Source organism: Mytilus californianus, unplaced genomic scaffold (assembly GCF_021869535.1).
Source record: "Mytilus californianus isolate M0D057914Y unplaced genomic scaffold, xbMytCali1.0.p SCAF_19, whole genome shotgun sequence".
Lineage (NCBI taxonomy): Eukaryota > Metazoa > Mollusca > Bivalvia > Mytilida > Mytilidae > Mytilus > Mytilus californianus.
This window is the reverse complement of record NW_026262667.1, coordinates 1,075,368-1,219,546: the sequence shown is the minus strand read 5'-3', so window position 1 is coordinate 1,219,546 and position 144,179 is coordinate 1,075,368. Positions and strand designations below refer to the sequence as shown.

The 144,179-nt window shown below is 32.5% G+C and overlaps 7 protein-coding genes across 11 annotated transcripts; 6 read left to right on the top strand and 1 right to left on the bottom strand.

The window, feature by feature from the left end:
* Positions 1 to 11,218: 11,218 nt before the first annotated feature.
* LOC127726975 (M-phase inducer phosphatase-like) lies at positions 11,219 to 12,094 on the top strand. Its single transcript, XM_052234348.1, has one exon. It carries the CDS (start codon positions 11,219 to 11,221, stop codon positions 12,092 to 12,094), a length of 876 nt encoding a protein of 291 aa, XP_052090308.1.
* Positions 12,095 to 21,236: 9,142 nt separating this feature from the next.
* Positions 21,237 to 22,112, top strand: LOC127726974 (M-phase inducer phosphatase-like). The gene has a single exon (XM_052234347.1). It carries the CDS (start codon positions 21,237 to 21,239, stop codon positions 22,110 to 22,112), a length of 876 nt encoding a protein of 291 aa, XP_052090307.1.
* A 9,138-nt stretch (positions 22,113 to 31,250) lies between these two features.
* Positions 31,251 to 32,126, top strand: LOC127726973 (M-phase inducer phosphatase-like). Its single transcript, XM_052234346.1, has one exon. The coding sequence runs from the start codon at positions 31,251 to 31,253 to the stop codon at positions 32,124 to 32,126; it is 876 nt and encodes a 291-aa protein (XP_052090306.1).
* A 9,127-nt stretch (positions 32,127 to 41,253) lies between these two features.
* Positions 41,254 to 42,129, top strand: LOC127726972 (M-phase inducer phosphatase-like). The gene has a single exon (XM_052234344.1). The coding sequence runs from the start codon at positions 41,254 to 41,256 to the stop codon at positions 42,127 to 42,129; it is 876 nt and encodes a 291-aa protein (XP_052090304.1).
* Positions 42,130 to 46,932: 4,803 nt separating this feature from the next.
* LOC127727036 (leucine-rich repeat-containing protein 74A-like) lies at positions 46,933 to 73,930 on the top strand. 3 transcript variants are annotated; one of them, XM_052234432.1, is made up of 13 exons: positions 46,933 to 46,980; positions 56,877 to 56,988; positions 58,335 to 58,516; positions 59,626 to 59,733; positions 60,460 to 60,553; positions 62,502 to 62,551; positions 63,225 to 63,306; positions 64,301 to 64,386; positions 64,948 to 65,142; positions 68,606 to 68,707; positions 69,756 to 70,016; positions 71,937 to 72,022; positions 73,157 to 73,930. In XM_052234432.1, the coding sequence occupies exons 1-13, from the start codon at positions 46,954 to 46,956 to the stop codon at positions 73,245 to 73,247; spliced, it is 1,476 nt and encodes a 491-aa protein (XP_052090392.1). In that variant the 5' UTR covers positions 46,933 to 46,953; the 3' UTR covers positions 73,248 to 73,930. The 3 variants fall into 3 exon arrangements, with proteins under 3 accessions (XP_052090392.1, XP_052090391.1, XP_052090390.1); XM_052234431.1 differs by lacking the exon at positions 46,933 to 46,980 and adding an exon at positions 52,410 to 52,561; XM_052234430.1 differs by lacking the exon at positions 46,933 to 46,980 and adding an exon at positions 52,766 to 52,937.
* A 5,603-nt stretch (positions 73,931 to 79,533) lies between these two features.
* Positions 79,534 to 100,428, top strand: LOC127727035 (leucine-rich repeat-containing protein 74B-like). The gene is made up of 14 exons (XM_052234429.1): positions 79,534 to 79,585; positions 82,708 to 82,824; positions 83,216 to 83,324; positions 85,356 to 85,534; positions 86,490 to 86,597; positions 88,111 to 88,204; positions 92,179 to 92,228; positions 92,679 to 92,760; positions 93,585 to 93,667; positions 94,148 to 94,342; positions 94,861 to 94,962; positions 96,654 to 96,917; positions 98,004 to 98,089; positions 99,391 to 100,428. The coding sequence occupies exons 2-14, from the start codon at positions 82,762 to 82,764 to the stop codon at positions 99,452 to 99,454; spliced, it is 1,479 nt and encodes a 492-aa protein (XP_052090389.1). The 5' UTR covers positions 79,534 to 79,585; positions 82,708 to 82,761; the 3' UTR covers positions 99,455 to 100,428.
* Positions 100,429 to 102,395: 1,967 nt separating this feature from the next.
* On the bottom strand, positions 102,396 to 130,512 carry LOC127727033 (uncharacterized). 3 transcript variants are annotated; one of them, XM_052234424.1, is made up of 7 exons: positions 130,141 to 130,512; positions 113,672 to 113,737; positions 112,865 to 113,007; positions 110,892 to 111,041; positions 108,208 to 108,275; positions 107,225 to 107,372; positions 102,396 to 106,047 (listed from the first exon to the last, which is right to left on the bottom strand). In XM_052234424.1, the coding sequence occupies exons 2-7, from the start codon at positions 113,702 to 113,704 to the stop codon at positions 104,157 to 104,159; spliced, it is 2,433 nt and encodes an 810-aa protein (XP_052090384.1). In that variant the 5' UTR covers positions 113,705 to 113,737; positions 130,141 to 130,512; the 3' UTR covers positions 102,396 to 104,156. The 3 variants fall into 3 exon arrangements, with proteins under 3 accessions (XP_052090384.1, XP_052090387.1, XP_052090386.1); XM_052234427.1 differs by having other exon boundaries at positions 107,291 to 107,372; positions 130,141 to 130,511; XM_052234426.1 differs by lacking the exon at positions 130,141 to 130,512 and adding an exon at positions 127,215 to 127,386.
* Positions 130,513 to 144,179: the final 13,667 nt, after the last annotated feature.

Genomic DNA, 144,179 nt, shown 5'->3' with positions numbered 1-144,179 from the left:
TTGGACAATTATTGATAAGTGAAAAAGGTTTCTTAGACGACATGTACCACGACGGTTTTTTTGACTCATACAATTTCTTAGATTCTAAAAAGTCATTGTATAACAATGGAAGTTAGTGCCAGATTTTTCTAATCTGTAATAGTATTAAATCATTGCTTTATTCATGTTAAACTTAGTTAACACAGCAAAGTTAGTACTTCTTATTGGAGCGCCAAGAATAAATTTTCAGAATTTAGTATGAAGATTTTTTAGCAGGTAATTTAGAGTAAATAAGGTCAAATGAAACAATCCCATTTCTAAATTTAGCAGACATTGGGTTAAAGGCACCCCATATCTCACAGCTGTATAAAAGGATGGGTTTGGTGGTACGATCGAATACATGCATGCTTGTTTTGACTGAAGAATGCAAGGATAAAAAATCTGTAGACAACTTAAAATAGGCTTTTTCAATCAATCTACCGGCCTTGTTAAATATTTATAAATATATATTTGTTTATTATAGTGCAACCTGATTATATATCTATAGTTATACAACTTACAATACAAATATCATCCAGCCTCCATAGGCTTATGAAGCACTTTGTTCCAAAAATATTAAACATCAATTATTCTAAGAAATTTATTTATCTATGTCATTTGTGCAAAAAGTTGGTTTTTAGGTTACAGATAAATTTTGTGTTCGAATGTTAAAAATATCAATAATGAATTTAGCAACTACTTTTATCCCTGTACTGAGTAAAGTTTTAAGTTTTATGGTAAATCGTTGTGTTGCATATTTTGAGCAGTGGAGTATAAAATGAGTCTCATCCTCAACCGCGCCTGACTTACATAGCTTACATAAGCGTCTTTCTGCATGAATTCCTCGACAGCGTCCCCGTTCGATTTCTAGCGGGAACAGTCCGCATCTTAGTCGAGCAATCACCGATCTTTCTTGTCGAAAAATGTTCGTTCTTATCAAAATAATTACATGCTTCAACTAGTTGCAAGTATATCAATTGGTAAAATAAATATTGTTTTCTTATTATTAAGTCTGGTCCGGCGCAGAACATTTGCGCTTACATTTTTAGGACATTTGCGCTGTATCAACATAACATACAAATCATTTAATATAAAAAAAAACCCACAAAACATTCATATATTTATATATAGCTAAAAGCATCAACCTTTTCCCATCATGCTTGTGTTAGATGAAAACGACAACACTCCAAGAGAGTGAATGGGAGTAATAATCATGACTCTTTCTATAAGGTACAGCAGGTGGTTTTAAAATAAAATTTCGGTCTTTATAAAGGAGTAGGTCCAGTAAGACCCCTTTTTGGCCCCAAAATATAGCAGTTTTACAAAATTGTTAAAATGTAAACTTTTAGCTATTTAATAGAAAGTAGAATACTTCTGTTACATAAACATGGGCTGTTTTTGACAATACAATGCACATGTATCTGGTAATAGCATCATTAAGTCATGTCACATTACTGAAATCTTCCAAATTTTAGCATTTTGGTTAATTTTTAGACGGTTTTCGTCTAAAATGGAAGTGGCCGCATTTGTGTTCATTCCTAATATTTAAATGCAAGTTGTATTTGATGATAATACATAACATATATAAAGGTTGAGAATGAACACGGATGCGGCCACTTTCGTTTTTGACAAAAACCATCTGAAAAGTGACATATTATGGCATATTTGATAGATTTTTCATATTTAAGCTTGAATTTGAGCGTCTTTAATGACTAAATCAGTTCAAATCTTTCACATAAACTAATTAAATCGACTGAAGTAGACACTTAAATGTTTAAAAAGTGTCCAAAATCTTTCATCAAATGAACCTGAATTTTGAGGCCAAAATCGGCCCTTACCGGACCTACTCCTTTAAAAAGCTTATAAAAACTATGATGATACAGTTCCTCGAACTATTCATGCAACAGAATAACCACAGTTCCCTATTTTATTCCACTAATAAGAAAGCTAATTGAAGAATTTCGGCCAAAATTTATATGTTCCATCCATAAAAGTTTAGTTTTCTCTATCGTTTACCCAGAAACGTATACTATATTTTTTATAATATGTCTGGTTTACACGAATATTTTGTTCTGATTTTATCGTTTTTTCGGAAGAGCTTTCATTATATTTTTTATAATATGTCTAGTTTACACGAATATTTTGTTCTGATTTTGTTGTTTTTTCGAAAGAGCTTTCAAAGAATAGTTGAAAATCTTTCCATGCCTTTTTGTAAATTTTCTAAAGATTACAGATAAACTTTTATAGGTAAAAAGTGTTAATGTCTTGTTAATTTTGTTCGGGTGTATCAAAGTTTAAAGCGCAAATGTCCTTTAGAGTTACAGGTAAAAAGGCACGAACGTCCTGCGTCCGTCTGGTCACGCCTTGTCTTTCACGATCAAGATAATGCGTTGCCTGATCTGTCACGATAAATTTTGATGAAAAATCAACAAAATTCTATGTTTTCTAAAACAAAATGAACGGTTTCAAGAGGAAAAAACTTGTATTTTACTATACTATCTGACACACCAAAGATTCAGTTTCAAATATATCATTATATATTGGAATGGGACCATTATAGGTACAAAACGTGTTTTTTTTTAATGAATCCCATAGACTTGTGTTGTGCCTTTTGTTTTCTCTTAAAGTACTGCATATTTTCTTTATCTTATTGCACAGTATCATTGAGAAAGTTGAATCATTTTGACAGACATAATTTTTTTTTTCGGATTTGTTCCGCGTTTTCAAAATACAGCAAATTTTTCATAGATTTTGAAGTAGAACTACAATTAATTACATTCACGATCCGATCGCAATACTTGACCACCGTTACGTATTCTTTCACGATCATTTTTCTCGATATACCAAATGACAGCCTTCACGAGGACGTTTGTTCCCGTGGCATCTCAAAAATAAAATTTCCGACTCGTGTGTTTTTTTTAAAAGTGTTTTCAGTTCGTCATTCCAGTAAGGCCGTCTGATGTGCTTAGTTTGTTTAGGTCTTATTGGTTTATCCTGTCTGTATTCATACTTAAGCACCAGTCATTGCAGTAATTTTGCAACATATCCAATTTATTTTGCAAGCAGTTGGGAGATGTTTATAAAAAAACAATATCGTCAGCATACATAAGACAGTGTAAATCTTGATTATTTATCGAAACTGGGTCCTCATAGTTTTTTAAATAGTTTGTCAAATTATTAAGGTTTATGACCCCTTCTGTGGCCTGTCAATTACGAAATTTTCAAACTTCAATAGTATAAAAACAGCAAAGATAATGAATGAAAGAGATGGACCATTTTATACATATATCAAGGGGAAACTTCATGCAACGCATTATTATTTATAGTTTAATTGCATTTAGTAGGAAAAGAGAATTTGGTGAAAATAAAACCAAGATTTTTGTAGAAAATCCATAGACTTTAATACAGAGAATTTTGTTATAAAATTTTAAACATAGATTACTCACTTGTTTTTCTATGATCAGCTAGCGATTATTGTTTACAAAAAGTCATAAACAACCTTTAAATTCCAAAATACCTCGTGCTGAGTCACTAAAGTCGAGCGCACCCTAAAAGGTGTACTTGAATTGGTCCATTTTTATATTTGTTTTAACCAATAACTAAATTAATAAACTTGTTTTAAGGAAATCATTGTTAGCACGGCAGGCAATAATTATCTATCTATCAAGTATTAAATTGCCAAATATGAGAGAACATGGGGAAAGGCTGTGGATTTTCTATAAAATTTCCATATGTTTAGCATTGAGCCAACACAAGGGTACATAATCCTTAATAAAGATCTTGAAGAGTTTTGGACTAAGGTTGTCTCCTTGTTTACCTCCAGGTGTGTTGAAAAGCTGTCTGTTAAGTTACATTTACTTTTACACACAATTTGCTTACTTCACACATGTTTTTAATGATGTTGTAAAATGAAGATCCCACCCCAATATCTAGTGTAGTTTCAGTTTAATTCCAGTGTAAATAACAGTATCAAAGGCCTTTTTGAAGTAATCTTACAAACTTAGAATATTGTAAAGTGCTCAAGGCTCAAATGACCTTTTGTAACTCATTTATAGAAATCCTTTGTTTTGAACTTTAAATAGGCCAAAAAAAAAGGATAACTTTTACTAAGAACATGATTTACATTCATTCTTCACAATTAAGGAACACCAAATTCTACACTTTCATTGGTCGAGAGCACTTTGCTATATTCTAACACCAGGATTATTACAATATTTATCAATAATTGTCCTGATTACAAACATGTGGTCAGAGGTCTTAGCTTTCTTCGTCAATAGACAATAGACAATAAACAATACTTTATCACTAAACCTCAGACACGTAGGTGTACAAGAGGACACCTTACATACACAAAAACACATTTGTATAAATTAATCAATACATTTACACAAACATAATTACTGGGATTATTATACGAACTATATATAATAGTCCCAGATAATCATGAATGAATAATAAAATACAGCAAAATGTCAATGTACAAATTACAACATTCAACTCAAAAAGACAAACAAAAATCATAATGTAAGGATTTTTAAAAAAATTGTTAAGTTTTTGTAAAGTTCAACATTACTAAATATTATGAACCATTTTAATTTGTACTCCGTTGGATTTGCAGTATAATATTGTGGTATATATATTTATTTCTAAGGATTTTTATTTCCTGTTTTGACATTTGAAGCCAATTTGGCAGCCATCAATTATTTTGTGTTCGATTAGAAATTTGTCAAGACGGGAGTTCAAAATAGAATTGAACAATTTCCCTATTGAACCAGTTAAAGTTAAACCACGATAGTTATTTGGATCAAGAATTTCATTAGCCTTATGTAAGGGTGTAATATATCATTCAGCCCATTCTTCAGGATATGTGCCATTACTCAAACAAGAGTTGAATATTTTTTGAAGCAGCCAATTAAAATAATAGCTGCAGTTAATCATGTTATTTGTTTCATTTTAATTTTGAGATGGCAGTGATAAGTTCAGTATCAGTAATAACAAAATCTAATTGATTAAAACATTTCTGAGATATCTCAGCAGACTTCAAACTCTAATTGATTAAAACATTTCTGAGATATCTCAGCAGACTTCAAACTCTAATTGATTAAAACATTTCTGAGATATCTCAGCAGACTTCAAACTCTAATTCATTAAAACATTTCTGAGATATCTCAGCAGACTTCAAACTCTAATTCATTAAAACATTTCTGAGATATCTCAGCAGACTTCAAACTCTAATTCATTAAAACATTTCTGAGATATCTCAGCAGACTTCAAACTCTAATTCATTAAAACATTTCTGAGATATCTCAGCAGACTTCAAACTCTAATTCATTAAAACAATTCTGAGATATCTCAGGAGACTTCAAACTCTAATTCATTAAAACATTTCTGAGATATCTCAGCAGACTTCAAACTCTAATTCATTAAAACATTTCTGAGATATCTCAGGAGACTTCAAACTCTAATTCATTAAAACATTTCTGAGATATCTCAGCAGACTTCAAACTCTAATCAAGATGTTTTACCCTATATATCTTTACAAAAAGTTAACCTAACTTAATTCTTGAAAATGATGAAGCCAGTTAGTGATAATATATTGTTAACTGAAGAATCATGATCTTTGTCCTGTAACTTATTAAACAACTTCCAATATCGGTTAGGAATGTCCTCATGAAGAATTTCTAATTGCTCTAAAATGTCTTCTTTAAACAGTTTTTATACGCCCGAAAAAGTACGGGACGTATTATGATATACCGTTGTCCGTCCGTCCGTTCGTCGTCAACATGTCGGACAATAACTCAAAAACGCTTCAACCAATTTGCATTAAACTTTGGTGAATTCTTTATATCTATTGACGTGAGCTCCCTTTCTATTTTTATAAATTTTAGATTTTACGTTTCCGAGTTATGGGGTTTTATTCATTAAAAAGGGGGGGTTTTCCAGTTTTCGTATAACTCAAAAACGCTTTAACCAATTTGCATGAAATTTGGTGAATTGTTTATAACTATTGCTGTGAGCTCCCTTTCAATTTTTATAAATTTTTAGATTTTACGTTTCCGAGTTGTGGGGTTTTATTCATTAAAAAAGGGGGATTTTCCAGTTTTCAGACAATAACTCAGAAACGCTTTAACTAATTTACATGCAACTTTGGTGAATTGTTTATGTCTATTGACGTGAGCCCCCTTTCGATTTTTATAATTTTAGATTTTACGTTTCCGAGTTATGGGGTTTTATTCATTAAAAAGGTGTGATTTCCAGTTTTCGGACAATCATTGAACTCAAAAGTGCATTGGGCAGTTTTTATGAAACTTTGGTGACTGGTTTATATTTATTAAAATAACCTCCTTTTTTTTTTTTAATAAATTTCTGATATGACATTGAGGAGTTATGGAATTTTATTCTTTGAAATGCGACGGGCGTATCATGCGCTTATGGCGCAGCACTTTTTTTTTTTAGTTTTTCTGCATTTGTTATATTCTCTATATAATTTGCAATAATTTTTTTTTACCAGAGGATCTTTCGGATTAGAACAGTAAATTATTCCATAATTTATAAGATTCTTTCTCATTGAGTGCAAGTCAGAGTCAACATTATTTTGTGTCACAGTTCTTTTTCTTTTTGCTAGATTTTGCTGTTTTTTTAAAGATCGCCCAGCCTCTATGAAAATGTTAGTAAGTTTAACTGAGGCTTCGTTTATGACAGACAGACAGACGGACACACTTTTAAGCATGGGTTTTAGTACAGGAAGGGAGAAGTCCATGGAGGACCACATTCTTATAAGTCAGTCAATCCTTGTGGTTTAGAATGAGAACAAATCAACATTATACCCATTAAATAGTTTCTGCAAAATGGGTCGATCGAAAAGGGTGGATACTGAATTTAGACTGCCACTGGGAAAAGGGGGTATGTTGGAAAGTGTCTGAGTATAATAGTATACGTACCGATACATCGAAAAACGCCAAACAAACGTCCCCTCCCCTGACATTGACCATACTGCCCCGGAAGAAATCTATGTTAAATATTTCTATACACCAGTACAACCTTAGGATCATTCTTATGCAGAATAAAGAAATAAACTAGCTAGATATCCTATATTTAAGAAAAACTGAATATGCAGTCGTATACAATGATTAACTGACAAAGAAAATGTTTCAAATCAAATTAGTATCTTTAAATAAATTCCAGCCACATTGTATTTATAATTGGAATCATGATTTTTATTTTTAAGATTTAAGTATTGTCTAGTTTCTCCCTCTTTTTTCCTTTCTTTTTTTGGGGGTGGGCGTGGAAGAAGAGACTTGATTGGCTACACCATGGCACAAGGTTCTTGTCTATGAAAAATTCTGATTTTTGGCATAATTTTATCATCGGATGAAATAATACTTATTTCCAATGCTCATTAAGTCATTACATTTGATTGAAACTGCCGGTTAAAAATGTCAGATTCACGTCTAGTTCTGACTCCTCTGACAAACTATCATTTGGCCGTTCCTAAAAAAAGTTATTTGTACCTACCTTGGTCATTTTTATGATACAATGATGGACTAATTACGCTTAAATTTAATATTGATAAGCAGAAAAGTCAAATGTTTGGAACCAAAGCTTGAGGCACAGGAATACATCTATCTGTTCATATACGTTTCTATTTTTATTTAAATTGGTGAGGCAGTTGACTCGCTGCCTAAATGTTAGCCACGTCATCGCCGATGCAATAAACACATAAAAAAAGACTTACAAACATCAGAAACTCCTTTTTACCATCAAATCTTTACGACGACGTATTTTTCTTTTTCGTCTTAAACTCTAGTGCTGGACATTTTATGTTAGTACACATGATATAATAACTGAAATATACCGGTTCGTCGAATTTTGCAAGGAAAGGGAGACAACTGCATTTCTAAAAACTGTAAACGATTTCTACATGTTAATTAGAAATGCAGTCACTGCAATTATCATAATGTCCTATTTTTACCAATAATTACAGACAATTGTTTGTCGACATAAGAGAGGTGGACAAGTGGGGTCCCTGATTCTACTTCTCTACCCTCAACTCCCACTTCCCTCCAATCACTCACAGACGAAAATCGGCAAAGAAATATTTCCCAGAATATCCTTATTTTTTCTCCACCTCTTCCCCCATATCCCGCCCCTCATTCCCATGTTGCCTTACCCCTGTCCACCCCCTCACATAATAACTTACAGTTTCTTCTATATTATATACGATTTGCTTTTCGTCGCTTAATTGAGTCATTCTTCTCGCGCTCGCTGTGATAACAACAGTGCGCAAATGTGCTCGGTTTTAGTGCAAAAAAAAAAATGTTTAACTGATTTAATAATTTTGATATTTGTTAATTTTTCTGTACAAGATGTAAGATTTAATTTCTTGCTCAAAATAAATAGATTTAGTTCGTAATCTGTCACGTGGTGGTAATAAAAGACTTACTACAATGGACAACGTACATATCACTTTGTGTCGCTGTAAAGAAGACTTACTACAATGGACAACGTACACACCACTTTGTGTCGCTGTAATAATAGACTTACTACAATGGACAACGTACATACCACTTTGTGTTGATGAAATAAAAGACTTACTACAATGGACAATGTACATATCACTTTGTGTCGCTGTAAAAAAGACTTACTACAATGGACAACGTACATACCACTTTGTGTCGCTGTAATAAAAGACTTACCACAATGGACAACGTACATACCACTTTGTGTCGCTGTAATAATAGACTTACTACAATGGACAACGTACATACCACTTTGTGTCGCTGTAATAAAAGACTTACTACAATGGACAACGTACATATTACTTTTTGTCGCTGTAATAATAGACTTACTACAATGGACAACGTACATACCACTTTGTGTCGCTGTAATAAAAGACTTAATACAATGGACAACGTACATACCACTTTGTGTCGCTGTAATAAAAGACTTACTACAATAGACAACGTTCATACCACTTTGTGTCGCTAGTCCTTGTGATTAATCGCACACGACTGGTCAGAGATACTAAAAACTTTATCTTTGTGTCTAAGATTTTACGTTCTTTTCGATTATACATGTCTCTCTTTTAATCGTAACTTGTCTATATGCGAATCAGCACACAAAGTTCCTTGAAATAAGTATAATAAAATTAACAGAAATTAGGAAAAAAAATATGTCATCAACACTCAATTTTCTGAAGGACAAAAGCATCAACATGCATTTTTTTATGAGATTCTTTTATCAATCATCTCCTTATTTTTTATAATGAATGACCACACTATCGGAATTATAGTAGTTCCGGTGGCTGTACTTTATGGAAGATTTAATAAGCAACGTCTTAAAATCAGTATAGGGAGACACTTCTGCAATGACCAGAATAATTTTCCAGACAATTGTCTTGTCATATAATCAAAAAAGACTTAAAAAAAATAACTTTTAACAAAATGCCTCCATCTGAAGGTGTCGGAGTTTTTTTAAAATAGTACTTGTTTTGCAATACTATCATTACGAGTAAAGAAAAAACTCTTCAAAATAGCAGTGCAGAATTGTGTCCATCAGCATGTCAACCAGCTCTTCGTCGGTCACCAAGCCCCGGGGCCAGTTCGATCCTTCTGTGGCTGGGGTGTGCAGCTGAGACATCCAGTACCCCACCCTTTTCACATGTATTGAATATTTAAAAAATCATACCCTATAATATATTATTTTACAAAAAGACATATAGGTATATTACACTATAAACGATTTAAAAATGAATTGATACAAATGTTTAGGAACTTTACCCAATCTCGTTTTATTTTAATCTATTTTCTATTAAAAATTTCAAATGGAGTAGCACCACTAAGAATCGATTAAATTAATTTGGTCTGAATTATTTCCTATCAATTTTAGGTTTTTCTATATACAAAGCATATTATGTATCTAATCAGAAATTGACAAATGTAAATGTTTATCAAATTTTTGTTCAAGAATACATAAAAAGATATAACGAAAACAGAACAAAAAAATTTAATCCATTACTGAAGTCACTAAAAAGAAGTATAGCCGACTGAATAGATAAAAACATTATGGATAAAAATGTTGTACAATTGTATTTCAAGAAGTGTGTACATACATAGATATAAGAAGATGTGGTATGAGACAACTCTCCATCCAAGTCAAAATTTATAAAAGTAAACCATTATAGGTCAACATGGTCAAAGTACGGTCTTCAACACGGAGCTTTGGCTCACACCGAACAGCAAGCATACATATAAAGGGCCCCAAAAATTACTAGTGTAAAACCATTCAAACGGGAAAACCAACGGTCTAATCTATATAAAAAACGAGAAACACTTATGAACCACATCAACAAACGACAGCTACTGCATATATACCAGCAGCTGATTATTATCCTGGGTAATCGGTGGAATATTACAGGATACATCAAGAAAAGCTTGGTTTCTTGAAGTAACAATGTAACAAGCATATTTGGTGAATAAATATATAATGTCGTTTATAAAAAAAAAGAATCGATCATGGAGATTTGAAAAATTTACGATTTTGAGTCTATGATAATTGTAAAAATATTTTAGAAGATGAAGCCCATGTAATGTTAACGTGTCTATTATAATACGATTTTAGGATCCTTTACGTCTTTTGATGATAAACAAAAATAAGTGTTTTTATTCACAAATATTAATTTAATTCATTGCTGTGCCAAAGTCTGTTATCTTACATTAAATAGGCGTAAAAATGTTTTATTCTGTAACGTATATTATGTACATATAGACATGTTTTATAATAGACGAATTTACTTTTTGTTTATCTTTTTTCCCCATTGATTTAATTTGTATCGTTAGAATTAAAATTGTTATGTGAACACTTATCTTACTTCTGTGCCTTTATTACTTTGTGTCATTGATTGTAATCATCTTTGTAGCCTTAAATCCCAGAGTAATTATTTGAAAATGTTTTTGATCTAACAAATTCAATCATAGACATTGATTGGCGATTAATTAAACAATTAACAAAAGCTTTACAACGTTGACCCCGAGTTGAACACTGCTTGAGTAACGAGATGAGCACGGGTTTCCTATTAGAGCCCGGAATTAGTTATTGTCAAATCAAAAATATAAATATAGAAATTTGTAATATTTCAAACATAAACATTTAACATTTAATTCGTTATACTTGACAGTTTAAATTCAGACCACCAACAAAAATGCTTTCAAGACGACTATTTGACACATATGATGAAATTAATGTCATTCCAGCATCTATATCTACCCGGAGTTTTGATTCTACACCAGTAAAGGCTAATGACCTTATGTCTGTGATGACTCCAAACATCAAACGAAATCTGTTTCCTGGTGATGACGATGATTCTGGTCTCGGTATGGATGATCATATTTCATGTACACATAGCTTGAAGAAATCTGCCAAGAGACAGCGTTTAGAAGATGACAGCTCAAGATGTTCAAAACATCCAAAAGTTTGTACCGATATAAAGGCAGTGGTAACCAAACTTGAAGAGAACGACGACTTCATAGCCGATGGTAGTAGATTACATACTTTACCAACTGTCACTGGAAAGCATTCTGATTTGAAAAGCATCACTTCACAGACACTTGCTGGTGTTGTTAATGGAGACTATGATGACGTAATCAGTGACTACAGGATCATCGACTGCCGATACCCGTATGAATTTGAAGGTGGACATATTAGAGGAGCGGAGAATATGTATTTGCATGAAACCATTTTAACTTTGCTTCGTCAACCGACTAAAGATAAAGAAGTTGTGATCTTCCACTGTGAGTTTTCGTCTGAAAGAGGTCCTAAAATGTTACGATTTCTCAGAAGCAAAGACAGGGAACTCAATAAAGAAAATTATCCATCACTGAACTTTCCAGAAATTTATTTACTAGATGGTGGCTACAAGGCATTCTTCAATGAACAGCCAGATCTATGTGACCCAGTGAGCTATCGACCAATGTTTCATTCCGACCACTCAGAAGATTTGCGACGTTTTCGAGTCAAGTCAAAGTCATGGACAGCTGGTGAAAAACGAAGATATGCCAAAAAATCAATGAGATTTTAGAACTGTCTTATTAATTTAGAAATTTACTAGTGCTAATAGTTATCTATAATAGAAGTGATTTCGGTGCTTTGTTTTATACAAACTGTATTTTATTGTTATTGTTATCAGTTATAAAACGGTATTCATATATTAAAGATTACCAATATCTAAATGTTTTTGTTTTGTCATGATGTATATTTTTTTTACTGCTGATACTGAGAAAGACCTCAAGTTATTTTAAACAAGCCTATGTCAAATTGAAAACAGTAAATATGACATAAAAAAAAGCTATTAATGCACTCTGGGCTATTCACAATTATCACTCAGAATTCGTTATCTCTTTCAAATTTGAACTAAACTTGACAGGAATAATGTATTGAAGATCTAAATCTTTAATAATTCCCCTGTTCGTTCCGATCGGAGAAAAATATGAATATAGAGACAATCTTAAGTTCTGAATGATCAATTTAAAAAAATCTTCTGCTCTGAAATAACAAGACGACGTGTTTTGAAGCTGAATGTTTATGATTGGTTGCTCCTCTACACAGATCCTCATTTTATTTAATGTTGATTGGCTACCAGTCATAGCGGAATTAATGGCACATAGTGCTGATGAAAAACCTTTGAAGGTTCTATTTGGTCAATTCAAAACAATCTTCTTCCTTGAAACTGCGCTGAAGCAGAAAAGTTTAAAAACCTTAGGCGATTGAAAGACTCTCGACAAACGCCTCCTTTAATGTTTGAGAATTCGGTGTCGACGGTAGTTATTGGATTTTTTCTGTCCAATCAATTCACAACTTATATAGACTATGGACGTTATCAAACTAGACATTTTGGGTAGATAACTGTCTTTTTTTAAGACTGTATGCAATTTGATTTTTTTTGTCGTTTGGTTGGTGTTTCATTGGCGTGCACGTCTTTTTATCCATATGGCGTTCATTGATTGCACCTACTTCTCATTGAAATCACATGGAAATTATTTTTTTTGTCATCTTCTCTGCCACTTCTTGGCCACCTCGAATAAACCTCTCAGAATAATGTATTGGATATCCTCTACACATGATGATCTACTTATGTTCAGATCGGATGCCTCCAGAGGCAATAATTTATACTGATTAGCCAATTTACAAAGTTTTTCTCCTCTGATGGTCTCATATGAAATTTTGCTTTCGTTTTATAAATCTTTTATATTTTTTCTTTTTTTTTTTGGGGGGGGGGGGGGGGGGGGGATACTTACTAAAATCGAGTTTTAAGCCATCTGTGAGTATTTATAAATATATTTACACGTCAAAAATCGAGATAATGTAACATTTTATTTAAACCTAAATGGACGTACATAAAACTGTGATACTGTAAATTTCGGTAGACATTTATAGGTAATTGAGCAAAGTTCCGGTAAGGGGATTTTGCAATTTTGTTTTCATTAAACTAAAATTGTTTGGCTCAATATCAATACTCTTTAGGAATAATGTGCTGATATTTGAAACTTAATTTTGTTCACATTTTATAAGTTCAAGTATCAATATCAAGCATCACCCCCATTTTGATATAAGAAAAAACATATTTAAAAATTTGAAATGAATTGCAGAACGGTTCTCAGCTTTTCGCATGGAAAACACATTTTAAAAAGCACTATTTTTTAATCAATCAATGTACACTAAACACAACATAGAAAACTGAAGACTGAGCAACACGAACCCCACAAAAAACCGGGGTGATCTCAGATGCCCTGGAAGGGTAATCAGATCCTGCTCCACATGTGGCATCCGTCGTGTTGTTCATTTTAGTGCAAACCCAGTGACAAGTCTAATTCGGTAGGTCACATTCGGGGAAAAGAGTACGGGATTGTGGTTACGACAATTTGAACACGTCCGTCGTCGTCTGTGAAACAGATATTCGATAACGATCAACCAACTCGTGAAGGCGTCCGTAAAATTTACGAAAGACAAGACAAGACAATTTTATTCTTTAAAACCATTGTATACACATTGGTACAAAGAATGAAATAATAATACATAGTATACAAAATAAATTGTGCACATGACAAGATATGAATGTTACAATTACTATACAAGATCATTTAGTTATTATAATAGAAAAACAGATAGACAAAGGCTAACCAGGAAGACCTGCTAATGAATTTATAACCTTTATAAATTTACATATATTTTTTAACTTATTTCTATGTGTTGTTTGTAATAATTTACAAAATTTAATTACATTTACTCTGTTACAATAACAATTATCCAAAAACAGTTTTCTTGAGTCGTCTAGGGATCTACAATTCAGAAGAAAGTGAAATTCGTCACCTAATTCTTGACATTGACATAAATTACAATATCTCCTTTCTCTATCTAAACCTATCCATCTACCAGTTTCAATTGGTAATCTATGATTACCAGTTCTAAATCTACAAAATATAACCCTATCTCTATCTGGTAATATATCTAAATATTTTTCGAATTCAAACTTATCCTTATATAATCTGTACGATAAACCTTTTGACGAATTACATATATCTGAACGCCAGTTTTGTTGAAATTGGTCAAATAACTTCTGTTTTAAACTATTATTTAGCCATTTTGTGTTAAAGCCAGTTTGTGCTAACCAGATATTACTATAGCCACATGTTTCAAGAATATTTTTTATAAAAATAACCCATTCAGACGTACAGTTATTCTGTGAATATTTAAAAAACATAAAGTTATACAAAATGTGTGACAACTTATTTTCTTTGCCGTGGACAATTCTACACCAATAATTTACCATACGCAGTTTAATGTAGACTGCCATGGGATAGACACCAAGTTCGCCATAAACCATGAAAGGATGATTTCAACTTGGAACCATTGGAACTCTTGTGAGCAGTAACCCTCTATCAAGGAAATCTTGATAGGAAACACAAGCCCTGGTATATCGTATCAATTGGGAGATATATACTCCGTATGTAGGCGCTGCTAAAATGTTGCTACTTAGAAATGGAAAGTTTTTACGGGACGTATTATGGTATTTCGTTGTCCGTCCGTCCGTTCGTCGTCAACATGTCGGACAATAACTCAAAAACGCTTCAACCAATTTGCATTAAACTTTGTTGAATTGTTTATATCTATTGACGTGAGCTCCCTTTCGATTTTTATAAATTTTAGATTTTACATTTCCGAGTTATGGGTTTTTTTCATTAAAAAAGGGGGATTTTCCAGTTTTCGGATAATAACTCAAAAACGCTTTAACTAATTTGCATGCACCTTTGGTGAATTGTTAATGTCTATTGACGTGAGCTCCCTTTCGATTTTTATAAATTTTAAATTTTACGTTTCCGAGTTATGGGGTTTTATTCATTAAAAAGGGGTGATTTCCAGTTTTCGGACAATAACTCAAAAGTGCTTTAGGCAGTTTTTATGAAACTTTGGTGACTGGTTTATATTTATTAAAATAACCTCCTTTTAGTTTTTTTTTTAGAAATTTCTGATATGACATTGAGGAGTTATGGAAGAGGGACGAAAGATACCAGAGGAACGTTATTCTTTGAAATGCGACGGGCGTATCATGCGCTTATGACACAGCACTTTATTTTTTTATTTTTTCTGCATTTGTTATATTCTCTATATAATTTGCAATAATTTTTTTTTACCAGAGGATCTTTCGGATTAGAAGAGTAAATTATTCCATAATTTATAAGATTCTTTCTCATTGAGTGCAAGTTAGAGTCAACATTTTTTTGTGTCACAGTTTTTTTTTTTTTGGCTAGATTTAGCTGTATTTTTAAAGATCGCCCAACCTCTATGAAAATGTTAGTAAGTTTAACAGAGGATACGTTTATGCCTATTTTGGATTTAAAATGCCCCTTATGCATAAAATCTGATTTTTTTTCAAGTACATGAGGCCTTGGATTTAACATGTTCTAGTTCCGACCGAACGTGGCTGTGTATTTATACAACCCACACAGACAGACGGACCCCCTTTTAAGCATGGGTTTTAGTACAGGAAGGGAGAAGTCCATGGATGACCACATTTTTATAAGTCAGTCAATCCTTGTGGTTTAGAATGAGAACAAATCAACATTATACCCATTAAAAAGTTTCTGCAAAATGGGTCGATCGAAAAGGGTGGATACTGAATTCAGACTGCCACTGGAAAAAGGGGGTATGTTGGAAAGTGTCTGAGTATAATAATATACGTACCGATACATCGAGAAACGCCAAACAAACGTCCCCTCCCCTGACATTGACCATACTGCCACCCGGAAGAAATCTATGGTAAATATTTCTGTACACCAGTACAACCTTAGGATCATTCTTATGCAGAATAAAGAAATAAACTAGCTAGATATCCTATAATTAAGAAAAACTGAATATGCAGTCGTATACAATAATTAACTGACAAAGAAAATGTTTCAAATCAAATTAGTATCTTTAACTAAATTTCAGCTACATTGTATTTATAATTGGAATCATGATTTTTATTTTTAAGATTTAAGTATTGTCTAGTTTCTCCCTCTTTTTTCCTTTCTTTTTTTGGGGGTGGGCGTGGAAGAAGAGACTTGATTGGCTACACCATGGCACAAGGTTCTTGTCTATGAAAAATTCTGATTTTTGGCATAATTTTATCATCGGATGAAATAATTATAGAATAACTAATCGAAGAATTCAAATAGAGAAAAATATTCAACGAGTGACGAACAACACATTAATTCACGAATGCGCGTAGCGCATGAGTTAATTATCAGTGTTGTTCGGTCACGAGTTGAATATTTTTCGATATTTGAATTCTTTGATTAGTTATTCTTTTTATTACATTGGCAAATGGCTTTTTTTTAATGAAATTAATGTAGAAAATGTAAGGAACTATATCTTTTTTCTACGCATTCACAATTTGTTTTGATCCGACGTTTTCGACGTCTTGACAACGCCTATTGTTGTATGACGTCAGAGAGTGAAATAACCACGTTTATTTCACATGTGAAATTATCGGTTTTTATTTGACTGGGAAATCAATGTAATTCAATGCTACCAATGTAATAATACTTATTTCCAATGCTCATTAAGTCATTACATTTGATTGAAACTGCCGGTTAAAAATGTCAGATTCACGTCTAGTTCTGACTCCTCTCCTCTGACAAACTATCATTTGGCCGTTCCTAAAAAAAGTTATTTGTACCTACCTTTTTCATTTTTATGATACAAAAAATGATGGACTAATTACGCTTAAATTTAATATTGAAGAGCAGAAAAGTCAAATGTTTAGAACCAAAGCTTGAGGCATAGGAATACATCTATCTATTCATATACTTTTCTATTTTTATCTAAATTGGTGAGGCAGTTGACTCGCTGCCTTAATGTTAGCCACGTCATCGCCGATGCAATAAACACATAAAAAAAAAGACTTACAAACATCAGAAACTCTTTCTTACCATCAAATCTTTACGACGACGTGTTCTTCTTTTTAGTCTTAAACCCTAGTGCTGGACATTTTATGTTAGTACACATAATATACTAACTGAAATAAACCGGTTCGTCGAATTTTGCGAGGAAAGGGAGACAACTGCATTTCTAAAAACTGTAAACGATTTCTACATGTTAATTAGAAATGCAGTCACTGCAATTATCATAATGTCCTATTTTTACCAATAATTACAGACAATCGTTTGTCGACATAAGAGGGGTGGAAAAGGGGGGGTCCCTGATTTCTACTTCCCTACCCTCAACTCCCACTTGCCTCCAATCACTCACAGACGAAAATCGGCAAAGAAATATTTCCCAGAATATCCTTATTTTTTCTCCACCTCTTCCCCCATATCCCGCCCCTCATTCCCATGTTGCCTTACCCCTGTCCACCCCCTCACATAATAACTTACAGTTTCTTCTATACTATATATTTTGCTTTTCGTCGCTTAATTAAGTCATTCTTCTCGCGCTCGCTGTGATAACAACAGTGCGCAAATGTGCTCGGTTTTAGTGCAAAAAAAATTGTTTAACTGATTTAATAATTTTAATATTTGTTAATATCAGTGTGTGTAAACATTTTTTTCTGTACAAGATGTAAGATTTAATTTCTTGCTCAAAATAAATAGATTTAGTTCGTATTCTGTCACGTGGTAGTAATAAAAGACTTACTACAATGGACAACGTACATACCACTCTGTGTCGCTGTAATAAAAGACTTACTACAATGGACAACGTACATACCACTTTCTGTCGCTGTAATAAAAGATTTACTACAAGGACAACGTACATATCACTTTGTTTCGCTGTAATAAAAGACTTACTACAATGGACAACGTACATACCACTTTGTGTCGCTGTAATAAAAGACTTACTACAATGGACAACGTACATACCACTTTGTGTCGCTGTAACAAAAGACTTACTACAATGGACAACGTACATACCAGTTTGTGTCGCTGCAATAAAAGACTTACTACAATGGACAACGTTCATACCATTTTGTGTCGCTAGTCCTTGTGATTAATAGCACACGACTGGTCAGAGATACTAAAAACGTTTTCTTTGTGTCTAAGATTTTCCGTTCTTTTCGATTATACATGTCTCTCTTTTAATCTTAACTTGTCTATATGCGAATCAGCACACAAATTTCCTCGAAATAAGTATAATAAAATTAACAGAAATTATGAAAAAAAATATGTCATCAACACTCAATTTTCTGAAGGACAAAAGCATCAACATGCATTTTTTTATGAGATTCTTTTATCAATTACAATTATATTTGAAGTTCGTTATCTTGACACAACTACGGCCCTCAGTCAGAAAATAGGTAGAGTCAATTTCCCTTGTATTTGTTTCACTCGCAGGTTCATAAAGATCATTGTTGAAGGCCGTACTGTGACCAGTAATTGCTTATATCTTCGTCATTTCAACTCTGGTGGATAGTTTCGTTGGCAATCTTATCACATCTCCTCATTTTTTATAATGAATGACCACACTATCGGAAAGCAAGCGGAGTACTAAAACATGCTGACATGAAACTCTCGAGATGAAACTATGCCGTCCATTTCTCTTATAGAAGTTCCGGTGGCTGTACTTTATGGAAGATTTCTTAAGCAACCTCTTAAAACCAGTACAGGGAGACACTTGTGCAATGACCAGAATAATTTTCCAGACACTTGTCTTGTCATATAATAAAAAAAGACTTAAAAAAATAAGTTTTAACAAAATATCCCCTTCTGAAGGCGTCGGAGTTTTTTAAAAATAGTACTTGTTTTGCAATACTATCATCACGAGTAAAGAAAAAACTCTTCAAAATAGCAGTGCAGAATTGTGTCCATCAGCATGTCAACCAGCTCTTCATCGGTCACCAAGCCCCGGGGCCAGTTCAATCCTTCTGTGGCTGGGGTCTGCAGCTGAGACATCCAGTACCCCACCCTTTTCACATGTATTGAATATTTAAAAAATCATACCCTATAATATATTATTTTACAAAAAGACATATAGGTTTATTACACTAAAACGATTTAAAAATGAATTGATACAAATGTTTAGGAACTTTACCCAATCTCGTTTTATTTTAATCTATTTTCTATTAAAAATTTCAAATGGAGTAGCACCACTAAGAATCGATCAAATTATTTTGGTCTGAACTATTTCCTAACAATTTTAGGTTTTTCTATAAAAATCATATTATGTATCTAATCAGAAATTGACAAATGTATATCAAGTTTTTGTTCAAGAATACATAAAAAGATATAACGAAACCACAACAATAAAATTTAATCAATTACTGAAGTCACTAAAAAGAAGTATAGAAGATTGAATAGATAAAAACATAATGCATAAAAAAGTTGTACAATTGTATTTCAAGAAATGTGTACATACATAGATATAAGAAGATGTGGTATGAGTGCCAATGAGACAACTCTCCATCCAAGTCAAAATTTATAAAAGTAAACCATTATATGTCAAAGTACGGTCTTCAACACGGAGCCTTGGCTCACACCGAACAGTAAGCTATAAAGGGCCCCAAAAATTACTAGTGTAAAACCATTGAAACGGGAAAACCAACGGTCTAATCTATATAAAAAACGAGAAACGAGAAACACTTATGAACCACATCAACAAACGACAACTACTGCATATATATCAGTAGCTGACTACTAACCTGGGTAATCAGTGGAATATTACAGGATACATCAAGAAAAGCTTGGTTTATTGTAGTAACAATGTAACAAGCATATTTGGTGAATAAATATATAATGTCGTTAAAAAAAAAAAAAGAATCGGTCATGGAGATTTGAAAAATTTACGATTTTGAGTCTGTGATAATTGTAAAAATATTTTAGAAGATGAAGCCCATGTAATGTTAACGTGTCTATTATAATACGATTTTAAGATCCTTTAAGTCTTTTGATGACTTTAACAAAATTAAGTGTTTTTATTCACAAATATTAATATAATTCATTGCTGTGCCAAAGTCTGTTATCTTACATTAAATAGGCGTAAATTTTTTTATTCTGTAACGTATATTATGTACATATACTCATGTTTTATAATAGACGAATTTGTTGTTATTTGTTTAATGTTGTAGTTTCTTATTATCTGTATAGAATGATTCTCTGTTTAATATCTATACTATACATTTAATGTATTGTAGTATTATATATAATTGAGAGAGGAGACTAAAATCAAATATTTAATTGAATTTTATCAATTTTATTTTTATACTTATACCTTACATAGTGATACATTTGAATACAACCTCGTTTTTTGTTTTCGTATTTATTTATATAAATTTTGCATCATTTACCTTTTGTTTATCTTTTTCCCCATTGATTTAATTTGTATCGTTAGAATTAAAATTGTTATGTGAACACTTATCTTACTTCTGTGCCTTTATTACTTTGTGTCATTGATTGTAATCATCTTTGTAGCCTTAAATCCCAGAGTAATTATTTGAAAATGTTTTTGATCTAACAAATTCAATCATAGACATTGATTGGCGATTAATTAAACAATTAACAAAAGCTTTACAACGTTGACCCCGAGTTGAACACTGCTTGAGTAACGAGATGAGCACGGGTTTCCTATTAGAGCCCGGAATTAGTTATTGTCAAATCAAAAATATAAATATAGAAATTTGTAATATTTCAAACATAAACATTTAACATTTAATTCGTTATACTTGACAGTTTAAATTCAGACCACCAACAAAAATGCTTTCAAGACGACTATTTGACACATATGATGAAATTAATGTCATTCCAGCATCTATATCTACCCGGAGTTTTGATTCTACACCAGCAAAGGCTAATGACCTTATGTCTGTGATGACTCCAAACATCAAACGAAATCTGTTTCCTGGTGATGACGATGATTCTGGTCTCGGTATGGATGATCATATTTCATGTACACATAGCTTGAAGAAATCTGCCAAGAGACAGCGTTTAGAAGATGACAGCTCAAGATGTTCAAAACATCCAAAAGTTTGTACCGATATAAAGGCAGTGGTAACCAAACTTGAAGAGAACGACGACTTCATAGCCGATGGTAGTAGATTACATACTTTACCAACTGTCACTGGAAAGCATTCTGATTTGAAAAGCATCACTTCACAGACACTTGCTGGTGTTGTTAATGGAGACTATGATGACGTAATCAGTGACTACAGGATCATCGACTGCCGATACCCGTATGAATTTGAAGGTGGACATATTAGAGGAGCGGAGAATATGTATTTGCATGAAACCATTTTAACTTTGCTTCGTCAACCGACTAAAGATAAAGAAGTTGTGATCTTCCACTGTGAGTTTTTGTCTGAAAGAGGTCCTAAAATGTTACGATTTCTCAGAAGCAAAGACAGGGAACTCAATAAAGAAAATTATCCATCACTGAACTTTCCAGAAATTTATTTACTAGATGGTGGCTACAAGGCATTCTTCAATGAACAGCCAGATCTATGTGACCCAGTGAGCTATCGACCAATGTTTCATTCCGACCACTCAGAAGATTTGCGACGTTTTCGAGTCAAGTCAAAGTCATGGACAGCTGGTGAAAAACGAAGATATGCCAAAAAATCAATGAGATTTTAGAACTGTCTTATTAATTTAGAAATTTACTAGTGCTAATAGTTATCTATGATAGAAGTGATTTCGGTGCTTTGTTTTATACAAACTGTATTTTATTGTTATTGTTATCAGTTATAAAACGGTATTCATATATTAAAGATTACCAATATCTAAATGTTTTTGTTTTGTCATGATGTATATTTTTTTTACTGCTGATACTGAGAAAGACCTCAAGTTATTTTAAACAAGCCTATGTCAAATTGAAAACAGTAAATATGACATAAAAAAAAGCTATTAATGCACTCTGGGCTATTCACAATTATCACTCAGAATTCGTTATCTCTTTCAAATTTGAACTAAACTTGACAGGAATAATGTATTGAAGATCTAAATCTTTAATAATTCCCCTGTTCGTTCCGATCGGAGAAAAATATGAATATAGAGACAATCTTAAGTTCTGAATGATCAATTTAAAAAAATCTTCTGCTCTGAAATAACAAGACGACGTGTTTTGAAGCTGAATGTTTATGATTGGTTGCTCCTCTACACAGATCCTCATTTTATTTAATGTTGATTGGCTACCAGTCATAGCGGAATTAATGGCACATAGTGCTGATGAAAAACCTTTGAAGGTTCTATTTGGTCAATTCAAAACAATCTTCTTCCTTGAAACTGCGCTGAAGCAGAAATGTTTAAAAACCTTAGGCGATTGAAAGACTCTCGACAAACGCCTCCTTTAATGTTTGAGAATTCGGTGTCGACGGTAGTTATTGGATTTTTTCTGTCCAATCAATTCACAACTTATATAGACTATGGACGTTATCAAACTAGACATTTTGGGTAGATAACTGTCTTTTTTTAAGACTGTATGCAATTTGATTTTTTTTGTCGTTTGGTTGGTGTTTCATTGGCGTGCACGTCTTTTTATCCATATGGCGTTCATTGATTGCACCTACTTCTCATTGAAATCACATGGAAATTATTTTTTTTGTCATCTTCTCTGCCACTTCTTGGCCACCTCGAATAAACCTCTCAGAATAATGTATTGGATATCCTCTACACATGATGATCTACTTATGTTCAGATCGGATGCCTCCAGAGGCAATAATTTATACTGATTAGCCAATTTACAAAGTTTTTCTCCTCTGATGGTCTCATATGAAATTTTGCTTTCGTTTTATAAATCTTTTATATTTTTTCTTTTTTTTTTGGGGGGGGGGGGGGGGGATACTTACTAAAATCGAGTTTTAAGCCATCTGTGAGTATTTATAAATATATTTACACGTCAAAAATCGAGATAATGTAACATTTTATTTAAACCTAAATGGACGTACATAAAACTGTGATACTGTAAATTTCGGTAGACATTTATAGGTAATTGAGCAAAGTTCCGGTAAGGGGATTTTGCAATTTTGTTTTCATTAAACTAAAATTGTTTGGCTCAATATCAATACTCTTTAGGAATAATGTGCTGATATTTGAAACTTAATTTTGTTCACATTTTATAAGTTCAAGTATCAATATCAAGCATCACCCACATTTTGATATAAGAAAAAACATATTTAAAAATTTGAAATGAATTGCAGAACGGTTCTCAGCTTTTCGCATGGAAAACACATTTTAAAAAGCACTATTTTTTAATCAATCAATGTACACTAAACACAACATAGAAAACTGAAGACTGAGCAACACGAACCCCACAAAAAACCGGGGTGATCTCAGATGCCCTGGAAGGGTAATCAGATCCTGCTCCACATGTGGCATCCGTCGTGTTGTTCATTTTAGTGCAAACCCAGTGACAAGTCTAATTCGGTAGGTCACATTCGGGGAAAAGAGTACGGGATTGTGGTTACGACAATTTGAACACGTCCGTCGTCGTCTGTGAAACAGATATTCGATAACGATCAACCAACTCGTGAAGGCGTCCGTAAAATTTACGAAAGACAAGACAAGACAATTTTATTCTTTAAAACCATTGTATACACATTGGTACAAAGAATGAAATAATAATACATAGTATACAAAATAAATTGTGCACATGACAAGATATGAATGTTACAATTACTATACAAGATCATTTAGTTATTATAATAGAAAAACAGATAGACAAAGGCTAACCAGGAAGACCTGCTAATGAATTTATAACCTTTATAAATTTACATATATTTTTTAACTTATTTCTATGTGTTGTTTGTAATAATTTACAAAATTTAATTACATTTACTCTGTTACAATAACAATTATCCAAAAACAGTTTTCTTGAGTCGTCTAGGGATCTACAATTCAGAAGAAAGTGAAATTCGTCACCTAATTCTTGACATTGACATAAATTACAATATCTCCTTTCTCTATCTAAACCTATCCATCTACCAGTTTCAATTGGTAATCTATGATTACCAGTTCTAAATCTACAAAATATAACCCTATCTCTATCTGGTAATATATCTAAATATTTTTCGAATTCAAACTTATCCTTATATAATCTGTACGATAAACCTTTTGACGAATTACATATATCTGAACGCCAGTTTTGTTGAAATTGGTCAAATAACTTCTGTTTTAAACTATTATTTAGCCATTTTGTGTTAAAGCCAGTTTGTGCTAACCAGATATTACTATAGCCACATGTTTCAAGAATATTTTTTATAAAAATAACCCATTCAGACGTACAGTTATTCTGTGAATATTTAAAAAACATAAAGTTATACAAAATGTGTGACAACTTATTTTCTTTGCCGTGGACAATTCTACACCAATAATTTACCATACGCAGTTTAATGTAGACTGCCATGGGATAGACACCAAGTTCGCCATAAACCATGAAAGGATGATTTCAACTTGGAACCATTGGAACTCTTGTGAGCAGTAACCCTCTATCAAGGAAATCTTGATAGGAAACACAAGCCCTGGTATATCGTATCAATTGGGAGATATATACTCCGTATGTAGGCGCTGCTAAAATGTTGCTACTTAGAAATGGAAAGTTTTTACGGGACGTATTATGGTATTTCGTTGTCCGTCCGTCCGTTCGTCGTCAACATGTCGGACAATAACTCAAAAACGCTTCAACCAATTTGCATTAAACTTTGTTGAATTGTTTATATCTATTGACGTGAGCTCCCTTTCGATTTTTATAAATTTTAGATTTTACATTTCCGAGTTATGGGTTTTTTTCATTAAAAAAGGGGGATTTTCCAGTTTTCGGATAATAACTCAAAAACGCTTTAACTAATTTGCATGCACCTTTGGTGAATTGTTAATGTCTATTGACGTGAGCTCCCTTTCGATTTTTATAAATTTTAAATTTTACGTTTCCGAGTTATGGGGTTTTATTCATTAAAAAGGGGTGATTTCCAGTTTTCGGACAATAACTCAAAAGTGCTTTAGGCAGTTTTTATGAAACTTTGGTGACTGGTTTATATTTATTAAAATAACCTCCTTTTAGTTTTTTTTTTAGAAATTTCTGATATGACATTGAGGAGTTATGGAAGAGGGACGAAAGATACCAGAGGAACGTTATTCTTTGAAATGCGACGGGCGTATCATGCGCTTATGACACAGCACTTTATTTTTTTATTTTTTCTGCATTTGTTATATTCTCTATATAATTTGCAATAATTTTTTTTTACCAGAGGATCTTTCGGATTAGAAGAGTAAATTATTCCATAATTTATAAGATTCTTTCTCATTGAGTGCAAGTTAGAGTCAACATTTTTTTGTGTCACAGTTTTTTTTTTTTTGGCTAGATTTAGCTGTATTTTTAAAGATCGCCCAACCTCTATGAAAATGTTAGTAAGTTTAACAGAGGATACGTTTATGCCTATTTTGGATTTAAAATGCCCCTTATGCATAAAATCTGATTTTTTTTCAAGTACATGAGGCCTTGGATTTAACATGTTCTAGTTCCGACCGAACGTGGCTGTGTATTTATACAACCCACACAGACAGACGGACCCCCTTTTAAGCATGGGTTTTAGTACAGGAAGGGAGAAGTCCATGGATGACCACATTTTTATAAGTCAGTCAATCCTTGTGGTTTAGAATGAGAACAAATCAACATTATACCCATTAAAAAGTTTCTGCAAAATGGGTCGATCGAAAAGGGTGGATACTGAATTCAGACTGCCACTGGAAAAAGGGGGTATGTTGGAAAGTGTCTGAGTATAATAATATACGTACCGATACATCGAGAAACGCCAAACAAACGTCCCCTCCCCTGACATTGACCATACTGCCACCCGGAAGAAATCTATGGTAAATATTTCTGTACACCAGTACAACCTTAGGATCATTCTTATGCAGAATAAAGAAATAAACTAGCTAGATATCCTATAATTAAGAAAAACTGAATATGCAGTCGTATACAATAATTAACTGACAAAGAAAATGTTTCAAATCAAATTAGTATCTTTAACTAAATTTCAGCTACATTGTATTTATAATTGGAATCATGATTTTTATTTTTAAGATTTAAGTATTGTCTAGTTTCTCCCTCTTTTTTCCTTTCTTTTTTTGGGGGTGGGCGTGGAAGAAGAGACTTGATTGGCTACACCATGGCACAAGGTTCTTGTCTATGAAAAATTCTGATTTTTGGCATAATTTTATCATCGTATGAAATAATTATAGAATAACTAATCGAAGAATTCAAATAGAGAAAAATATTCAACGAGTGACGAACAACACATTAATTCACGAATGCGCGTAGCGCATGAGTTAATTATCAGTGTTGTTCGGTCACGAGTTGAATATTTTTCGATATTTGAATTCTTTGATTAGTTATTCTTTTTATTACATTGGCAAATGGCTTTTTTTTAATGAAATTAATGTAGAAAATGTAAGGAACTATATCTTTTTTCTACGCATTCACAATTTGTTTTGATCCGACGTTTTCGACGTCTTGACAACGCCTATTGTTGTATGACGTCAGAGAGTGAAATAACCACGTTTATTTCACATGTGAAATTATCGGTTTTTATTTGACTGGGAAATCAATGTAATTCAATGCTACCAATGTAATAATACTTATTTCCAATGCTCATTAAGTCATTACATTTGATTGAAACTGCCGGTTAAAAATGTCAGATTCACGTCTAGTTCTGACTCCTCTCCTCTGACAAACTATCATTTGGCCGTTCCTAAAAAAAGTTATTTGTACCTACCTTTTTCATTTTTATGATACAAAAAATGATGGACTAATTACGCTTAAATTTAATATTGAAGAGCAGAAAAGTCAAATGTTTAGAACCAAAGCTTGAGGCATACGAATACATCTATCTATTCATATACTTTTCTATTTTTATCTAAATTGGTGAGGCAGTTGACTCGCTGCCTTAATGTTAGCCACGTCATCGCCGATGCAATAAACACATAAAAAAAAAGACTTACAAACATCAGAAACTCTTTCTTACCATCAAATCTTTACGACGACGTGTTCTTCTTTTTAGTCTTAAACCCTAGTGCTGGACATTTTATGTTAGTACACATAATATACTAACTGAAATAAACCGGTTCGTCGAATTTTGCGAGGAAAGGGAGACAACTGCATTTCTAAAAACTGTAAACGATTTCTACATGTTAATTAGAAATGCAGTCACTGCAATTATCATAATGTCCTATTTTTACCAATAATTACAGACAATCGTTTGTCGACATAAGAGGGGTGGAAAAGGGGGGGTCCCTGATTTCTACTTCCCTACCCTCAACTCCCACTTGCCTCCAATCACTCACAGACGAAAATCGGCAAAGAAATATTTCCCAGAATATCCTTATTTTTTCTCCACCTCTTCCCCCATATCCCGCCCCTCATTCCCATGTTGCCTTACCCCTGTCCACCCCCTCACATAATAACTTACAGTTTCTTCTATACTATATATTTTGCTTTTCGTCGCTTAATTAAGTCATTCTTCTCGCGCTCGCTGTGATAACAACAGTGCGCAAATGTGCTCGGTTTTAGTGCAAAAAAAATTGTTTAACTGATTTAATAATTTTAATATTTGTTAATATCAGTGAGGGTAAACATTTTTTTCTGTACAAGATGTAAGATTTAATTTCTTGCTCAAAATAAATAGATTTAGTTCGTATTCTGTCACGTGGTAGTAATAAAAGACTTACTACAATGGACAACGTACATACCACTTTGTGTCGCTGTAATAAAAGACTTACTACAATGGACAACGTACATACCACTTTCTGTCGCTGTAATAAAAGATTTACTACAAGGACAACGTACATATCACTTTGTTTCGCTGTAATAAAAGACTTACTACAATGGACAACGTACATACCACTTTGTGTCGCTGTAATAAAAGACTTACTACAATGGACAACGTACATACCACTTTGTGTCGCTGTAACAAAAGACTTACTACAATGGACAACGTACATACCAGTTTGTGTCGCTGCAATAAAAGACTTACTACAATGGACAACGTTCATACCATTTTGTGTCGCTAGTCCTTGTGATTAATAGCACACGACTGGTCAGAGATACTAAAAACGTTTTCTTTGTGTCTAAGATTTTCCGTTCTTTTCGATTATACATGTCTCTCTTTTAATCTTAACTTGTCTATATGCGAATCAGCACACAAATTTCCTCGAAATAAGTATAATAAAATTAACAGAAATTATGAAAAAAAATATGTCATCAACACTCAATTTTCTGAAGGACAAAAGCATCAACATGCATTTTTTTATGAGATTCTTTTATCAATTACAATTATATTTGAAGTTCGTTATCTTGACACAACTACGGCCCTCAGTCAGAAAATAGGTAGAGTCAATTTCCCTTGTATTTGTTTCACTCGCAGGTTCATAAAGATCATTGTTGAAGGCCGTACTGTGACCAGTAATTGCTTATATCTTCGTCATTTCAACTCTGGTGGATAGTTTCGTTGGCAATCTTATCACATCTCCTCATTTTTTATAATGAATGACCACACTATCGGAAAGCAAGCGGAGTACTAAAACATGCTGACATGAAACTCTCGAGATGAAACTATGCCGTCCATTTCTCTTATAGAAGTTCCGGTGGCTGTACTTTATGGAAGATTTCTTAAGCAACCTCTTAAAACCAGTACAGGGAGACACTTGTGCAATGACCAGAATAATTTTCCAGACACTTGTCTTGTCATATAATAAAAAAAGACTTAAAAAAATAAGTTTTAACAAAATATCCCCTTCTGAAGGCGTCGGAGTTTTTTAAAAATAGTACTTGTTTTGCAATACTATCATCACGAGTAAAGAAAAAACTCTTCAAAATAGCAGTGCAGAATTGTGTCCATCAGCATGTCAACCAGCTCTTCATCGGTCACCAAGCCCCGGGGCCAGTTCAATCCTTCTGTGGCTGGGGTCTGCAGCTGAGACATCCAGTACCCCACCCTTTTCACATGTATTGAATATTTAAAAAATCATACCCTATAATATATTATTTTACAAAAAGACATATAGGTTTATTACACTAAAACGATTTAAAAATGAATTGATACAAATGTTTAGGAACTTTACCCAATCTCGTTTTATTTTAATCTATTTTCTATTAAAAATTTCAAATGGAGTAGCACCACTAAGAATCGATCAAATTATTTTGGTCTGAACTATTTCCTAACAATTTTAGGTTTTTCTATAAAAATCATATTATGTATCTAATCAGAAATTGACAAATGTATATCAAGTTTTTGTTCAAGAATACATAAAAAGATATAACGAAACCACAACAATAAAATTTAATCAATTACTGAAGTCACTAAAAAGAAGTATAGAAGATTGAATAGATAAAAACATAATGCATAAAAAAGTTGTACAATTGTATTTCAAGAAATGTGTACATACATAGATATAAGAAGATGTGGTATGAGTGCCAATGAGACAACTCTCCATCCAAGTCAAAATTTATAAAAGTAAACCATTATATGTCAAAGTACGGTCTTCAACACGGAGCCTTGGCTCACACCGAACAGTAAGCTATAAAGGGCCCCAAAAATTACTAGTGTAAAACCATTGAAACGGGAAAACCAACGGTCTAATCTATATAAAAAACGAGAAACGAGAAACACTTATGAACCACATCAACAAACGACAACTACTGCATATATATCAGTAGCTGACTACTAACCTGGGTAATCAGTGGAATATTACAGGATACATCAAGAAAAGCTTGGTTTATTGTAGTAACAATGTAACAAGCATATTTGGTGAATAAATATATAATGTCGTTAAAAAAAAAAAAAAGAATCGGTCATGGAGATTTGAAAAATTTACGATTTTGAGTCTGTGATAATTGTAAAAATATTTTAGAAGATGAAGCCCATGTAATGTTAACGTGTCTATTATAATACGATTTTAAGATCCTTTAAGTCTTTTGATGACTTTAACAAAATTAAGTGTTTTTATTCACAAATATTAATATAATTCATTGCTGTGCCAAAGTCTGTTATCTTACATTAAATAGGCGTAAATTTTTTTATTCTGTAACGTATATTATGTACATATACTCATGTTTTATAATAGACGAATTTGTTGTTATTTGTTTAATGTTGTAGTTTCTTATTATCTGTATAGAATGATTCTCTGTTTAATATATATACTATACATTTAATGTATTGTAGTATTATATATAATTGAGAGAGGAGACTAAAATCAAATATTTAATTGAATTTTATCAATTTTATTTTTATACTTATACCTTACATAGTGATACATTTGAATACAACCTCGTTTTTTGTTTTCGTATTTATTTATATAAATTTTGCATCATTTACCTTTTGTTTATCTTTTTCCCCATTGATTTAATTTGTATCGTTAGAATTAAAATTGTTATGTGAACACTTATCTTACTTCCGTGCCTTTATTACTTTGTGTCATTGATTGTAATCATCTTTGTAGCCTTAAATCCCAGAGTAATTATTTGAAAATGTTTTTGATCTAACAAATTCAATCATAGACATTGATTGGCGATTAATTAAACAATTAACAAAAGCTTTACAACGTTGACCCCGAGTTGAACACTGCTTGAGTAACGAGATGAGCACGGGTTTCCTATTAGAGCCCGGAATTAGTTATTGTCAAATCAAAAATATAAATATAGAAATTTGTAATATTTCAAACATAAACATTTAACATTTAATTCGTTATACTTGACAGTTTAAATTCAGACCACCAACAAAAATGCTTTCAAGACGACTATTTGACACATATGATGAAATTAATGTCATTCCAGCATCTATATCTACCCGGAGTTTTGATTCTACACCAGTAAAGGCTAATGACCTTATGTCTGTGATGACTCCAAACATCAAACGAAATCTGTTTCCTGGTGATGACGATGATTCTGGTCTCGGTATGGATGATCATATTTCATGTACACATAGCTTGAAGAAATCTGCCAAGAGACAGCGTTTAGAAGATGACAGCTCAAGATGTTCAAAACATCCAAAAGTTTGTACCGATATAAAGGCAGTGGTAACCAAACTTGAAGAGAACGACGACTTCATAGCCGATGGTAGTAGATTACATACTTTACCAACTGTCACTGGAAAGCATTCTGATTTGAAAAGCATCACTTCACAGACACTTGCTGGTGTTGTTAATGGAGACTATGATGACGTAATCAGTGACTACAGGATCATCGACTGCCGATACCCGTATGAATTTGAAGGTGGACATATTAGAGGAGCGGAGAATATGTATTTGCATGAAACCATTTTAACTTTGCTTCGTCAACCGACTAAAGATAAAGAAGTTGTGATCTTCCACTGTGAGTTTTCGTCTGAAAGAGGTCCTAAAATGTTACGATTTCTCAGAAGCAAAGACAGGGAACTCAATAAAGAAAATTATCCATCACTGAACTTTCCAGAAATTTATTTACTAGATGGTGGCTACAAGGCATTCTTCAATGAACAGCCAGATCTATGTGACCCAGTGAGCTATCGACCAATGTTTCATTCCGACCACTCAGAAGATTTGCGACGTTTTCGAGTCAAGTCAAAGTCATGGACAGCTGGTGAAAAACGAAGATATGCCAAAAAATCAATGAGATTTTAGAACTGTCTTATTAATTTAGAAATTTACTAGTGCTAATAGTTATCTATGATAGAAGTGATTTCGGTGCTTTGTTTTATACAAACTGTATTTTATTGTTATTGTTATCAGTTATAAAACGGTATTCATATATTAAAGATTACCAATATCTAAATGTTTTTGTTTTGTCATGATGTATATTTTTTTTACTGCTGATACTGAGAAAGACCTCAAGTTATTTTAAACAAGCCTATGTCAAATTGAAAACAGTAAATATGACATAAAAAAAAGCTATTAATGCACTCTGGGCTATTCACAATTATCACTCAGAATTCGTTATCTCTTTCAAATTTGAACTAAACTTGACAGGAATAATGTATTGAAGATCTAAATCTTTAATAATTCCCCTGTTCGTTCCGATCGGAGAAAAATATGAATATAGAGACAATCTTAAGTTCTGAATGATCAATTTAAAAAAATCTTCTGCTCTGAAATAACAAGACGACGTGTTTTGAAGCTGAATGTTTATGATTGGTTGCTCCTCTACACAGATCCTCATTTTATTTAATGTTGATTGGCTACCAGTCATAGCGGAATTAATGGCACATAGTGCTGATGAAAAACCTTTGAAGGTTCTATTTGGTCAATTCAAAACAATCTTCTTCCTTGAAACTGCGCTGAAGCAGAAATGTTTAAAAACCTTAGGCGATTGAAAGACTCTCGACAAACGCCTCCTTTAATGTTTGAGAATTCGGTGTCGACGGTAGTTATTGGATTTTTTCTGTCCAATCAATTCACAACTTATATAGACTATGGACGTTATCAAACTAGACATTTTGGGTAGATAACTGTCTTTTTTTAAGACTGTATGCAATTTGATTTTTTTTGTCGTTTGGTTGGTGTTTCATTGGCGTGCACGTCTTTTTATCCATATGGCGTTCATTGATTGCACCTACTTCTCATTGAAATCACATGGAAATTATTTTTTTTGTCATCTTCTCTGCCACTTCTTGGCCACCTCGAATAAACCTCTCAGAATAATGTATTGGATATCCTCTACACATGATGATCTACTTATGTTCAGATCGGATGCCTCCAGAGGCAATAATTTATACTGATTAGCCAATTTACAAAGTTTTTCTCCTCTGATGGTCTCATATGAAATTTTGCTTTCGTTTTATAAATCTTTTATATTTTTTCTTTTTTTTGGGGGGGGGGGGATACTTACTAAAATCGAGTTTTAAGCCATCTGTGAGTATTTATAAATATATTTACACGTCAAAAATCGAGATAATGTAACATTTTATTTAAACCTAAATGGACGTACATAAAACTGTGATACTGTAAATTTCGGTAGACATTTATAGGTAATTGAGCAAAGTTCCGGTAAGGGGATTTTGCAATTTTGTTTTCATTAAACTAAAATTGTTTGGCTCAATATCAATACTCTTTAGGAATAATGTGCTGATATTTGAAACTTAATTTTGTTCACATTTTATAAGTTCAAGTATCAATATCAAGCATCACCCCCATTTTGATATAAGAAAAAACATATTTAAAAATTTGAAATGAATTGCAGAACGGTTCTCAGCTTTTCGCATGGAAAACACATTTTAAAAAGCACTATTTTTTAATCAATCAATGTACACTAAACACAACATAGAAAACTGAAGACTGAGCAACACGAACCCCACAAAAAACCGGGGTGATCTCAGATGCCCTGGAAGGGTAATCAGATCCTGCTCCACATGTGGCATCCGTCGTGTTGTTCATTTTAGTGCAAACCCAGTGACAAGTCTAATTCGGTAGGTCACATTCGGGGAAAAGAGTACGGGATTGTGGTTACGACAATTTGAACACGTCCGTCGTCGTCTGTGAAACAGATATTCGATAACGATCAACCAACTCGTGAAGGCGTCCGTAAAATTTACGAAAGACAAGACAAGACAATTTTATTCTTTAAAACCATTGTATACACATTGGTACAAAGAATGAAATAATAATACATAGTATACAAAATAAATTGTGCACATGACAAGATATGAATGTTACAATTACTATACAAGATCATTTAGTTATTATAATAGAAAAACAGATAGACAAAGGCTAACCAGGAAGACCTGCTAATGAATTTATAACCTTTATAAATTTACATATATTTTTTAACTTATTTCTATGTGTTGTTTGTAATAATTTACAAAATTTAATTACATTTACTCTGTTACAATAACAATTATCCAAAAACAGTTTTCTTGAGTCGTCTAGGGATCTACAATTCAGAAGAAAGTGAAATTCGTCACCTAATTCTTGACATTGACATAAATTACAATATCTCCTTTCTCTATCTAAACCTATCCATCTACCAGTTTCAATTGGTAATCTATGATTACCAGTTCTAAATCTACAAAATATAACCCTATCTCTATCTGGTAATATATCTAAATATTTTTCGAATTCAAACTTATCCTTATATAATCTGTACGATAAACCTTTTGACGAATTACATATATCTGAACGCCAGTTTTGTTGAAATTGGTCAAATAACTTCTGTTTTAAACTATTATTTAGCCATTTTGTGTTAAAGCCAGTTTGTGCTAACCAGATATTACTATAGCCACATGTTTCAAGAATATTTTTTATAAAAATAACCCATTCAGACGTACAGTTATTCTGTGAATATTTAAAAAACATAAAGTTATACAAAATGTGTGACAACTTATTTTCTTTGCCGTGGACAATTCTACACCAATAATTTACCATACGCAGTTTAATGTAGACTGCCATGGGATAGACACCAAGTTCGCCATAAACCATGAAAGGATGATTTCAACTTGGAACCATTGGAACTCTTGTGAGCAGTAACCCTCTATCAAGGAAATCTTGATAGGAAACACAAGCCCTGGTATATCGTATCAATTGGGAGATATATACTCCGTATGTAGGCGCTGCTAAAATGTTGCTACTTAGAAATGGAAAGTTTTTACGGGACGTATTATGGTATTTCGTTGTCCGTCCGTCCGTTCGTCGTCAACATGTCGGACAATAACTCAAAAACGCTTCAACCAATTTGCATTAAACTTTGTTGAATTGTTTATATCTATTGACGTGAGCTCCCTTTCGATTTTTATAAATTTTAGATTTTACATTTCCGAGTTATGGGTTTTTTTCATTAAAAAAGGGGGATTTTCCAGTTTTCGGATAATAACTCAAAAACGCTTTAACTAATTTGCATGCACCTTTGGTGAATTGTTAATGTCTATTGACGTGAGCTCCCTTTCGATTTTTATAAATTTTAAATTTTACGTTTCCGAGTTATGGGGTTTTATTCATTAAAAAGGGGTGATTTCCAGTTTTCGGACAATAACTCAAAAGTGCTTTAGGCAGTTTTTATGAAACTTTGGTGACTGGTTTATATTTATTAAAATAACCTCCTTTTAGTTTTTTTTTTAGAAATTTCTGATATGACATTGAGGAGTTATGGAAGAGGGACGAAAGATACCAGAGGAACGTTATTCTTTGAAATGCGACGGGCGTATCATGCGCTTATGACACAGCACTTTATTTTTTTATTTTTTCTGCATTTGTTATATTCTCTATATAATTTGCAATAATTTTTTTTTACCAGAGGATCTTTCGGATTAGAAGAGTAAATTATTCCATAATTTATAAGATTCTTTCTCATTGAGTGCAAGTTAGAGTCAACATTTTTTTGTGTCACAGTTTTTTTTTTTTTGGCTAGATTTAGCTGTATTTTTAAAGATCGCCCAACCTCTATGAAAATGTTAGTAAGTTTAACAGAGGATACGTTTATGCCTATTTTGGATTTAAAATGCCCCTTATGCATAAAATCTGATTTTTTTTCAAGTACATGAGGCCTTGGATTTAACATGTTCTAGTTCCGACCGAACGTGGCTGTGTATTTATACAACCCACACAGACAGACGGACCCCCTTTTAAGCATGGGTTTTAGTACAGGAAGGGAGAAGTCCATGGATGACCACATTTTTATAAGTCAGTCAATCCTTGTGGTTTAGAATGAGAACAAATCAACATTATACCCATTAAAAAGTTTCTGCAAAATGGGTCGATCGAAAAGGGTGGATACTGAATTCAGACTGCCACTGGAAAAAGGGGGTATGTTGGAAAGTGTCTGAGTATAATAATATACGTACCGATACATCGAGAAACGCCAAACAAACGTCCCCTCCCCTGACATTGACCATACTGCCACCCGGAAGAAATCTATGGTAAATATTTCTGTACACCAGTACAACCTTAGGATCATTCTTATGCAGAATAAAGAAATAAACTAGCTAGATATCCTATAATTAAGAAAAACTGAATATGCAGTCGTATACAATAATTAACTGACAAAGAAAATGTTTCAAATCAAATTAGTATCTTTAACTAAATTTCAGCTACATTGTATTTATAATTGGAATCATGATTTTTATTTTTAAGATTTAAGTATTGTCTAGTTTCTCCCTCTTTTTTCCTTTCTTTTTTTGGGGGTGGGCGTGGAAGAAGAGACTTGATTGGCTACACCATGGCACAAGGTTCTTGTCTATGAAAAATTCTGATTTTTGGCATAATTTTATCATCGGATGAAATAATTATAGAATAACTAATCGAAGAATTCAAATAGAGAAAAATATTCAACGAGTGACGAACAACACATTAATTCACGAATGCGCGTAGCGCATGAGTTAATTATCAGTGTTGTTCGGTCACGAGTTGAATATTTTTCGATATTTGAATTCTTTGATTAGTTATTCTTTTTATTACATTGGCAAATGGCTTTTTTTTAATGAAATTAATGTAGAAAATGTAAGGAACTATATCTTTTTTCTACGCATTCACAATTTGTTTTGATCCGACGTTTTCGACGTCTTGACAACGCCTATTGTTGTATGACGTCAGAGAGTGAAATAACCACGTTTATTTCACATGTGAAATTATCGGTTTTTATTTGACTGGGAAATCAATGTAATTCAATGCTACCAATGTAATAATACTTATTTCCAATGCTCATTAAGTCATTACATTTGATTGAAACTGCCGGTTAAAAATGTCAGATTCACGTCTAGTTCTGACTCCTCTCCTCTGACAAACTATCATTTGGCCGTTCCTAAAAAAAGTTATTTGTACCTACCTTTTTCATTTTTATGATACAAAAAATGATGGACTAATTACGCTTAAATTTAATATTGAAGAGCAGAAAAGTCAAATGTTTAGAACCAAAGCTTGAGGCATAGGAATACATCTATCTATTCATATACTTTTCTATTTTTATCTAAATTGGTGAGGCAGTTGACTCGCTGCCTTAATGTTAGCCACGTCATCGCCGATGCAATAAACACATAAAAAAAAAGACTTACAAACATCAGAAACTCTTTCTTACCATCAAATCTTTACGACGACGTGTTCTTCTTTTTAGTCTTAAACCCTAGTGCTGGACATTTTATGTTAGTACACATAATATACTAACTGAAATAAACCGGTTCGTCGAATTTTGCGAGGAAAGGGAGACAACTGCATTTCTAAAAACTGTAAACGATTTCTACATGTTAATTAGAAATGCAGTCACTGCAATTATCATAATGTCCTATTTTTACCAATAATTACAGACAATCGTTTGTCGACATAAGAGGGGTGGAAAAGGGGGGGTCCCTGATTTCTACTTCCCTACCCTCAACTCCCACTTGCCTCCAATCACTCACAGACGAAAATCGGCAAAGAAATATTTCCCAGAATATCCTTATTTTTTCTCCACCTCTTCCCCCATATCCCGCCCCTCATTCCCATGTTGCCTTACCCCTGTCCACCCCCTCACATAATAACTTACAGTTTCTTCTATACTATATATTTTGCTTTTCGTCGCTTAATTAAGTCATTCTTCTCGCGCTCGCTGTGATAACAACAGTGCGCAAATGTGCTCGGTTTTAGTGCAAAAAAAATTGTTTAACTGATTTAATAATTTTAATATTTGTTAATATCAGTGTGTGTAAACATTTTTTTCTGTACAAGATGTAAGATTTAATTTCTTGCTCAAAATAAATAGATTTAGTTCGTATTCTGTCACGTGGTAGTAATAAAAGACTTACTACAATGGACAACGTACATACCACTTTGTGTCGCTGTAATAAAAGACTTACTACAATGGACAACGTACATACCACTTTCTGTCGCTGTAATAAAAGATTTACTACAAGGACAACGTACATATCACTTTGTTTCGCTGTAATAAAAGACTTACTACAATGGACAACGTACATACCACTTTGTGTCGCTGTAATAAAAGACTTACTACAATGGACAACGTACATACCACTTTGTGTCGCTGTAACAAAAGACTTACTACAATGGACAACGTACATACCAGTTTGTGTCGCTGCAATAAAAGACTTACTACAATGGACAACGTTCATACCATTTTGTGTCGCTAGTCCTTGTGATTAATAGCACACGACTGGTCAGAGATACTAAAAACGTTTTCTTTGTGTCTAAGATTTTCCGTTCTTTTCGATTATACATGTCTCTCTTTTAATCTTAACTTGTCTATATGCGAATCAGCACACAAATTTCCTCGAAATAAGTATAATAAAATTAACAGAAATTATGAAAAAAAATATGTCATCAACACTCAATTTTCTGAAGGACAAAAGCATCAACATGCATTTTTTTATGAGATTCTTTTATCAATTACAATTATATTTGAAGTTCGTTATCTTGACACAACTACGGCCCTCAGTCAGAAAATAGGTAGAGTCAATTTCCCTTGTATTTGTTTCACTCGCAGGTTCATAAAGATCATTGTTGAAGGCCGTACTGTGACCAGTAATTGCTTATATCTTCGTCATTTCAACTCTGGTGGATAGTTTCGTTGGCAATCTTATCACATCTCCTTATTTTTTATAATGAATGACCACACTATCGGAAAGCAAGCGGAGTACTAAAACATGCTGACATGAAACTCTCGAGATGAAACTATGCCGTCCATTTCTCTTATAGAAGTTCCGGTGGCTGTACTTTATGGAAGATTTCTTAAGCAACCTCTTAAAACCAGTACAGGGAGACACTTGTGCAATGACCAGAATAATTTTCCAGACACTTGTCTTGTCATATAATAAAAAAAGACTTAAAAAAATAAGTTTTAACAAAATATCCCCTTCTGAAGGCGTCGGAGTTTTTTAAAAATAGTACTTGTTTTGCAATACTATCATCACGAGTAAAGAAAAAACTCTTCAAAATAGCAGTGCAGAATTGTGTCCATCAGCATGTCAACCAGCTCTTCATCGGTCACCAAGCCCCGGGGCCAGTTCAATCCTTCTGTGGCTGGGGTCTGCAGCTGAGACATCCAGTACCCCACCCTTTTCACATGTATTGAATATTTAAAAAATCATACCCTATAATATATTATTTTACAAAAAGACATATAGGTTTATTACACTAAAACGATTTAAAAATGAATTGATACAAATGTTTAGGAACTTTACCCAATCTCGTTTTATTTTAATCTATTTTCTATTAAAAATTTCAAATGGAGTAGCACCACTAAGAATCGATCAAATTATTTTGGTCTGAACTATTTCCTAACAATTTTAGGTTTTTCTATAAAAATCATATTATGTATCTAATCAGAAATTGACAAATGTATATCAAGTTTTTGTTCAAGAATACATAAAAAGATATAACGAAACCACAACAATAAAATTTAATCAATTACTGAAGTCACTAAAAAGAAGTATAGAAGATTGAATAGATAAAAACATAATGCATAAAAAAGTTGTACAATTGTATTTCAAGAAATGTGTACATACATAGATATAAGAAGATGTGGTATGAGTGCCAATGAGACAACTCTCCATCCAAGTCAAAATTTATAAAAGTAAACCATTATATGTCAAAGTACGGTCTTCAACACGGAGCCTTGGCTCACACCGAACAGTAAGCTATAAAGGGCCCCAAAAATTACTAGTGTAAAACCATTGAAACGGGAAAACCAACGGTCTAATCTATATAAAAAACGAGAAACGAGAAACACTTATGAACCACATCAACAAACGACAACTACTGCATATATATCAGTAGCTGACTACTAACCTGGTAATCAGTGGAATATTACAGGATACATCAAGAAAAGCTTGGTTTATTGTAGTAACAATGTAACAAGCATATTTGGTGAATAAATATATAATGTCGTTAAAAAAAAAAAAAGAATCGGTCATGGAGATTTGAAAAATTTACGATTTTGAGTCTGTGATAATTGTAAAAATATTTTAGAAGATGAAGCCCATGTAATGTTAACGTGTCTATTATAATACGATTTTAAGATCCTTTAAGTCTTTTGATGACTTTAACAAAATTAAGTGTTTTTATTCACAAATATTAATATAATTCATTGCTGTGCCAAAGTCTGTTATCTTACATTAAATAGGCGTAAATTTTTTTATTCTGTAACGTATATTATGTACATATACTCATGTTTTATAATAGACGAATTTGTTGTTATTTGTTTAATGTTGTAGTTTCTTATTATCTGTATAGAATGATTCTCTGTTTAATATCTATACTATACATTTAATGTATTGTAGTATTATATATAATTGAGAGAGGAGACTAAAATCAAATATTTAATTGAATTTTATCAATTTTATTTTTATACTTATACCTTACATAGTGATACATTTGAATACAACCTCGTTTTTTGTTTTCGTATTTATTTATATAAATTTTGCATCATTTACCTTTTGTTTATCTTTTTCCCCATTGATTTAATTTGTATCGTTAGAATTAAAATTGTTATGTGAACACTTATCTTACTTCTGTGCCTTTATTACTTTGTGTCATTGATTGTAATCATCTTTGTAGCCTTAAATCCCAGAGTAATTATTTGAAAATGTTTTTGATCTAACAAATTCAATCATAGACATTGATTGGAGATTAATTAAACAATTAACAAAAGCTTTACAACGTTGACCCCGAGTTGAACACTGCTTGAGTAACGAGATGAGCACGGGTTCCCAATTAGAGACCGGATTTACTTATTGTCAAATCAAAAATAAATATAAAAATTTGTAATATTTCAAACATAAACATTTAACATTTAATTCGTTATACATGACAGTTTAAATTCAGACCACCAACAAAAATGCTTTCAAAACGATTATTTGACACATATGATGAATTTAATGTCATTCCAGCATCTGTTTCTACCCTGAGTTTTGATTCTACACCAGTAAAGGCTAATGACCTTATGTCTGTGATGACTCCAAACATCAAACGAAATCTGTTTCCTGGTGATGACGATGATTCTGGTCTCGGTATGGATGATCATATTACATGTACACCTAACTTGAGGAAATCTGTCAAGAGACAGCGAGAAGACGAAGACAACTATAGATGTTCAAAACGACCAAAAGTTTGTACTGATATAAAGGCAGTGGTAACCAAACTTGAAGAGAACGACGACTTCATAGCCGATGGTAGTAGATTACACACTTTACCAACTGTCACCGGAAAACATTCTGATTTGAAAAGCATCACTACACAGACACTTGCTGATGTTGTTAATGGAGACTATGATGACGTCATCAGTGACTTCAAGATCATCGACTGCCGTTACCCGTATGAATTTGAAGGCGGACATATTAGGGGAGCGGAGAATATGTATTTGCATGAAACTATTTTAACTTTGCTTCGTCAACCGACTGAAGATAAACAAGTTGTGATCTTCCACTGTGAGTTTTCGTCTGAAAGAGGTCCTAAAATGTTACGATTTCTCAGAAGCAAAGACAGGGAACTCAATAAAGAAAACTTTCCATCACTGAACTTTCCAGAAATTTATTTACTAGATGGTGGCTACAAGGCATTCTTCAATGAACAGCCAGATTTATGTGACCCAGTGAGCTATCGACCAATGCTTCATTCCGACCACTCAGAAGATTTGCGACGTTTTCGAGTCAAGTCAAAGTCATGGACAGCTGGTGAAAAACGAAGATATGCCAAAAAATCAATGAGATTTTAGAACTGTCTTATTAATTTAGAAATTTGCTAGTGCTAATAGTAATCTGTGATAGAAGTGATTTCGGTGCTTTGTTTTATACAAACTGTGTTTTATTGTTATTGTTATCAGTTATAAACGTATTCATATATTAAAGATTACCAACATTTAAATGTTTTTGTTTTGTCATGATGTATATTTTTTTACTGCTGATACTGAGAAAGACCTCAAGTTATTTTAAACAAGCCTATGTCAAATGTAAATATGACATAAAAAAGCTATTAATGCACTCTGGGCTATTCACAATTATCACTTATAATTCGTTATCTCTTCCAAATTTGAACTAAATTTGACAGGGATAATGTATTGAAGATCTTTAATAATTCCCCTGTTCGTTCCGATCGGAGAAAAATATGAATATAGAGACAATCTTTAGTTCTGAATGATCAATTTAAAAAAATCTTCTGCTCTGAAATAACAAGACGACGTGTTTTGAAGCTGAAGGTTTATGATTAGTTGATCCTCTACACAGATCCTCAGTTTATTTAATGTTGATTGCCTACCAGTCATGGCGGAATTAATGGCACATAGTGCTGATGAAAAACCTTTGTAGGTTCTTTTTGGTCAATTCAAAACAATCTTCTTCTTTGAAACTGCGCTGAAGCAGAAATGTTTAAAAACCTTAGGCGATTGAAAGACTCTCGACAAACGCTTCCTTTAATGTTTGAGAATTTGGTGTCGACGGCAGTTATTGGATTTTTTCTGTCCAATCAATTCCCAACTTATATAGACTATGGACGATATCAAACTAGACATTTTGGGTAGATAACTGTCTATTTTTAAGACTGTATGCAATCTGAATTTTTTTTTGTCGTTTGGTTGGTGTTTCATTGGCGTGCACGTCCTTTTATCCATATGGCGTTCATTGATTGCACCTACTTCTCATTGAAATCACATGGAAATTAATTTTTTTGTCATCTTCTCTGCCACTTCTTGGCCACCTCGACTAAACTCTCAGAATAATGTATGGGATATCCTCTACACATGATGATCTACTTATGTTCAGATCGGATGCCTCCAGAGGCAATAATTTATACTGATTAGCCAATTTACAAAGTTTTTCTCCTCTGATGGTCTCATAAGAAATTTTGGTTTCGTTTTATAAATCTTTTATATTTTGCGGGGGGGGGGGATACTTACTAAAATCGAGTTTTAAGCCATCTGTGAGTATTTATAAATATATTTACACGTCAAAAATCGAGATAATGTAACATTTTATTTAAACCTAAATGGACGTACATAAACTGTGATACTGCAAATTTCGGTAGATAGGTAATTGAGCAAAGCTCCGGTAAGGGGATTTTGCAATTTCGTTTTCATTAAATTAAAATTGTTTGGCTCAATATCAATACTCTTTAGGAATAATGTGCTGATATTTGAAACTTAATTTTGTTCACATTTTATAAGTTCAAGTATCAATATCAAGCATCACCCCCATTTTGATATAAGAAAAACATATTTAAAAATTTGAAATGAATTGCAGAACGGTTCTCAGCTTTTCGCATGGAAAACACATTTTAAAAAGCACTATTTTTTAATCAATCAAGGTACACTAAACACAACATAGAAAACTGAAGACCGATAAACACGAACCCCACAAAAAACCGGGGTGATCTCAGATGCCCTGGAAGGGTAATCAGATCCTGATCTACATGTGGCATCCGTCGTGTTGTTCATGTTAGTGCAAACCCGGTGATAAGTCTAATTCGGTAGGTCACATTCGGGGAAAAGAGTGAGTACGGGATTGTGGTTACGACAATTGGAACATGTCCGTCGTCGTCTGTGAAAAGATATTCGATAACGGTCAACCAACTCGTGATGGCGTCCGTAAAATTTAGGGACAATTTCAACTTGGAACCATTGGAACTCTTGTGAGCAGTAACCCTCTATCAAGGAAATCTTGATAGGAAATACAAGCCCTGGTATATCGTATCAATTGGGAGATATATACTCCGTATGCAGGCGCTGCTAAAATGTTGCTACTTAGAAATGGAAAGTTCACAATTGGGAAGCTGATATGATCTCTTTTGTCGTAAAGTTTTATTTTCAACCGACCCTCATTGTCAATTACTAGATATAAGTCAAGATATGAGACAGACTTAACTGTATCTGTTGTATCCCTTTATCTCAGGTTCGATGGGAAAGATGCGTTCAACATAGCCTCCAAACCTTGAATTATTTGGTGAGAGAACATCATCAATATATATGGAACGGTCTTAAAGTTATTGCACGGAATTTGATGGTTTAATACTAATGCATTACTATTATATTCATATTCTATGGAACGCCACATCTGCCTTATGATAACGATAGTCATATCATTAAGGGTTGAGATATAACATGAAGCAAATGTTCTATACTATTACGACATTTGACTATACTACTCTGTCAATTTGCTATATCACTAAGATAAATTTATATACTATAAAGACGTTTTGATATAACATGGAGTTACCTTTTCGTGCTATTCTGTCATTTTATTTTGTCATGAAGATATTAATGATATGATTATCGTTATCATAGCTGTGGCGTTCCATAATATTATATTCTATTAACTACAGTGGATATTATATGAAAAGAAGATGTGTTATAATTGCCAATGAGACAACTCTCCACAAGAGACCAAATGACACAGAAATTAACAACTATAGGTCATCGTACGGCTTTCAACAATGAGCAAAGCCCATACCGCATAGTCAGCTATAAAAGGCCCCGAAATGACAAATGTAAAACAATTCAAACGAGAAAACTATCGGCCTGATTTATGTACAAAATAATGAACAAAAAACAAATATGTTACACAGCAACAAACAGCAACCACTGAATTACAGGCTTCTGACTTGGGACAGACACATACAGAATGTGGCGGGGTTAAACTCGTTTGAAGGCGACAACCCTCCCCCTAACCTGGGACAGTGGTGTAACAGTACAACATAACATAAGAACAAACTATAAAAATCAGTTGAAAAAGGGTTAACTCATCAGATGGATACAACTAGAAATACATCTAACAAAAACACAAAGTGGACGTGGACGGGTACTTGTACATCCCCACAACAAAAAGACACTAAGTACAGATCTGAGAGTACTCGCAGTTACTGACAGCTAGTTCAAAGCCAATAACAACTAATAAAAAAATCATGCATCTCAGACTAAAATATCAATCAGAACACATCCAACATCCAATAGATTTAGTGTAAAGACGTCATAAACAGTCAGAGAAAAACATGACCTTGTGCAATGCCAAGATACAGGTATCGACAGATTGTAGAGCCATGAATGCGCATATTTATATAAAATAATATTTTGTTTGATTTTTATTTACTGATAACAAAATCAATATTAATACCAATAAAAACAATATTCAAAGATCTAATGACAGTGTTGAATTGGTAACCTTTTAGAATAAGTTTATTTAAAGGATCGATAAGTTTACCCGGATCGTTTCTAAATTTCCAGGCTCGGTAAACAACATCTCCGTAAGAATGTGCTATCCCGTTTGAAATAAGTTTTCTACAGGTACAACCAAACTTCAAAACTAAATCTTTATATCTATGGAAGAATTTAGTGAAGGTTTTAAGTAATTTGTGGTAACGAAATCCCTGACTTAATAATTTACCAGAAATACATAGATTACGTTCATTGAAATCCAAAACGTCACAACAGACACGGTCATAGCGAATGAGTTGTGATATATAAACACCGTGAGATGGTGCCAAAGGAACATCACCTTCCAAAAAAGGAAAATTAACAATAGGGAACGAAAAATCGTCCCTTTTGTCGTAAATTTTAGTGTAGAGTTTCCCGTGTAAAACTGAAATATCTAAATCTAGATAAGGACAGTTATTACCGTTTATATTTGATTTATTTAAAGTAAGTTCCTTTGGGTAAATTTCGGCAGTATATTTAGGAAATTCTTGATTATTTAACGAAAAAATATCATCAAGATAACGGTAAGTGTTGTTTAATTTATCAATTTGTTGATTTAACGAGACTATACTCGGGTCGTTTTTACATAAAGTTGTGGTTTCAATTTACATAATGGATTTTAAAGACGAATTTTCTGAACATTTACCAAACCAAGCGAGTGGCGAGAAACAAAACATACTGACTCTTTTGGTCCAAATAATTTAAGAAAGGGAGAACATTAAGTTAAGGAGTGTATATTTCGTATACCACAAGCAATTTCTTAAACTCTTTTTGCATTAAAAGAGAGGCAGAAGAATTAAAAGGATATTCAAACTCGTGACAATACCATGGCAAGCAAAAAAAACATCAACAAAAAACCCGACTAAAACGACCAAACGACAAACACCAGTTTACAAAACACAACATAGAAAACTAAAGACTGAGAACACGACCCTGATAATTTACGTGAAAATTAAATACTTGAAATTCCTTGCAGATTTTATATCAATGTATCATGTAAAAGTTAACTTAAAAAATACAAAAGAACAAAGTAAACATGTGATCAGATTCTTGTCAATCAACGTTAAGTAACGTTAATCTTCTGCAATTTGTCAAGAAGCAAGACAATATAAGACCGAATCGGCAGGCACATGATTTATTAATAAACTTCAAAGTAATATTGAGATTATTAAAATCATTTCTTATCTAATACCGTACAAAATTAATGAAAACTCAATAATTTACTGTCATATTGCAAAACCGGAAAGAATAATTAATGATTTTGAACGTTGAGAGGAATGTTATAGTAAGATAAGATGGCGTGTCACGTTTTAATCGTTTTCGCTCTCATGGACGAGAGAGGAATAACTAAAAAGATCGATGAAAAAAGTTGAATCTACACTTCATGTAAGTAAAACATATATATACTTTTTTAGTTAAATATATTCTATCAATTTAAATATATATACAGATTGGAGATCTTATGGGTGAATTGGTTTTAAGTTTAACGTCAAATATAGGTATGGTACTGACCTGTAACTAGCTACAGTCTGTAGTGTCATTTTTAAAACAACTATATTTGTCAATAGATAATTAAAACTTGTATGAATGCTGTTCTGTGTTAGAGGTGTCAGACCACCAGTTCAAAACCTCTATACAATCAACCAAAATGTTCAATTTTCATAGCTTTCTAAACACTTTACCTTAAGTTTAACTTCAAACAAACCAGGTATATTCTGAATTGTACATGTATCACTTTTCTATATGCCCATTTTCAACCGATGTTTAAAGTCTTGCAGTGAAACACCACCGTTCGGAAGTCAAAGGCTACTAAAATAACCCCTGATTTTCTTGAACTCTCAAATAAGTATGCTATTGAGCGCATTAATCCTCAATTTTTAATGCAAAATCATGGACAATTAAATGTTGGCTCAAAATGGTCTATATATATATTTCTCTTTCACCAAAAGTTTCATTTCTGCAAATTTGTTTGTTATTTTAAGTAAACAATGACATCAAAAGCACTATATTTTGTCCAGGAAGGGCTACTTTTACATAAGTTCTAAATTGAAGTTGTTGAATTGGTGGTCTGACACCTAGAGTAACTTAAGGGCATACGATACAGTTTTGATCCCACGGTGAATTTTTGACGAAAGTTTGCATAAAGCTATTTTTCACCTAGTCAATTCAAATATGTAATAAAAGAAAATATCTTCATGTGCTACTTTTAGAGATAAATGGGGTAGAAATTTTAGACATTTACTTGACATTTGGGTTTCTTCGACATTTCTATCGTTTGGAAAGACATACCTAACTTTTTTGTTTTAAAAGAAAAACGCAAGCAGATTTAAAAAAAAATACATCTGGAATATCTTCTCTACATAAGCGTGTTTCGAATTTGTGTAACAATTCTTTGGAAATAATTCATTTTATCATATTTTCATGATTTTAGTAAAAACTGCATTTTTGGCTGTATATTTATTTTAAAAAAAAAAATCATCGGTGATTTGTTCATAAAAAAAAAATGGCACAAAATTAATAATCTTTATTCATAATCAAGCAAAATGGCATTTTTAAAAAGAGGGGTCCATGAACTCTGTTTCAAGTTAAATCAGTCTGAATGATAAAAATCAATCGGAAAATGAATCTTTTCTCGATATGTCACAGTTTGACGTCGCGAAAATTAACAATTTTTTACGTTAGCGACTTCATTACCTCTCCTGTAACTGTATCGTATGCCCTTAAAAGGCAGTAACAATCCGCAGAAAAATTAAAAATTAGCAGCTTACTTAATTAAGATAGAGCGTACTCCTTGATTCCATAATAGTATTATGCTTGATATCCCTCCTCATAAAGACCTTCTGCATGTTTTAACTGCAATGTTATTCTGCAATGGTTAAAATAGTTTTATGGGAGGATGTTAAAATGTGAATAACAGCAGTATCACCACCGATGGAATACATATAGAAAATAGGGAACCAGTCGATGTTACAAATATAGTTTTTATTCTATTCCTGTATAAACTTTCTCGTGTTGGAAGAAGCAATATGTCTCCTGATCTCTCATGAGAAAAGCTGTTGCAGTTGAAAAAAAAAAAATTTTGATTCTGTAATTTTATTGTCATGCGTACACCATCCTCTTTCAATTGGACAATTATAAGGAGGTTGGGCCATTCCTCAGTGAATTTATATCACGCCATTTTCAGCAGTCTTTCAATTTTTTTTAAATCCATAGTACCACAGCTTCGTGTGTGTGTGTGTGCGAGAACGTCGTTTTAAAAAAAAAACTTTTTGGGGTTTCTAAAAATATAAAGGTGTATAACAATTTATTGAAAGATTGTTCTTTGCTAAATAAGTCGTGCATATTCAGGACCAGACGCATTTTGAATCATATGAACAAATGATAAATGCCACAAATGACTTATGACAGTTGAAAACTGCAATTTTGATAGAATCGGCTAATTTTCAGTATCTATCTCACATTTTACTAGACGGATATTCTTAACCAAGGCCAAAATTCATTAAGATGTCATTTTTAAAATCTATTTTATTCTTTTTTTATTTCCAAAAAGCATTTAAAATGTGCATTATTGCATGTCGTCAACAATGTAGTGTTGATACAATTTTGCTCGTATAGATTTATAAGAAATGTATGAAAATTATTTAAGTATAATTCTTATATGATTTGTATATTAGGGAATACGTTGATATGATTGGTCGAGAGGACTTCCGGTAGTTGATCTTGACGTTGTTTATTTTTCGATAGACGACGTTGACCGAACTTCTTTTCGTAACCAATGTAAACAAGATGGCGGCGATAATAACACCGACATTAACAAAATTATTTTCACTGCACGTTAATCGTTAAACTTAATAATAAACACAAAGTTATTCGTTGGAATGATAATAAGAGTTTTTGTAGTTTATTCGGACTTTTATTTGTTTGTGAGTGAATTGGTCGAGTTTATACACCAATAAATTCCTTTAAAAAGGCGTTTAATCCTATAATATTATTTAGACCATTGAATTTTTAAAAAAATCCTTGGTTTTAACATTTACTTCCCTTGGTTTTAACATTTTTTTTTAAAATTTGATCCTGTGAGTGAAATAAATACAGTGGAAATTGGCAATACATCTTTCTGTAGTATTCTTCACGAGTCAATTATCGGTTGAAAATATCTATAAAGGTAATAAATTTTGATCTTTATATATTATATTTTAAGTATCTTTATATTTGTGTATGATATTTGTACAGATTGTTCACATGGAGTTTTAATAACCTGTTATATGAATTTTCATTTTAATCGAAGTATATAAATAATATATGGTATCATATTGATATGACATGCATGCTAAATGCAGGGGTTCTATATGGAAAAGTGTAATTGAAGCATGATTTTATTAAGGCGTTCAATTTAAAAAAAAAAGACGAAAATAAACAATAATTAAAAGAAATAAAAGAAAAAACCTTCAAATAGATAAAAAATAAAAAGACGGGAAATTATTTCGTGGACCTATAGCTTTTACAAGACAAGATAACACCCACACACACACCATCACACATGTATAAAGATTGTCTAACGATGTAACTAAACACCTTATTTGGTATGTTACACTGTAAACATCGTGCTAAGAAAATCAACATTTATAATACATATTTAGTTTCAACGTTTTTAGGATAATGTTTAATATCTAAACACAGCTCCAAGTAAGCACACTACATGTACACATGTCTTGATTATAAACACTGTAAAATGTGTTTAGGACTAAAACACTAATTTCTAAGATAAACACGATCATTAACACAATCATAAAAACATTGTCAATTTAAACAAGTTTACAACTGAGACATGTTTATGAGTTTATTAACAACCACTGGGTCGATGCCACTGTTTGAGGAGGTTTTCTCCCCGAGTGTATCACAAGCCCAATAGTCAGCACTTCTGTGTTGACATGAATTATCAGTGATATGGTCACAATTATAAATTAACTATTTACAAAACTTTGAATTTTGACATATTATGGATTTTCTACCCCAGGAGTAGATTACCTTAGCTGTATTTGGCAAAACCTTTCGGAACTTTGGGTCATCAGTGCTCTTCAACTTTTTTTATTCGAGGAGGGTCACTGATGAGTTTTTTGAAGACGAAACGCGCGTGTCACGGCGTAGAAAATTTTAATCCTGGTATCTTTGATGAGTTATTTTAGACCTGAACGTGTAGTAAAGTATGTTTTGAATTGATTCTAGGATCTTAACACAATTTTTACAGTTTAAATTTATATACGTTATTTTCTATATAATATAGCAGATTATAACGCAATATTTTGGGAAACAAATTTCATTCTACAGGCTCGTATAAATATGCAGTTTTAAAGGATGCTGGTGTAAAGTTTATTTAGACAAAAGAAATTTTTTGTGGTTCCCGTCTTCTTTTCTTTTTTTAGTGAAACCATGCGATAAACTTTTCCTTCTCGTGACGTCGCACTTACTCAGCATTCACCTCTTGTCAATATTGTTAAGATAGTGATAGGGAAGCGAAATACCCCTACGTCCCGTTTCAGTGTAGAATCATGAACCCTTAGAATTGGTTGATATTGGGCAGTTAAAAACCATCTACGGTAATCTATCTTATTCCTGGCTCTCATTCACAGCAGCCGAATAGATTTTAGATAATTCGTCTATTTTGTTTCGTTCTGCCTTATTACTGACTCTTTGCGTTTCAAAAAAACTACCACGTTTTTCAGTCTTTACAATTAGTACTGGTTTTAATCGAAAGTAACCTTTGAATGTGACGTCTATAGTAATCAATGTCATAACGAGTGTATGAATGACTGCTTATCTTTGTTTAAGCTAACAAAGTACACTACAACGTTACAGTTAGGAATGGAAATGCAATGGCTATTTATCTTGGCTGTTTTAAATTAAACGGTCTTTACTCTCGATGATTTACTTTAAAAAAATTAAAAGCTACTTCTAACTAACAAATTGACTTCTACATTGATATTCATCGCACTTCAGCGTTACCACTAACGCACTTTGGCGCACAGCTATCAACAAAATAGCGTCACAATGCCAGCATCGCACTTTGAACAGCGTGATGGAAATGATGAAAAACGCACTTCAGCGTCAAACCGTCGCATTTCAGCGTGACCATCGCGGTTAGGAGTACCATCGCGGTTCAGAGTCTTCCATATATATCAAATCTGTTTTTTTCTGTTGGAAATATTTCCCACTGGATGTTTAACAAACAACAATAAGTGATCATTGTCAATAGAGTATTGTCATGCACCTAAAGACGGGTAAAGGTTATTCCTCGCATAATGATCCTATTAGCGACATGAACTGCGACATTTAATGTTTGAAAATCCGCATTAAAAATTAAATAACAAGATATGTTACATGCAATTGCAAATAATTTACCGATTTAAAAGAAGACATTTAACTTCTTTTGAAATTGATTAACTGATGTGAATCTTAAAGACGTCTTCAACATAAAGGTCTTATCTGCATCACTGGTCACGTTAGAGTAATTTCAATTCAAAATTCAAGCTTAAAACAAGGATCATATTAGATTATAATTAATGTTTTGGGTTAAATTTGGGATAATATTTGTCAATATCCTTTTCAAACTTTAGAACTATGCAGCTATGAGAAAATATTTGATTTCGTGGTAAAGTTACTTTGTAGAAAGTTAAAGTTTGTGTTTACGTTGGTTTCAGTTGATACCTTTTATAGTATTATAAAATGATACATAATTATGATAAATCACATAAACCTCTCTCGTTCCTCTGATGTATTCAATGACACGGGAGACTATTTTTCAATTGAAGCAAATAAATTCCACTGTACGTTTAACACTAAAACCCACCGACCTGCAAAGAATCGGCTTTACTCTAATCCTGCAATGAAAAATGGTGGCATAAAGGATTAAAGATATTACCGCATTATAATGCAAAACTTTCTCGAATCTTTTACTTTAAAAACTCTGGTAAGTTTCCTTTTGTATTTGTTTTATACGATTGAACTTTATTGGTCAAGTAGGTTTATTTCTATGTAACAAAGGGTGGTTATGTGCAAAAGAAAGTTTAAACAGTTCTGATTTGTTTATTTATCCAGATCAAATGTTGACATGTATGTTGCCTATATACTCAATTAACAATTAGAAGATAAAAACCTTTTTCTTACGTATATTTGTTGAGATATTTTATTTGTATCTGAAATTGTTAAAATGAATAGAAATTTAATGGATAAAACTTTATTCACTGAAACTACAACTTAATTCTTACCTTGGGATTAATGAGATTATGGCGCAATCAAATAGGTTTCCAATGCCGGGAAGTATTTCTACAACAAAACCGTTTAAGGTAAGCTAAATCTTTTAGAATTACAAATAGTTCCATATTTTTTCTGAAATAAAAAAAAACTTCCATGGCATTTGTCATGTGTTGAAATATTACTCAATTCAATGAATATTTTTACTCGTTGTCTTAAACATATAGAACCATCCTCTTTCTTTCATTTCAAGTATTTTGTGTGCATTCTAATTAAATAATTGTTTTCTCAATTCTCATATGTGAAATAAATCGGTAGGAAGAAAGGATTGATTTTCGAAGTACTAGTGAACATGAACTATGACGTGTGAATTCTGGTTGTTACAGAAGAATGTATAAAGTAACTGGAAATATATCATTGGTATGAAGAAGGCCAATGTACGCTATTGTTTTGCTTTTGCGCTAGCCACATTACATACACAAAATATACTATTTTTTGCCGAAATCACTTCACTATATCCTCTGCATCGAATTAACCAACTTGATCATCGGTTGGATGTGTACTGGTTGATATTTTAGTATTAGATACATGATGTTTTTATAAGTTGTTATTGACTTTGAACTAGCTTTCAGTAACTTCAAATACTCTCAGATCTTGTGTCTATTTTGGTTTGATAAGGGTTTTTTTGTGCTTAGTATCGATCTGATGAGTTAGCCCTTTTCAACTGATTTTTATAGTTTGTTCTTATGATTTACTGTAACACCACTGTCTAAGGTTAGGGGAGGGTTTGGTGCCAGCAAACATGTTTAACCCCTGTCCCAAATCAGAAGCCTGTAATTCAGTGCATGGTTGTCGTTTGTTGTTGTATATTATGTTTGTTTTACGTTTATTATTTTGTATATAAATCAGGCTGTTAGTTTTCTCGTTTAAATTGTTTTAAATTTGTCATTTCGGGGCCTTTTATAGCTTGTTATCCGGTTTGAGTTTTGCTTATTGTTGAAGGCCGTACGGTGACTAATAATTGTTAAATTCGACGTCATTTGATCTCTGGTGCTGACTTGTCTTATTGTCAATCATACCACATCTTTTCATTTTTTTTATATTGAACCAAATTTCTGTAGCTTTCTGTATTCTGTTTGGCGTAAATCTTTTTGAAACCTGGTATCTATGATGAGTTTATCTGTTAATCCATTTCATTTAGGTACTAGACAACTGCTATAATTCATTTTGTCTCCGGTTGACAGTTATCTCGTATGCAAACTCCATCTTCTTATTTTTATATAGAGTTACCAGTTTTCCAAATTTAAAAAAGGGAACACATTTGTTCACAGTATTATGATTTTATTTGTATTTCCATGCAATTTTATGAAAGATATTATCAACAAGACTGGCTGGATGAATGAATTTATGGCTTTTATGTATAGTTGCAAATATTACATGCACCTTCAGGACAAAAACATGTTAATGTGATATGAATATAAAACTCTGGTTTGTACTAGTACGACAAGATGAGTCGTCTTATAAAATTTCACACAATCCTGTACATGCATGGGATATTATACATTTATTTCCCGCGCCTGAGGGAGATATGAAGATTTGTTCACCCAAGAAAAAATATATTTCACGAGGGCATCGCCCGAGGGAAATATGACTTTTCGAGGGTGAACAAATCTTCATATCTCCCTCAGCAAAGGGAAATGAATGTTTTATTCCACTGCCTATACTTTTTTTCTTCTGAACATAAGATATTAACTTACATAAGTGTTTTCTTATCCGTTTTTTTTTATAACTAAACACAACGTACACAATGATAATCAGTACCGATTAAAAGTTAATTATCTATTCATTTTGTTTGTTTTTAGATTTGAAATAATCTTTAAAAACGAAATTACTGTACTATTCTTAAAAAAACCCGATCAAAACGTTTTAAAACATTAACCGCGGGTAACGTCGCACAAGGCAGTTCCGACGTTCAGAGGGGAATATGATACTCCGAAGGGAATATAAAGTTTTGTTTGACGTCACGTGGGATAGTTTCAACCAATCAAATGTTGATTTCGCTATCAAAATCAACATGCAGGGGAATAATATAAATTCTTGTTTACAAGGTAACGGTACGCAAGACGATATGCCACTATACTTGGACACACTCTTACTCCGAGTCGAGCAGTCTTTGCACTCAGTCCTATTAAAATGTCGCGTGCTTATTAAACAAGCAGGAAATATAAATTTTCAGTTCTTTGGTTCGAGACCACTGGGGACCGAACACACAACCTCCCAAAAGTTAATAGTTGTTTCATGTGAAACACATTTAATATTGATTGATTGGGTGATTGTCAGTTAGATTAACTTCCATCGGTATATATTTGGTGCATATTCTGGAAGTTAAAACAATAATAAACAACAAGTTAAATCGATCAGGATGGAGTTGGACAAATTAGGACTGCCTTTGGAAGAAGAGGGTATGTTGGATCGGGGCAGAAATTTAGTCTGGCAAAAAAAAAACATCGCTGAGTAAACTGCCCTGTTTAACGCACAGATAGCGTTGCATTTCCACAACTCTATACGTCGGATTGTACGCATCAATTTAAATCAGCAAGGGCCTAACATCTTAATGCAAGACACATTTACATCAGCAAACAGTTGCACTCCGAGTTACAGTAATTCATGGGATGTCTTAGATCATATCGTGCAAATAACCCAATAAATGACAGTATTTGGAACAAATGGTGAGCTGAAATAAGAAAAAGAAGCACATATTACCCGATTGAGAAAAAAAAATGGTTGATAAATTACCCAATATATTCACCCTTGTTTGGGGAGTTCATTTATGTCCCTTAAACAATATAAAGCTATTCTTTCTTGCTTGCAGAAAAAAGTACTGGAAATTTGATAAAATGTAATGATAATGATAATGATAAGATCAAAATATAAGTGCTTTCTGCTAGTTTTTCCCCCAGAATATCACCTTTTTGCCCTAGCGTTTAAGAAATCTTTACGTGTTGAAGTTCTTTGGTCTTCCGGTTTAATCACCTCAGTATGAATGTCATTATTTATTTAGTTTTCCATTTATAAAATTAATCACGTTTATTTTGTTGAACTGCAAACGTTTTGAAAGTTGATCACAAACCATTTACGATGTTAAAAAAGGAGTTTATCACGATACGTGATATTTCAAATGGAAAATAGTAGGAGGCAGATGCAAGTAAGATTTAGATAGAATTTTAAATTCTGCTTAGTATCATTACAAGTGAAAAAAAAAGCTGACTGAATTTCTTGATTGCAGACTTCATGTCAGCATATTTTCTGTAAACCTTTAATCCATTAAATCAGGCCTAACCTGTATGCTATTTCGTGTTTGCTTGCATACAGCTATAATACACTGGAGACGCCCATCTCAACACTGGTACAATATAAATTGGTCTGTTGACATTTGAATAGATTTTTGAATAAAATGTTGGGGAAACAATTCCAATAAATTAAGTATTCATTAGTTGAGAAATGTTTACTTATATAACTGATGATCATTCTGGTTTCAAATTTAAAAAACATTCCTGCTATATCCAGTTCCGATCAGTGATTTCAGTAAATTATTTGAATTCTATTTCAATTATTTAAGTCAATTTTGAATTTTGTCTTAACAGTGTTGCAGCAGTTGCTTTTACAAAAAGATTATTACGAATTCTGAGATTTTGAAAAAAATATCAAAAAATAAAAATAAAAAAAAAAAAAACATATAATGCCGACTTAAATGTAAACAAGGTGACATCCCAATGGAAACCTAGTATAACAGTATATATCTTATTTTTAGTGTATCCAGTTTGTTTCTGTTTATATATTCACAACTTGTTTGACAAAAACGATATTTATATTAAATGTTTTCGAATGACAGATACTTTAAGTGAAAGGAACAATTCATATGACTCTTGGAATCAGGGTGAATTAAATTTGGTTTACGATGTTAGAAAAGACTTAACGACAAGCTCATTTATATGTGAAATATTTTTTAATTAATTAACGTGACATTTCAGAGTAGACCTACCACAACCACCCAAGATGTAGATCTAGATTTATCTGACGATTCTGATGCTGACGAGAAGAAACCGATAGAAGATGACCAAGAGACATTACTTGATCTTTCGGGTAAAATATATTATAACACAAAAACTATGAGGGTATCTCGGAAAAGGTATATAATATATATATGAATCAAAAGTTCATATAGGTTAACATTATTATAAAACTATGTAAATTGATTCAAAGTTTAGGAATAACGTGAATCGTGTGGTGAAGACAGATAATGGAAAAAATTCTAATGTTTCGGTGTTTGGTTATCAACGGGCTTGTCTTTAACATGCAGAACACATGGAATTGCGATAGAAAAGGGAAAGCTCTTTGTGTCAGCGCCTCCACACTTTGGGATATATCTTTGTTATAATAACTAGTACATGTATGTTTGGATTAAGAGCGATTACGCCAAATCGACCAACGTTAACAGTTATATTATATGATCCATAATTTATTGATTCTTTGTGTATTGAAGGTTATTGATACTTACTAACGCAAAAACAATCAAATATTGATAAACCTAGTATATAGATTATCAAAATAAAATTTATGATGTTTGCCTTACATGAAATTGTTTTCACGCTTCAGGTGTCAATTTTATAACTAGTATGATTTAGCAAAACTAGATGCAATCAAGTTTTATATCAGCAGACCTTTTCACAATAATATCTTACGATAAAAATTGATCGTTTGTTATAATACTGAAATGTTCATGACTTGCGAGTATTTTTTCTCTCAAGTTTTTTTTGTAGAAAAAGGTCGCAGGCTTCTATGACTAATAAACATTATAAATATAAAATTACATAAGAAACACTTCAGATTAAGACTTCTTTATCCTTCCGATTATTAAGCAAATACTTAAAGAAATTTAATTTTGCTTAAACGTTCAGTACATGTATTTTGAATTAAGTGCCTCGTACAAATATTAGTAAAAAGGAGGGTCTAATTGACATTTTACCTTTATAAGATTTTAAGAGATTTCTAAAGAAAATATCTAATATTAGAACGCGTCATAACCAAACACTCGGTCAAAACAATTAATAATAAAAGTTATTAATCTTACTATTAAGTTTATAAAAAAAAATCTGAAATGATTTGTTTAACATTTCATACCAAATTATTTTATATATAAGCTAAGTCTTGAATCAAAATGACCATTTCTAGCAACTCTCATCGACAGATACAAAGGTGTTTGCCTCTTAAGCCATTTTCCGGACACATCCTAGACGTAAAAACTGCAGAAAAATCAAATTAACCAATTGTTGTTAAAAAAAACATTTTCTTGCGATTTTTTTCTTCTTTTTAAGATGGCTGATTCAAAGCTAAAGGTCGATTTATCTATCAACAATATTTTGAAGATTCTAATTCAATCGTGAATATATAAACAGTTATACTTTACTATGAATAATATTCTTTTTTAGTTAAATACCCAGATTATGACAATACGGGTTCAAAAACATACGAAAAAGCATGTCGAAAATTCGATGTCGTTCCATCATCAAAAATAACCAGAAAAATGGACAGTGATAAGGAGACAACACTTGATCTAAAACATTATGGCCTAGATAGTAAAGGGACGATGGCTGTTGCCATGGCAATGGTGGTAAGTTTAATTTATCGGTACGTTTGCTTTTACTAATTTAAATACCAGTAGCACTTTATGTACAGTTGCTTTTGTGTCGGAACATTGAACAAAGGAACTATGTAATGTCTTGTAACAGGTTAGGATTTAGTAACAACAAGTTATTCAGAATGTTAAAGCATCACTTAACAGACATCATTTCAAGTTGGAAACAGTTTTCATTGATAAACATCTCTTGTACATTTTGACACGAAAAGAGTGTTGTCATTGTTCTGAGTATTTTATGTTATTGTATTACATAGAGAAAGCATAAGCATCCAAAATAAGAATTAAAGAGAATAAAACGAAATATCTGGTGAGAATAAATATATATTTCAATGACAGGTAATGAAAGTGTCAGCTGGCTTTTGTTTGAGTAAACTATATAAACTACAGCCCTATCAATGTATTTTAAAGATACTTAATGATTTGCTACTTGAGTATTGGTTTGCGTTTTTCCTCTGCCTTGGATTCTATTCATCTTGCCTAAATGTTATGATACCAATCACATTTCAATCAAGAACAATTTTTTTTAATTATTCAAAGTATACACACTTTTTGTAAAAAAAATTTCGTAGGAAGACATCCACAACACAATTGAGAATCCATAACCCCAGTAATATCGTTAATATACTCCGTGTATATCAGCACATCTCAATTTGTTTACGTCCTTAGATGAAAGTCTTGGACTGTGTTATGAGGGTCTGGTCCTTCATTTCTGTATTCTTTAATTTTTTAGGCCACTTTTCTTTATTCTTTGTTCTTTTTGCCCATTATTCTCTATTCTTTATATTTTAGCACCTCATTATTCTCTATTCTTTATTTTTGGCCCATTTTTCTCTATTCTTTATATTTTTTTGCCTATTATTCTCTCTTCTGTAAAGCCCATCCACATCCACTGTTATGTTTAACTCTTCGAGTTTACAATGGAAGAATGAAACTAAATGTCCGAATATCACCCACCATTGGAGGTTTTTGACAGAACATCAAATGAGTGAAGCAATTTTCTTGCGGCCTTCTTTTGAAAATTAGTTTTCACTGTGAATTATTTTCTGTAGTAGCCGACTAACATATTTTTGTTTTGTTTTCAGGTAAACACTACCTTAACCAAATTGAACTTAAAAGGAAATAATATAGGTGAATCAGGAATGCTTTATATACAAGTAATGATGTCAGAAAATACAACAATTACATCATTGGTATGTCATATTAAAAACACGCTAAAATTAAGAAGGATCTAATTCAAAATCTTTTTAAATTTCCAGGTCTCGATACAGATAAATGATATCCCAAATTTATCACAGGTTTTCAAACAATATTATGTAGCTTTTATCAAATAAGGCACATTAAAGATATATATAGTTATATAATTCATTTAAGACGTGATTGTTGGGTCTTGATAAAAATAGAACGCATCATTCAAACTGCAATCTGTGAACATGACTTTCCGAGAAAACTTTATCAACAAACGTTTGGAATGATAATAACATGAATATATTGGAAACAGTATAACTGCATAAATCAAGTACTTTTAATTTTAGTTATAAATTTTTAAACATAAACTGAGAATGTTATGAACCTGATGTGCCGAAACCACTGAATGTGGATTGATTATCGTAGCCTTTCCCGTTTAGCATTCATAAGGAATGCCCAGAGTCAAACGTTTGGAAAACTGTAGACGTTTTACTATTCTAAAACTTTAAATAAACTCACAAAAAAAAAAAAACAACAAAAAAAAAAAACAACAAAAAACAAACAAACAAACATAACAGCTGGTTGTTCATAAATCTTTTTAGTGTATTATCAATTATCATCGGGAAATTAAAGTGTATGTATGCACTAATGACTTACATTTGTCAAAAATAATAAATGATATAAATGATATATAAGTACTATGTTAACATAGTTCCATTTTCTTTCTTAAGGACATTTCAGAGAATAATCTGAAATCGTTTGGTGCTAAATCTATTGGTATGATGTTACATGACAACAAGTTTCTTAGAGAACTAAATATAGGAGGTAATTATCATGCTGTGGTCTTTTATGAAAATCGGAAACCAATTTTAAAAAATCATGCCCACGTCAAACCATATTTGCTACGGGGCCTGTCATTGTTTTAACCAACTCAGCAGTTTGTAGGCTGGACAAGATTTGTCGAGATTTTTGTTCTTTTTAATTTAATATTCTATACCAGATGGCAATTGTCTTCAGGAATCACTTGCAGAATAATAAAAAAAGATTACCTAAATCGCGTTTTACGTAAGTAATACATTACCTTAGTATAAGACTTATCTCCCATACCCATAACTCACTTAAAATAAGAGATAGTTTTCGATTGTCGTGAATTGAGAAATAGTTATATCCCTTTGCTGCCATATGGAAATGGAACGGGGACCCAGTTATTTGCCCTATTTCAACGCATTGAAAATCATAGTAAATAAATGGGGCGCTGTTCAATAAATAATTTTGATAGCCACCTTGTGACTTCTGCGTCATGTTAGGCATTGGTTTCGAAGTTTCTAGGTACAATCTTGGTGCATCATGACCGGCATTTCGTTGCAAAATTTTGTATTGATTGACAACAGGGTCAGTCAGTCTACTTCCGGAGAAGAATAAAGGCTAGAATTTAGGCAATTTATTCTATGTTCTGACGCCCGTTTACATTGAAATAAATCAAAACTTTTACTAAAATTTAAACTCGAAAGCCTACTTACATTAAGTTACAGAACTTGTGTAATAATAACACTACACCATTTAAATTCAAGTTGTGTATTTTTTAAGAACTACATTCGTGAGAAATGGACAGGTTGTCATATTCCAAATCAACATGCACAGATTTCTTCATAAATCGACCTAATTCAACTTATTATCCTGACCACTAGACTTTAAAGAAAGTTGTTTTGAACAATTTCAATTTCTTTTAGCCTTTCCTAATTCATGACTACCAGTTTTACCTCTGATATGGGGGCCTATGAAATTAGCTCAAATTGCGTCGTATCAAAAACTACTTACAGTTGATGGAAGATTTTTTAGCATTAGAGTTGTCTTCCTTTTATCAGAAAAAAATAAACATTTAGTGGTTTATGTGTGTAAAGACTCTTGTCACATGTAATAGGTGAAATCTATAAACCCTCAAACCATCATCACTATGTTGATTTATAACTTCCATGTTGACAACTTTACACAACAGCTAAAGTTAAATAGAAATATTGGTTTTAGAACCGCAAAACTCTGTTCTTTTTCAGTCACATCACTAGAAGAACAATAAAACAAATATTGCATATTTGCAATGTGGTTTTTCCTAATCGAAAACTTACTTTTGAGAGGCTGACACATAAACTGCTTCAACAGAGATATTAGGAAGTACGACTTAAATCGACTCTACATATTAGGGTTTACGATCACCATCATGAATTGGTTGGCTGATTCGATGTGTATGTGTCTCAACTCACTAGCGACATGTTTTCGCGGTATTAGATATTTTGATACCAGAATAGTCGTCTGACCTGTAAATTTCCCGATTATTACAATTTGACTTGATGCATGCATAGAAAGAGACGCTTACTCTATCGACGCACCAGGTCTCGCTCCTTTTGGAGCTAATGCGATTCCCCCATTTTATGTATTTACCTTGATTTGTATCTTCTTAATTCTCTTTGAAAACAATAGAATTTATGTGTTATACAACATTTGTTTTTAACCCTGGTTGAATAATATCCTTTTGATGACCTTTAATGCGTGTGCAGGGATTTTTTTATTACGCTTTTTTTATAGTACTATATTATATAGAAATAATACGTTCCCGAGTATCAGTTCGCCTTATCTTTATATGACATACGCTTCACTTCAAGATTGGCATTTACAATGTATTTACAATACACGTTTTGTTCTGTTCTTGAATATTATCCAACGGTTCGTGTATTTTTTATTTTATAATTGCTAATTTATCTATGTATTCTGGATTCAGGAAACGGCTTTACAGACCTCGATGCACCTTTCCTTACCAAAAAGATTGAGGTAAACATTAATCAGTTCTTTACTTATGCCAAAGGAACGACTAAGATACAAATAATTTGACTTTATGACAATTAATACGAAAAAAAATTTCCAATGAAAAACAATCTTATGTCAAGTCTTTAAAAAAATGGATTATACTTTTCAGTACGATGTGAGGTATACATCAATTTAACAATGAAGGATATGGGTGCTAACTTTGTCAAATATTTCATATTCTTGTTTAAAGTTAACAACATGTAGGTAAGTGGTTATATATTTTCTCATTTGAACCTTTCATAGCAGATTGGTTTTTGCCATTTTGAAGACTATTGAGTGACCAGTAGATATTCAATTTTTACATCTTGTTTTAGATGCTAATTATTTCATTGTTAATCATGCCACATCTCTTTATCATTATAACAAAATTGAACGATGATGAACAATATTATCTGTTATGGAACGATATTATTAAAGTTATATTTCCGGTCAATTCACTGGAGTAAATTATGTTTCCCAAAACCTGCAAATATATGGCATTGCATTTATTTTTGTAATCTGTTTTCTTATCTTCATTTTAAAAAATATATAACATACACTGCTACATTATTTCATATTTACCTTGTTTCTTAACTTGAGCACAAAACGCTTTTGCTTGTTCTTGATTCATGCAAAGAGTTTTGATTTATGTTTACAGGAACACATGGCCCTGCATTATTTAAATCTTAGCCACAATTTGTTTGGTGATTTATCAGGGAACTCATTTGAACACATGATAGGTTTGTATTTCTCACTATTTCTAACTAGGGAAGATCTAAATATGTTGTGCAGTAGGATTAGAACATGTTTGAAACTGGATTCAACACAATTTCTCGATAATTTTCGACTTCAATAGCTCACACTTTGTAGATTTAGACTTTTAAAACTCCTTTCATCCCAAAACACCCTTCAATCATTTGTGCCAATCTATTTACATACGAGATGTCGTCAATAAAGTTTGAGGTACTGATTGGATTTTGGTGCCAACTAATTTATATGTTTTGTTGCTTACAACTTTAATGACCACTCTACCTAATTCCTGATTAGTAATTTATCTTAAGTAATACATATATTATCAGTTAATTTGTTCATGGAACACATAAGTTTTAAAAATTTATTATACCCCCAGTTTAGATGTCGGGTCTATCTTTCGATCACATTGTTCATTCGTCCGTTGGTACAGCAAATATTTTCGTTACACTTTTCTCAGAAATTTCAGAACAGAATGACTGCATATGTGGTCATCAGCTTGACAGTAATGATGTGTCTTAACCCTGCATTCTGTTTTCCGATACTTTGAATTTTTCGATATGTGAATGAACTGAGATATTTTAGTAACAATTGTTACAGGTCTAACTAGCTATAAAACCAGGTTTAATCCACCATTTTCTACATAAGGAAATGCCTGTACCAAGTCAGGAATATGACAGTTATTTTCCATTTGTTTGAGCTTTTGGTTTTGCCATTTGATAAGGGACTTTCCTTTTGGATTATCCTTGGAGTTCGGTGTTTTTGGTATTTCACTTTTTCCCAATACTACTTAACAGAATGACTTCATGTTTTGCTAGCATTTTCAGGATCTGTCAGACACATTCTTCCTGTGTTCCGATAGTGGGGTTATATTTAGCATGACAATGTATATAATTTTGTTTCATGTAGAATAAAACAGACATTTATGATTCGATTGTCTTTTTTCTACCACGTGTATTTGATAAACTTTTTATCAAATTGTAGCTGAAAATGTGTCATTGGAGGAGTTAGATTTGAGCTGGAACCAGTTCAGAATTATTGGTGCTAAAAAGATAGCTAGTGGGTTGAAGGTAAGATTTAATTTAAACATACCATAAAAAGATAGCTAGTGGGTTGAAGGCTAGATTAAACATACCCTAAAAAGATAGCTAGTGGGTTGAAGGTAAGATTTAAACATATCCTAAAAAGATAGCTAGTGGGTTGAAGGCAGATTTAAACATACCCTAAAAAGATAGCTAGTGGGTTGAAGTTCAGATTTAAACATACCCTAAAAAGAAAGCTAGTGGGTTGAAGGTAAGTTTCAAACATACCGAAGAATTGAAAAAAAGAATGATTATATGTATGATTTTATTTTACAATAGACAAATTTTGGTATATAAATAAAAATATATGTTGGGTATATTTGAGACTAAACAATGACCAATAATTACTCACTTGATGAGTGGTATGTACTATAATATATATGAATTTGCTTCCACTGATTCAGGGGCCTCTGTAGCCGAGCTCTTCAACTTCGTACTTTATTTGGCCTTTTTAACTTTTTGATTCGAGCGTCACTGATGAGTCTTTTGTAGACGAAACGCGCGTCTGGCGTTACATGGTAAGACAATCCACGTTTTTATATTTTACAGGAAAATGACCACTTAAAGATAGTAAACGCGTCTTGGAACGGATACGATGACGATGGAGGAGCTGCATTCGGTGATGTTCTTGCCAATAATAAATATTTAATAGAATTAGACATATCATGTTGTAGAATAGGTCCGGAAGGATTTGGAAAAGTTATGAAAGGTCTTAAAAGTAACGACACTTTAGAAGTTTTAAAGGTAATACATGAATATTAGTAGAACTTGACTACATATGATAATATACTATAATAATAATGAAAAAGAAAAAAAAATATTCTGGATGCACAAATAGCTACATTAAACTAAAAACAAGCAGTTATCCATTGCCTTAACTACGTTTTATATATGAATTTACCAAAAAATAGATTGGTAAAACCTTTGCTTTATGAATTTCTTATTTAAATTAAGGTTTGTTTATATGCAAAAGAGAATGTTTCAAATTTTTATATACTAGTATAAATGACTCGAACAAAAATCACAAATTTATTATTTTTAATTTAAAACTAGCAGCTGTGAAAGTCATGCTGGTTCCTGTATTGAACTACTAGAAACAGAAATTTAAAATCCATGCTAAAAGTGTTTTTAACTTAATTGCTTGTAGTCGACGGGACACTTTCATGTGAATTATAGATGACCATCCGTCTTAATTTTAAGACAGTGTTTAAGGAGTTTTTTTTTAATTTTCGGCTCACTTGGAGTTCGGTATTTTTTGTTTTTTTTTTACCTTTTGCTTAAATTGTCATTTTGGAGTTATGTAACTTTAAAAACAAAGAATTTGTAAGTCTTTTTTAAAAAGCTCCAGATTTGGATTTGAAGCGAATGAAAAGCGTGGCCACCAGATGTAATCTCTGATTTTGAATGGCCAATTATAAAAAAATCTTCTCCCTTGAAGTTGCAAGTCAAAGTGTTGACACTATAGGATGGGTGATCAATTTGGATTGATCTTCATTTCATTTTGATCAGGGAGTAAACATATCGATAAGCGTTTTACACAATTCCCAAAGAACCTCTTCGGGGAAAAAGTATTAACAAAATATCGAACTCCAAGGTAAATTCAAAAAGGGGTAAGTCCATAAAAACTAACAAAATCAAACGTTAGCCTATATCAACCAACTGAACGAATAGCAAACAACTGTAAAACTCCTGACTTGGTACAGACATTTTCCAAAACAAAAACAACCTGTTTATCTTCTACCCTGAGCCTGATACAATTAAAACTTTTATTATCTGAAACTGACGGTTCAAAATTCTTAGAAACTTTAATGCTTCTCATATTGTAGTAAACTGTTTCAAAACATTGCGGCAATGATAGCACATGATAACTAATATGCCGGGGAAATTTAACTTTCACGTTTTCCTCAAAACTAGTACCGATGTAACTAAAAAAAAGTTCTGGGATGAATTTTTTGTGCATTAATGTTTACTTATTGTCCTCATATTTTTGTATCATTTGTGTTTTTTATATAAGTTTCTCTATAAGAAACATGCTTAATGGAAAACAAAGTCATCCTAAGCTGACTTTGTCAGATGTTGTCTTCTCTTTAGCAATTAGGGGGTACATTTTACTCGTTTGCAACTCAGAGAGTCTCTTCTTTTAATGTTCATGTATAAAACTTCTTTTCAATTTGGTAATTCCGAGCAAGTTGCGTTATACTTACATTGATGAAATATTCATAAAGTAAAGAGCTTTGACCTCAAAGTAAAACATTCACATCAAAATATAGCTAAAAGACTACCGTAGTTTACCGATGTTCAATCCCACAAAAAATCTAAGTGAGTTGCATGAATCCCAAATGAAGGGAGACCGGGTAAAACATCACACCCTTCAATTTAAATAAGTCGATTTTAAATACGATTTTGGAAAACTATTCTCGTTTGAAAAACAAAATAGCATCTAATATTGAAATCTTTTTCATTGTATCAAATGACAAAAACACTTTAAACAACAATATTGTTTTTGTCTGAAAATCCTTCAACTACCAGTGTCTTATCAAAGAACAAGGAATGAATAAATAGTCGGGTAATCCCTTTTATCAAATTATGCTAAGGATGGGTTCTTTGCAAACCATAAATCCTTCATGGCCTCATTGAATATTTCTATGAGCAACAAATCTGAGGACTAATCTTGTTTGTATTTGATACCTAAACTTTACAAAGCTCCGTACAAACAGAGGTTCTTTGGCGGCTTATCTGCATGTTATACGAAGGATTTGTACGTCATATTAAGCAAAAAATTTGTCCGCAGTGAAAGAGGGATTACAGATATACTGGGATACTGTTTACTCGCGAAGTGGCATTAACCTTGTGTGAATTTTTAAGAAATAAAAAGAACTTTCCAAAAATTTCAAATCTCGGTCATTCTCTGAAATGAATTCTATCAAAATCCTTCGATTTCTCCCCTTTACACCTCCATACTACATTTAAAAAATCACGTATAAAGGAAATAAAAATGATACCATCCGCCACAAATTATTGTTTTGACATATATTCGGCATACTTTGTTAAAAAAAGAGCCCGAAAATAGAATATACTATACCAAAGAACAAGTGATTAGTATGTTGGAGTTTCTCATGGACAACATATTTGTTGAATTTCGAGGTAGAATATTCCAGCAGGTTGTCGGCATTCTTATAGGAACCAAATGTCAATCTCTCCTGGTCGACCTTTTCTTATGAGTCGGAGTTCCTTCGGACACTTGTGAAAACAAGAGGATCAAAGAAGTTAGATCATTTAATTTCACATCAAGATGTATTGATGATGTTCTTTCCATTAATAATCCAAACATTTCTGATTGGGTTCCATTAATATATCCTCCTGAAATAGAGATTAAAGAAACCACAGATACTGCTTCCTCCACCTCATTTCTAGACATATACCTCGAATTTGACTACAGCGGTCATCTCAGTACCGGAATCTATGACAAACGAGACGATTTCAAATTATAAATTTTCCTTACCTTAGCAACAATTTACCAACTTAATCTGCGTATGGAGTATACATTGTTTTAAATATATACAATATTCAAGATCTTCTGCTACTACATTGAAAGACGTCATCGGTGTCTGAGAAAAAAAATTCCTGAGCCAGGGTTTTGACAAAAAACGTCTCGTCCTTTTTCTTAAAAATTTATCTGAAAGTGCCAAGACATAAGGGATAAATATTCAGTGTCTTCTTTAGTACTAATAATACAAGATGTTATTCAGTCATACTGTCAACTACAAAACCAACCTTTTTTTTTGCGCCTTTGTCTAATTTTCTATCAACTTCAGTAACTTTTTGTTGGCGTGGATCCCAATTATTGTCACTTTAACCAATGATGTATGTTTTTGTTACTCACCTCTTTTTTCATTATAACGGAGCTTTAAACAACTGTCATATAAGTGGGATATTTAGCTAGCTATAAAAGATTATTTAACCTACCATTTTCTTCAGAAAATGCCTGTACAAAATCCGGAATAGGAAATTTGTTATCCCTTCGTTCTGTTGGCTGATATAGCATGTATAGTGTAAAGTTTGATATTGTCAGATTTTATGGACTTCCCCCATTTTGAATTTACCTTGGAGTTCGTTTTTTTTTGTTAATACTTTTTTACAAACGAACTGAAATTTTGTCGTCGATGTAAAATTCATATTATACGATTAATAAATGCATGTTTTATAGATTGGTAAGAACAATATTCCTGATAGCGCAGTAGAAACAGCTGTAGAGCTACTATTGACTCTAGATGCATCGACCTTTAAGCTAGAATGTTTAGATTTATCAGTGAGTAGAAATTCCTTTTTAATGGTACAACTTGAAACTAGAAACTTATGAATATGTGATAACTTGTTGAAGAATGGCTTTAGCTTAATATTTTAAATGTGATAAATATTATTTTTTGGTTTATTTTACTTTCAGATGCCTAACTCAATATATAAACTTCGCTAATAAGACACATATACAATAGCTAACTCATAACTTGCATATAAAATAGTTTTCAGTAACCATATCGGCGCCTTATTCAGAAAGGGTTAGCAAAATATCAACTGATGCTAAATTCTACGTCATTTTGTGAAGGGTTTTCTTTTGGCTATCATTCTACATCTTATTCTTAAATGCATCTTTTACCAAAGAAAAGTAGTTTAGTAAATAAAATTCCGAACAAGAACTAACTGAAGCCATTGCTGTTGACAGATGTAAGAAGTTTCCCGAGTTTAAATATACGATTTTCAATATATTAGTTCTAGATTTATGAATATTTTTCTCATTGGCAATCACAACCAATCTCTTTTTTGATATGGTAAATAATTGTGGTGTGTCGTGACAAATGAAAAGTGGCGTTAATTTGGTCATAAATGAATGCAGAGGGAACGGGGTTTAAAGTAGAACTTACTGTTTTTTTTCTCTTTGTATAAAGCCTTATAATGACCTAGAAATATTCACGGTTATATTGTATACCATACCATACCCTTTATTTCTATGTAATAATACAAACACTGACGTTTCCTTCAGGAAAAAGGGATAAAAGATACCAAGGAGGTAATCAATGGCCATAAATCGAAGAAAGACCGATACCGCTATGACCAAAGCATAAAAGACGAAAATAACAACCCACAAAACACTACATCGAAAACTTGAGCAAAACACACCACATCGACACAAAACCTGTGGTAAATACAGGTGATCCGAAAGGGTCTACGGTTCATGACCCCCCTCAACTTCTTTTTAGTTTTTAGTTTTATCTATACCTCCTTTTCACTTTTACGTATGGTTGCAGTGTTTATACTGATAATTGATCAACATTCCGACACGTTAATTCTACTATTTTCAGGATGTTATGCTAACAGGAAAATCTCAGGAAAGGCTAGCAGAGCTTAAAGAACCTTTTCCAGAATTGGAAATAATACATGGATATACCGATTCCTATGGAAAGAGGAGGATGGTTGGATTCGGTGACATGGGACAAGAAGCTTTATTATGTTTGAAAGAATATTTAGAAGAATGTAATATGACAGTAACTGAGCTATTCAGTAGGTTTGATGAGGATGGCAGTAATAGTGTAGATTATGATGAGTTTAGACAAGGAATCCGGGTAAGAACTTAAAAAATAATATCAAATGCCAAAAGCAACATCTATTTAATCTAAATGCAACATAGCTAACTTATAAAGTTGTAAAAAGAGGGGAATATATTGATTATTGTTTTGACCTAAAAAAGAACCTGTTATCTTAATAGAAAAGAAAGAATATGGGGTATCCATCCATGACACAAAATCAGTGTATGCAAAGCAAAAAATAAAAACAAAAAAAGCAAAGGAACAGCGCTTTTATTGCTGTTTTTCATCTCAAAGTCACAGTGAGGCCTTCAACACGGAGCAAAAAAACTCTAACCTTACAACAAGTTTAAGACGGCCCCTAGCACCGGTTTGGATGGAATTCTTTGCAAACATGACGATCACGCCACAACTGTGTATTGAAAAACAAAGCCATGGAGTTATATCAATTAAATAGATCTGGCAAAGAAATTAAACATGTACTGTCATAATTTAGCCCGACAATCACACTGAAGCGTTCAAAAAAAAATCCAATACAAACATTTAGACAACCACGGGGCACATCGAGATATCTTGTTTTTTTATTCATAACAAATAGCAATCTCAAAGACAAAAACGAAGGTTCTGGCAAAATTATTCAGTTTCAGTGTACCGAAGATATCATATTCCCTCAATAATCCCGTTCAGTGAGTGCTTGGAACGTATACATACATTTAAACTAGGCATGAAGGATATAACACAGAAAGTTTGCTTCATATCTGAATTTGATATCGATGGATGGGATCAAAAAAGGATATACCCGAAATGATACAGTTACGTTTTCAAAATTGTCAACTTCGTAGTTAATGAAAAATTGTTGTGTCCGTAGTGCTTTTCTCAAAGCGACAAATATTGAAAGACAAGGATGTAGAAATACTTGAATACCTGAGTGGTCATATGACCAAAAGGGACATAAAACGAATAGCCAAATCAACCTTAACTAACTTTGCCTGATTATCTCAATGATTATCAACTCAATTATAACGGTACATTATAAATTATGTCACTGACTACGGAACTAACATCTGGGACAAGAAGTCCACCAGCAACTGTATTGACCAAGTGTAAGAAAAATGCGAATAAAACTTTATGGTGTGTTCGATGTAGTTACATATCCTTTGTTGACATCTTATTGCATGCGTTCATGTTCAAATCATACGGATTGAGTTATTACGGGTTATGAGGAATAACAAATGAAATCCACACAACAAAATGTGTTTGGTTGACCGATATAAAATGTCTGAGTCTCGACATGTTTTGCGGTCATAGATCTTTAGACACCAGGATAGATGTATGATCATCTTCCTGTTTTTACTTATTCGGGATTCGCATGGCGGGTGATGCATGTATAATATATGTATGAGTCGCTTACCCTGATTGGCGTAGACGGTCTCGGTCAGTTTGGAATTCGCTCAGAGTTTTCGATTGTTTTTGGTATAATCCAAATTGGATTTACGAGTTCTGAACCTTGGTAAACTACTTATGCCTTTTATTTATAGATGTTTACAACCATGCTCTTGAATGATTGATATTTATAATTATAATGTATAAAAATAACTTTGAGGTTGAAATGTCATTCCGAGAAAAAAATCTAAGGGAAACTTTGAAATAATTTGAACTCATATATTAACTTGAATAAGTGTTGAAATATACGTTTTTTTCTCAACCGAAAATTATTCATCGATGTATTTTCTGTATTTTTTTTGTAATTTTCTCTATTCCTCTGCAAAAAATATGTGTGTACTCATGATGGTCGCTGCCCAATTGCTGACTAATTGTCTCGTGTACGCTTCTACTGTTTGTCCTATTTTTATTACAATTGGTCTGGTTCTATTATCGCTTACCGTGAAAAAATATATATGTCTTCTTATGGAAATAATAAAAAGCCAGGTTTCAAATTTGAACTATTTGAAATTGTAGGATGAATGTATACCATTATCGTCGGAACAAGTAGACCACTTAATCAAATATATAGATATCGATGGAGACGGTGACATAGACTTCAGGTTGGTAAACTTGTAGATGAGAAATTAGAAATGAAATACTTTGATTCCTATTTTGGTAGGAAACAAGCTAACTTTTATTAGCAAAATATTCAAGATTTGCATATTGGTCTATGCTAGCATTTTAAAATAATAATTTTAGATTTCTCTGATTTCACTTTCTTTGACTCAGATGTTTGCTCTTCCATCATTTATAATTCATTTAAGTAGACGGTACTATTAGATGACGATCACATAATTTTATATACTATTTTTTTCAAAGTTGAGTCAAAAGATATGAGTGACAATAATAATAATAATTTATCCAAAAACAAAACGGCTTATAGAATATACATTTTTACATTAGATTTACAATGCATCAGTGTCATATTAATAACAATAATTATACGAAATACACATATACACATATACAAAGCTTGCTTTTAAAAGAAGAGGTTGTTCATTAGTTTTGAAAGGAGGGTAAAATGGGATCATTGCTTCACAACAAAAAAGTTGAATGTGCACTATAAAATCAAATCATCTGAATAAGGCAATTGAATAATTTAAATTCTACCTTTATAATCATTTTCTTTCAGCACTACTGATAATAAGAGTGTTGAGATATTTTATAGACTATATATTTGTACTTAACAAGATCAACATGACAGGTGCCACCGGTGGAGCAGGATCTGCTTATTTTTCCGGAGTACCTGAGATCACCCCCAGTTTTTGGAATCGTGTTGCTCTGTCCTTACTTTTTATGTAGTGCTTTGAGGACTCTTTCTTTTTATAGAAGTAAACTTATGGAAAATGCTTTTAATGTTTGCTCGGCATAACCAATCAGAAGATGGATCAAATTGTGTGTTAATGGTTTGAGTTTAATTGCATACTGATAATAACACATTACATTTGGTGCGTTCAAAACGCTTTCTGGATTAACCTCCCTCAGGTACGCTCAAACCCAAAAATTTGAAAGCCAAGGATGCATAAATACTTGGATTTGTGAGGAGCTATAAGTTGTAAGTTTTGTTTATTTCTATCAGATTTTCCTTTCTCGTGGTGTTGTTCAGAAAGTGATAGTAATTTAGTGTAGAATGTATTGAGTACATACTAGTAAATGAAATACAAATACAATTATGATTTTTTTATATTTTTTAGTGAACTGGTACTTAAAATAAAAGAGATAACGAAGAAGCGAGCAGAGGAGATGGCGCAGAGAGATGCAGAATCTGCTAAACGGCGGCGATAGATTTCCATAATATAACTGTATGAACTACTCACCAGACCCGTAACCAGGCTAGATTTTAGGCAAGGGAGGGGTTTCACAATATATTGCATCATCATTTGCAGCAGTGTCTTACATTTAATGTCAATGCTTATCTCGAATCAACTATACAACAATATTCTTGATATCTAAGTATGTTCTATCGAATCCCGTTTATCCCCTTTGCTACGGCCATGATAAATTAGATTATCATTGATCGTATAGCAATAAATATAATGGCTATAGCAAATCTTAAGAGTCTTACACTACCTAAAAGGCGAATACATTTCGTTTTTACAAATTCTATGTGGAGGTTAACTTTTCGGTGGGAGAATACATATACGAACAAACCGTGAACTGATATTCCTTACATGTCCACTGGTAACAACGATTATTTAATTTAAAGTATAATGAAATATTTTATTTCATGTCACTGACTGAATAAATGTTCTATGCAATATGTAAATATGATTTGTAAATGGTTTGACATTTACGACGTACTGTTTCTAAATATATAGAACAATATTAATGAGAGCCACAAGCTTGTTTTCTGTCAGGAGAACTAGATCTGTATGCCAATTAAATGAATGTATTTGGGTTATTTGACATGTCAATTCCCTGTTTTACAAGCGATTTTAATACAAAAATAAATTAATGAAGATAACTGATCCGAATTCTTACTGCATCTCTCAATTCATTGGTGTTACTGCAAAATGCCAATTAAAGCTACTTTTTTTTCAACTTGTTAAGACTCATCAAAAGTACAAGGGTTATAATTTGGTTGCTCTCCCAATTTTATCAATAAAACAAAACTATTAACAACTTTCATACAAGAATATAACGGAACTATATATAAACTACTGTCATACAAAGAGAGACGAAGGATACCAAAGGGACATTCAAACTCATAAGTCGAAAATAAACTGACAACGCAAGTGGTAGGTTAAGCTAGCTGTAAAACCAGGTTTAACCTATCATTCGCTTCGGGAAATCATATACCAGGAACATGACATTGTTTTCCCGTCGTTTCGTCGCTTGATATAGTCTAACAATTGATTTTGTCAGGTTTTATGGACTTCTCTTTTTTTAATTTACCTTGGAGTTCGGTATTTTTGTTAATATGTTTTGGTACGACAGACGCCCGTTTCGTCTACATAAGACGCATCAGTGGTGCTCAAAACAAAACAGTTGTAAGGCCTACTTGAATGCGAAGTTGAAGAATATTAAAAATCGAAGAAAGTTTTGAAAAGTTGTACCATGGCTAAGGTAATCTATGCATGGGGGGAAAACTCGCTCTTCAGTTAAGTCATTGTTGAGAGCAGTTGTGGTATTACTGTTAATAAATTATATGAAGCCTTCAGATTAAAGGAGATTTGAGGGTAAACTTTATTCAGGCAACATTGCAACAAGACATAATACACAAAGTAGACTCCCAGTGTTAAACAGTGAACAAACGTGATGACTAGATTCATGATGTGGAATGGAGGGCTAAACTTGTTGATGTTTACAGGTACATAGCATATCACAGGACTAATCTAGTACAAGAGCCTCTACCTGCAAATTAATCTATCCAAACCTAAAATAAAACCAAATGGAAATATAATACTATTTCAAGAACACACAATGTTGTGAACAGTCCATAGTCTGTTAGTAAATTTGATTTAAATCTAGACTACAAAAGATTTTATTTTTAATATATTATGCAAAATAAAAGATCTCAAATGTGCATTAAAATAGTCAAAGTCGAGGAACAGAAAATATCACGGACAAAAGCAAGGCAAAATGAAAACGACACCCATAAACATTTGCACGAATAATCTGAAGATTGAGCACCACGAACCACACATTGTATGTCGCAGGACAATTGAAATCCGTTACAACTTTATGTACGGAGAAAGAATGGCGGGATTGAGTTTGCGACACATAAAATATATCATTGGTGCTCTGTTACACCGACGTGAAATAAAAATTAGCGAAAAAAATACAAAAAACCCTAAAAAAATATATTGATGGATTTAACAACGATAGTTTAACTAAAATCTTTGTAAATATATGAATGGTGCAATGTATAAATAGAAGCTTGTCCACCAAACGACATTTCTTAAAGTTTCGCATAACTCAAAAATATGATGTTGTGGCAAACACACAAAAGTGATGAAGAATATTATTGTAATTGTTTCAAAGAATTGATCTGGAGTTTACAAAGTCCGGTTTATGATCATTTAAAAAAATAAATGAACACGAAATTGTCCTCAATAATACAAGGCCGTCTATGACAATGATCTATAACAACAGACATCACACTCAGAGTATCAAAATAAAACAATACAAAAAACAACAATCAAAACTGTTCGAGATCATTAATAACTTTTACCGGGTGAAGTGAGCCATGTTTCAATTTAGTAAAATATCCTTTTCTATGCATGCACGATAATTTTTAATCGAAACCACCATTATAGATCATGCTTATACCGAAGTACTGATTAATGGACGTGGACGATTTGTAAACTTTATAAACAAAACAAACCTGATAGTGTTCGTGTTAAGAAATACATGACATCTGATTGAATTTTATATCATTAAATCAGTGTTGTTATATATACTTTTTTTTTGCAATCGCTTCAAATATTCTGTATTATATATAAAGGCCAGGCTCTTAATGGTTGGCCCCGTAGAAATCAGTCAAAGGCAAAATATGTTCTTTTATCTCGCAGTTACTAAGTACCTACTAAGTACTTCTCAACAATTATGTAATATCCCTTGTGTTTATATAGGATAAAACTGCAAATGTGTTTCAATTACCATTCAAGTGCACTTTCAATATTTGAACATGAAAAGTCGAATGTATTGACATTTACTTTATATGTTGTTGCTCTTCTAATCAGGTGTAATCATGAAAGAATTTAACTCTTGTATAGGTTAATGTGGGTTGAACTTTGGAATGTGAAAATATATATAATATTGAATTTTTGTTATCTCCCGATGACTTTTTAGGATTGATGCTTATTGTCTCCTCTAAAAGTTTATATTGATGTATACAATAGAAATATTGAGGAAAGGGGTCACTTCTATTCTGTCTTTTTGTATGGTATTAGTCAAATGCATATTATCTGTTATCATGTAAAAGCTACTTAAAGTCTCCCCATGCAGGAACAGTGCACAAGTTCCCGAAGTTGCCACTATAAACCGCTCTTTTAAAATGAGAATAAAATTATTGAAATTTGATGCGTTCGACGCACTTTTTTTGGATTTTACCTTCCTTGGGAACGTTTAAATCTTGAAAGCCAAGGATGTATAAATACTTAAAAACTAATATCTGATGTTTAGGACCGTCTTACTTTTGTGATAAATTATCAATTTTTACCTTACATTTACCTTTAAGGTAATGTAAAAGCAGTTAAGATGAAGAGTACAAAAAATAGGATGAATATTACGACACACTAATTTTTCAAAATATTGTCACGACGGAACACAAAGTATTAGAGCAAACATAGACAGGCACCCCCTACATACAAAACATCCAAAATATGAACCTATCCTACCTACAAAACATGTACATCAATCCTTTGTTGATCTTTTCTTCTTAAAATAGATAGAACTGAATAAAACATACGTATACTTGTGGTTTTGTTGTATGGTTAGTTCAATAAAACATATATTTATGCAATTATATATATATCTTATACATATAAACCCTGTCACAATGTCATCATGCAATTACAAACTTATTACAAAATGAAAACGTAATAACAGTTTATGGTGAATGTTTAATAATACTTTCTATGAACTATTGTATATACCAACAAACTGCACACCATTGCATTTATTCTGCCAGCAGGATACACAAGTTTTCAGAAAACAATGAATACATTGTGTTTACATGTTGGGATGTTGTATTTATTGTTTATCGTGAATTAATAAAAAGAAATTGGCATTTGAGTATTTACTTTTCGCAGTTTAGCTTCAGTATGTTTATAACAATTATTTCAGTGTGAACAAAATCAAAATTATAGTATGCACAAAATGAAATGTGAAGTTTACGTCAGTGAAACTGTACCCAAGGCTGATTTGGTTATAGAGATATTGTCACATTGGTCTACTTTCAACCGACAGTTAAATCCTTGCCAAAGTGAAAACTTCGTTTGGCTGTGCGGGATGTATAAATACGCGGCCACGTCCGATCAAAATGGGGACGTTAAATCTGATGCATCGTGTAGAGAGACTGCCACGTTCTCTAGTAGAAGAACAAATGATATGAGGTATCCATCCATGACACAAAATCAGTATGTGAACAGGAAAAACACAAAAAGCAAAGGAACAGCGCTTTTATTGCTGTTATCCATCTCAGAGTCACAGTGAGGCCTTTAATTTTCAAGTTAAAGAGTCCTTGCAACAACTCTTTGAAAGGGCCCATAGGTGGTCTGTTGCAATCCAAAATGTCTGCCCCTATTCGTACTGCTGTTTTCTAGAGACAACCCCAGTTTCCTGTCCTTCATCCCTGTCGTCTCAACTTGTAGAACCCAACTATTGTAATAATTATGAATAGTTTCAAGACCTCAAAATTCATAATTTTATTGCCACTGAACGTCAAGAGAACAACCATCATTCAATCAATTAAAGAAAATGCAATAAAAAGACACAATATCCATAGACACCATTAGATCATCTTATGGTCAATAACAATAGAAAAGGGTATAATGAACATGCTAGGTCTAATTTGAACGCGTCTAGAAAAGTAACAAATATATTCCCTTAATTTCATTAAACAACAGTGCAGGAAGATATCTTTTTTTTCCCAGAATTAACATTTAGAAAAAATGAAAGAAACATTTTAGTCTTGTTTCAAACTAATATTGTCAGAAGTGATATTAACCACCAAAAATACCATATGCAGTGATTTAACAAGAACAGTCGTCATTAAAAATAGAACCTAATATATAATTGTTACTGCTAATAACGCACGCTTCTTGGTGAAATATGTTTAGATAAGCTCTTGAGAATAAAAGTTTAGAACACGTAATACATATAGGGTTAAATTGTACATAAATATTACTCTATACCTATGTATATGATTCATTGAGAATAAAGATATATATATATATATATATTCAATTTAGACTTGTTTATATTTTTTCGTTTGGGCTTGTATTATATTTGCCTTCGGGTTTATATGATCCGTTCATCCTTTTTCGACTCTTCAAAATTCAAGAGTCAATCCCAAATTGAGGTAAATTTTATGGCCTTCCAAATACCGTTTCGATTCCTAACATCACTGAAGAAACATTAATTGTCGAAATCCGGATATGGTGTACAAATTTTTGCACCTCATGTTTGCGGTATACCATCTTTTCCGCAAGTTTTTTGTTTTCTATTTGGTATTAGATTAAAATTAAGATCTATTTTGTTACATCTGTGGTCCGTTTATTTGGCAATCGCCATGGCAGTCAGCAGGGTTTAAGAACATCCGTTGTTCGACCTGCTAGTCAAATGCGTTTTGTTAAAATATACTTTTTCAATTTTTGGTCTTTTGGAAAATGTTGTTTGTGCTGTATTTAGACCCCTGATATATATATAGGGTATTAAGAGCTTGAAACTAATATAAAATATTTATACCCAAATAGATAAGTACAATTTTTTGATGAACATCATTATCTATATGAACAGTTAATTTAAAATGTACCGTTGTTAATTTAAATTCCATATCAATAACACAATATCCATAACCTTCGTTGTCGTCTACATCTATTAGCATTTTTATTTGCTTAGTAATACCAGCAATTCGAGTGCGCGAATCCTTTACTATAGAAGTGACTGGGCTGAACGTATCAGTACAGGTATTTGTACGGGTAATTGTTGACAAACCATAATGCTACTACTGCCAAGACAAGGCATACAGAATATATCCCATTGTGGCATAAGCTTATAAAACAGAATTGATTCACTTATACATATAGTTAATAATATAATATGCTCATACCGAATTTGTTAGAGTGCATAATTAGTAATAACAATTTATTAAATTCTTATTGTATTCTTTCGCAAAAGAAATTGAAAGGTGGTTCTCGTGAGTTTTTGTGAATGGCACGATATGAACGGTTTATGACACGGTCACTAAAGAACTATTAAGTACAATTTGTCAGTTATGTAATATCTTTCGTATACTAATTGGATTAAACTGCAAGTGCTTTCAATTACCAATAAAGTGCACTTTCAATATTTAAACAAGAAATGTCAAATTATTTTGTATTTAAACATTGCATGTAATAATAAAGGAATTTCTGTCTTTAATGGAGTTACCTGGGGTATGTTACACAAGCCAACTGGTAAAGTCAAATAATATATTTTTATTTAAAATACTTTGATATATTTGTTTATTTAAAATACTTTGACATAAAATATTAAGTTTCACAGATAAAATAAACCTTTTCAAGTTTAAAAAAACTGTTTGAAATAGTATGTCGTCTAAAAGAGTTAATGAAAAGGCAGAAGTTATCAATGGGACAATAAACAATCATTAGTCGGAAGAAAAAACAGACAACACCAAGACAAAAGAGAAAACAAAAGACCGAAGAAAGGACAAACAAAGGTTTACAAAAAACTACACATAAAACTAAGCAAAACAAAAATGCAAACATTTTCAGGAAAAGGGATTTAGACAAAGACTGTTATCGATAGGAACAGCATAAACATTTTAAAATGAGATTGGACAAAATACAACACTGAATACTTAAGCAAAAGCAACAAAAAATTGAAAACAATTATCTCAGTGTAGGCAAATTCTGCTCAACTATTGACACTCATTGTGTTGCTCATGGGAAAATCGGTGGTAAGTCGCATTCCGTGACGTCATTATCGAGGAAAGGAAGACAGAATTGTGGTTAGGACATTTGGAATATATCCGCATGATCAGCCGTGGCACATGCATTCTATCCCAGTCAACTAAATCATGATGGTATTATAAAGTATACCTGCTAAAAGTATATATTCCTTAGATATTTTAAGAACATGTGGTTCTTAACTTTACAGTAAATCTGATGAAAAAAAAAATATTATCAATTCATTTTGGTGATCAAATATTTTTTTCATGTAGAGTGTCCTGTATAGGCCCCTTTGGTTTTAGTGTTTATACACAATTACAAATGTAATGCTTTTTGCGTCTTTTAAGTTTTAGTTTTTCGGACCCGATGAAGCTTAGCACAGAAACACGACATTGAATTATATATGCCCTAAAAGCTATGAATTAAATATTTTTTTAAGCTGAATATACAAAATTTCACACATCCCACCATGTAAAGAAATGACAAAAATATATCTTATGTTCGGGCGGGAGAAACTGTTTCGGACACATGTGCAAGGAAATCGTAATCTACAACAATAACATTTTAAATATTGGAAAAGTTTAATTAAAAAATAATTGTGTGCTGTTTTTTAATTTACTTCAGTTTGTAATATGAGTATGGAAAAGGCAATTAAAAAAAACCCTTTGTTTTACAAAACATCTATATGGACATTGAAAATAATGGAATAAAACAAAAAATCTTTGCCTATGTTGGAAAATTTTTGATGCACCTAAAATACAAACAGAAATATTTTAATTATATACGCCATAAAAGTTACGAGTATTATTTTTTCAAAAGCTGAATATACGAAATTTCACACATCCCACCAAGTAAAGAAATGACAAAAAACTAGATCTTATGACTGGGAAAAACTGATTCAGACACACGTATAACAATTATGTATTAAAATATTAAATTTGAAAAACTTGATGTTGTGCTGTTTGTTATGTACTTCAATCTATATTATGAGTATGGACAAGAAAACTGAAAAAAACTTAGTTATACAAAACATTTAAATTACTTGAGATACGTTATGCATTAAATGGCATATCACACATTAAGGTAACTGCTTTATCTAATTTCTTGCGTATAGGAGGTCAATAAACAATTAGAGGTCCGTATGTCATGAAATCGGTACCGATGGTCAGAACACGAAGAGTAAAAACAGGTTTCCCTCTAGAAGAATGCTCTAACCTAACAACTGTCACTACACAAGATTATATATCATTATTAAATCTATCACCGAATCATTTTGCAGATTGATTTGTTGTGTATGATAACTGGAATGTTAAGCTAGCTACTTTATTAAACCATTAGGGTTTTTCCTTTATTTTCGGTTACATGTGGATAATATTTGTCAAACATGAGGTACTACTTACCAAGCTGTTTTCGCTCAACTATTTTATTGTGCATTTCCTGTTATCCTTGATGAGTTTTCGTTGTGCAGTAAGAGCGGGAATGCCAAAAAAAAACTTGTTGAACAACACTACATATTTAAGGTGTCTGTCTAAAGTAAGGAGTCGGACGTCATGCGGTTATCGTTGTCTTCTGTTCTACTTTTACTTATAATACCATATTTGCTTATACGTCAAAAAGATCGTTAATTGTTTATTTCATTTTTGGGTGCCGTTTTAAAGTTCTAACGTCTTTACTTTTTTTCATTGAAGGGCGTGTGGTAAATAATGTTAAGTATCTTATTCATTGGTCTTTGATGGGTAATTGTCCACTGAAGGCCGTACGGTGACCTATAGTTGTCTTAATCCTTGCCCTATGGTCGTTGTCTCATTGGAAACCATAACACATCTACTTATATTGCTTCCAGTAACTACGAACATTTCTTTAAATGGTGTTGTTTATTAATAAATTTCTTGTACCTGTATTTTTCTATCTATTATGCCATTGTAATGGATCGATTGTCCTGTACTTAATTTATTAAACATTTTTTCATCGTTGGGTTGCTTTCTCGTAGATTTTTTCACTACATTTCCCTTCTCTTTATGTATCTGTTTTCCTCCAATAGTCAATTTTCCAATTACCGAATTAAATTCGTTTCCAACGTTAGAAATCACACCTTGTCAAAAAGCTATTAAATTGTTTATGTGTTTATATTTATTGATGTTTTTGACATTTTTCAGTGGCAATTTAGTACAAGATAAGAAAATATCAGTAAAATACGTGCATTTAAATTTTTGTATAAAATGTTTTGAAAAGGTAAAAGTGCCCAAAAACATTATATACAGTTTAACTATCTTTTATATAAATAAAGACCCGGATATAGGATACACGAATCAACAGATAGCTATATTTGTCGCCTGCCATAAAGTTACTTCATTTACCAACCAACAGTCTTACAACAAAACATTTGATCTTTTTAATAACCCTCATGTTTAATTACAACGATAAATCACAAAAGTAACAATTTCTAAATTGAATCTATTGGATATCAAATTCTAACGAATCCTTGGGATTTAACACCGCCCTATAAAGTTCACGACATTTTTGCATTTAAATGTTTATGTTTAGGTCGTTTGGATTTAATTGAAGTCACAATTATTTTTATTGTTTGAAAAATAAGTTCTCATTAAGTCTTTTGTATTGACGTCAAGTGATATAATGGCGGCAAATTGGACTCCACTTCCGGCGTAGCATCAAACATCAATATGGAAAACACTGCAGACGTAAAAATTAACGCAAAGAAACAAGCAGAGAAACGGCTATCGAAGGTAAGATAATAATCTATTTTTGCTACTGAGAACATTGTTATTTGTAAAGTTAAGTTCATTGAATGTTGTTATTAAATATTTTGACGATTATTAATAATTGCTACTCCTTGTTGTGGTTTTAGTTTGACCGGTCAATTTAAAAGTTTTCAAAAGATTAATAAACATTGACAAACAGAGAATCAAACATAATCATTATATTATTGATGCGAGTATAATGTTGTTTTTTTTCCCGATATACAAATAATGTAAAAGTGGATATAAGCGGAACACTATATTTATTTTTTTCCGAAATACGATTAATATAAAAGTGGATATAAGGGAACACTGTATTTATTTTTTCCCGAAATACAATAAATATAAAAGTGGATATAAGCGGCACACTTTGTTTTAGCCTCATGAAAAAAGAAGCTCGTCGTTAACTGTTGATTGTCTGATGGAGTCAGAAATGAGGAATAAACCTTTTATTGACGATGATTCGGAAACGGTTTTAAACGTAGCAGGTAAGTGACTTCTTTTTCTTCGAGTTGTCTTCTACTCTTTTTGTTTTTTTCTTTAAAGAAGCAATGGAAAGTTATTGAATGTAACCCGGATGGTAATATTGAATGTAACCCCCCAAAAAAGAGATGAAAAGACCACGAACAAACACGTATAAGAAAAATTTGAAATTTTGCATTGCAAATCCTTCTAAAACCTGATGGATTAAGGTGTGCCACAGGATAAAAATCCATGGCATTTTTAATCATTCAATCATTTAGTGTTATTGCAATGAAAATCATCAGGATAAGCGTTTATTTACAAATTCCTGTTGAAAATGAAAAAGGAAGTTTTATACTTAAGCACACAATTTACTGGATTTTAAAACTTTGTTTAAAGGTAAACCTGACGTAAATGTTTATTTAAAACATCTTTTTTCATTATAATAAAATTTGCCTCTTGAAGCGAAAATACTAATTTATCTAAAGTCATTGATTCAATTCAACACAAAATTAAATGTTTTAAAAGTAAATTTATAACACGTAGTCAACGACCTAATGTTAATGTTAACTACTCAAGACATTTTTACAGCGAATTAAATATACAAACATCAACATACAAATCTACTAGCCCAAGTGCATTTGGAATGTAGAATTAAACAAAGATGAAATCAATGTTTGGGAAAAATAGTTGTTATTTTATAAAAATAGAAAAGTAACATTTCAATGGCAAAGCCAACTTTATCTTTTCTCCCTTTTCGAATATAAGTAGTAATTTGTCTTTTTCAGTTAATGTTTGTTGCTAGCAGCTTCGCAGTGGGGGAGACACATTTAATGTCAATAACTACAATTTAACGTGTTTTTTTATATCTATATTTTCTGGTCTGTGCTCAATGTGAGCAGATTCCAGCACATTACTAATGTGCAATAGATGAAGCGAAAAGGTAAATCAAAATATGAAATGTGGGTTTGACGAAAACGCGATTAGTTTCTTCGTAGTTCCTTCTTTCTTAAAAGTTCCATTTCACGCATAACAATTTTAAGCAATATCATAATTCGATAGACAAATTGATTTTTACATACTTGGTTTGTCTAAAAAGGATGCAGTTGCAGCGATTTTCTCATTACCCTCCAATAAAAGACAGATTTTAACTATTACAGACAGTTGGAATCAATAGTCGTTACAGCAGGGGCCTATATGGCTGGTAGCAATCATGAACATACTATTCCGAGTTAGCCGAGTTCATTAAGTTTCTAGGAATGCAGAATAACTGTGTGAATTCTACACTCATAATTTTTATTTTTCTGAAAAAAATATATGAATGTTCTCAATGGATGTTAGTAATGCCTTGCATTCTTATCACTTTAACGTTTGAAGAAATAAATCAATCCCTTTCCTTTCGTAGTTTTTTTGTTGAAACGGTGTGTGTGTCTACTAGTGGTGATTTGTGTTATTATATTGTCTTCAACCTTGACTCATTTGCACCGGTTTGTTTTCTGTCTTCAGTGCAGCTTGTGCAAGTTTAAGTATTGGTATGCAATGGTTATGATTGATTATAATTGTTCCATTTAAAATAATAATACCATAAATATAAGAACTGAATGCATTTTTTTACGATATTCAGAAGAAGAGAAAACGACAATATATTAGTAATGCGGGTGATGCGCATAAACGAATACAGATGGGGGCTAAAATGGTCGTTACCGGAGAACAAGACCAATAGTTCTATCAACTAGCATAAAATTGAATAGGGAGGGACAAACATTACAGCTGGGTGCAAGGTTCTTCGTTTGACATACCTCTATAAAACAGTATACCGTCTTAGTCCTATTTCTTAACAATATTCAGTGCCCATTTTTCATGACATTCATATGTATAACACCAGAAGCTCCAATGCTTTACAGCCCTTCCCTTCCATTGTGAAAACTTGAAATCTCAAAAATAGATGTTTTATGATCATCTGTTCCGAACAAATTTTTTCGTCGAGTCCCCAAAATGAACATCCAATAAAGTTGTTTAACACCAATGAAACCAACTAATATATTTTGTGTTTACAGTAAAAAGACCAAGTTTTGACATAACCGGATCCCAAACATATATACGAGCTTGTAAAATGCAACACGTTGTTCCTTCATCAAAACTTGCAAAACAGCTAGCCGAAGGAAATACAATTTTAAACTTGCCATATTATGGACTAGCAGAGGGAGGGACAATGGCTTTGTCTATAGCGATGTTAGTGAGTACCACAAAATATTTATTTTTTTATGAATACATCATATGACAATTAAGATTGGATCGATGTGTAGATGTCGAGAAGAAGGTAATACATGGTTAAAAAAGCCCAAAAATGTTTATGATTTATAGATATAAAAAGTTTGATCATTTTATGACTTGGATTCGAGGTTTATTCTATTTTCATTTTTTTGTTAAACTTTGGGTGATTAATTGTCAAAGTCTTAATTAGTGTTTTGGGCTATTAGAAATTCTTGAACTGTATTAAATATATTTGTATATCTCACTTAATTTCATTTATACATATATACAGAAAATTAAAAGTTACTGAATGCTTAATTACCATTAACTCAACCGTAATGTGTATATGTTGAATAACAGCACGAAGGATTGTTAAATTATTTATTCGTTTTTATTCAGATATTCGTTCAATTTAAAGTCAAATTAAGAGTCATAAGGCGTATATCATATTGTTTCTAAATTGCCTGGTTTATTGTATCTTATATAAACTGGATTCTTTAACCAGAAGAATAAGAATATATTTGTGAGTTGATGTCTCAAAATGCACGTAACTGGACGTAATTTCGACAAGAGCAGTGTAATGCGGGGTACTCTTAAAAAAATTGACGATAAGAAAAACAATCTATGTAATGCGTAAAACGAATTTAGAAACCGGAGGGGGTTATAATAAGGACATTTGGGCTTTAGATTTGGACAAAGACACCATAAAATTACCAGAAATCCCAAGTCTTGTATATCTTTAAATAATCTTTGACATAAATCAGAGGTTTGTTTTAATCTTCACGAAACCCCAACTCAAAAGGAATGTTTGATTATTATTTTGTATCTATTTACAATTAAACACCTAAGTGAGATATGGATAGTAAATATCTTAACTAGAAATCCGTATCCTATTTACATATTTATATCAATGAAAAAAATGTTGACTCTATTGACAGGTGAATACTTCAGTGACGTGTCTGTATCTTCGAGGGAACAATATTGGTCAAAAGGGTATATCTTATATACAGAAAATGATGGTCGAAAACAACAGTATTACAGATCTTGTGAGTGTAGAAATTATATTTGTGTCATAATAAAAAGAATCCTGATTAAAGGAAAACAGTCAAAAAAAAAAAAAAAAAAAATGCCGAACCATGATAGATGCCTAACACAAACTAGATTTTTTTTTATTCAATTTAGTCGTGTTTCATTCATATGTTATTGTTCTTTTACAATTCACGATCTTAAATCATGCCAATATATACTTGTATCCCTCTTCCTGAGAGAAAAGTTTACGTAAAATAGTTTGATTTTTGAAAAAAATAAATAAATGTTGTGTATAGACTGGGGAAATGTTCTGCACTTCAACAGTGCATAACCGAAAATGTCCATTAAATGTTAGGGTAAGGAAAATTTACGGTAGGCTTCAATTTAAGCCTTAGTTATAAATTATAATTTATCAATTATGGACTTTTGACGAGGTCAATACGTTATATATGGACCTGTTCAGATGATATTGACCGAGGACGAAGCTCGAAAATAATCTAACAGGTCCATATATAGTGTATTGACTAAGTGAAAGCCCCTATTTAAATATTGTTTATGTAAACAGTGTATTATGAAAATGGACCTCAATGTTCTTTCTGTGTATTTTACATTGTATTTTTGTAAGGTTTTTATTATCGACCGTCAATATATAATGAATAGAAACATAGCGTCCATATACTTTAAAAAATTCCCCTTGAATAACGTGGTCGTTATAAACAACGAAAAAAGAAGAATGCTACACCATAATTATGTAATATTTGTTATTATCGGTCATCCCACTGCCGGTATCACTCTGCCCAGCTCTAACAAAATTGCATATCACGACTTTGTGACGTCAAATACGTTGACATGGCCTAAATAAATTTAAAGCGGACATATCCCCGACGTCAAAATGAATGAATCAACGTTGGTAAATTTGACCCGAACTTATCAAGTGATCTTCCGGTTTGCTGGTGAAACAAAGAAAACACTTGTTTCTATCATGCAAAATACGCATTTACAACCCGATAAATCGATTATCTGGTTGTCTGCATTATTATATTGTAAAGTATCAGCTGCTCGACCCAATATGAATATAAATAAGGAGGTGTGGTATGAGTGCCAATGAGACAACTCTCCATCTAAGTCACAATGTATGAAAAGTTTACAATCATAGGTCAAAGTATGGCCTCCAACACACACGGAGTCTTGGCTCACACCGAACAGCAAGCTGTAAAGGGCCCCAAAATGACAAGTGTAAAACAATTCAAACAGGAAAACCAACGGTCTAATCTATATGAAGCCTTTTTGAACTTGTTCGCTGCGCTCACTCGACAAAAAGCTCCATATTGTGACTCGCAGCTGTTATTTTACAATATCAATATGCAGACAACCTGATAATCGGTACTTATCTCGCATTCAACATCAATCTCGGTAACCAGACACCACACGACACTATCAGTACGAAAGTTGAAGCTTATATATTTTGTTCAAAATAAAATTCACTTTATTTCAATTTTTCAATTAACGTATTATCTTTTCTTTGTCAAGGATTTGTCAGAAAACGAATTAAAAGAATTTGGCGCAAAAACCATAGCAACGATGTTGGATACCAACCGATTTATTCAAAAGATAGATATCTCAGGTAAATAGACCATTAAGGTGGTACTGGAATGCATGATTATTTATTAAATGTAAGCAATTAAGATCTGTGAAAATCTTCATAAAAGTGTTTTTTTTTTCCATATTAGTCATGTGGGGTATGAAATATCAATTGAAACAAGAATGTGAATGGTGTGAAATTGCAGATATTTTCAAAAAAGTTCCTGGAGTGTTCAATATGATATATTCCAAAGTCTTTACCGGAATTTTATTTGAATGAAGAATCGATCAAAAGCCATGTTTGCTTTGCAATCTATTCTCATTTCATGGTAAATTATTAATGGGACAAAATGCAAGATATCAATCGCAGATATTCATGCAATATTCAGATTACCTGAAATTGTCCATATAGTGAGATGGAAACTTGTCTTTTGCTTGTAATTATAGTTATAAATATTAAAGTAATTGTATAACTATTTTATTTCAAGATAAATGTTCACTAGCTGCTCTCAGAACTTAAAGATATTAAGTCAAAGTAAGAAAGAAAAAAAAGTTGCCTCATTAAAAATAAAAATAAAAACGTCAGTTAAAATTACTTGACTGGTTTTAAACGCGTTTATAAAAGCATCACTAGCTTTCAGTACCTGCGAGTACTCTTAGATCTGCCACTAGCTTACTGTGCGTATTGCTATGTGTTTCTTTATTCTACATTGGCTAGAGGTATAGGGGGAGGGTTGAGATCTCACAAAACATGTTTAACCCCGCCGCATTTTTGCGCCTGTCCCAAGTCAGGAGCCTCAGGCCTTTGTTAGTCTTGTATGTTTTTTAAAATTTTAGTTCATTTATGTGTTTTGGAGTTTAGTGTGACGTCCATTTTCACTGAACTAGAACACAATTTTATTTAGGGCCAGCTGAGTACCACCTCCAGGTGCGGGATTTTCTCGCTGCGTTGAAGACCCATTGGTGGCCTTCGGCTGTTGTCTGCTCTTTGGTCGGGTTGTTGTCTCTTTGACATATTCCCCATTTCCTTTCTCAATTTTATTCAGTAACTGCAAATACTCTTAGATCGGTAATCCGTCTTTCAGTAAATGCAAGTACTCTTAGATCGGTAATTAGTCTTTTCAGTAACTGTGAGTACTCTTAGATCGGTAATTAGTCTGTCAGTAATTGCGAGTACTCTTCGATCGGTAATTAAAAAAGAGGGACGAAAGATACCAGAGGGACAGTCAAACTCATAGATCGAAAACAAACTGACAACGTCATGGCCAAAAATGAAAAGACAAACCGACAAATAATAGTACAGATGACACAACATAGAAAACTAAAGACTAAGCAACACGAACCCCACCAAAAACTGGGGGTGATCTCAAGTGCTCCGGAAGGGTAAGCAGATCCTGCTCCACATGTGGCACCCGTCGTGTTGCTTATGTTATTACAAATCCGGTAAATAGTTTTATTCGGTAGGTCACATTCGTGAAAAGGGAAGGGTATTGTAGTTACGACATAAGGAACATATCCGATATCATCTGTGAAACGGTTATTCCATAACGGTCAACCAACTCGTGATAGCGTCCGTAAAATTTACGAAGGGATGATTTCAACTTCACCATTTGGAACTCTTGTTTAATAGCTTCCTTGTGAGCAGCTATCCTCTATTACGGAAATCATGATAGGAAATACAAGCCCGGGAATATCGCATCAATTGGGAGATATATACTCCGTATGCAGGCGCTGCTGAAATGTTGCTACATAGAAATGGAAAGTTCACAATTGGGAAGCTGAAATCATCTCTTTTGTCGTAAAGTTTTGTTTTCAACCGACCCTCATTGTCAATTTCTAGATGTAAGTCAAGATACGAGGCAGACTTAACTATATCTTTAGTATCCAAAGACAAGATACTTGTATCTACGTTCGCCATTCTTTTGAATGAAACAAAGTAATACCAACTCTTTCAATTTGTCTTTTAGTTTGGAATGGGGAATACTTGTGTAAAGTGTAGAAAAGTCAAATGTTTTAATACTATTGCAAGATAATTAGTCTTTCAGTAACTGTGAGTACTCTTAGATCGGTAATTAGTCTTTCATCAACTGTGAGTACTCTTAGATCGGTAATCCGTCTTTCAGTAACTGTGAGTCCTCATAGATCGGCAATCCGTCTTTCAGTAACTGAGAGTACTCTTACATCGGTTATTAGTCTTTCAGTAACTGTGAGTACTCTTAGATCGGTAATTAGTCTTTCATCAACTGTGAGTACTCTTAGATCGGTAATCCGTCTTTCAGTAACTGCGAGTACTCATAGATTGGTAATCCGTCTTTCAGTAACTGAGAGTACTCTTACATCGGTAATTAGTCTTTCAGTAAATGTGAGTACTCTTAGATCGGTAATTAGTCTTTCATCAACTGTGAGTACTCTTAGATCGGTAATCCGTCTTTCAGTAACTGCGAGTACTCAAAGATCGGTAATCCGTCTTTCAGTAACTGAGAGGACTCTTACATCGGTAATTAGTCTTTCAGTAAATGTGAGTACTCTTAGATCGGTAATTAGTCTTTCATCAACTGTGAGTACTCTTAGATCGGTAATTAGTCTTTCATCAACTGTGAGTACTCTCAGGTCAGTAATTAGTCTTTCATTAACTGTGAGTACTATTATATCAGTACTTAGTAATTTTTTGTTAATGCATTGTATGCTTCGTCTCACTCTGATGTTACAACATGGTCCTAGGTTAGGGAAGGGTTCTGCGCTCACAAACATGTTTAACCCCGCCACATCATATGTATACCTATTCAAAGTAAGGGGCCTGTAATTCAATGGTCGTCGTTGAATGCTTTCTACAAAAATCTTTTTTTCGTTTATTATTTTTAGCATAAATCAGGCTGCTGGTTTTTCCTTTTGAATAGATTTACAATTTGTCATTCTAGGACCTTTTATAGCTTACTATACGGTATGAGTATTGCTCATTATCGAAGGCCGTACAGTGCCCTGTAATTGCTTACATCCTCGACCTATGTTCACAGGTGGATACTTGTCTAATTGTGAATCACACCACACCTTTTATTTTTATATTACCTTTATTCATAAATATTTTCATTTCTATACTCGAGTTGGATTATAAATATTGAAGTAAATATATACATGGAAGTATTATATTGACTCATTTTACTTCCATGATATATCATATTGTATAAGGCAAACAAACGTTAAGTAAAACTGCCAGGATAAGAATGATCTGTTATCAAACATTGTTACGAAATTAGGGTGTTTTTTCTTTTATCATTTTGAATTATTGTGTTTTCCTGAAATAAAGACTTCTTGTGCTTTTCACTTTCCGAAGAGGTTTGCAGTATTTTACACTTGTTTCAAAAGATTTACTGATGGACAAAACGTAAAATCATAATACTTTTGAATTTTGTTTATAAGAAGCTTATATGATTAGAACTGGATATTAGTTTATCATCGAAAGACATCAGTTTTATGAATAAACAACAAATAAATTATTCCAAGGATTATGTCCTTTATTGCAGTTATTTGTCTCCTCAGTTTCAGAGTTGTCTCCCGTTATTAAAATGGGGTTGGTATTTTATAGGAAAGATAATGTTAAAACCAGTACTCTTTTGATAATATCGACAAACGCTACATGTTTTTCTTTGAGAACATAATAATCTTCCCGCAAGTACGGACACCGAAATTCGGGTTTGATTAAGAGAAGTCATGATTTCTATATAAGCAAATGAATATAATATTGTAAGCTTGATTTCAGCAATTGCAAGCTTCTTTGATACTGTATCATTAGTGTTGTTCTTAGACGTAACTATTGTCTTGTTGTGTGTAAATGCCAGTATTATAGAATTAAGTGCTTTTCAGAACAGATTTTATACGTTCTACCTTTTGGCATTTTACACGGTTAGATTCTCAAAAGACTAGTTCAACTTCACTTAAGTCTAGTTCTTGCTCACCCTTGTACCAAAAAAAATCTTTGCAAGAGTAATTTAAATATTTTTCTTTTTAATTTTTTTATAGGAAACGAGTTCACTGATTCGGATGCACGAGTTTTGTCACGGTCAATAGAAGTAAGCAATATTACAATAATAATCATACGATTTAATTTAATTTATAAATATGGAATGAACGCAAAAATAGCTACTTTTGATATTAAGCCCTTGATAGATTAAAAACTAACATAAACTAACAGCACTGCAAATAAACATTAGCCTTAAACCGGTGCAATAAAATACCATTCAAAAAATAACTTTCGCTGAATCAAAATACCGTTTCTTCTTACTTAGAAGGATAACATATGCATGTATTGTGTATTACTTAGAAGGATAACATATGCATGTATTGTGTACTACTTAGAAGGATAACATATGCATGTATTGTGTACTACTTTTTTAAATGTACCCTCTGATAACTCTAGTTTAAATCAAGAACGTTTTTTTGAAACAAAACGTGTATTTATACATATACTTGCAGGTACACCCAATATTTGCATGAAACAAAACGTTCATTCATATTTTCAGGTACATCCAGTTCTAGAATTTGTCAACTTAAGTCATAATTTATTTAGTGATTCATCTAGTCCGGTATTTGAACAGTTATTGGGTAAGTACAAAATCATCTACATTCATGTGAATCATGTGTTCAAGGTAACCCAAGTTATTACACAAAAGAAATAGGTGTTAGTTGTTTTTATACATATTCTATTTTGCACATTAAATATAAATATTTTATAAGCAATTATTCAAAAATATGAATAAAACATTATGTTTGAGTGAAGATTTCTCCTGCTTGTATTAACAAGGTACTAAGTCTTCCTCGCAAAATCAATAGAAATTATTCCAATCTTTATAGATATATTTTGCACTGTATCAACAAAATGTAACTTGATTCAGGACATCAAGAAGATGTGTGAAGTTGAAAGAAGTTATTTGAAATGTTAACACCGGGACCTAACACGATTTTGGTTTGTTGGCATAAATGGATATTGACGACCAATAAAACCTAAACAGTGTGCTGTCAACCTTATAGTTTGTTGGACTTCCAAATGAATTGTACAACACCCTTTTTGATTTGTAACTTGACCTTTGGTTTAAATGTTCCTAAACTATACGGTAAAAGAAATGATTAATCCGAAAAAAGATTTAACTAGTGTGTTTTTATGAAAAGAGTTTTACACTCTTACAAGAAGATGTTTGTTATAATGTGAAATGTATACAATAATTGTGCGCAATAAATACGATAATTTTCAAGTGCAGTTGAACAGACCAATTAAATTGTTTGTTTAAATCAATTTTGATTCTCAAAACTTGAAATATCATGTGTTATATGTACTAGTTTGTTTTCCTATATATAGATATTGATAATCAGTTTATAATTTGTTTTTCTCAAAACGAGTGTCTATTTAAAATTGGCAATTAATATTACAGAAAATTGTAAACTGAAATACCTTGACATCAGTTGGAACCAATTTAGGACTCATGGTGCTTTGCATATTTCATCTGGATTAAAGGTAAAGTCCCTTTAAAGAAACGCCCTTTTTGTCAAAAAAGTTTTTTCTTTAGCTTGTGAGGATAAACCTTTAACGAGATAATGGAGATATCAATGCTAAAAGTATATGTCTGAATATTGCTTACGTTCTCTGAAGGCAGAATTGGTTCCTTTTTTAACCATGTTCTATTACATTCACTTATGTTTTTAATACAAAGTCTGCTGTGAATTATGTTTCCCACTGTTTCACTTCGAGCTACAATTTCTTTAATTTTGAATCTTTGATCTTTATCATCACATAAGCTAATATGTAGGCTTGTGGACTATACGAATGAAAAAAAAAGGTATGCACAAAAAACCCAGAAACGCCAGAAAAAAACCAATATTTCCGAAATTGTTTACGCAAAATAATTCATTGGTTTATATAAAAAATAGATTTTTATTTCTTAAATGGTTTTGGGAAACAACTTGCAAGTCGAATTGCTCTGTTTTATAATTTTAGGAGAATGCCTATTTGAAGACATTTAATGTTTCGTGGAACGGATTTGATGATGATGGAGGGGCTGCATTTGGGGATGCATTGGCTAATAATGGATTCCTTACAGAACTTGATATCTCATCTTGCCGAATAACTGCGGAAGGATTTGGTAAACTTATGTGTGGTTTGAAATCTAATGAAAGACTAGAAATTCTTAAGGTATGTCTATTCTATTTATTACTGTGGCATTCGTTGTAGTAAATAATTATCCTTAGCAATATTCTGGAACAAACGTGATCTCACAGTTTTTAAAATGTTTAATTTTCAATTCAAGACAGATGGTTGGTTGTTCTAATATAATGAAAGAAATAATTGACACACGAGATTGTTCGATTTCTTTTTCACAAACCTTCCTCTTAGTGATCAGTGAATATTGGTAATCTTTTAACAAAAAACTTAAATTGATATTCAATGACAAAGAAAGGACGTGTTGTATATCAATTCATGACACAAAATCACTAAGCGCACATGAAGAAAAACAAAAGCAAAGAAATATTGCTGTTCTTGATCTCAAAGTCACAGTGAGGCCTTCAACATGAAGAAAAAACTCACATGTCATTGCTCACAGGTTTAAAACTTAGCACTAGTTTGAACAGAAATCTTATGGTCGAAATATATGGACTTCGAATAAAATAAATCATTAGAAGAGTAATTGTTGGTAGTTTTTTTACTTACAGGTTGGAGGAAACTACATACCAAAGGAAGCAATAGAAACTTCTTTAGATTTTTTAGTCACATTTGATCCATCAACAACGAAAATTAGGATAATTGACTTAACGGTAAGTTGGTAACAATTTGTATACATATATATATATATATACCGTTAATGTTATTACCCAAACGCGGTCCTGACTGGAGGAAGATTTACCATGTTCATACATATAAAATGCTGGAAAATGATATGCCATTTACTGGATTATATAGATACATATCAAGTTGTTGAAAATTCTTTCTTTATATCATGTAAGACGATTAGGTATTCATATTTTTCTAGTTTAACAATATTTCGATATTTGACCCCTTGAGTGAAACAAATGAGTTGAAATTTGCCGTACCTTATTGGTGTTGAGGACAGATCTTTGAAAGTATCTTCTAAATTAAATGTTTTGGAAGGATTATTGTTACATTTTTTGCCAAATAAGTAATTGTTTCCATTCACCATGATGTAGCCTAGTTCGCTATTATATCTATACACCCTGAAATATAGTTCCAAAATATGCATGTCTATGTAAACATGCACAAAAGAACTAATAAAAAATCGGTTTTATCTTTAGAGTAACTTATTCAAGTATGAATGCCATTAGTTCTGTGAATTTGTTGGAAAGTTTGGTCTTTATTTGAGTAAGAGTACTAAAAAAACTACTGATATAATTATTAATTACCATTATAAAGAAATAGTTAAACTCAGAGGCAGAGTTTTTATTGGAAAATCAACCTCTTTACTGACCAAAATAAAAAAAATAATCCTTCGCAAATTCCTCACCCGTCAACCATGGCCATATCAAAATCATTATTGACGAATGTTTAGAAGGACAGAAGATTTAAAAAAAAAACAGTTCGCAATCTTAAATTGAACATTTGAAATATGAAAACATTTGCCTGAAAAATTCATATTTAAAGCAGTAGAATAAAACTATTAATGTTAGATTATGGAAATGAAAACTAACCTACTAAGTATTCCACCCGACAACCACTCATCGTCAGCATGCATTGTTCAGTGTTACATAATCTTTCTATAGAAATGAAAAAGCAATCCTTAGGAGTTAGAAATTAGTATACCAATGTTTGTATCTTTGATGAGTTTTTTGTAGATAGAAATGCTCCTAAACAATTATTAACAGGTATACCTTTGAAGACAAAGATCTTCAGTTTTCAAGTCTCTTTATCTTTTGGCCCCGGGTTTACCGATGAACAAAAATGATAAACTTCTTTTAGAGTATTTTTTTCTATAATTTCTTCTGTGCATGTACTGTTAACATGATTTGATAGAAATATCAAATTTCAATTTATGTGTTATGCGAATTTAGTGACTCACTGACAATGAGTCACACAATTATCTGATTATATGTACTGAACAAAAATTCAAATTGCTAATATATTCAATTCAAATAATCACAGTAATGCCACTATATGCGATGTTGCTATATCAAGTTATTTTTGTCAACCACCTTGCCTCAATGGAAAATAAAAAAAAAAAAAGGATTGAAAATATGTACACAATTATTCCAATCTTCCCAACAGTGACATTAGTCACTTTGATTGCAGCTTGACATTGTATAAAGACTTATCTATTGTATTGACCAAATGTTGGCTTCTGGAAGCGTTTTGTGTTCATTTGTGGTTACTGTCCCTTTGGCCTATACACATCATATACCTACTTTTATTTATATAGAAATGAAATGAAATCGTTGTTAATTGTTTTCATATATCACTTGTATCAATTAAACTAAACACAAGTATTTTGTTGAAGGGGTTACATTTACCGCGATCATTTGATCAGAAAATGCATGAAGTACGGCAGGTTTTACCCATGTTAAAGATAAAACCTGGTTGTGAAGAAAGTGTGAAAGGATCTCGGACTAAACCAGTTTATGTGGACAGTGCAACGGAGGGTTTGATTGCCATAAAACAATACTTAGAAGACAAAAGTATATCGGTTTTCAAGCTTTTCCGGGAATTCGACGATGACAATAGTGATTCTATAGATTACAACGAATTTAAGCGAGGACTTCAGGTATATTAACTGAAAATATGAAGCGAAGAGTTCAGGTAGATTAACTAAAAATATATTGGGAGGAATTCAGGTTGATTTACTGAAAATATAAAGCGAGGAATTCAGGTAGATTTACTAAAAACTAAAAATATAGTCCATAGGAAAGATGTTTTGTCTTCAAAGACAACTGTTCAACAAATATCGTCTCGTATAAATATTTAGTCCAGATAGCCTGGCTCGGTACAGATTAAAGAAAATGGAGTTAAACCAGTTTTACCTGCGCGCAAAACATTTATTTAATTTTTTTGTGTAACATATTCTCCCAGACAATCAGCTCTGAAACGTTTAATACCAGTAAAATTGGCAAGTGTTGCTTCCGAGATCTTTAACCATGAGCTTTTATGGATAGAAGAGCAAATAATGGGAAAATGATGCAAATATATCATAATCGTAATTGTGATTCTTTCTTTCGTTGTTGATCAAACTAAGTATATCTTATTTTTGATCACCTAAACAAACTGAATAATTGCATATACTATGTGTGCATTCAAGTAAAACTTTAAAAACAAAGTGTGACATTACAATTGGAAAAACTTGCCGTGTGATTTGAGGTATAATTTAATATATATTAGTCTGTGTGCATTCAATTCCAACCTAGATAAAGGGACATTACTCTTAAATATCTCTGGTACGTTTGTGTCAAATGATTCTATACATATATCCTAAGCTTCCGTTTAACACAGATTATTTCAATTTTTCAAAACTGTCTATTACAAACACATTACTGATCTTTAATTGGAATTAATCTGGAATTTTTTTACGACTGTCATACAAGTGAGAGGTTTAGCTAGCTATAAAACCAGGTTTAATCCACCATTTTCTACATAAGGAAATGCCTGTACCAAGTCAGGAATATGACAGTTGTTTTCCATTCGTTTGAAGTGTTTGTGCTTTTGATTTTGCCATTTGATAAAGGACTTTAAGTTTTGAATTTTCCTTGGAGTTCGGTATTTTTGTTATTTTACTTTTTCATAGATATTTTTCTTAACTGCATTTCAAAAAGCAAAATCTTTCTGTGATTTGAGGTCTAATAAACGTATATTACAGGCAGCAGAAATACCACTTCCTAGTTCAAAAGTAGATAAATTACTGCAACACTTAGATTCAGATCACAATGGTGAAATAGAACTTGCGTAAGTAGCATTGCAATTCAAAAGTCAATGCAAGAAGGATAACTCAAATATTCCTCCAAGTTTTATTTAGTCAATACATTAGAAGCTAATGAATGGATGCAATAAAAAATAGTAATACAATAGACTTTTAAATTGTGAAATTAACATCAAACGCTGCATAATACACTTGAAAATATCCTGGGGATTAAACAGAAATAAGTGGTACCTCCATTATGCATTTGTGTTTTCTGATTATTTGGACTCATAAAAGGAGAATGTATGATATTTAAAGTCGACAGTTGTTTACCGATGTTCAAATCTCGCAAATTGAAAAGGAGAAAAATTAAGGTAACAAAACATCAACCGAGGGAATCGAATGAACTCCAATAGGAGTGCGACCGGGTTATTCGACAGTGTAAGCGTCTCCTGCTTTGCATGCATCAACTGCAATGCGAATTTACACTCATTCAAAATATTACAATTGGGAATAGGAAACAATGGGTTAATTACAGATCAGACAACTATACTGACATCTAAATTTCTAAGACCGCAAAAACATATAGCTAGTGAGTTGAGACGCCGGTCAACCAATTCGTTATGGTGACCATAAAACATAGGCAGTGTCGATTTTAATCGTTCTTCCTCATAACTCTGTTGGAGCAATTTAGTTTTAAGGAGTACGCCCTGTTAATTGAGTCCGTATAGTATGAACATGCACGAGCGTAATGTATAAACTGAGATATGTAAACGCCATACTTTGGAGCAAAGGGTTTGTTACTGCTGAGAAATGGGACATTGACAATTGGAAAAGTAAAAATCATCACGTTTGTGATATATTCCAGTTCGATAAAGCCAATTTCGAATACACGTCAAGATGCGACATTTAAGACATGTATATTCATACCGTAATGTTTTTATTGAATGAGTCTCATTTTATTATATTTCACACGTATAGGCAATTCAGTAGAATGAATGCGTCAAAAAGATTGGACTTTACCTAAAAATACCTAAATCGATAGTTTATTATACAAACCTTACATTAAATTTTTATAGCTATTTTGGTATTGATAACAACACAAAACGAATATTACCCAAATCGGAAACTGCCGTTCCTTAAATGTACTTCTTCATTATAGTTCCAGTTATTTTGGTTATCATGATTTGTTTTTGTAAATTTTGTATATGCGAATGATCAATGATAAAAACTGATCCATAAATGTATAAAACATTTGTGCAATATCAAATTTGTATAAATCTGGATTATTTGATCGAAGTGAAAATGTTAATTCTATTTATGTTCATAAGTGAATTTTGAATTTTAGAGAGCTTGCCACAAAACTAAGAGGTTTATCTGAAAAACTCATCCGAAGTAAAACCGTGAGTTAGCAAATAAGAAATACCCCGGAGAAACCATTTATGAAGTGCAATAATATACTTGAAGCAACCTTTATGTCAAACAACGGATTATTTGTACATGGAGAAAGTATAGATTAGATTTAATTCAGAAATCTAACCAACTTTTCCTAGACCAATTGATGTAGCAATGCAATTCAAGATAACCTTATTGTGTTCTATGTAAACACAAGTTTTCACTCATCCAGATCTAGATGATAGCTTTGTTTCGACTTTAAAATTAGAAAGCATTCACAGTTTGACGAATATCGATAAACAAAAGAGGTGATCACATGACCACGAGATGTTATGGTATTTCTTCTGACTTTTAAGGGTCAAAACATCAAGGGACATATTTTTACATCATTACAAACTGTTTGGACTATAACTAGTAGTAATAGATGCATAAGAATTTGTGAAAACAACAATATAAAGATAGTGTTATTAATCATGGATTATAATTCCAGGCATCTTAATTTAGATACATTTGATCGTTAAAATATTCACTACAATCCAGTTGCATTAGAAATGGTACCTACACGGAGACGAGCATATTATCAAAACTTCTTCCAGATTACCAAGTTCATTTTCTCATTCGTTTTCATGTGCAGCTGGTAAACGGGATTTGTTAACAACTGGTTTAAAGGTATACGTTATAGGTGTTTGTACCAGCAATATAATTGTTGGACCTGACTGTAGAACTATACCCATAAAGATGAATATGGTAAAGGTATTTCCGTAAATTCTTTACACAGAAATATGTTGCGTTGTGTTGTATTGTTCTGTCATGCCTTGTTTTTGTTCAAATCATATTGTATTGTATTGTTTTTGTATTATATTGTTTATGTATTGTATTATCATTGAAAATTATATTTTTTGTGCTAAATCATGTACATTTAAAATAAGGACATTACACTATTGTTTCATGTAGGGTGAAGGTTGGCGCCTATTAAAACGTTTAAACCCGCTGCATTTGTTTGCACCTGTCCTAAGTCAGGAACCTGATGTTCAGTGGTTGTCGTTTGTTGATGTTGTTCATAAGTGTTTCTCGTTTCTCGTTTTTTATATAGATTAGACCGTTGGTTTTCCTGTTTGGATGGTTTTTCACTAGTAATTTTGGGGCCCCATTATAGCTTGCTGTTCGGTGTGAGCCAAGGCTCCGTGTTGAAGGCCGTACTTTGATCTATAATAGTTTACTTTTACAAATTGTGACTTAAATGGAGAGGTTTCTCATTGGCACTCATGCCACATCTTCTTATATCTATGTGTTATGATTTTCAATGAGACAACTAGTCATACAAAGAAGAGGCCTACATTTATCATAATGATTTGATGAGTCCGGTTTACCTTTTACGACACACAACTGGTCATGGATTGTAAGATATTTTCCTTTATCTGTAAAATTTATAATCAGATAAAACGTATGACAGTAAATGTTATGTAGATGAATGGTTACTACAAAACCAACAACACATTAGTACTCAGGCATCCGATATTTTGTGTTACTAATCACTAATTATTTTGACATTCTACGATCATTGACTTTTGATTTTATTATTTTGCAAATCGTACTGAATAATTTCGATTATCAAATGTTATATCAAAAAGGAATAAAATATCATGTAGGTACCAGAAGTATTTTTAAAAAACATGATTTTCTTTAATGTGACTGGCGACAAGGATAAAAAATGTGTTATTTTTCAATAGAGCTCATCTGCAATTGGAAGGGAAGGGAATAAAAATGAACACTTTGTTCTTCCGATATATATGTAAGTTTGTTAGTACACATTAAATTAGCAGTTGAAAATCGAGAAAAAAACCTTAGTCAGCAATATTATTGATGTAATCATTTTCTGTTAATTTACTGTTCTTAAAATCATTCGAAACACTTGGGTTTTTCTACTCCCAGACACAATAGCCTAGATTGACAAATATTTTTGAACTTTGTAATTTATTTGTTCTTTCAATTGTTTTGTATCGAGTGCTACTGATGAATCTTGTTTTGATTCGAGTGCACTGATGAATCTTGTTTTATGCGAGCACCACTGAAGAATCTTGTTTTATTCGAGTACCACTGAAGAATCTTGTTTTATGCGAGCACCACTGATCAATCTTGTTTTATGCGAGCACCACTGATGAATCTTGTTTTATGCGAGCATCGCTGTTGATTTTTTTTCATTTAAGCGCCCCTAAAGTTATCTTATGTAGACGAAACGCTCGTTTGACGTACTAAATTAAACGCCTTGTATCTATAAAATGTTGCAACCATTGCACTTATGCTGATTAACTTTTCGTCCCTGAGGGTTTCACCAGCCCATATCTCAGAACTTCCAGGAACTTCTGGGTTTTCAATGTTTTTGGAATAATTTTGCCTACCAATATCATTTGCATCGAGCGCCACTGTAGAATCTTTGTGTAGACAAAACGCGCGTCTTGCATACTAAATTATAAGCCTTGTATTTTCGATGAGTTTTTATACATACTCTACATGTAAATTAAGTAAAACATATAACAGTATAAAAGATTTTATTACAAATAACAGAAACGTAATAAAAAAGTGTGGTTTGGAATGTGAATAACATACCATCACACGGTTACACAAGGTTTTTGGCAAAAGATAGAAAAGAATGGTTTGCTTAAATAAGATGCATTACAGAATAATAAGTATACATTTGTTTATCGAATCTTAGTGTCTACTGATTTAATATTTACCTCTTCGTTAAAGCGGGAAAAGAACATCGTTTAAAATTCTTCATATAAAGGAAAGGCTAAAATAAATTTCCTAAAGACGAATTTACAGATAATCTATCATTGCTTGAATTCGTCTTGTAATTCAACCAGTTCTACCCAGAAATATAAAGTTTTGATTACGACACATTAATTCATTTGTTGTGCATGATTTCCACTAAAGATATTTGGGTTATTATACTATGTGTACTAAATCCTAAAAAAACTTTACCCCTCCCAACAAATTATAGAAGTGATATAAAAAAACTATGGCGAGCGTACTAGCTCTCGGTAACTTTTAATTGAATTTTCATTGTTCCCAAAATTATTCTTTTGAAAAACAACTTCAGGCGTACTGTCTCTCACTAATTTTGAAAAGTTAGTTTTAATGTTCCCAAAGCTAAAACTTTTGGAGAACTGCCGAAAATATAATGAAATATACAATCACCCTCCTCTACTTTCACAACTCTTATACAATGAAAGCATAAATAATTTTTATACAGATGAACATGAAGTTAATGAAGTTCTAGTAACAGTACTAATACAACACCAAGACTTAAAATTATTTAAACTTTATTCAACATAGAAAAAGCACCATATAAAGGATAAATGTCTTTCTAGTTAAGGCGGAGATGCAGTTAGAAGTGAAATTTGAAAAGTATTTTTTTCAATGAAAAACCAAGCATTCATACACAAGCATACACAGGAAGATAACTTCTCTCTTTTGAAAATAAATTTTTAATAAATTTAATTTAGATCTGATTTTTATAAAGATAAATACTACTTTATGCGTACAAAAAGTTTACAGAACTAATTAATTCATACTTTGTAATAACACAATACTTAGAAGCACCAACATTAACCAAAGGTATTACAATGGAAACGTGTAAGATTGTTTTCTATAAAAGAAATTACAAGTCTTCAAGTGAAAGAGATTTATTGAAAGGGCTTGACTTTAAACATGACTAATCGTTAACATATGAAATTACATATGTATAAATTTGTAAATTTACCAAAAATTTGGACAATTTGGTACATTAGTAATTGGAAAGCGATAATTGTATTTGAACTAGCAGGAAGATGGCAAGGAAGTAAAACATTATATTAAAAGTTAGTATGTCATATCGTTAGCTTTAAAAACACAGTTTCACTGCATAATTTCGATCGTCAAATTCAGAAATACATAATAATGTTAAAATTAATTCAGAAATTTTCAGCCGCAAAAGGTTGAAATAGTTTGGTTTTTCATATTGTTAGGTTAAAGTAGTCAGTAGGTATCTAATAATTCTTTCCTACACTATTAATCATTAGCACAGTTTTTCCTGTTTTACATTTAAAAGTTTTTTCCAGGGATATTTATTTGTATCAACAAAACATCAAACAAAAAACAATATATACTAAATGAAAATACAACTCTATTATAAAAAGAAGGATAAAGTATGCCTAACGAGGCAAATTATAAAACAAGTTTTACGCTTTGTGTTAAATAAATGATATATTCACATATTATGAAAAAATATGTATAAATCTTTAACATGTAATAATACTTAATTATGAAAAATAAATTCATATCTCTTGAAAGAAATAATTTAAAACACTTTGGTTTATATCCCCTGACATGACACTGGAATTTTAAATAAAAAATAATCATATAAAAAACGCATACAATCAGCTCATTAAGGGTTATATCACAATCAAAATTTGACACATATATTTGTGGTGGGGTATTTTAAGCACTATATACAAAAAGCAGCCAGAAAGTACATAAGTAACCCACACGTTATTTGTTCATTTATGGATTTAACTATCAGATTTTTCTCAATAATCACTCCTAATCACACTACAAATTACATTAGCATTAAATTAAAATCAATATGATTTTTCAAAGTAATCGACGAAATTTTAAGAGTATTGTATAATAAATTGGTCCGATACGTAAATTGGTGTTTGAATAGAATTTGGTTTTGTTTTAAGCTTCAGTAGCAGTGTGCTCCTCTTCTGGGAGTTTTATAATAGGAATTTCGTGAACAGAAAATGATTGTCGAGATTCTCGAGGAAACTGGTTTAGCCATCTTTCCTCTTCCTCTCTTTCTTCTTCCTCTTCTTCTATGCTATCTTGAGGGGACAAACGTCGAGCTGAACTTGCACTACTATCACTTCCTAAGCTAGCACTTCTCATTTCCGGTGCTAATCGATCTCTTCTGCGATCATCGATAAACATAGAATCAGTATGTTTTCGGTGTAGTCTATGTTTGTTAAAACGAGATGACCTACGTAGGTAAGAAGCATAAGCACACTTTGGTTCGAGTTGTGGATCGTATCTAAGAAATTCTTGAAATATTTTGTTTGTTTGTTCATCAATACTGTAGTCTCTATTGGCTGAAAAGGGACCGTCTTTATTGTCACGGTGGGATTTAAAAAACCTAGAGAAAACAGACTTTTTATTTGGCATTTTGTTTTCCTCGAAACTGTCACCGGATGGCTGGTCCGACTTTGAATCAGATTCTGGTTCATTGATGCTTTCATATATTTGAACGATCTGTCTCTCTCTACTATATTCACGTCTCTTTTTTGAAGCAGTTTTGCCATTGCGTCGGTCAAAAAATGTACCTCTCGATAAATATTGTTCCCCAGACGGACCCGCCTCCTGACTTGACAACGAAAACCGCCTAAAAGCATCGTCGTAAATATAATAAGGCTCTACTTCCCCCGCACTATGATTTCGTTTTACGGCACCATTTGGTGGAGGTGGATGTTGAGTTTCTAATGATTTATAACCACTATCAGCTTTCATCTGCATGAGTCTGTTGCTTTGTGTTTCATTGTTACTGTCTGTGTTATCCGTTGTCGAATCAAAAGATGTCACTGGTTCAAATCGACTTAAATCTGATACATTTTCATCCGTATCACATGTCTCTATACTGTCGAAACTGTTATCTCGACTTCCACTTTGTTCAGACTGTTTTAATCGATTTGTTAATATGTCTTTATAACTTTGTTTTTCTTTATTTTCGCCGTTTTGAGGTTGAAACTTTCCACAACCATTCTCAGATTCACATGTTTCAATTTTTTGTCTTTTTGAACTACCAGAATGAGACTCAAAGTCAGAATCTTTTACTTCACATTCTGGCGATTGGTCTGGTGATGTCATGTCTTCCATACGGATAGTATCACTGCATTCCTCCTCTTCCTCAAACGTTGCCCTTAAGTTCCATAACTCTCGATATTTTCTACTTCCGTTTAACGTGTCCGTATCATCACTTTCTGATAAATGACAAATGTCGATATCAAATTTTTCAATCTCCAGTCGTTCTAACTGATCTTCGTTTAACTGTTCAATACTACCTGTGTCGTTATATCGAACTTTTGAACTTTCAGAGGAGCTTAGTTCTGATATAACATCGAAGTCGGTATTATAAAAAGGTCCTTCGAACTCTGTAATTTTAAACATGTCATAATCGCAAATGTGATCAAAACTCTTTGCTCTTCTTGTTCGTTTCTTCCAACTGTCTTGCTTATTCAATGCAACTACCTGCGACAACGATCTACCCCGTTTTTCTGGTTTATGTCGTTGTAAGTTGGGATCACTTTTAACGGGTGAAAGGTTTGGTTGACGATGTATCTCGACAGAGACCTGCTTTTGTATTGAATCTTCTGGTGGCGAATCATCATCACGTGGAAATACATGGAGTACGTCATTTCCGGTTTCAGTTGGTGATTCTTCAAGTTGTATCTGATGATATTTCCATTCCGATTGTTTTCCATTTGAATTTTGACAATTTACGTTTAAAGAGTACTGACGCGGAACATTTTTATCTATTCTTGCTCGTTTAAGATGATGAAAATCACCTTCGGTATACCTGTAAATAAATACGAAAATTAATTACTTAAACTAAAATAATATTTGGTGTTCGAATGCGAAATTCAGTATATATTTTAAGCCGTAATACGGAATTTGCTTTATAAAAAAAGAAAACTTTTGTATTACATAAATATGTCAAGGACTACAAACAAGTATGTGAACTATTCCCGTGTGTCGGCAATTATTAGAAATAGACTTCATGTACTAATAAGCCTGCTACAGATTTTTGTTATATTTCTTCATAATTTAAACAACTTAAGTAGATGTTAGGATAATGTTTAGGTCCCTTTTTTGCATTTTCATTCTGAAAACCCCCCATAACGACTATATATTAACTGCTGAATCACAATTATTGTCCTATTTACCAATTATTTCAATTTGGGTTGCTCATCAAATTTTGTCAATATAACGTAACTATAAACAACTGCCATACAAGTGGGAGGTTTAGCTAGCTATAAAGCCATGTTTAACAAACAGTTTTCTCCGGAAATGCCTGTACCAAGTCAAGAATATGACAGTTGTTTTCCATTCCGTTGCTAAAATAGTCTGTTTGATTTTGTCAGTTTTTATGGACTTTCACCTTTTTGTATTTACCTTGGAGTTTGGAATTTTTGTTTAAACGTTTATATGGTATAATTCGTCCTTATGTATACCTGTACATTTACAGGTATAGTCCTTAGAGTTATTAGAATAACTGAAACATAAATTTATGACACATATTTGTGCTCTCTGTGTTTCATTTTGGTATAATACTTTCTATATATATATAAAAAATATTTACATAGAATCATCGTCGAATGCGGATGCCTGAATTGAAAAAAAAATCGTAAGTGACAAATTTGTGAAATAAATCATGCTCTTTATTGTCATGCTGTGTAATCTTAGAAAATTTAAGGTATACTTACATTATGAAAGAGGGTATCAAGAAAAGGGTGGAGAGAAAAAAAGGGACGTCGGTAAAGAGGATGATCAAACTGCTGAAATAAACATGCAAAAATGGAGTAAAGTAGGGTAATTAATAAAAGATTGATTAGTAAAAGCAACGTCTTAATCAGAAGGAAAGAAAACAACATGAATATATCATAAAAATATAAACGAAGAATTTCAATATCAAATTAATGTGAAGCTGAATTTTAGAAACATTGATTTGCGCTGGGTCAGCAGTTTGGCCACACCTTCTTCCTTGTTGACGTAATGTCTGACGTTCCTTCTTCTTTTCATCCAATTTGAAGGATACTCGCCTCCCTATTTTAATTTCTGGTTCCTCTTCAGCTGTCTGTACGTTAGTCGTCTCAATGCTTGGTTTTATTTCCTTGTAAGATACTAGAACATAGAAAATTATGAATCTTTTAGTGAAAAGTAGTTTTAGAAGGTAATTGGTGGACTGTATATACATATATTCTTAACACATAAAATTAAATCTTTTTTGAAGCAAATGGTAGATTATAATTTTTTCAAGCTAAATGCACACTAATTCTGACTCATAATTATATTTGACCACTGAATTATTTGTTATCTTCATCTGAGCGTTTATCTGAAGAAACGAAGTTAAAAACATGCTGAATTTTGGGAAACCTCATTTTTCTATTCATATGTAGTCTAATTTTTGGTGGGGTTCGTGTTGCTTAGTCTTTAGTTTTCTATGTTGTGTCATCTGTACTATTATTTGTCTGTTTGTCTTTTTATTTTTGGCCATGGCGTTGTCAGTTTGTTTTCGATCTATGAGTTTGACTGTCCCTCTGGTATCTTTGGTCCCTCTTTTACAACAGGGGCAACGAGTGGAGTAGGGACTCCTTTTACATCAAGTCATGAGTTCACCTACGGTTTATCTTGAGATGTGTGTTGCTTTATCTTTATTTCTGTATTGTTGCTGACTATTGAATGTTGATTGCACGTATTTAGAGCGCGGTGTTGTCCGTTTTTTTTTTCGATTCTCCCTCCTTAAGTTTGTACTTCCTCTTCCAGCTAAATATTTTCCTCTAAGTTTACAGCATTATATAAACCATTATTAAACAACTTTCAATAATAGTGTCTTGTCCTTGTTCAATAGTTCCAACATTTATAAATATTAGTATTTCGTACTTATCGGGTATAAGTATGGGTTGAATATATCATAATACAATGTTTATCTTAAAATATAAAATGTATAATATCCAACCTTTATCAAAATCAGATTTGAGCTGTGTTGTTTCGTCTGCCTCGTTAATTTCACTATATCTCTCCAGCCTATTTAAATGAAATAATTATAAAGATAAAGTAAAATAAAAAATAACCAAACTAACAGATTCCAGTATCGAGTATACGAATTATTGACATTTAAAAAGTGTAATTTGCAAAAATTGTTTTCTACATTTTTTTAAAGTATAATTATGCACATTCAAGTCATCATAAGTTGAACATTCTTCATTTTCACTAAGATGCAATGTATAATTTTTCAAGACCTATGTACGCCCATCTCGTAATTTTTCCCATTAGCGAACTGCGCGTCTACAGTGCTGCCTTCATGAACTGCTCGTCTACAGTGCTGCCTTCATGAACTGCTCGTCTACAGTGCTGCCTTCATGAATTGCTCGTCTACAGTGTTGCCTTCATGAACTGCTCGTCTACAGTGCTGCCTTCATGAACTGCGCGTCTACAGTGCTGCCTTCATGAACTGCTCGTCTACAGTGCTGCCTTCATGCTTAGTGTGTTTGATCAAATTCTAGTTAAAAAGTGCTTATTCATGAGATTTTTCTAGATTACACTACTTCCACTTATTTCAGCATTACCTAGTAAATTCTAAATTATGACCTATAGTCATCATCTGCTTATATTTCAGCTGTTTCGATTGTTAATTCATTTGTTGGATAACGAATGATAGAATTTATAGAAAGAAGTTACCAGTTGGAATGCAATTTATTGATTTTTTTTTACCAGCGTACGTTCCTTCGAAGACATATGTAGTGGTATCGAGCAATAACAAACACACGCTTTAGTGAACGCTAGAGTCTGTCTTGATTTTGGTGTGTGTCATGCATCGATAAGTTAGTTTGAGACACCAAAAATAATTTTCAAGATGAAGAATATCAATAGAAAGCTATTCATTTAATATTTAATATCTAATTATTTACTAGTATTCTATTGGATTACTGTGTCATTGCAACCATATCATATTAATATGTTTCAAAATATTTTAAACTTTAAACTTCAGTTTCTTTTATTTCACGAAATTATAATAACAAGAACTTTCTGACTAATTTTAAGTGCCTTTAAATGATTATCGCTTGAAGCCACATGGTGACCGTTATATATTTTTCTTCTTTCTTGTTTATATTTGTTAGGCTTGAAGCCACATGGTGACCGTTAAATATTTATCTTCTTTCTGGTTTATATTTGTTAGGCTTGAAGCCACATGATGACCGTTATATATTTATCTTCTTTCTGGTTTATATTTGTTAGTTTGCTGTCACATTTACAATATATTTCCGTATTTTCATAAAAGGAACAATAACCGATCTTTATGATATCGTGACCATTTCTTCTTTTTTACAACTTCCTGAAATCGATAAATCGAAAACAGGACTTTTCATATATATATACAGATTTTTTGAACTAAAGAATTATTTTCGGAATGCAATTAAAAGATCGTACATATGTAATCTAAAGATACGATTCTTTTGAAGAAAAGAAATTAGCCTGTTCTAGGCTTTGACATATGTCCTAAATACTAAAAGTTTAAAACTTTAATTCGTATAGCATTGTGTTGTAGACATTGTATTCACTGACATATTTGCTAGAGATGTGGTAAGATATAAAGGTTGTAGGTATTGTATTCACTGACATATTTGCTAGAGATGTGGTAAGATATAAAGGTTGTAGGCATTGTATTCACTGACATATTTGCTAGAGATGTGGTAAGATATAAAGGTTGTAGGCATTGTATTCACTGACATATTTGCTAGAGATGTGGTAAGATATAAAGGTTGTAGGTATTGTATTCACTGACATATTTGCTAGAGATGTGGTAAGATATAAAGGTTGCAGACATTGTATTCACTGACATATTTGCTAGAGATGTGGTAAGATATAAAGGTTGTAGGCATTGTATTCACTGACATATTTGCTAGAGATGTGGTAAGATATAAAGGTTGTAGGCATTGTATTCACTGACATATTTGCTAGAGATGTGGTAAGATATAAAGGTTGTAGGCATTGTATTCACTGACATATTTGCTAGAGATGTGGTAAGATATAAAGGTTGTAGGTATTGTATTCACTGACATATTTGCTAAAGATGTGGTAAGATATAAAGGTTGTAGGTATTGTATTCACTGACATATTTGCTAAAGATGTGGTAAGATATAAAGGACAAAAGTAAATGTTACTTTTGAAATGTTAAATATAAAAGTAAGAAGATGTGGTATGATTGCCAATGAGACAACTCTCCACCAGAGACCAAATGTTATAGAAGTTAACAACAATAGGTCACCGTACAGTCTTCAAAATTGAGCAAAACACATACCGCATAGTCAGCAATAAAAGGCCCCGAAATGACAAATGTAAAACAATTCAAACGAGAAAGCTAACGAAAAACAAATATGAAAAAACGGTTTCAGAAACCCTTTTAAATTTGAATGAAATAGAAAAATAAAAATATATATATCATGATACCCTGATCTGTCCAATTGGGGTCAAACTCTAGGATCAAAGCTTTATGACGTTCTGATCGCAGTGCTCCGATACAACTATCAAATGGACAGATTTGGATTATTTCTGGTGAATCAGCAGACTGACGTGTGTCACCAAGGCATGCAGTCGATGTAAAGCGTTAAATCATTATTTACATAAAGTCTTCATACTCACTCATGATTAATTCTTGGACTTATTGGGACACCATCCATAGATCCTGTACTAGGTTCGGAGAAAACATCTGAATTGATCGTTTCGTATCTTTGTAACGTTTTAAATCTACGGTCTCTGTCCGATAGTCTACGGCTACTATAGGAATCTTGTCTACCATTACATTACCAAATTAAAAAAAAACCATAGATTAATATGACGTTCATAATACTAGTACTACATTTTAATTAGATGTAATGATGATTTTATTTTTTTTAAATATAGTACCTAGTTTGAAATATTGATACATCTTTAATTATCTATCACGAAAACGGTTAACAGAAATAGTAGTTTTAATATGATTTCAGATACATGTATCTCCAATGTTATATAACTGTAAAATTACCAAGGAAACGTATCATTATAATATCATTTATTAATTTATTGCACGAAGAGATATTTGTCAATTTCATTTTAAGTTTAGCATGACGTCCATTTTCACTGAACTAGTACACAATTTTATTTAGGGGCCAGCTGAGGACCACCTGCGGGTGCGGGATTTTCTCGCTGCGTTGAAGACCCATTGGTGGCCTTCGGCTGTTGTCTGCTCTTTGGTCGGGTTGTTGTCTCTTTGACATGTTCCCCATTTACATTCTCAATTATATTTACATTGTATATTACATTCCCGGCATTTGGTGGTATTCGTGTTCCTCAGTCTTTAGTTTTCTATTTTGTGTTTTGTATATTTTGTATACTGTTGATTGTTTTTTCCCATTTTGTTTGCCATGGCGTTGTCAGTTTGGTTTGTTATTGACTTTTGTATCTTCCACCTCTCTTTTACACCATAACTTATGTTTTCTTACCTTTTTAAGATGATGGTATGGAAGTATTTCTGCGATTTTGATACAATATAAACATAAATGTGGGTTATTTCATTTCGTGGTGATAACTTTTTGTTTAAATATGCAATTAAATGTTTTGTTTGATTTTGTGTGACTATTAACTGTACTTTAAGACCAGACCTGTGACATTATACTGTTTGCTATCTTCATGCCATTCCATCTTCATGCCTAATATACTAGTCAACAAAAGAAACGATACAAGGCAACGTATTTTCGATATATAATGAAAATGGATACACTGTATCAAGGTAAATAATTGCCCAATTGGTCTAATATTTACAGAGTGTTTTTTTTCTTATCAAAGCCATTGATTTAAGGCAAATATGCGAATTTTTGTTGTTGCAATTTTTGTTATTTCAAAAATCGTATTTTCACCCAAAAATTTAAAAATCGATATTAGAACTTAAAACTTTAAACTTAAACATGGTCTGCTTAAAATTTTGAATGCCTTTGCAGATATTTGAATACTAAATTCTCATCTTCGAAATTCAGTGTCGACTTTTGTTATCATTTTCCGCAAAATAAATTTGACCCCTGTGTTCAATAACACGGTATTTTCTCACTTTCCAATTTGGTCAGATTCTTTTAGTCATATGCATTTGCTTTGCAGATGAATGTATTTCATTCAATAATTTAAAAGTTTTTCCTATTTATTATATTTTATGATAAATTGGAATTCAAACTTGTGCATCGTTACTTTTGTTGACTAGTATATATCATGTGTTGTGTTACAACTCTTGTTTCTACTGACGAGGAAAGGTAACACTAGGCCACCGAAAGCTGAATTTTTTAGTTCAGTCTAGGTGGCCGAGTGGTCTAGAGCGCTGGACACAGTACAGGCGGTGTTGTCACGATATTCCAATAGCATGAGTTCGAATCCCGGCGAGGGAAGAACAAAAATTTGCATCCGCAAATTTGCAGATTTAACATTGTTGTGCTGATATTTAGAGTAATTATGAATATAATATGTGTTTTCAGCCGTGTATCACCTTCACTGGTGATCCAATCAATGGATCTCTCGTAGAGTTGTCACTTGTTTAGACATATATATGTTTGGAAACAGCGTGATATAAATTGTATAAATGAATAGATTACCTTCTAAAATCTTTATTTTTCTTTACACAGTATTTACAAAAGAGAATTACAGCTATTACTATTATGAGTCCACCGAGTACCCCGGCCACAAGGATGCCGATTGTTATCTCTGTGGCAACTTGTCCTTTGACAGAAGTATATCTCTACAACGAAACCCAAATATAATCAGTGTCGATATGTCTTTGACATTTCAATAAGGGTTACTTGTACAACAAAAACGTAGAAGAAGATCGTTAACTTAAGGGAAAGGGTATGCCAGTTTGAACTGTAATATAAAAACTTTAACAAAAATTTACAGACTCGTTTATATGAGGGTCTGAATGGGGTCCTTAATTTCTGTATTCTTATTTTCATGGCATTTTTCTTTATCTTTAATAACGCTTATTTTGTAAAATTTTAATGACAATTATATTACTACTATTTTTTTCTGTGATTCTATGATTTTTTTCTTATTCTGTACATCATTCATTTATGTAATTAATATTGTAATGCTTAATTCTTTTGATTTCCACGGTTATTTTTTATTTTTTATTCTTTTGCACCCAAATATTCTCTGTTCAAATTTTTGTTTCGTTTATTTTTCTCTATTCATTATTTTTTTTCCATTATTCTCTATTGCGTAAACCCTATCCAGATCGTAAAGATTGTTCTAGCAGGACATACTCTAATTGTCTCCCTTTCTGTCTGGACTGAATTAAACATCGATGAATAGAAATACAAATATCTAAAAATGTATAAACTTATATCAAATTATGAAATATTATTCGCATTCATATATATTTGGTTCAATATGTCTAAAATACTCACCGATTGGCCAGGAACAAGTGTCGACTGTCGCATGTCGTATTAACCATTTATGATGTTGATCATTTCCTAGAATATACAAAAACATATGCCGTCACCGTGTCAACTAAAACAAACATGGCTGATCTATTTTACAACACACATTCAAATGCATTATGCCGGCATTACACAAAATTCATAATAGAATTTGATGATTCCTCAAGTATTTTCCAGATAAAATATACAAATATCGATATTTATGGATCGATCGATATTCTGAAGCAAACGATACGTCATCAGCTGCCCTCGACATAACAATGACTGGTTCAGCGTTGAAAGTAAAGTTGTGATGGCATTAAACTAACACCCACACACAAACAGCAAATAAAGATTCATTCAGTTTCTGATTGATCATATTAGATATGCATTATATCAATCATGCAAGAGAAAACCAATACTGATTTTATTGAGAATTAAGAGATCATACAAATTAGACTGATTACAACAACGGTATTCTGTGACGTAGGAATTCTGTATAAATTGTCGGATATTGAAATGAACAAAATGTGTCAAAGCAAGAACGGAACTATTTACTTGTACTAGAAGCAATACAGATTAATGTTTGGGGTACTCACAAATGGACGGAAGAGAACAATCAAGTCGCGAAAATACACAAAAGATCGAGCTCAAATGTTAGTTAATAGAGATTTTGATCACATGAAGGAAACCATGGCTTTATTTCATATTGTTACCCTAGTACCCTTGTTTTTGACGTACAGTTAAGTGGTTTTTTTTCTAAACTGATTTTGTTTTTGCGTTTTTACATGCATGTTTTGTTATTCAACTAATTGATGGACGATTTAGGTGCTCAAAATCTAGTTAAAACCCTCCATCTGTTCACGTGTCAGTCCCAGGACTGGACCTTGTCAGTGGTTTTCTTGGTTATATCTTAAGATTCTGTCTTTAAGGGAACTGGAATTGATGACAGATCGTTGATTGTCTATGTATGAATATTTGTTTTCTGTACTCTGATTTAAAGCAAACTAATTGTAAACATACTGATCTATTGCTGAAGAGCGTATGTTGACCTCTTAATGCATTTTGGATTTATGGGGCCTTGTGTGTTGGGTTGCTGTCTCATTATCGTATACAGAACTTATATTCTGATTCATAAATGATAAACATTTAAAATGCTTACTATTAATATAATGAAATATAGCAATGTATATAACCACTGAAATAAAAACGTAACCACTTTGTGGTTCATATAAACAATGAATCGAAATATTAAAAGCGTCAACTATATTAACCACATGCTCACATTATACAAGCATTAAAAAATTACAATGTAGTGACGAAAGATATATTTTTAAATAACTTTCCAGCTAAGTTGAATTCATTGCACTTTATCAAAATCAATCAAATAATTAAAATATAGTTTAGAAGCCAAGCTTTGATAAAAAAAAAAGTATGTAGGTCAAACGTGATCCACTGCTGCTAATCGATTTCTTAACTAATTCCGGATACACTTTTAAGTGAAATCGCGTGAGATTTTTATAACCTATGCTGACGTGACTTGGGATATTGAAAGCGGAGTAGATGCAAAATTTGACTGCATGAAGAAAGAGGAATGCATTTTAAGACTCAATAAGTTGTAAAGCTTATTGGTCGATAAAATAAAATCTCTACTGAAACAAAGGACGACAGTGGACCGAAATTAGCTAAAAATTCTAGAATAATAATATTTTTAGTGGACCACAAAATAATTAATGAAAAATCTACATGCAACCTTTTTGCAACTAAGTATACCGAACGCAAACAATTCGCCAATGACGGAATAGAGGGCATTTCCTTGAGTTAGACAAATGAAATCTAGATTTACGACTGTAATACATAAACGCTGATTCAGTGCCAATTAAGCATGGCTGATAAATCAATGCGAAAGCAAACCAACGGACCCAGAAACCCAAATACACCTATAGACATTTTGAATATGCAACAGCTGGAATGATTTATCCTTTCAAATTATGTAAGTGTTGACGAACTGATTACCGAACCCGTTATATATATAAAAGATTATTATATCCAGTCGATATTAAAATCTCGTATGATAAAGAATAGCAATTATTAATAGGTAGGAATTAGTTTTAATCAAAAAATAGACATGGAAATTATGAAGCTAAGACCCTAGGCTAAATTGGTCACCAAATATTTTTTTAAACCTGACGTTTTTGCCAATATCTTGTCCATGATGGGTCAAACACCTCCGCTTATTCCGCTCCTGACGTCATTGGGATACCGATGAGTTCCTGAATGATGCATATTATATAAAATTACATTTACATTTTTTCACAAGACAAACCAATTAAATGTAACTGTGCTTCATTTTATGTCACTTCAAAACGATTGCAAAATTGAGACATTTATTTTCATACTTCTTAGTTGTTATGAAATTTCCTTTAATTTAACAAAAATGTCTAAAGAAATGAATACGGGAAACAAAACTACTGACCAACAAATGATAAAATTGAGAATGGAAATTGGGAATGTGTCAAAGAGACAACAACCCGACCATAGAACAGACAACAGCAGAAGGTCACCAACAGGTCTTCAATGCAGCGAGAAATTCCCGCACCCGGAGGCGTCCTTCAGCTGGCCCCTAAACAAATATATATACTAGTTCAGTGATAATGAACGCCATACTAAACTCCAAATTGTACACAAGAAACTAAAATTAAAAATAATACAAGACTAACAAAGGCTAGAGGCTCCTGACTTGGGACAGGCGCAAAAATGCGGCGGGGTTAAACATGTTTATGAGATCTCAACCCCCCCCCCCCCCTATACCTCTAGCCAATGTAGAAAAGTAAACGCATAACAATACGCACATTAAAATTCAGTCCAAGAGAAGTCCGACGAATTGTCGTTTTTTCCTTTAATGAACATCTAGAAAACTAATAAAACCAGAGGTACCAGTTTATCTTAACAGTATACGAGGTGCTAGTACGTTAAACTATTTTGTGTTAAAGTAAGTAACGAGATATGAACTAGAGATCGTAAAATAACGTTAAATACATCGAAACTATAGGTATAAGACTGCTTGCACTTAAAAACTTCACAATAAAATCGAGGAGGAAATTATTACATAAATCCGATATTGGAATCCCTACTGATAAGAATCATGAGAGAAGCTTCCGGTTAATATTGCACCACGGAAATGTACATTGTGTGTTTTCAAATGACTGAGCGCCAGAATTGATTTTACCTTAACAGTGCTTTTCCAATTAAATGACTCGTACTTTAAGAGAAAAAGATCAAATCTATTGAACGCAGTTGTAATTAGGTAAATAAGGTTCTTAATTAATCGTTCGGTGTCAGTTCAATTGATTTGAAAGACCTTTGTACTTCATTTGGTGGTGTGCCTTCATATGCACGCTGCGATGAAACTGGAGACTCCTGGAAAACGTATCCCTCACCTGGCAATAATCTTATCCAACGGTAACTCAGTGGCGGATCCAGGATAGGCCGTAGAAGGTGTACACCTCCCCATTGGTCGCCATTTTTTTCTAATGTTTCTCACGATTGATTTTTTGTCAAAACATTTTCCAAATTTTTTTTCATATCTATTACGTTTTCTGGAATTAAGTCCCCATTTTTAAAATCCACCATCCGTCTCTGGTTAGCTTGTCAACGTATAATGGTTCCTCCTTAAAGAAATATTATTTGAAAACTTTTCTATTTACAATGCTTTAAGTATGTTATACCCTTTATTACGTCGGAATAAATACTGTATTATTTCTTCAAGTGGAAAAAAATATTTCAGAATTCCAGGAACTCCTTTTCCATGACAACCTTGAGGGATCAATCAGGTGACGTCGTATTTGCACTGATAAAAGGATTCCTTCAGGTATAGAATAGAATCCTACTTCCTCAATAAATCTCTATATTATGATCGCTAGTCATGTCGAATGTTTAAGTCCAATGTTTTATGGTAGTCAAAAACGTAGTCATACCGTATACACAGGGGGGATGAAAACTGTGTCATCAACAATTAATGTTTTGCTTACTTTAATTTTCAACTGAGATAATTCATCAAACTTGTCCTTATTCGTAACGAGTCAATTGACCTTAATTAAAAGATAGAAAGGGAAATCGAGTTTCTGTTGCTCTCGTTATAATGATAGATTTCTTCTGTATATCAAAATAATTTATCTGTGACCTTTAAATGCAAGACAATAGAGCACTTGACAACTCATTAGTTATAACAATCATGTTACAGCCACGTACTTTGAATGTTAAATGTCAATGAGGTGTTCTCAGTTTCTAGAAACATAAATTGTGATCCGTAAAACAATAATTTAACAGTTGATGAAAGAATATGTCGGTTCCTTTTTTGAGATATTTTCTGGGGAAACTAACAGTACTCACTTAAACAGGAGTCGTATCAGTTTCTACAGTGATCTTGAAAAACGACCACCTACACCTTAAAATTCGTCGGGATGATTTCTGTAATTGTCAGCCTGTAATTTAATGGTTTTCATTTGTTGCTGTATATCATATTTGTTTTTGTTTACATAACGTTCCTACTGTTTTTATATCCCTAGGCTTCAAATGCTTAGGTGTGGGCGTTTCGGATGAAAGTATATCCAGTCATAGGACGCACGAAATTTATAAAGTATTATTGTCAATTACCAAAAACTATTTGTTTTGTGTAAAATGACCTATATAACAACTAGGGAATCGAGTGAACTCCAAACGGACCGAGACCCGGGAGCATCGACCGGATAAGTAAGCGTCTTGGATGGAGAGTTACTCATTGGCACTCATACCACATCTTCATATTTCGATCTCCTATATAACAACTAGGGAATCAGTGAACTCCAAACGGACCGAGATCCGGTGCATCGACAGGGTGAGTTAGCGTCTCCTATATAACAACTAGTGATTCGAGTGAACTACAAACGGACCGAGACCCGGTGCATCGATATTGTAAGTAAGCGTCTCCTATATAACAACTAGGGAATCGAGTGAACTCCAAACGGACCGAGACCCGGTGCATCGACAATAATATTTATAATATTTGTAATATTTATTACAAATTTTCTATCATTTGTTTTCGTTTTTTTCTATTCCGATAATAATGCCTTTTCCCTGTAAAGTCCGTCCAAATTTGTCAATTCATCCTAACCTGTAGCTTTATAACAAGGTAGGTGACCTATACTATTAACTATATGTTTGAAAAAAAGAACAATATAAACTACTTTGTGGTAAAGTATGAAAAAAATAATTCGTTTTTTTTATACCCCCTTTCTACTTTAAGTTCGTCCTGAATATGCATAAAATATTTGCCACTGGACGTTAAGCTATCAACAATCAATCATACTACCTTAAGAATAAAAGACAAACTCCATCAATGGAACATAGACAAATGAAAACAAACCATCTATTATTTCATACCCACCGTTAGGGTGATACTTAATTATTTCAAATGAATGTATTTTCAACCCTTGCTGAATCCTTTGTTTTACCTTTTGTAATTTTCTGTTGAAATTTACCAATATTATATATTCGAAGAATGATGGTCATAAGAAATCAAAGGAATAGCGCCGTATCACCTTCAAAGAAACTAGAACTAAAACAAATCTATTGTATACACAATGCACATGTATATAGTTATTTTATAACTCGTGTACTAATTTGTACATTTACCAACAAATGCATCAATTTTGAAATAGTTTGATCACATTACTTTATTTAATGTCTATAAAATTCTATAGATCTACGCGCGATTATTAACGCCTACACCATCATACCTAAAACTTTTTATGATATCTTTACTCTGAGGAAAACGTGTTCCATAGTAGGAGTTAGTTGTTCTTCTACACAAAGACATTAACACCAAAAGGTCGAAACCGTACCGCATATATAGATTTATTAATCTTTAAGGATATTCCTAATCATCTTTACAAAAAAAGCTAAAATCGTGTTAGTCTGAGAGTTACTTTCAAAAGAGCAATTGTCAGTTGAATTAATAGACTATAAATAAAAGATATGTAAATGCCAATTGGCTAGCAAGCTTTAACTATAAGTTGATTACAATAGACGCAATTATGCGTTCATTTTGAGTTCCTATATTTTCAGTAAATTTGAAAGAATGTTTTAATCCATCACCTAAATAATAAAATAAACGACTGTTACTTCAATTCCCTTGGTTATTACGCTGTTAAACTTTGTTGAGCATTATTTTAGCTCATTTCAGAGTTCATTCATTATTTCCACTTTTTGATATTCAACTTCGACTGATATTGGCTTTGCTTGTATAAATGTGAAACAGATAATTTGGGAACTAGCTATGCCTCTTAAACAATTCCACAATATGAGATTTTTGGTGAAAAACTGATATTCATGTATTATTTATTATACTATTTATCCTCGTATTATCGGTTTTCGCCCTATTAAGAACGCATTGTGACGTCACAATTTCCATTGAAAAAGAAAGCATAGTACGAATTCATATGACGTACAAAAACATATGATCTGACCATAGTTTGTAAAGGTCAAAGGCATATACTTATTCAGTACGGAATGGTTTTAGCTATTTATTTCTGGATCGCGTGACAGAAAAATTGATTTCTTATTTCTACCTAATTAAAAACAATTTAGCTTCAGCAATACAGATCACCGCTAACATCACGTGTTACGTGTATTGATACCAAAAAAAGGCACTTGTAACAGAAGATCTTTTATTTTAGTTGCAAGTCACACTGACAAGTCTTTTGACGCAATCAGAAAATAATATTTAATATAGACGCCAGGTGCTTACATTGCGAGTAATACATATCTACCGACTTGATGTCTTAAAACTATATGACACCGAAATCTTCAAAGACGGAGAGGATATGAACTTTTTTTAATTTGTAGGACCGTTTTTGAAGTTTCAGTAGGGTTCATCAAAAAAGTTGTGAATGATACCCTTTCGTCATACTTTAAAAAGGACTGAACAGAGATTGAAATGTTACTTTTTTCAATAAAAACAAATATTAGATTAAAAAAAAATAATTCACAATTTGTATGAAAATATACATAATTGCTCTCATTTTAAAAATCCAAATATTCCATAGCACACCAACAATATTTGGATGCGCGAACCACATTTCAACGTAAGGCTGCGTTTGACCTATTTATGTATAAGTCAATATAATCATCACCTCAAATATGTTTTGTGTCGAGAGAAAGAGAGAGAGATTTGTCAAGTTTTTATGCCCTCATGATGTTTTTGATCTGTGGAAAAATATCGTTTCCTTTGTTGCACAAATCCATCTCATACCGTGCTGTCGCCTTCTAGCAATGATACCCTAACTAGTTATCTTTGAAACAATAGTCTTTTTGATTTAATATTGCCATTAAACTTATTTGAATAATCGCTTACAACCATGATGAATCTTTCAAATTCTAATTTTACTAGTACCTAATAATGTGTCATGTCTATATTCAAAACTGAACTAAGTTGTACTTGAAACATTGTCAGTGGGTGGTCAGAATTGGACTCAACCATCCTTAAACATCACATTCTCAAATCGTCCGGAAAGAATCGACCTCAGGTCATTATCGAAATATGTCTACGTCATAATCTATGTGCGTTTAGTCCTCTGGCATAGATATATTTTCTTACGACTTAATGTGCATTCTAATTTCGATTAATAACCGCCAAATATGCAAGAGATTGTCAGCCATAGAAGTGTATGAACCTTTAGAAAAAAAAGCTGATGACTATGATTTCTGCTTCCCTCATATTAGGAATTTGAAAATAACATGACCTATCCAATTTGAATCGGAGTTAGTGGGAGGTAATTGAGTAGAATTTAAAAGAAAATCCCTAATATTAAATATGATACATGTATAAAACCAAGGCCAGTCTCCTTTGTATAATAGTGATGAACACAATGACAAAACATCACTGCTACTCCTGATTCATCTCGTCTTGGATATTATACGTACATGTACAAAAACCAATCAACTGAGGTCATATGGGATGAGTTTCACAAAACGATCTAAGGTCATTCCACCTAGTAAAGATTGATTATAAAAAGATTCATAAAAATAAGACAAGTATGAACATTGAGTTATTATTCATTAATATGCAAAGTGGGTTTATACATGTATTTATCCTAGACAAAGGAAGATGACCCCAGTTCAGTGTTTTAATTATTTTAGACTTAGTATAACCTCCGATCATTGTTTTATACTAATTCAAGTCCATCAGGGAAATGACCTGAAGTCATATTGTAATGCTAGTCCTGTACATGGTAAACACAACAGATGACCTATGATAAATGTGTTCTACATTGGCATAAAAAGGGGGTGACCACGAATCATTGTATTTGTAAGCACTTATAGGCAAATACAGTTAAATAAATATTCAGCACTATTATACATAGGGGACCAGCTTGGGCATTTGTGTTTAATACATGTATCGTTTAAAGGATTTCTAATCATTTTCTCTTGATTTCAGACCATTTATTTTCAAATTGTTTTCAACCCTCCCCTAGCACCGATTCAAATAGGATAGTTCATGTTATAGTCATAGGTCACACTTATTGTCCTATTCCTGATTCAAGCGTAGCAATTAAATCATATATTTTGTTCATAAACGGTTCATAATACCATTATGTAGCTGAGGACCTCTTTAATATTTGGCGGTTAAAAAGACAAAGAAGAATGTTCATACGCACTTAGTCTGAAGACCATATCTCTATGACGTTGACATTTTCTGTGGTAATGACCAGACTAATGGAGTGGATCACCTTATCTTGATTCTTACCGGGCGTTTTACGAATGCTTCCCTTGAACAATTGTGTGAATAGCACCGAGCTGACTGCGTCTGACCCAGTCCAAAACGTAATCGACCATGTCTGAACCGTAGTTGACCGTGTCCGAACCAATACTTGACACTTTTCTTATTCAGACTTTTGTCTACGTTGTCCAAAATTATATTTGACACTATTCTTAATATATCTTGGACTGCAGAGTTCGAACTAATATTTGACAGTATCTTTTATCAGATTTGAACTTCCGAGATCGAATTTATTCTTGACAGTATCCTTAATAATACTTGGTCTGCCAAGTCCAAACTTAAACAAGACAGTATCATCTATCTGACTTGGACTACCGAGTCCGAACTTATATGTACTTGACAGTATCCTTAATCAGACTCGGATTATCAAGTTCGAACTTATATGTACTTGATGGTGTCCTTAATCAGACTTGGACTTGGAGTCCGAACTTGTATGTACTTGACAGTATCCTTAATCAGACTTAGACTACCGAGTCCAAACTTTTATGTACGTGACGGTATCCTTAATCAGACTTCGATTATCAAATCCGAAATTATATGTACTTGACAGTATCCTTAATCAGACTTCGATTACTGAGTCCGAACTTATATGTACTTGACAGTATCCTTAATCAGACTTGGACAACCGAGTCCGAACTTATATGTACTTGACAGTATCTTTAACAGATTATCATGTCCGAACTTATATGGACAACCGAGTCCGAACTTATATGTACTTGACAGTATCCTTAATCAGAATATATATATATATATATATATATCAGATTTATCATTATGGAGTTTTTAAAATTCTACTCGGTAGACAAAGTTTTCAATTTAGACTTGTATATATATATATATATATATGTATACCCAATGCCAGTCTCCTTTGTATAATAGTATTAAACACAATAACACAATAACCATTGCCTATCCCTTTGTATTTTGATGTAGAATATATACCCCGAGGTGATTCACTTTGTGTCTGAACTTACATGTACTTGACATAACCCTTAAACAGACTTGAACTACTGAGTTCGAATTTAAATGTACTTGACAGTATCCTTAATCAGACTCGGATTATCAAGTCCGAACTTATACGTACTTGACAGTATCCTTAATCAGACTCGGATTATCAAGTCCGAACTTATATGTACTTGACAGTATCCTTAATCAGACTTGGATTATCAAGTCCGAACTAATATGTACTTGACAGTATCCTTAATCAGACTCGGATTATCAAGTCCGAACTTATATGTACTTGACAGTATCCTTAATCAGACTTGGATTATCAAGTCCGAACTAATATGTAATTGACAGAATTCTTAATCAGACTCGGATTATCAAGTTCGAACTTATATGTACTGGACAGTATCCTTAAATAGACTACAGAGTCCGAACTTATATATACTTGACAGTATCCTTAATCAGACTTGGACTACCAAGTTCAAACTTATATGTACTTGACGGTGTACTAAATCAGACTTGGACTACCGAGTCCGAACTTATATGTACTTGACAGTATCCTTAATCAGACTTGGATTACCGAGTCCGGACTTATATATACTTGACAGTATCCTTAATCAGACTTGGACTACCAAGTTCAAACTTATATGTACTTGACGGTGTACTTAATCAGACTTGGACTACCGAGTCCGAACTTATATGTACTTGACAGTATCCTTAATCAGACTTGGATTACCGAGTTCGGACTTATATATACTTGACAGTATCCTTAATCAGACTTGGATTACCGTGTCCGAACTTATATATACTTGACAGTATCCTTAATCAGACTTGAACTATAGAGTCCAAACTTATATGTACCTAACAATATCCTTAATCAGACTTGAACTACCAAGTCCGAAAATATGTATGTTCTTGTTGTTTTTCTGAAATTGTTTAACATTTCACAGCGGTATAATACTGTTACTTTAATTATTCATCCCTTATTTTATTGATTTTGTATTTACATTGTATCATAGATCAAATTTATTCGTTCAGTGTATGTTCACTTGTGTTAATATGTCTATTGATTGAGTTAAGCCATTTCAATTGATATTTTATAGTGTGTCTTTCTATGTTGTGATGTTACACTATTGTTTCAGATAAGGGTGAAGGTTTGGTACCATTAAAACGTTTAAACCCGCTGCAATTGTTTGCACCAGTCCTAAATCAGGAATCTGATGTTCAGTAGTTGTCGTTTGTTGATGTGGTTCATAAGTGTTTCTCGTTTCTCGTTTTTTATATAGATTAGACCGTTGGTTTTCCCGTTTGAATGGTTTTACACTAGTAATTATTTTTGGGGCCCTTTATAGCTTGCTGTGTGGTGTGAGCCAAGGCTCCGTGTTGAAGACCGTACTTTGACCTATAATGGTTTACTTTTATTAATTGTGACTTGGATGGAGAGTTGTCTCATTGGCACTCATACCACATCTTCTTATATCTATGTAATTGATAGAATTCTTAATCAGACTAGTCAGAATTTAAACGTGTCGGTAAAAAAAAAATAGCTTATAATTTACCTTTTTTAAACAAATTGACTTAAAGTAGTGAGTACTAGTGACAGTTGGATTTCCTCAAGGAAAACTTCATACTGCAACTAACGTCAAATAAATAATATTTACTTTGTTCCCGTTCGTTGGTGTTTTTGTTTGTTTATTGATACTCCTTTACATATGCTGTCTTGTATGCTGTACTAAGTGAATGATGTTTGTGGGAGTTTAAATCTTCCTACTATAATCGCATTACAAACGACACTCCCACCCTTATCTCTGTTGAAAGTTGATTCCTTTAAAATCATGAAACGTCGTTGTATCTATAGAAATATTTATTCCAGTTTCAATTATTCGACAAACCTTCACCTTTCTTATTCCTTATATTCCGTCTTTAATACGATTAGTCATAATAATATAATTTTTTATATTAATAAATAACTGTTACTTTTAGAACACTTAAGAACTTTGAAAACTTCAAATAATATATCATCATTAAGCCCAATTTGATTTAAAGGTAAAGTACATTAGATGTTATAATTATAAAGTCAAAATAAAGTTAAGGGTTTTCCTACCTATCCTTAAGTTTTTTGGCACTTTTGATAGTAAATTTTCACAAAATCACAGGTAGTAATCACACAATCAAAAGAAATAATTGAGCAAAATGAAAAAAATATCTGTCTACCTTCCTGTAAAGGATGACCTCAAATCACACTTGTCTTTCCCTTAGTGAATATATAAAGTTTAACAAAATATCGTACTCTTTGTTTCATTATTTATGTTATGCATATCAATATCAGATTTCTGACATACATCCCTTAATCGTCCAAAGATCTGCATTTTATTGATATAAATTGTGTTATACATCCCCGTTCATTGTTTACTAGTTAATTTCTCCTTTTCCTTGCATGTGATAATAGAATATATATTCTGAACGTATTCGTCATATATCCAAAGTAAATGTTTACTATTGCCTTGGGTTTTTTTTAAAAGTTGCCACACTAATTAATGATAAACACATAGTTTTCCTTTCCCCTTCTTCAAAGTTGACAAAAGTTAAGGGAGCTTCTATAATGTAAAAGTCGAAGGACAGGAACACCATGACCAATAAAAAAACCGAAAAGACTTAAGTAAAAAAAAAAGAAATAGAAAATTACAATTTCAATAAAAAAAATCGAGGATGAACTCGGTAATCTATAGGGTTATGCAGATTGGGCTCCCTCCCCTTGGTGATACCAATCCTATATCATTTGGTGCAAAAATATGTCCCTCTTCTTGGTGACATCCGTCCTACTACTCCAGATGTGCAAAAATATGTCCCTCTTCTTGGTGACATCCGTCCTACTACTCCAGATGTGCAAAAATATGTCCCTCTTCTTGGTGACATCCGTCCTACTACTCCAGATGTGCAAAAATATGTCCCTCTTCTTGGTGACACCCGTCCTACTACTCCAGATGTGCAAAAATATGTCCCTCTCCTTGGTGGCATCCGTCCTACTACTCCTGATGTGCAAAAAATATGTCCCTCTCCTTGGTGGCATCCGTCCTACTACTCCAGATGTGCAAAAATATATATGTCCCTCTCCTTGGTGGCATCCGTCCTACTACTCCTGTATGCAAAAATCAGACCCTCCCCTTAGTAGCATCAATTCAGTTGATCAATGCGTGCAAAACTGCAGTGGCAATTCGTATTCAGTATTATAGTAGACAAAAGGTCTCATATTTTAATCGACAAAACTTAAATTGACCAGAAATCTCGTTCCCACAGAATTTCAAAACTACTTTTACGCTGAACGATATATACAAATATGTAATAATAACTTGTTTTAACTATTGCATCAGTCGTTTGTTTTTTGTGTCTGTCAGGAAAGTTCATTAAGTGTTGTTCGTGTTACATATACACTAATGGTAAATTCAATAGCACAGCACCAAGCAATATATCACCACTAAAGACATTTGAGATAAACGTTCTTTTTAATTCTTTTTTTAACGAAGTTCCATCTGTTCATAATTTACATCAAAATTGCTATCTTAATTTCAGCAATACATAGAAATGTCTTTTCCGCCACTGCTTCAAAATGACAGCAGCAAAGTATCTATGGTATAAATAAAACTAGTATTGATTTCTTGTTCACTCTATGAATGAACGTGTATAAAAAGAGGAAACGAGAACCGTACGTGTAAATTAATCAATCACTAGAGAAAATTAATGATTAAAATTGATGTATTAAATTCCTACCTTTGTTATATCCGATGTTGTTTTAAATCAATTGTCACCATATTGCAAAGTGCAAACAATTTGCTAATTTTTGAGCCATTACAAAAAGTCGGTGACAGATCTTTTTCAATGAAAACCAATGTCATTGAAGAAAATTATTCCAATCTAGAACGAGGCACTGTCGTCATTCGTCAAATTGTTTACATTCAAGATGAGCTAACCAGTAAAAGATCGATAGATCCGATTTTACTTACAGATTTCGAAAGCTTTCCTAGAAAATATGTTGTCAACTCCAAGCAGCCAATGGAATGGCGACACCGTAGTAGTTCTATCAAATTACGGTGGTACAGTCGATAACGCATGATCTAATTAAACATAATATTAATTAAAAATTTAAAAGTCGTGGGACATTCTATTTTCTAGTTACTAGGTAGGATTGCTTTTCCAGAAAATTCATCATTCACATATAAATATTTATATCCTTGAACATTTTTCAAAATGCCAAGTAAAAAAGCATTAACAAAATGTCTATTGAAATTTTTGTTTTAAGTTTTGAACGCTATCAACCGATGAAACAATTATGTAATACGAATACAAATGATAAAGAATATTCGTCTCCCAGGAAATTATAGACTGCATTTTAAAATGTCAGCAATTTAGAATATAATTGATACCTATGACATTTTATGTACCTTAGTTTAATAACATACAGAAGTGTTAATAATTACCAACAATCCCATACAGAAGTGTTTATAATCACCAACAATCCCATACAGAAGTGTTTATAATCACCAACAATCCCATACAGAAGTGTTTATAATTACCAACAATCCCATACAGAAGTGTTTATATAATCACCAACAATCCCATACAGAAGTGTTTATAACTATCAACAATCCCATACAGAAGTGTTAATATAATTACCAACAATCCCATACAGAAGAGTTAATAATTACCAACAATCTCATACAGAAGTGTTTATAATCACCAACAATCCCATACAGAAGTGTTTATATAATTACCAACAATCCCATACAGAAGTGTTTATGATTACCAACAATCGCATACGGAAGTGTTTATAATTACCAACAATCCCATACAGAAGTGTTTATAATCACCAACAATCCCATACAGAAGTGTTTATATAATTACCAACAATCCCATACAGAAGTGTTTATAATCACCAACAATCCCATACAGAAGTGTTTATATAATTACCAACAATCCCATACAGAAGTGTTTATAATGACCAACAATCCCATACAGAGGTGTTTATAATGACCAACAATCCCATACAGAAGTGTTTATAATGACCAACAATCCCATACAGAAGTGTTTATAATGACCAACAATCCCATACAGAAGTGTTTATAATGACCAACAATCCCATACAGAAGTGTTTATAATTACCAACAATCCCATACAAAAGTTTTTATAACTTATACAAACAACAAGGCATCTTACCATTTTTCAACCAATATCATCATCTTTAAAATAAAAGATAGACAAGCGCTTCGGACAGTCAAATTTGAAACGGTGACATTGTTATTACCATCATTAACTCAGAAAGACTGGCATGTTCACTTTAAGATATGCAAGTTTTTAACTTACATCAATTGGGCTTCTTTTTATGAATGACAAGAATATGTGTCCATATGACAACATGCCCCGCGTGTTCTATCGTTCTCCTTGTCCAGTGAACCATGACATATTACATCATAATGAACATGTGTTCTGAATTTTAAGTTGATGTGGCCACAATTTCATGCTAAACTACCTTTACATAAAAACGTTAACCTTTAAAACTAAATGTACTGGTTTCACACTGTCACATTTCCATATCAAAATAAAAAGATAGGTATGAGACAACAATCCACCAGAGTCCAAATGACGTTGGTGTAAGCAATTATTTGTCACCGTACGGCCTTCAACAATGAGCAAAACCCATATCGTCTAGTCCGCTATAAAAGGCCCAACATGACAAATGTGAAACAATCCAGACGAGAAAACTAACGGACTTACCACATCTTCTAGTTTATATTATTCATAACAAAATAATTAACGGAAAACAAATATGACAGACATGAAACCAACGACAACAATGAATTGCAGGCTCCTGACTTGGGACAGGAACATAAAGAATGTGGCGGGGTTAAACATTCTTCACGTTCAGTGAGCCGTGAAAAAGGGGTCAAAACTGATAATTGGCATATAATATTAAATACTTACATCAAAATGAACATATGTACGAGGTTGCAAGCCGACGTGACTAAGAATTATGGTAAAATACCTTTACCAAAAAATTGAACATGACGGACGGCCAAAAATACCAGAAAACGTAATGCCTCGCAAATATCGTAGGCGGGGCATAATTAGCAGCTTACTGTTTTTCGAATTGAAAGTACTATCTGGACCTTTTTTTTATATCTGTGTTGATTCTTTATTTGCTTGAACCATCATAATGAACGATTTTTATCTTCCGAATGGACAACGTCTCGTTTTATTCTTACTTTTTTAATCTTTAAGCAGATTGAGATATTCCAATTTAGATAGAGTTTTCAGTTAGCTCCTTGATCAACTTATAATAAATAATATAACATTTATGATAGTTTATTGAATTAGGGAGATGGGATATAGTGTCATGTCAAAGTTACACAGTAATACGGCTTATTAACATCAAAGATGGGATATAGTGTCATGTCAAAGTTACACAGTAATACGGCTTGTTAACATTAAAGATGGGATATAGTGTCATGTAAAAGTTACACAGTAATACGGCTTATTAACATTAAACATCGAAAAAGCGTATGCAAATAATACAAAGCCAACATCAATTTTCATAAAGCTAAAAAAAGTATAACCCCATTCCATGTAACAGGTCGACAAAGGCCAAGCTAAGCACTTGCTACAACAAATATATCGATCAATTTAAAACATGTCACCTTACCCTAGCTTCTTTGCAACATTTCTCGTTTAATTATCACTGCTCCACTTAAATCACATCAAATCGATGCTTTAAACATTGTAGGGTTTTCCGTCTTGATATTTATACCAGAACATCCCATTGATTATGTCTCCCCATCTATGTCTGTTCAATGTTGCCAGCGACATATTAAAAAAATAAATAAAGTACGTGCATATGGAATCAGTACTAGAATAAGTTCAGTATCGATCTGCCTCTCAGCTATTTGACCTGAATAATAATCTTTCGTCCTGAATTCTGTCGCACATTGTAGAAACTGTCAACATGTCGTAATTGTTTTAACTCCCTATAATTATAGCAAAACACGTGATGAAGTTGAGGTTGAAATATACCTTAGTTCTAGCGGTAGATCGCTTATTGTGATTATGAGGAACTGTAACAGTAGTTATAAGCATCGATGCCAAAAATGTATTATTATAGATTAAGAAAATTTACTGCATCAGTGAGTATCTCATTAAACATCACTCCAGAAGAAATTAAACATGATTAATTAACTCGGTTTCTCCCTTTTCTATTAATGGTAACTTAATTCAGCATTGCAGATCAGGTATATTAATTAACACATATAAATAAAACTGAAAAGCCAAATAGATGTATATATAGTATTTTTAAAAGATTTAATTTATGGTCAGTTGTTAATAATCAATTTTAGTTATATAATATGTTGATGCCGCATTCGATCGTTTCCTTAAATTTGTTCAGTTCCCAGGAAATTAATTGATAATGCTATATATTTTAAACTTTAACTGTATATCTGGATTCTTTTTGCCTATCCACTTCTGTTGCTAAATTAATCCATTACATATATTTGATTTCTACATTACAGTTATTGAGATCATCTTTTAATAGTTTCCAGATATAGATTCTAGACCAGGGTCAGGTTTCTAATTTATATACGGAGTCTAGACCAGGAACAGGTTTCCGATTGATTGACATAGACTATATTTACTATATTTAAAGCCAAATCATATAAACCCATATCTGTACTACACAATCCAAGGAAACTGTACCAAAAGATGTACACGGTGCATGAGTTCGTTTCTGTCCGTACCAAAATAACGTAATAGTCAGTGCAATATCAAAGCGCTAAATCATTAAAGGGGGGGGGGGGGGGAGAATTACATTCAATGGCGTCACTCAGATTATAACAACATACTGTTGAATGAAAGAATACGAAGGTTTCGTTGACTAACAGAACTACATGTAATTTATGATATGATGAAACTGTCTTATGTGGATGACTTTGGAACCTAGTTGTTTTCTCTATTTGAGACATTACATGATATGACCTGAGACACTGACTATCTGATTGGTCTAATAAACTGTTATGCTGACCTATCGCAACGTATCGCTGGCACACAACTATAAATCAGAGAAAAAGGTATGTTATATACCAAAACACTAAATTACTATCTTTAATCGGTAAATGCCAGGGATATAAACCAAAGAAAAGAAGGTATATTCATGTGTTTGCCTGTTATCGCAACAACTGTTATATATTAAGCCAGGGTCACACATTCACGATTTTTACTGCCGTCCTTGATAGGACCATTCCCGATCAAAATTTGTCAAAAGTCTGCCGAATGCGATCCGACGGAGATCAGACAGTGACCAGACAGTAAACCGACGCTGACGGAAGATATCCGTTAGAAAACCGTTTCATGTGATAGTCCCGTCCTATAAAAAAATCACCATATTCGGGATGATCAGGTACTACCGGAACGCAATCCTAGCACAGTCTGCTGTACCGTATTGCAAACGACTTTGTCGGGACTCCATCGTATCGTGTTCTGTAATTGTCGGAACTGCAACGTGGGTATTAATGCCGAATTTCGTATTAATAACGGGACTGTTCCGGAACAGAGACGGTTCGCATTCGGCAAGATCTGGATGCAATCTGGACTCAATCGGCAAAAAAACAGCAATGACAAATTTCTCCAGATCATGCCCGTTCCACAGGACACCTTCCAGAAGACACAGAACATTGTTACGATTTTGATCCGATACAGCAGAATCTTTCACGACATAATCACGATTGTAATCCGACTAGACAAAATCGGCGGAGTTTCCCCGAGTGTTACGGGACGCACCTAACTATCAAGGGTGCTTGGCGGACCTCTCCGGGCCATTCCCGATCCATAGGAATCTGTTACGAACGTATACGACTGCGTTCAGACAATGATGGTACATTCCAGATCATTGAGGATAGTAATCCGACTTTTTCACTTTTCGTGTCTTAGCGCTGTCTGATCTCAAACGGGAGCCATAATCGGCACTGTGTGAACGCCGCATAATTAGATAGATAGAAACTTTAAACGGCTAAAATGTACAAAAATGCCAATATGACCGAAACCATTTGATGATTCCCTAAGGAGTTATTCCAAAAATATAACGATTTTTGACTACTTTTAGTTTAGTGCTTTTGTATATTATCTTGGAAACTGTAATAAATAGGTAGAAACTGTAAACAGCAAAATCATCAGAAATACAAGATCTGCAAAAATGTCAATAAAACGGAAATCATAAGAGGACTCCTGAAGTGAAATGCATTTTAATTTTATGGTAAGCGATGTTCTTTATGTGCATGTCCTATGCCAGGATCATGTTATCCAGTGGTTGTCGTTGAATGCAGTTTGCTATAACTGTTTTTCGTTTTGTTTAAGTTTATTTTTTCTTTTGGATTTTTCTCATTTAGTCATCTCGGGTCCTTTTATAGCTTACAATGCGGCATGGGTTTATCATGTTGTTGAAGGACCTGTAGTTGTTCACATGTATACATGTCATTTGGTCTTTGGTAGGTAGTTGTCTCATAGGCAATCGTATCACGTCTCATTGATTTCATATTAATATTTTCACCCTCTCAACGCACCTGGTCTTCTTCCATTTATGTAGTCTCCTCATTTTTTTTGCCTCTTTGATACAAAGAATTATAGTTTTCAAATGCATTCATATTAAATATATATTGTAGTTCAAGTGAACATGTTGAGCAGATTTTTTATGAAAGTTTTAAAACAGAACCCAAAAGTACTGATATGTTTTGCACGGGCGAACGGGAAATAAAATGGCAATTTCACGGTGAACGAAAAAAAAAGTTTTATAATACACGCTGATATAAACTAATTTGCACGAAACACGAACTTCAAGCACTAAACATGAACTACGGAAGCGTATTAGCGCCATGCAAACTTTAAATTTATTTATATTTCTTCCTATGTTTGCGTTATAACGATAACAGTTGTGTTATTTAGTTCTTATCTAAGTTTGTTATAAATGGAGGAGGCTGCATGTATTAATTTTTATCACTCTTTGCAATTATTGCAAAGTGAAATGCTGGAGTCTTTGGTACATAATGATGGCATAATAATGAACAGAACAAAGAAAATTTAGTAAATCGAAGTTGTATCGAAGAAAAATAAAAACCAACCCTGTTTATGTAGCCGAATTTATATATTCTTCCAAAGCAAGCGCTCGTATGAGTCATGTGTAAGATTGGCTAGATCCAAACAAGCTACCATCTTGAAATACATGTATAAGATAAAGATTTATTATTGTTATTATTATTATTATTATTATTATTATTATTATTATTATTATTATTATTATTATTATTATTATAATAGCTACTTTGCTAGAGTGAAATTTAAAGCCCCTTTATAAAGAGTCTTTATCGTATTCTGAGATTTCAGCAAATATAAAAATAAGCTCAGGCTCCTAACTTGGGGCAGGCACATAAAGAATGAGGCGGGGTTAAACATGTTTGTGAGCGCTTAACTCTCCCATAACCTGGGATAATGGTGTAACATTACAACATAAGGACAAACTGTAATCAGTTGCAATTGGATTAACTCAAAAAGATCGGTACGAAGCACAAAAAAAATAACTTAAAACCTATATATACAAAGCACAGAAATAAGAGTACTAGCAGTTACTGAAAGAAACATCAAAGCCAGTTACAACTAAAAAAATAAATCATGTTCTCCAAGACAAAAGTATCAATCAGTACACATCCAACAGATTCAGTGTAAGGACGTCATAAACAGTCTTAGAAACGCTTGACCTTATGCCATGCCAGAACATAAGTAAACAGTATCGACAGGATGTGCTTTCTTACATTAAAATTCAAAAGTTTTCCTTCAAAATAATTCTTTTTAAAGCAGAAAGATCATATTTTCTATTTGACTTTATCGTTTCAAAATTACATTGTTGTTGTGCATCTCTACTTTGCTACTTTCCGTAAATCAAATTTTCAAAATCATGTCCTTTCAATCTACAATTGCTCTTACGATATCTACTTTCATGTTTTTATAGTTTTCTGATACAAAAATCGTTCTTAATTTGTGTAAAATTGAGACTCAAGAATTCCCTAATTCCTATGAATCTTTATGATACTAGTAATTACTTGGTCTTGTGGTCATGGTCCGTCTCTTAACTAAATCACACCCAATTTTTACTGGCAAACGGTCATGCAAATGAAGATATTTACAAAACAATGCTTTTTACATTATATAATAAATGTAAAATGTTAATTCATAATATAGTTTTTGACTATAAAATAGACAAAACTTAAAGGGGCACTAGGTGTCAAATTCATGTTCATCGATTTGACTCAAATTCTCATATTTGATTTATAACAATGTAAAACATTTATCCAAACTATTAAAAGTCTAAAATAAACAGTTAACAGGACATGGGCATGATAACACGTAGCTTCGTTTCGTGTGTATTTTAGTCTAGACGCCATCTAATTAACTATCGAGTTGACCTCCAAAGTCATCCGATGACCATATAAGCGATGTAAATTAAAACATAAATTAAGATAATAATAGATTAAGCAAACTCGTGCTATTGGATTTTTCTAGGTCTGTTTAATTTCATATTATAGATAAAAATATATGTTTATCATCGTTTTTAACTGTATAAGAATGATTTTTTGTGGATCGGATTAGTCAATCAAATGATTTACTTTTAATGTTGACATTCTTTTCCTTTGAATAACTTTACACATACAATTCACGTGTTATCCATCTCTAGGTAAGGGGTTAAATTGAAGTTCACATGAATACGGATCCAATGAGGTCGAATTATTCACTTGCAAGTGAATAATTCATCATCAATGTTTCTTAGCTTATTTTGACAAAATTGAACCATACTGGCGGCTAACAGCGAATAATTATTTCACTATTTCACTTTCATTAATGATTGGACAAAAAAAAATCATATATTAGACTTTTTATATATCTCGTAGCTAGTGCCCCTTTAACGAATAAAAAAAATCAAAATGTTTGCGTTATTTCGTAAAGGTTTGCGTTATAACGTTATAACGCATACATATGAAGAAATCTTACAAAAATGTGTGTGGCGCTAATACGCTTGATGAATGATCTCAGGTGCTCCGGAAGTGTAAGCAGATCCTGCTTCACATGTGTTGTGTGTAAGTACAAAAGTACAAACCCGATGAAAAGTCTGATTTGGAAGGTTTCATTCGGAATGCGAACGGGAAAATATCAAAATTTTACTCCAGATGATAATGAAGAACCTTCTGTAAAGTTACATGTAATTCTATGATGGGATGAAAAAGGTTATTGCTGCATTACAGACTTTAACCCTAGACTGAAACTATAAATGTGAACTTCATTAAAATTAAGCCCACATCTTTCAGTAAAATACCTTAACAGGAAAAAGGGGAAAAACTACTTTCAAATTGCTCCAGATGCTATTATCATCATGAAGAAGCTTCTTACCAAGTTGCATAAAATTCCATGAAAATATGAAAAAAGTTATTGATGTCTAAAAAAACCTTTAACTCCTTTAAAAAGTTAACAATTATAGATAAAAGTACGGCCTTCAACACGGAGCCTTGGCTCACACCGGACAGCAAGCTATAAAGGGCCCAAAATGACTAGTGTAAAACATTTCAAACAGGAAAACCAACGGTCTAATCTTTATAAAAAACGAGAAACGAGAAACACATATGAACCACACCAACAAACGACAACCACTGAACAACAGGCTCCTGACTTAGGACAGGTGCATAAATATGCAGCGGGTTTAAACGTTTTAACAGGCGCCAACCTTCACCCTAACCTGAAACAGTAGTGTAACATTACAACATAAAAAGACACACTTTAAAATATCAATTGAAATGGCTTAACTCGACCAAAAAGACATTTAAACAAAAACAAGTAAACATACACTGAACGAATAAGTTTGATTTATGACACACTATAAATACAATATTAATAAAAAAAAAGATGTAAAACAATGTCAAAAATACAACTCTAACCTGGGACAAAATGACGTTAAATGAAATAACGTACACAGGAAAATTTAAATATAATATTTTTTTTGTTAGGAGTACGGAAACATCCCTCACAAAACAAATAAATTTATTGTTCACAGTACGAGTACAGAAGTGAAAATTTATCGTCATACTAAATACTTATCAAATGTGGTACATATCAAAGATAGTGAGACGAGATATAACACAAACTAAGTAACCATTGCATAACAAAAATGCATTACAAATTGTTTCAACAGGTCAAATTAACACGAAAGTACGATCTGAGAGTACTCGCAGTTACTGAAAGCTAGTTAAAAGCCAAAAACATTTAATAATAAAAAATCATGCATCAGAGACTAAAATCAATTAAAACACATCCCAGGGATTTAGTGTTTTAACGCCATGGACAGTCAAAGAAAACATGACTTGTGCAATGCCAAAATAAAAGTATCGACAGGCAGTAGGATAGTTAGGATTTAACTTTATAATAAATATGTACCATGCTATATATATAGATAAAGCAATCTCTATATAGAAAATAAATGTGGATGTGTATTTATACATCCCAAAAAAACATTCGAAAAGAATACAAATTTAGTTATTTTAATTTGTTGATGACAAAATCGATGTTACTGCCAATGTAAACAATATTCAAAGATCTTATTACAACATAAGATAACCTTTGCTAATAAGTTTGTTTAAAGGTTCGATGAGTTTACACGGATCACATAGTGATTTCCGCGCTTTAAGTACAATATTACCGTAAAATTTAGGATGTGAAATACCGTTTTTGATAAGTTTTCTACAAGTGCAGCCACATTTACTAACCAAATCTTTGTATATTTGTAACATTGATCAAAAGTTACATGTGATAAGAGCAATGATATCCGATTTTATAGTTACATTGATTAATAGATTGTAAAGTTACATTGATTAATAGTTACGTGTGATAAGAGCAATGATATCCGATTGTAAAGTAACATTGATTAATGGTTACATGTGATAAGAGCAATGATATCTGATTGTAAAGACACATTGATTTATGGTTACATGTGATAAGAGCAATGATATCTGATTGTAAAGTAACATTGATTAATAGTTACATGTGATAAGAGCAATGATATCCGATTGTAAAGACACATAATTGATTAATGGTTACATGTGATAAGAGCAATGATATCTGATTGTAAAGTAACATTGATTAACAGTTACATGTGATAAGAGCAATGATATCAGATTGTAATGACACATTGATTAATGGTTAGATGTGATAAGAGCAATGATATCCGATTGCAAAGTAACATTGATTAATAGTTACATGTGATAAGAGCAATGATATCCGATTTTATAGTTACATTGATTAATAGATTGTAAAGTTACATTGATTAATAGTTACGTGTGATAAGAGCAATGATATCCGATTGTAAAGTAACATTGATTAATGGTTACATGTGATAAGAGCAATGATATCTGATTGTAAAGACACATTGATTTATGGTTACATGTGATAAGAGCAATGATATCTGATTGTAAAGTAACATTGATTAATAGTTACATGTGATAAGAGCAATGATATCCGATTGTAAAGACACATAATTGATTAATGGTTACATGTGATAAGAGCAATGATATCTGATTGTAAAGTAACATTGATTAACAGTTACATGTGATAAGAGCAATGATATCAGATTGTAATGACACATTGATTAATGGTTAGATGTGATAAGAGCAATGCTATCAGATTGTAATGACACATTGATTAATGGTTAGATGTGATGAGAGCAATGATATCAGATTGTAATGACACATTGATTAATGGTTAGATGTGATAAGAGCAATGATATGCGATTGTAAAGTAACATTGATTAATGGTTAGATGTGATAAGAGCAATGATATCAGATTGTAAAGTTACATTGATTAATGGTTAGATGTGATGAGAGCAATGATATCAGATTGTAATGACACATTGATTAATGGTTAGATGTGATAAGAGCAATGATATCAGATTGTAAAGTAACATTGATTGATGGTTACATGTGATAAGAGCAATGATATCAGATTGTAAAGTTACATTGATTAATGGTTACATGTGATAAGATCAAGATTCCTCATATAGTTCAGAGCTTACAAATGAATCAATAATGAGCAACGCTTATACTCTAAAAGTCATGATAGAGGTTGTCAAAGTTATAATGCTATTTTTGGATTGTTTTGTAAGTACATCTGATTGGTCCTGTTTTCTATCGACGTCACAGAAATAAAACCTAAATGAAAGAATTTCGAAAGTCGTCTACTTGAATTAAAAAATGATATTTTGTTCTCAAAAAAATTAAAATGCACTTCAGTATTTCTTTTTTAAAATGCATAGATACACACGAGTTTCTTTAGAATGTAAATCTGAAGAATAAACTGATTAAACTTAAACATTGAAAAATATCTGAAGGATAAATTGATTAATATCTGATGAATAAATTGATTGAAATCTGTGAATAAATTGTTTAAGTTGTTTTTTTCTTAAATAAAACTGACTATTCATTACTATCGTCTAAGAAGATAGTACTCGAGAAAGCAGTTTTAGCTTTTTCTACGCAATTTTTGAATTATTTTTTGTCAGTTTTACTACCTTTTCTTCCAGTTTGAGTTGATCATACTTTTACTTCGTAGAATGTGAAAAATTGACATAGGATTGGAAATATCCACACAATTCTCTGTGTCTTTCCAAATTTTGTGGTATAGGGCGTCATTATTATGCATGCCATGAAACTTGGTAACAACATGCCGAACTCGGGTTATATATTATAAAACACCATACTATCACTAACTTTTAGAACCTTTCTCACTGCTCAGTAAACATTTGACATCGGAAGATATATGAATTCTATTTACCAAATCTAATCGATCAAAATAAAAACTAAATGTTTAAAAAAAAAAACAACCAAAAATATCTATTTTCTTTGCCGTTGTACGAAACGTCAGTATACATTCCGCAATAGGGACTGAACATTTTTTTTTTGGTCATATTGACGCATTTTGAAGATTGTACATGGCACATTCCGCAATAGAGACTGAACAGCTTCATTTATACTTGTGTTGGCCCTAGCAACGCACTTTGAAGATTGCACATGGAACACTTCGCAATAGAGACTGAACAGCTTCAGTGATACTCGTGTTGGCCCTAGCCGCGCACTTCGAACACTCCGCAATAGGAACTGAACAGCTTCAGTCATGCTCATGTTGGCCCTAGCGACGCAATTTGAAGATTGCGCATGGATCCCATGTTAGACTTGAAAATGTGTCATATTAAAATGTTGTCTGTGGCAATTCATAGTTTTACTATAACAACTGTTGTTATAGTAAATTTATGCTTTACCAAAAACTAAATTTTAATTAACAAATGCACAAGTTAAAAAGTCTCTTATTCTTTTCTCTATTCTGAACATATTCTGAGTACTATGTTCAATACATATGTATGTCGCTGACAAATTTTTACATTTAATACTTACTTTAGAAGAATTACGTTTTAAAAAAATGCATGACACATTCAAATATCTCTAATATGGGTGTTTAAAGGCATCTTCACGATCTCCTTAGACTCACACAAAAACACTTACCAATAACTATGAATATAACTAACAGCAACTTCATCGTGAGCATTTTTTTGTGAACAACCTTCTTTACCAACCAAGTTATCTACTATTGAACAAATAAATATATTTTGTAACAACATATTTTCACAGCAAGAATTCTAACTGACGCTTCTATCATATTTTTTACATCTTCAACTAATAAGTGTAAACAGGTTGAATATAACAGATTTGACGGTAACTGACTGGAACCAGTCTTATGTCATTGACCTCAACAAGGAAGCACTGTCCTTGAAGCCATACTTGGTCAATAACAAATTGTCAATTTCGGCACACATTCCGATATCAATTGTCTTTATTTCATAATCGTAGTTGTCCTAACATTTAAATGGGACATGAATACACGGAAATACTGGGTAAACATCTGTTATCAAATTAATAAATTAAAGTTAATATAAATCATCAATCTTTAAGTTGTATCAAGCTGAGACTGCGGCTACCTTAACACACATATATGTGTTATAGTAATCTCGGTATCAAGCTGAGACTGCGGCTACCTTAACACACATATATGTGTTATAGTAATCTCGGTATCAAGCTGAGACTGCGGCTACCTTAACACACATATATGTGTTATAGTAATCTCGGTATCAAGCTGAGACTGCGGCTACCTTAACACACATATATGTGTTATAGTAATCTCGGTATCAAGCTGAGACTGCGGCTACCTTAACACACATATATGTGTTATAGTAATCTCGGTATCAAGCTGAGACTGCGGCTACCTTAACACACATATATGTGTTATAGTAATCTCGGTATCAAGCTGAGACTGCGGCTACCTTAACACACATATATGTGTTATAGTAATCTCGGTATCAAGCTGAGACTGCGGCTACCTTAACACACATATATGTGTTATAGTAATCTCGGTATCAAGTATTATATGTATTATGCTCTTGCCAAAAGTACCGATGGTGTATCACGTTTAGACCTCAAAGAAGTAAAAAGTTGTAAGATGAAAATATAATTATGTACCATACATTAAATGTCAAGATATGAATACAAACTATAGAGGTGTTGAGCTGTGGATATTACTCAAAATGCTGTAGTTTTAAACATTAGAACATATATTGGTATCATACAAACATGTTAGATAGAATAAAAAGGAGTGTTTTTGGCCTCTTAATTATTATGTTTATAAAGTTGTTTTTGTGTCGAAACTAACATATTTTTAATAGCTGATTTAAGATATAACAGTAAAAAGATGTAAATGATGCTGATCGACTCAAGTTATTCATGGTATTCTAGCTTTCAGTATTGTTAAATAAATGCATTGGCTCTATAAAGCAAGAGGTTCTAATCTATTGTGATTGAGTAATGTGAAAATAATTGTGAATTTTTGGATCTCGTTCCATATAATTGTATGAATTTCAAGATTATGTATACGTCACAAAAATACGTCAAAGACTTTTGATTTTTCTACGCTTTACACTACTATTCCCCATGCTCAGTTGAAAGATCGACTTCACCATCTCATTAAACAGAGCTTTATCTATAAAAATGGGAATCGTAGATACAAATTCCTTATTTTGGGTTACAATAATTCATATTTTGTGAAAAACCACACTGAATCTACCAGAAAATATACTGAAGATGATATTATCAAAATGCTGGACTTTTTGATCGACAATATATTTGTTGAGTTTGGAGGATTTATATTTCAACAGACAGTCGGTATTCCAATGGGAACTAATTGTGCACCCCTACTGGCCGATATGTTTTTGTACTCGTATGAAGCAGAATTCATTCAGAACGTTCTAAAAGACAAAAAGAATTATACTTTCCGATATATTGATGATGTTCTATCATTGAATAACCCATATTTCAGCCAATACTTACATCTCATATATCCCAGTGAACTTAAAATTAAGGATACTACTGATACTAGAAGGACTGCTTCATACCTAGATCTTTTTCTCAATATTGACACAGATGGACGACTTCACACGAAAATCTATAATAAACGGGACGATTTCAACTTCCCAATTATCAATTTCCCATTTCCCATTTCTCAGCAGTAACATACCCTCTGCCCCTTCGTATGGTGTTTACATATCTCAATTGATACGTTATTCTCGTGCTTGTTCACACTATACGGACTTCATATACAGGAGTGTGCTCCTTACGCAGAAACTGCTCCAACAAAGTTATGAGGAAGACAGATTAAAAATGACACTCCGTAAATTTTACGGACACCATCACGAATTGGTTGATCCATACGATGTGTCTTTGTCCAAACTAACTAAGGACATTTTTACCACGTGTTAGATACTGTTTTGCTGAGTGTGAAACCGTATTGCTATAAGACGTGTCACGGTACTTTTCTATCCCAAATTCATGTATTTAATTTTGATGTTATATTTGTTATTCTCGTCGGATTTTGTCAAATGTCTTAACGTCTCTTCTGTTATATTCGTGTGTTATGGTAAAGATAATTAATCACCCCCTTCATTTATTAGATTTTAGTTTGGTTCAACGAAATTTATACGATATATTTGGTTTACAGTTTGATTCAGAAGAAACACCGACATAGCTAGATAATACAATTAATTATCTAATTACTACCACAATTTGATATTAATAAGTATTGTAATTTTCATTGTAATTAATAAATGTAATGTCAGTATTACAAATCTAAGCTTGAATCAATCCTAATCCTATCTTATTTTTGGGAAATATTTTTACAAATTCAAATGTGACGTCACTTTGTGTGTTTTTTTAGAATTTCAAAGGTGACGTCACTTTGTGCGTTGAGGCTTTGGCTAACTCGGCTGTGTATTTTTATGTGTTGGATTAAGTTGTTTTATGTAATGTATCCGTTTTTATTCTGTAGTTAGTCCCCACTTCGGTTTTATCATGTAGAGTGAGAGACCCATATTCGCCGCATAATTCGTTCATTTCCACTTACATCCGACCTACATTCGAATATTTGGAACTTTTTATGAAGGTTTAAGAAATTTAACTATATGAAAAAAAATTTTGATAAAGAAATTATCTTCAAAACATTGGTTAATTGTTCTAAAAACGAACGCAAACTCAAGAGGAAATCAAGTTGTTCTTGTACCATGGGGGACACATTTTCGCCGCAAAGTATGATATGACCATCCTCATTATTCTGGTATGTTATAAAAACGAATGTTTGCAATTACATGAATAAGCTTGAGAGATCATTCCTATACGATTTTTCTCACAGATATTTACTTTAAGACTGCGCATGATTGCCATATAAATCTTACATAATTGCCAAAATCATTTAAAAACACCTTCTTTATACGTGCGAATAACCTTGGAAATGGGGTAAAGAGGAATATCAACAGTTGTAACATTACAAACAGCCTTTACCATCTTTTTAGGCAAGTATTGGGTAAAGGCACACAAATTTTACAGAAAAAATAGCAAAACGGCGAATATGCGCCACCCACTCTATATCTATTATATAGTCCTTTTATAAAATTTTCTGTTTGCAAAATTATAAATTATTCTAAATAATCAGGATGTTCTTGTCCCAGGCAGAAAACCCTGGCCGTGTTAGGCGCAACTTTTTGGAAGTTTTTGGTCCTCGGTGCTTTTCAGCTTTGTACTTGTTTTGGCTCTCAAACTTTTTTCATCTGAGCGTCACTGGTTGGTCTTGTGTGGAGGAGACGCACGTCTGGCGTATTGAATTTTAAGCCTAGTACCTTTTGTTAGCTATTATTCGTGTGTTTCTTTGTCCTATATGTTCTCCCATTTATTTGTATTGTGGTCCTGTCATGTGATGTTGTCGTTTTGGTGTTGTGTTTGACGTTGCCATAAAAGCGGGAGGTTTTGCATGCCACAAAACCCACCATTTTTTTCTTAAAATGTCCTGTACCAAGTCAGGAAAATGGCCATTGTTATATTATAGTTCGTTTTTGTGTGTGTTACATTTTAATGTTGTGTTTTTGTTGTGTCGTTGTTCTCTTATATTTGATGAGTTTCCCTCAGTTTTAGTTTGTTACCCGGATTTGTTTTTATCTCTATCGATTTATGACTTTCGAACAGCGGTATACTACTGTTGCCTTTATTTGTGGTGTCCTGTGCTGTCGTTAATGTGATA

Coding starts and splice junctions, on each gene's coding strand:
- LOC127726975 (XM_052234348.1), top strand. CDS start 11,219: ATGCTTTCAAGACGACTATTTGACACATATGATGAAATTAATGTCATT.
- LOC127726974 (XM_052234347.1), top strand. CDS start 21,237: ATGCTTTCAAGACGACTATTTGACACATATGATGAAATTAATGTCATT.
- LOC127726973 (XM_052234346.1), top strand. CDS start 31,251: ATGCTTTCAAGACGACTATTTGACACATATGATGAAATTAATGTCATT.
- LOC127726972 (XM_052234344.1), top strand. CDS start 41,254: ATGCTTTCAAAACGATTATTTGACACATATGATGAATTTAATGTCATT.
- LOC127727036 (XM_052234430.1), top strand. CDS start 52,878: ATGGCGCAATCAAATAGGTTTCCAATGCCGGGAAGTATTTCTACAACA. Junction 59,734..60,459: donor ATACAACAATTACATCATTG/GTATGTCATATT, acceptor TTCTTTCTTAAG/GACATTTCAGAGAATAATCT. Junction 60,554..62,501: donor TAGAGAACTAAATATAGGAG/GTAATTATCATG, acceptor TTCTGGATTCAG/GAAACGGCTTTACAGACCTC.
- LOC127727035 (XM_052234429.1), top strand. CDS start 82,762: ATGGAAAACACTGCAGACGTAAAAATTAACGCAAAGAAACAAGCAGAG. Junction 92,761..93,584: donor GGTATTTGAACAGTTATTGG/GTAAGTACAAAA, acceptor TTAATATTACAG/AAAATTGTAAACTGAAATAC. Junction 98,090..99,390: donor AATGGTGAAATAGAACTTGC/GTAAGTAGCATT, acceptor TTTGAATTTTAG/AGAGCTTGCCACAAAACTAA.
- LOC127727033 (XM_052234424.1), bottom strand. CDS start 113,704: ATGCGACAGTCGACACTTGTTCCTGGCCAATCG. Junction 108,276..110,891: donor AGTCCAAGAATTAATCATGA/GTGAGTATGAAG, acceptor TCATTTAAATAG/GCTGGAGAGATATAGTGAAA. Junction 107,373..108,207: donor CAAATCTGATTTTGATAAAG/GTTGGATATTAT, acceptor TCTATGTTCTAG/TATCTTACAAGGAAATAAAA.